General features: G+C 32.4%; 5 protein-coding genes across 5 annotated transcripts; 2 read left to right on the plus strand and 3 right to left on the minus strand.

The window, feature by feature from the left end:
- The first annotated feature begins 29,859 nt into the window (after positions 1-29,859).
- LOC134691403 (cytochrome P450 1A1-like) lies at positions 29,860-31,469 on the plus strand. Its single transcript, XM_063551932.1, has one exon. It carries the CDS (start codon positions 29,955-29,957, stop codon positions 31,461-31,463), a length of 1,509 nt encoding a protein of 502 aa, XP_063408002.1. The 5' UTR covers positions 29,860-29,954; the 3' UTR covers positions 31,464-31,469.
- Positions 31,470-46,282: 14,813 nt separating this feature from the next.
- On the plus strand, positions 46,283-47,990 carry LOC134690545 (cytochrome P450 1A1-like). Its single transcript, XM_063550504.1, has one exon. It carries the CDS (start codon positions 46,476-46,478, stop codon positions 47,982-47,984), a length of 1,509 nt encoding a protein of 502 aa, XP_063406574.1. The 5' UTR covers positions 46,283-46,475; the 3' UTR covers positions 47,985-47,990.
- A 17,553-nt stretch (positions 47,991-65,543) lies between these two features.
- LOC134690231 (anion exchange protein 4-like) lies at positions 65,544-71,399 on the minus strand. The gene is made up of 3 exons (XM_063550207.1): positions 71,052-71,399; positions 66,950-66,979; positions 65,544-65,654 (listed from the first exon to the last, which is right to left on the minus strand). Exons 1-3 carry the CDS (start codon positions 71,397-71,399, stop codon positions 65,544-65,546), a joined length of 489 nt encoding a protein of 162 aa, XP_063406277.1.
- Positions 71,400-73,198: 1,799 nt separating this feature from the next.
- LOC134690233 (electroneutral sodium bicarbonate exchanger 1-like) lies at positions 73,199-85,187 on the minus strand. Its single transcript, XM_063550208.1, has 7 exons — positions 85,055-85,187; positions 83,465-83,578; positions 82,809-82,973; positions 80,288-80,466; positions 75,704-75,776; positions 74,061-74,129; positions 73,199-73,258 (listed from the first exon to the last, which is right to left on the minus strand). The coding sequence occupies exons 2-7, from the start codon at positions 83,528-83,530 to the stop codon at positions 73,199-73,201; spliced, it is 612 nt and encodes a 203-aa protein (XP_063406278.1). The 5' UTR covers positions 83,531-83,578; positions 85,055-85,187.
- Positions 85,188-86,065: 878 nt separating this feature from the next.
- On the minus strand, positions 86,066-93,341 carry LOC134690234 (sodium bicarbonate cotransporter 3-like). The gene is made up of 6 exons (XM_063550209.1): positions 93,333-93,341; positions 92,114-92,359; positions 91,416-91,562; positions 90,436-90,506; positions 87,830-88,004; positions 86,066-86,119 (listed from the first exon to the last, which is right to left on the minus strand). Exons 1-6 carry the CDS (start codon positions 93,339-93,341, stop codon positions 86,066-86,068), a joined length of 702 nt encoding a protein of 233 aa, XP_063406279.1.
- Positions 93,342-111,248: the final 17,907 nt, after the last annotated feature.

The raw sequence follows: 111,248 nt of genomic DNA on the forward strand, positions 1-111,248 counted from the left end.
CGTGTTTTATATATTATACACATATAAACATTAAAACTGGTTCTTCCTTTAGTATATATCTTATTATGATACTCTATCATACAAACTTGACCTTAGACTACTTTTCAAGATATATCAATCTTGCGTTACAAATACATGTATTCATGATGACAAAAATTCGAATATGTTGAATTTTGATAGCCGTACAAAAAACAAAAAATGTATGCATACCAAAGTATCATTTCTATTCATTTTAATAAAATAGCAACCTCCCACCTACAAAATGAATAAACAAATAAAATAATGATAATAATAAAACAAAAAACAACAAAACAACAAAAATCCTCAAAGGTAAAAAGACGTTTATCTATTCAATCAGTTTTTAGCATTTTAGGGGAATGGTATTATTTCCTTTGCCATGCATAAAGATACACTTTTTTAATGATAGATTCTTTCTGAGAAATAAATCTGAATATTTTTGGTGACCGTCTTTTTTTCCTAATATCAATAAAAACCTAGTCCACCAGTTTTTTTGTGACATTTAAATCATGCAGCGAATACAATATTAAAAAAAACCTCAATTGACAAATGTATGTTTACCTGTATATTATATTATAAGTGTGATCCCTCCCCCAACTTGGTAAAAATGTACAGTAGTTGCTGAATTTTGTTTTTCCATCAAAGTGTTCAATTATATTGACCTAAGTAGGGATGAGTAACCTAGTTCCCGGATAGTAAATACCATTAAAAGTACCATTCCACCTTTCGTACAAAGTTCATTTTATATCAGCAAAGGTTCTTTTATCCAAAACATTGTTATTTTCATATTTACCGATGGTATGTTTCCTTCACATACGCATTACGTTCTAAAAGGATATTCTAGATAACATCTTGTTCATACAAAGGTCCATAGATTTTTTACAAAGGACCAAAACATATACGACCTATAACACAAATATACGTGAAAGTATAAAAAGGTAATGTTTGGTCGAATACTTACTTAATCAATTTAAGTGTGTTGATTTGAAACTTCACTTATGATTTTTACCTCGCAGACTTAACCGAATTATGTAAAGGTATGCAGAGTTGACTTAAAACTTGAAAACAGCCAATTTGGTTGGCTAGGATATAAAAGAGATGCAAAAATAAACAGTCGAAAACAAACGTACAATGCCATGGTAAACAAATAAAAACAACAGTATACAAAAAGTAAAATCACAAAAATACTGAACTCAGAGGAAAATCAATTTGGAAAGTCCATAATCACATGGCAAAATCAAATAACAAAACGCATCAAAAACGAATGGACAAGAACTGTCATATTCCTGGCTTGGTACAGGCATTTTCAAATGTAGAAAATGGTGGATTAAACCTGCAAAAACATAGAAAACCAAATACTGAGCAACACGGAATGACAATAAACGTGAGTGCTTTAGATTTGTTTAAATCTGGACGCTTTTAGTTATATGAATTAGATAATTAGAAATCTCTATAGTTTTTTGTTTTGTCTTGGTTATTTAGGAAAAAAATCATTTTTTTTTTAACAATTTCATTTGAAACTGCTTTTCTATAGAAATGTTCTTCTTACCAATTCATATTAATCTTTACGTAAATTTTCATAAAAGGTAAGCCCCAGTCACACTGTCACTACGTTTTTTAAAAAATGCTACGTTTCAACCACGTTTTGAATACAAATGTCCCGTTATTTTGAAAGCTAGGATTTACTAGGCTTTGCTACGTGTTGGTACGTATAGACCCACGTTTCCACCCGTGACGTATTGATATACGTTTCGATACGTAGTAAGCACGTTATGAAGCGTTCTACTATGCTTTGGTACGTATTCACTAGGTTTCTACTTCGTTTCAATTTTCGCTACGTCTGTTGTTGAATTTTCAAAAAACGAACGGGGCAGGTCCAGTTTTGATCAAACTTATTTTTGATGCGTTTCGGAACGCTTTCAAAACTACGATGTCGTATATATTTATACGTACACCAACACATATTATTGTAACACAATTTATATTAAAATCCCCTTTCATAATACCTTCAATAGTTTATCAATAATTTGCAGGTATTGTACTATTGTATAGATATAAAGCTGTACGGAAAGGACCCCCGTGAACAATTGTCATACATGTACGTGTTGCATAACACGGTTTATCTATCATTTATCAAAATAGCTAATTTAGTAGGTCAGTGTCAACATTGTAGGCATGTACTGTTTTGTATCATATCTATTTTGAATAAGTGAATCGAAAGATTACATTGCCATGTTAAAGGATAACTATTTCAAAAACAATGACTTAGCAATATACGTTTGCTGCTGTTGTTTGTCATTTCCAAATCACAATTTAACTTCAAGGGAGATTGTTTTTTTGACATTTAAAAAAAAAAAAAAAACACTAAAAGGTATCGGAAAAATCTGATTCAATTTTTTTTGTCATCTGCGTGACCACAAGATTTTTTTCTCTTCAAATTTGGGATCAGAACATACTGAGTTTTCTGTTTGCATGCTTTTGTATTTCTCATTGCATACAGAAAGCTATCAGTTATCACATGACCAGAGTTATTAAAATGAGTAAAGTCACATGGTACAATACAACAGGTTTAAAGCACATGCCTTATGTTTTTGTTGTGAATGGAAGCCGGCTGTTACACTACTCATACTTACTCCATAGAGTATTTTGTATTACAAAAATAGAAGTAATAGAGAGCCAATGAGTAACTGTTTTGATTATTGGTTCAAAATTATGATATTCATAGTCAGAGTTCGTATATATCCTACATTAACACGCATGAAGAAAACAAATATTTATTAGTAAAAATGAATTTTTAAGAACTAATTTTTGAAGATTTATAGAAATCAAACGGACTATAATATTGAAACCTCATTTCAGATCACATTTCCTTCAGTTAGAACTACAATATGTTTTTGAAACATCTTTGACTACTATCAGTTACAAAATCCTTGAAAATTATAGAAAATTCTTTGTTTGAAAAGAAGATAAACACATTTAACTGACTTTTAAAAAGTATTTAAGTTTTGTTTGGTGATTAAGATATTTCACTTTATAAAGTACACCAATATGATAGGTAAATGTTGCTTCTATGTAAAGCAGTCAATGATCGAAAGTGTTTATTTACATATATATATTTGTATAAGTTTCTACATTAAAACAGTCATACTGTGTCGCCAACTTGATTGATCGATTGTCGTTTGCTTAACATCTAGTGGTAGCAAGTATTTCATGCAGGACAATCGCCAACTTAAACTATTTGAATAAAACTTAATAAAAAAAATCAAAATCATTTGAGATTTATAGAAACTGAGTATACTCGTAGTGGAATAATCGTTTCAGTGGCGGATCCAGGGGGTGGGGGTGTAGTTACGGGGTTGGAACTCCCCGTTTTTTGGACGATCAATGCATTTGAAAGGGTACATGTGGTTGGACCCCCCTTTTTTAAACTGGCTGGATCCGCCTCTGCATTTGTTTTATAGTAAATGTAATATCACTGTAAGTGTATGATATTTCTAATCTTTAATTTCTTTTATGGGGTTGTATGTGCTTTGCATTTGTTGTTCAAGTGTTTTTCATTGAATACACGATAAGCCACAAATAGTTTTCTAATAGGGTTATGTTTCGAACTCTTGTACAGCCATACAGAAAATATACGAATCACCAGAGATGTTATGCATATATCAATGTGACAAAATAGATAACACATAATAGTATCAGGCCTTCAATAAGTGACACGAGTCTATTCTTAAAGTCTACTTAAATATTGTTTGTCATTTACGCAAGATTGTTTGATATATTTACCAAATCAGGCAATTGGTTTCCCCCTTTTTAATTTCTTTCACATTTTTGTCTGTCGAAGGCTGTAAAGTGCACTGTAAAGGTTTAGTTTCTCTTTCTTTGGTCTGTTGTTGTTGACATTTCGAGTGTCTCAGAGGCCATCATACCACTTGTACTTTGACCTATAATAGCTTACTTTTACAAATTGTGGAGAGTTGTCTCATTGGTACTCATACCACATCTGCTCATATCTACTCACAACAAACAAATGGTATACCAAAATCACATTCGATATGTGATTGTATCTTGAAGCAATCACTTGCAACAACAAGTATTTCACCAGCTGTGTGTGTTTAAAGTAAGGAGATGTGTTGTTGGTGCCAATGACACAACTGTCTACAACAAACCAAATAAGGTAGTGAAACAGCTCTAGGGAATATGGTCATAAAACTTTCGAGTACGATTATTGATTAAATCGGAAATCAACCAATCAAATAACCAGATTTGACAATATCTAAAACCATTTGTCGAATGCAATCTAAAGTTTCTTTTACTACGTTATTTGGTGGAATAAAAAGAAAACGGTTGTCTAGTCTGAATTAATACCACATCTCATATACTCAAATTAAAGACTTGTTTATCGAGACTACAGATTTCCTGAGCCCCCCCCCCCCCCCTAAATCCGCCTCTGTTGAGTGTTCACTTGTCTTTTTTGTGTCCGTTTATAAATATTTTACGTTTTAAACGAATCATGGTCAAAACCACATGAAAGTTGATGAATTATAAACAAATCCGACCAAAACAAGAAAATAGAAAAGAAGCGGACAGTAAATTGCTATACCAGGATGAAGACATATTCCTGTCTAGCAGAACAATATTCCTGTCTAGCAGAACAACTATTATAGATTCCTTTCATTTGTTTTAAAGGCTTTCATATTTTATGGAAGTATGATAATTGGCATGTACGAAACTTTGGATTCGATGTCCTAAGTATAGTCAAACGGGTATCAAAAACAAGACACCAACTGAAGAACATTTGATATTAGAATAGAGAACCAATAATGATGCTCATACGTTTGACGTATACAGTCCAAAATATCCCTCACTGTCCGATAAAAGAAGCCGATTTTTACGTTCAAGCAGCCAGATTGAAAGATAGATATGATTGGATTAGGTATTTATAAACTTGATAGTACATACATCTTATACAAATATTATCAAATTAATAGATATTTCTCTTAGAAATAAACTGCGGATATATCCAAAAATCATTCATATGATTAATGAGCTACAGCCCGTAACAGAGAAGTGATCGAATTGGTGTTTCTTTACCGTCAAAATTAGCTACGTTATCGACAAACTTAATTGAGTAGTGACCGAACTATTGGTACTATAACGTTAAAAAGATTGACAATGCTGACAAACTTTCATGTGTCGATAATCAAGTTTAATACCGATAATATTGAAAATAATGCTTATAATATGAAACAAAATATGTCCATGCACCATTTCGATTGGGCGAAAAGAAGTCATTTCTTCAAAGTAAGAACAGAAAAAAAAGTTTATGGAAGGACGTCTTGATAGTATTATTTCCTTTACAATTTTCCCAGATTTAAAAGAAACATACTGGTAAACTATTAAAATATGTTTGATAGGAATGAAGTCCCTTATTTTTTCGGACCACAATGTATACCGTATGTGTGATGGATTTGAATTTAATCAATGACTTTATAATGTTTTCTCATATGTATACACAAAAGGGAGGACTGGTATTTATACTTCTGTTAGAATATGTCTTCGTCCGTTTCACATGCAAAACTTTTTTCTAGTACAGTTTAAACGGTTTTAGCAGTGTACAAATAAAAATCGTCCGGAAAACTGTGCTTGCTGTCATTTTGATGGACCATGCAACATTTCACCTCTTACCCATAAACAACATAGTTCTCAATTACTTACACAAGTTCTAAAAGATAGTTTCAAATCAGAGTAAACATATTAATATCCTTATATACAGGCGAATTTGTCTATAGGATACACAAAGCTAGTTCTTAAAACGTTTGTATAAGGGAAAACATGTTTCTTTGACTTTTAAAACATGTAGGGGAAACGGATTTCCTAACCATTCACTTATAAGATCTTATAATATTCCGTATTTCTGATATTTTGTTCGATAACGTAAATTAAACGACTTTTTTTTATGACTACGTGAACTTGTGACATTTATTTTTGCTGGTCTTTAGGAAGACAATTTACAATTGTGCAGTGAACGGAGGCACTTATACATAACCTTATAATTCTGTTTGGAAACAAAAATAAATTCCCAATATATAAATATACATGTATGAATATACATGTATTATATGTCGTGTGCATGGTTGGATTTTGTAGATATAACTAACGCACAGAAAAAGTATCATGGATTTCGAGGCTTTCATATTCAAGGTTTTGAATTTTACCCTTGTTGAAAACCTGATGAGTTCTCTACAGTTCCTTAAAACATCAAATAACTTTTTTGTAAATTAAGTGCCGTCTCCCTGAACATGCTAACACTTAAGTCATATCTTTTGATTTTCCTATTTTCCCCCCTGTTTGTCTCTGTTGTCTTGATTGTTGGAACGATTAGTGGTATCTAACAATATTTACGAAAACTTTCTGAGAATTATGAATATTTCTTCTCTGTCAGATATGGAGCATTTACCAATGATAAAATGAAATGCCGTACATCACATCTTATAGCGGTTTAAATTTCAAATATTCGTCAATAACTTAAGATAAAGAGCAATTTTGTCTTTAACATTTCAAATGTTAAAGGGTACATTTGTATTTTTTGCTTCGATTTGAAAGAATATTTTTTTTAGTTTTTTCTGTGACAAAGTACAAGCATAACCATACGGTAACCTATAGTTACCTGTTGGGTTATTTTAGGTCTTGTTGTGGATAGTCGTCTCATTGGCAACAATACCACATCTTCTTTTTTATATGTCGGTATTGCAACAATGTATGATTGACATAATCCCGGGGACATAATAAACAGATAGGTATGGAAAAGAAAAGATATGCATGGGGTGTTCTGTATCAGACGAAAGAAAAACTATTACAGTGTTGAATCCCAAAAATATTCACAGTACAAGCAGTGTATAATAAATAATCGGTGATTTCTAAAATTAAATGAACCTGGATACAGCAGATATAATTCTTTATAACAACTTTCAAAGAAACAATGTATAAACTACAGCATGTACAGTGCAATTCGTTCTTGTTGTATGTAAACGTAAGCTATATTTGCCTTTTCATGGAAATGAAAGTATAGAGATTATAGACGATGTAAAGAATATACTGTTTTGAAAAAACTTCGACTTAAACAATGAAAACTTACACATCGGACATGAAATATTCTGTCGATGAAGAAAATTAAATTATGTCACTTCTGAAATAAGTTTGTCGATAACGTAACTTATTCTGACGATAAAGAAACGCGAATTCGATCACTACTCTGTTACGGGCTGTATGTAAAAAATGAAAAGATATCGACAACTTATAAAAAAATCATAAATGAAATAAGGACAAAAAACAAGTTCAACATGGGCAAATAAGACATAATGTCCCCATATGACACCTAAAACTGATCCACTTTCATGTTCAGGTCAACGCTCGTATTTGACATATAAATTGAACTGTCCACTTCACAAGTAACATGATACGGTACTAAGCTTCATGTTTATTCGACCAAACATTTCATTTAAAGTTAATAACCTACCCTAAAACATTTCTTTTCTTTTATCTTTTAGGTTCACGTTTGGAATTTACTCTCTACTTTTTGAATGTAGGACAAATAATTGTTTTATAGGCACTTTTAAAGGATACCTTAAAGATGTAATCAATAATTGCTGTCTCCTTCAAAATTTATAAAATATACTTTAACTTAGTAGTTAGGAAACCTGTCTCAAAGTAAATATGACAATTTAAGATAAATCCTTTAAGCAAAGATGAACATAATTCATTCTTTTATATATCTATGTGTTCTTCTTTTTTTATTCTTTAATAGGTCGCAATAACCAAGGAAAATTTCTTTAGATTATAATGACCTTATTTGTATTAAACCGATACCCTTCTTTTAATTTATACATTAAGTTAAACAAATTTCAACAGCACAAAAACATCATTAAGTCAATTTATTCATAAAATATTCACCAGACAAATATTACACAAAAATTAAGAAAAAATACCACTTGAAAACGTTTTTTTCTACATGTAAACATATATGCATAGAAGTCTTGATGAAGAGCTAAACGGGTCTTATTTCATGATAATTGCTGTAGTAATAAGTTTAGGTAAACAAATTTGTCCACAAGACCGACCAATTTCTTGGCTGACATTTTAGCAGTTAAGGAAAAAAAACTACTATGACATTGAGTCTATTTGTATTTTAGTTAAAAACCTAGATGCAAATAAAAATGATGTGACTATTTTATTCATGCAAAGAGTTCCGTTCAAGCTCGTACTAGGGGCCGTCTAAATCTTGCAGTGAGGTCAGAGCTGGTTTTGCTCCTTGTTGAAAGTCTCATTGTAACTTTGAGATGAGGAATAGCACTTACAGCACTGTTCTTTTGCTTAGTGTGTGTTTTCTCTTGTTCATGTACTGATTATGTGTCAAAGATGGAAACCCCATATACTTTGTTTTTCTAGTATATTCATCCGAGGAACATTATTTTTTTTCTAACTTGGAGCAATTCATAGTTTCTTGACTTACACTTTGTTATTAACCACCGCAAGTTGACATGGAAATGTCTTTAGGACAAAAACAATATCTTTGTCTTCAGTAACTTAAACCTAAAGTTGTGTACGTTCAGCTTTTATTTGGCATTAGCTTTATACTAATGCTAATAGATTATAAGCCCCAAAAGTATCTAAAACATCTTCCTTGTCCACGTTTTGTTTACTCATGTTAGGTCACTGTTGTGTAATAGCTCATCTGATATTGATATATCTTCGAAGTTTGGGATATATCCGTTCCCGTTGCAGTTTAAAACTCTGAAAAGAGTGCGAACGCATCAACTTCACTATGTTTTTATATTTTAATCACAGCCAAGTTTAGCTCAACCATGATAGCAAGAGCGCAAAGGTAAAAAATCTCATATATTTCACTATGAAGCAGGACTACACGTTTCGTAAAAGTTTTCAATAGCCAACCTATTTTTTATATGAATAAGATTTTTTTATAAGTTCAAGATAAAACACAACGTCCCAGTAACAGCCACAGCATTCAAATGTTTGATTATCGAATGCATCGTTTCATATGTTTTTCCCTAACATGCATACACGTGCATTTCGACGGAACACTGTTAATCTCATGCAGAGTTTTTAAAGTCTTTCACTGTAGATTAAAAGTTGAGCAAATGGAGATGTACAGTTTAGCGCTGTAGATTTTTTAAGTCTATCGCTGTATATATTTAAACAAATAAAGCGATCAAAGATATATTAAGTATAGCGCTGTAGACATTAAGTTAAGCACATACGATATAAAGCAAAAGCAATGTGGAAGTAAATTCAAGCGCTAAAGGTGTTAAAAAGTCCAACGCGGGTAATAGTTCGGCACTATAAAATCCAGGCATCTCGGTCATAAACTTTCGAGTTAGTTTTTAGTACTCGTACTCCAAATTTAACCGATCATAATGCTGAATTTCATGTTTCAAGCACGATGTTTGTGCTCCGAGCACGGAGCAAAGTTTTATGACTTCAAGCCCAGAGTTAGATATTATGCTTAGAAATTACAGTAATTTACATTTTCTATGGTGAACTTTAAATCTGCAGCACTGGACTTACAATGTTCATTGCGTATGATAGTATAAAGAAATTTTTACAATAATTATCCGATGACGTAAATCTCATATTATTTTGTCTGAATGTATATAATGTGTAAAGCACGATTCATTTGGAAAGAGATCATCTTGAAGTCATTAAGAATCTTACTTTTAAAAAAATAATAAAGTGAAACTATGCATAGTTTGAGGTTACAAATTAGTCAATGTTAATTTGTAGTTACTGTAAAATATCCTATTTAACTCATTAAAGCTGATAAAATAGTACTTTTGTGGGAATGAATTTCTTTAATTCCTATTCTAATTAAGAATTACGTATATTTTTCACTAAAATTTGTCTTTAAAATCATGCTTCTTTGGAGAAAAAATGCAGAGTATTTGCTTGTTTTACTCACCTAAATATTAGTAGTTAGTCATTTGTGGAAGTTACACTCAAATAATAATTGACAATATTTTGTGTCGTACCAGTTCAACAAAACTTCAAGCTGTATATAAACTTTTATCTACTTCTTTACACAAACAGGAGTTTGGGAAAGACGGACTGGATGGTTCTATCTCCAAGATAAACAAGACATTTATTTTATGTATACTTTATATATACTTTTAAACCCTCTAATTGGTTAAGTGACTTACATCTAAGTCAATAACTTTTGAAGGACATCGCAAATAAGCATTTCTTATTTAAATTTCCTTTTCTTTGAAGCATAACATTTAATTATCTTTATTATTCAAAAGATGACGAGATTATAGATTTGTAGTATTGTATTTTATAGTTGAGTTAGTCTTTCTTCACGTACATATCGTTTTATGTTTGCTTTGACCTTCTCTGTCTTTTGCTGACCAGACAGTAGACATCATTAAAGCTTTTTGTCTATCGCATTGATAACCTTGAAGGTCATGAAAGTCATTTTTAAAAAATCCTGATTGTATTAACTTATCTATATACATGTATTAAGTATTATATCAAATTTAATGATTCAATCGTTCTAAACTTTATACCCCTGTGTTAACATAGCGCCACCTATTATTTTTTATCCATTTGAGCAAACCAATTGAACTTGGATTTTTAATTATATAACTTCATATGCCAGTTGCAACATACGTCAGTATTGAAAATAATTCTTCTTTAACATGGATCATTCAGCATAGAAGTAAACGTTTAAGATTGCATACTCATTACAATTTTAGTACAGGGACCTAAAAATCGCACAACACCAAGAGGTTATAATTTTTTTTCGAAAAAGGCCTCAAAAACTTAAATATGAAGCATAAGTAATAATGGGAACCCAATGTAGAGATTAGCGAAAACATGGCTTGAAAGATTAAAGAATATAAAATTGAAACCCCCCCCCCCCCCCCCCATCCTGACGTTCACAAATAGGGATTGACACGTCAATATAAATTAAAATATACCTCTAGAACCCCAAATGAGTGAGAGAGAAAAACAAAGTTTGTTGACAGGGTTTTAAGATTCGATAAAATCATTTCTTCAGAAAGAATTTAAATAAAATATCCTAATTTTAGCTTACGAAATGATTTGTGTTAATATGATAGTAAATGATTGCATAATCATGTCTTGTAAAATTTATGAAATGGTTAACTTGATAAATATTTTTGCCTGTCCGAGATTCATTTGACGGCCACGAGGAAAATTCTAAACAAAAATTCAAATGGTAAAATCAAAAGACAAAACACGTCAAACGAATGGACAACAACTGTCATGTTTCTGGCTTGGAACAGGCATCTTCTTAGGTAGACAATTGTGGATTAAATCTGGTTTTACCTCTCACTTGAATGACAATCCCATCAAATTCAATCATAATGACAACTATGCTTGAACAAAACAGACATAATTATTAGGTAAAAAATGTCAAAATAAGGATACAGCAGTCATCATCGTTTTACAATCTCAATCAGAACAAAAACAAACAAATATTCAACAAAAAAGCACAAAAAAGCATATATCAAATTTAACCGCGTTTATTTCTTACTTACTTTTGTATTTTATTTGAATATGTTAAAACCAACCCATAAAGGATTGAGTCCTGTTTATAATACCGAATGGCTAGATTAATGGCCACATGTGGATCTGCTTACCCTTCTAGAGCACATGAGATCACCCCTAGTTTTTGGTGGGGTTCGTGTTGCTTATTCTTTGGTTTTCTATTTTTTGTCTATGTATACTTTTGTTTGTTTGTATTTTTTCATTTTTAGCCATGGTGATTTCAGTTTATTTTCTATTTGTGTGTTTGACTGTCTTACGTCCCTCTTTTTTAACAACAACTCTTGATAAAGATATAAAATAATTTTGGCGTTCAAAGTATGCAAAAATTATAATAGAGCCATAACAAAGTGGCGGGATGTTTATAGTATACATAGTCACGTCAGATGTATGAAAGTAACACAAAAAGTTACACGGACAAATTATACTAGCAAATATGATAGATAATACAAACAGCATATTGCCGGAATGCAGAAGCACCGAGTCACGTCGAGAGGATAGCACCTAAAACAGACCAAACTGTAAAAGTTATATTTTAAATGAAGACAAATAAAAAAAATATAAACAACGTCAGTACATGTACAATCTTTACACCAATACCATCATGTATAATTTGTGAAGTTGATACGAATTATTTACCAACAAGGTACAAAAACCTTCTGAAGAACTTTTTTTTTTTTAGAAAAGCTCTTTGGTATAGTACCCCTGGTTCATCAACTTTATGCTCAGACACTGGTGACGACTTACAAAGTCTGAGTAGAAGCTGCAAGCTCTTGAGTATCGAATAAGTTGGGAAAAGTATATCCCATACAGGTGAAGTTGTTATGTTGCTACTACGAATGGTTGGTATATTGCTATATATATACTAAGCTCTCATTCCATTTAGAGAAAATGAAAAATGCGGACATTAACTTGGGTCAGCAAGTTTTTTTTTCTTTTGATTTTCCTGTGACTAAATCATATATCATTCGATTTCTTATTCATTTTACTCCACAACTATTTCACTACTTATAAATATCACATTTCGTATAATAAAGAAACATTTGCCTCTTTTTTATTAATAAGATAGGGAATGAAAATGGAGATTATGTCAAAGAGATAACCACCCGACCAAAGAGCATTACCCAATATACATGTAAATAAGCGCTTCACAATAGGACGGATTCTTCGATACCATAGGAGTAGAAAGGAAGTATTGAACAACTTACATATTTAATTTCAGCTAAGTATTTGTTGCCGTTCAAAGGGGGATAACTATTATACTTTTTTTAAATGAAAGATAGGAAGTAAATTGGAAACTCCTGTAAGAATTTGACTCCAAGTTCAAATTAGTTATTAACTTGGCCAAACAAATATAGCGTTTATTCTGCATTATAGTTGCAAGGTACAATGTAGTATCATCAAACCAAAATGTTACAATAATACAAATTATCTTAAGAAAAAAACTGATTAAATTCTAAAGATTATTCATTCATCGTTCTGAGTATAGATGATATATTTGCCACTGGACGTTAAAAAACTCAAAACCCAAACGTCATATAACTTGTGCCAGTATGTATGCAAGTACGGAGATTTCTTTGCACATAAAGTATATGAAGGCATTCTGAATTTGTCTACTGAAGGAGACAATCTAGTTTCCAGTATGCATAGTCTTATTAAATCATGAATAAGGGAAAAGACAGAAAAAGTGTGTGTAGTTTTTATTTTATCATTATTATTTTGCTTTACTATATCTGAGTCTTATGAAACACAGAAATGTTATTCCTGTCTACCTCTTTGATGCGTCTCCTTTTATTCCCGCTGATTCAAAAACTCATCCAGTGATTTTTCCTGATCAACAAATTTTCGGATGGTAAATTAAAGAGACAAGAAATCCTTTTACTTGATTTCGATCTGTCGACATTTTTTTCATATTTTTTTTTCTATCTTTTATATAATCTATCCCAAATTAAATGATTTGTTTTAAAAAGGTTATTAAAGTTTTTACAATTTGAACTAGCGAACAAAAGGTCAGTGTTAAAGCAAAAATATGAACAGTTGTGTGTGCAAGAGTTTTGGTTGTATATAACAATTTAAGCAGTTTTCAAGGAGATTTTAAAAAACTTATCTTCGAAGTCTGTTGGCATTAAGTTTTATTTTATTTCTATCTTTACATTATTTTGCAATAACAACATTAATAACACATTTACCACTCTGTTTCTATCTAACCATCAAACCAAGAACATATTTATTGATATACTGTTCCCAGATCAAACCATCACTAAAATCAAAACAGAAAACAAAAAACAAAAACAAAAACAAAAACAAAAAGAAAAAGAAAAAGAAAAAAAAAAGAAAAAAAAGAAAAGAACAGTCAATTAGCAATTTTTTTTCTTGCAAAGCTCGGATTCCTTATTCGGATTTGGCATTTTATTTTTTGTGCTTTTTGATTTTATTTGATATTCAATTATTATCATTAGTATCATCATCTTAACCAGTGTTTCAAACTGCAAGACAAAAAAAAATCGAATCATATTTTTTAAAGAAAAGAAGCTACCTTTATTACATAAGGACATTCAAATCAAGTAAAGGGATTTTGACAGTAAATTATATACAAAGGAATTTCACAAAGGTTAAAGTCTTAATTTTAAATAAGGAATTTGCGATTTGTTTTGATAAAGGCGCTGTTCATAATCGATTTGTAAAACATTGTAGATTCAGATTCAATATTTTATTAAAGTCTCACTACTTGCAATACATAAATATACAGTACATACAGAGTATATACACAATATAAAACAGACAATACACAAATATAAATTACAAGTACCATTCTATTAAGAATTATGAGAGACTATAATCGATGTTAGCGTACTCAAATGGTCAATAGTACTTCGACCCCCCCCCCCCCCCCCCGAAATCCGTTTTGCTCATCGTGTAAAATATTTTTAGTTTCTAACCAAGATACTATTCTATTATATAAAATTTATAGCTACATGGTGACAATGTAATGCCCCGATATGAAAACAAAAGCGCAAATCTGCATATAAAGGACATGATAGTATTACATGTTTTTCGTCTTCTATGTTATCATTACACATAAAACACACTCTTTCGTCTACATTTTTATTTTCATACCGCCCTGTTTCAATTCTCAAAGGAGCTACTCCGCATCTAAATTTAGCAAAAGCACTTCTATATCTATAAGATAATGTTTTAGATAAATATAATTCACTACCATAACTGTCTTTAAACAATTTATAAGTCCGCAATTTTTTACCAACATCTTGCGTTAATATTCTATTTTGCCAATTTTCTATATACTTATCAAGTAAAAATTCTTCTATCTGCATAATTTGTTTACACAGTACATTATTTAAATCAGTATATAAATCTAAATTACATTCTTTAAACTTAGACATAATCCTAAAACACCAATTTCTTCTCTTATTAAGAGCATTTCTATAACACCATTTAAAAATTCTATAATTTAATCTATCTGTGCACATTATGTTACATCTAGCCCAGTGTCGAAAAACACAAGTCCACTGCTTAACACTTGGAGGTCTCCAGCCCATATCCCCTTGAATTGCATCGTTTGGGGTATATTTACCCACACCCATAAAAGACCTGATAGCTCTGTTCTGGACAGCATTTATACATGAAAAATCTCTGGTGCCCCAAATGGCTGCACCATAACTTATTACTGGCCAGACCAGGCTATCAAATAATTTAGTAAATGTACTGTACTGGAAACCTCCATGGGCCTTACTCTTTACAATAATCAAACTTAATGCCCTGTTCGCTGATTTGGCTACAGCTTTAGCCATTACATCATAATTTAAAAATTCAGTTAATAGTAAACCCAGATATTGATAGCTTTGAACAATACATATCTGCTTATCATTAAATAAAAACACTGTTGTTGTCTGCTGTACAGAAGGATTTCTAAAGTGTACAATTTTAGTTTTCTCGTGATTAACATTTAATAACTTATTTTTACACCATATATTTAAAACATCTAAGAGTAATTGCAAATCGCTTTCATTCTCTGCAATCAGTACAATGTCGTCTGCATATAACAAAATGCCAACTTTTTCACCATCAATATCAATACCAATATCTAATGCTTTAATATTTGTAACTAAGCTGTTTATAAAAATATTGAATAAAATTGGCGACAAAACACAGCCTTGTTTTAGGCCTGAATTTACACTAAACCATTCAGTCATATGCCCATTTAATTTAATAGCACATTCAACTTGAGAATAAATAGCTTTAATAACACACAAAAAATGTTAACTTATACCAAGATCATTAAGATCATTAAACAATAAATTTCGATTAACTGTGTCATATGCCTTTTTAAAATCTACAAACACTGTAAACGTAGATAATTTTCGTAATTTTCTGGTTTCAATAATCGATGTTAGCGTACTCAAATGGTCAATAGTCATTTTTTGCTTTAATCAATACATTTAAAACTTCGTCAATAGTAATTTCACAATCAAAAAAATCATCTGAATTATTATTTGTTATACTTTCATTTGGCAAGTTATCTTTATCTTTACAATATGAATATGAATATGTATGATCCCTTAATCAAGTCTTAATATTGAAGTAAAGCCAGATGACATACGAATGTTTAAATAAACTGATCTGGTATGATTGCTATGAGACAAACATACAACAAAGTTCAACAAATGTTTAAACGAAGAGAATGTTAGCACGTACATAATATATATATTTTTCTTTAAAAGATATTGTATCTTATACAAGTGTTTGGATGTTTGACAGTGTCTTATGACAATAAAGTTCTATGTTTTTCCTATATGGTGTTAATAACTATGTTGCACGGTGACAACCGATCTGAGCATTAGGAGTGTTATTTATTTGATATTTTTTTTATGTTCAATACAGACATGGGGAGACAGTAATTACATTAGTTACCAAATGATTATGATAGAACATGTTCTACATCTTTGGTTTTGGATACATTTTGTAGCTGGGAATTGTTAATTTCTGTGTCGATTTGGTCTCTTGTGGAGAATTGTCTCATTGGCAATCATACCTCATCTTTTTTTTATATGTATTTGCTTACTATTGGTATGGTTCTATTTACATTACTTTGTGGTGGATCGTCAGTATCATTAGTAAAAAAAAAAATTAAAATGTCGAATTTCTTCCTCAGATTAGAATACATTTATTGGTTTTAAGTAATGACAATGGCTTAAGTCTGACATGATTATTGGGGCTAAATAAGATCGGAAGTAAACCTCTGTGCTGATTTATATCAATTCTTTATATCTCCTCCAAAGCTGGTCGAAGCAAAGACAAATTTTGACCAAAATAAAAATGATTTCACCAAAAGAACCTGTGTGAGCATGCTTCAAAGACTCATAACTGCTCCAAAAGTAATCTGATCGAATTTGAAGCATGTCAAGCAGATATCATCAACATCTACTTAATAAGTCTTAAAATATGTCTAAATACCTAAAAAGCTATTTAGTACTCAAAAGGTATTGCAAAATTATTCCTTTTCATTTTTTGTTTTGTTATATGGATACAAATATAAGTGATACATGTACATTTATATCAATTCTTTATATCTCCTCCAAAGCTGGTCGAAGCAAAGACAAATTTTGACCAAAATAAAAATGATTTCACCAAAAGAACCTTTGTGAGCATGCTTCAAAGACTCATAACTGCTCCAAAAGTAATCTGATCGAATTTGAAGCATGTCAAGCAGATATCATCAACATCTACTTAATAAGTCTTAAAATATGTCTAAATACCTAAAAAGCTATTTAGTACTCAAAAGGTATTGCAAAATTATTCCTTTTCATTTTTTGTTTTGTTATATGGATACAAATATAAGTGATACATGTACCAATACAGTATTTGTTGTGGTATGCAAGTGTAGTAATTAGCATTTACTGTAACAATGTTAATTCACACAAATTAAGAAAAAACAAATGAATGGAACAGATACTCCGCAGGGTGCTGCTTTATACGACTGCAGAGGTGGAAACCTGAACGGTTGGGGCTAGTATGGACACAACATTCAAGCTAGATACAGCTCTGAATTTGGATTGTGGTTAAATAGTTGACACAACATAGGTTTCTGACACAGATTGAATGTGGTCTATAAAGAACTTCAACTTAAAAATTTTAAATTGGACTTTTACCTATTTTGGTCCAATATCCAAAATCTAAATACATGGTTAAATTCAGAATATCATAGAACCCGAAGAATTCAATTTTTGATCGGACCAACTTGAAAACTGGGCCCATAATCAAAAATCGAAGTACATGTTAAGACTCACCATATCAAAGAACCCCAAAAATTCATTTTTTGTTAAAATCAAGCTGATTTTAAATTTGGACCCTTTGGACCTTAATGTAGATCAATTTAAAAACAGGACCAAAAATTAAGAATCTTAACACGGTTAGATTTGGCATATCAAAGAAGCACAATAATTCATTTTTTTTATGAAAGCAAACAAAGTTTAATTTTGGCCCCTTATTCCTTGGGACCAAAACTCCCAAAAATAATCCAAACCTTCCTTTTGTGGTCATAAACCTTTAAAGATTTCTATTAACTTATGCTAAAGGTATTGTTAAAAAAAAACCAAGAAAAATGCTTATTTGTGACCTGTTTTTGGTTCCTAAATCCTACCCTGTTGGGACTAAAACTACCAAAATCTATTCCAACCCTCCTTGTGTGGCCATAGACCTTATGTTAAAATATCATAGATTTCTGTTTACTAATACTTGAGTTATAGAGCAAAAACCAAGAACAATGCTAAATTTGGGCCCTTTTTCCTAAACTGTTGAGACCAAAATACCCAAAATCAATCCCAGCCTTCCTTGTGTATAAATTTCATATATTTCTATTGACTTTTACTTAAGTTAGAGTGCTAAAACCAAATGTCTTTGGATGAAGACGATGACGCCAACGTGATACAAATGTACAACCAAAAGGTTTTCAATTTTTGTGGTGGTATAAAAATGATCTCAAATCAAATTTCTAATGGAGTTTGCAACAATAATTATTCAACTACTCATTTTAATAAAACATTTAAGTATTAAAATATAAATGTCATACAGTCATGGTGATGATGCCCCCGCTAGCATATAACGTTAAAAAGGTACATAAAGTGAAGCTGCCAAAAATTGAACTTAAACTGAGTTTAGAGGTAATAAGCACTATATACATATTTCACTAAATTTAGTTGAGACAAACTTGAGAAATTTTTCCATTTGTGAAAAGGCATAACCCTAGAATGATAATCAAAGTGCTTGTAATCACTGAATGGCTATTAAAGACTGCTTAAATTTATCAGTTGGTAGTAAAGTGAATTTTGCATTGTATAGTGTATATACATGTATAGCATTATTTTAAGGTGATTCAACTACTATTATGGACAAAGAAATCTTAACTCCAATTTTTAAAGAAGATTTCATAAAGCATTGGTTTTAGGTAATTCAACAACCATTCTGGACAAAGAAATAACTCAAATTTATTGTCTGGAATCTACAAAAATGTTTGTTTTTGGCCCTTAATTCCTAGACTGTTTGACCCATAACCCACAAAATAGACCTCAACCTTCTACTTATGGTATTCAATATTATGGTACAATTTCAGAACAATTGAAATACTTATACACAACTTTTTGTACGGACACTAGATTAATGCTGGATTTGGTCACCTTTGGAACCCTTATTCCTAAACCTTAGGGACTATATATATAACCCCCCAAAACAATCCCAGGCTTCCTTTTATGATTATAAATATTACTGTGGATGCGTTATTATTCTTTGGATACCAATTTTCGTGGCTTTTGTGGCTAGAGTCTTACCACGAAATTAAATGTTCAACGATTAACAAATTTTCTATAGGCTTGTATGCAGACTTCGGCAAAACCACGAAATTAAATATCCACGAAAATGCAAACTTTCTTTATTCCACGAAAATTGGTACCCACGAAAATAAATGAATCCACAGTATGTTATAATTTTAAGGCTTCTTTTTTACTTATACTGAAGTTATTATCTGGAAACCATCCGTCTTGGGAAGACGACGACAGGATACATACATGTATTTCAACTGCAAAAATTTCTGTGGTTGTTTAAAAATTTCAAACATGTACGATGAAATATTGTTTTAGAAATTGATAAGCCTTAATATGCCTTATAATTTTTCCCTGCATAGTTGAAGGACCATTTACACTCAGAACCGAGTCATCAGTAGGCAGCTAGTACAGATGTATTAAAACAACCTAGCATCATATTGCTAGTAGTGGTAGTAGCATTCTCGGGTAAATTTGTTCTTTTTTTTTATAATATATTTGGTTCAAATCAATATAGAATGCTTTTATCTCCCTAATACTTACATTGTAAATAGAGGTGATACTACTTTGACAAATCCTTGTACATGAGAGTTTTCTGTCAAATCTTTATTTCACAAAGAATGATTTGCATAACAATGAACTGAGCTCAAAGCAAAGTATTCAATAATATTATTACACTTAGACAAAGAGCTAAATTCAGTGATATACTTTGTACTACAGGTCCTTCATTAACATCCATCAACCAAAACCACATCTCAAAAACATTCCATACTACATGGTTGGATTCAGAAGTCCTGAAAAAGACATGATTTTTTTTATCATATTTAAAGTATATACACACAGGTTTAAACTTTCTTGTGGTACAATCATTCCGTATCTAGCAACTATCAATTTGCTTCATACACATATTGATATGTGTTGAGTTTACCTCTGTTGGAAATAAGAACACACAAACCTCCACCTAATTTTAGTCAACGGACAAAACATTCAAAACTATAAAATATTATCTAAGACTTGTCAGAGTCTATTTACCATTGCCACTGAATCAGTGATATATGTACACATAATTATGTACATGCAAGACTAAAATTATAAAGTACACTAGAACAGACACGTGGTATCGCAGGTCCATGACTGAGTTAACGTATATAACTATGTGCAAGCCTTATTTTAGTATTAGTATTTTTATCTGATAAAGTTATGCCGATTAAACGATACACAGTTTTCTCTGCTTTCAAATCTTTCTGATTGAAACCGTCGAACTGGAACTTATCAATTATTGGTAATATTAATTATTTGAAAAACAAAAGTTCCTGGAATGGAGTATTTGTTTAATCAACAGCATTGTCATATACATACATGTATTAGTTGTAAATAAAATTGAATTCTTTGATTCGCTGTTTTACGTCATGCCAGCTAACAAATTGAAAACTGTACCTATACGCCTTATTTTTAGTCCAGATTTTAGTATTTGTATTGTTACAAATGTATCTTAGAAAGTCTAAACTGATTAAAATTTGACAATTTAGTAGTTTCAACCCTGTGGATACGACCCGTGTATATAGCATATTAATCCTGAATACACCGTTTGGTGGTGCACCTGTCAGACGCGGAACGTACAAATAATGTAATCGGTAACAGGTGAATATACTATTAATTTTTGGTATCGGTATCGGACTCGATCCGGAACTTCTTAATTATTGGCAATATTAATTACGTGGAAAACAAAAGGGCCTGGAGTGGTGTAATTTTTAATCTACACCTTTGTACTATAATAGTTATATATAAAGTCGAATTCTTTGATTCGTCGTTTTTACGCGATGACGGCTGACAAATTGGACCTCGTAATTTTAGTATTATAGATATATAAGACTAAAACTGACATTCAGTCTTTACGATATCTTCATTCCCAAAGTCATTTTCAAATCTGACTTCATGGTAAAATAAGATTCCATATCTACAACCAATGAAAAGGAAATATCCCTCTAATAGACTAGCATTTAAATCACAGTTTTTCGAAAATGGAAGCTAGGTCACCGTGGAACCTAGAACAAAAAAAAGGGAAACAATATATCTTAAATATTTCAAATGCATGTACATGAAATAATATTAATCTCTAAAATTCACCATATTGTTCCCTTTTTTATCTTCTGTTCGATACTGTACATCCAGTGGCTAATCCAGAAATTTTCATAAGTGGGAGCCCACTGACTGACCTAAGAGGGGGCTCGCTCCAGTCACGATTCAGTGATTCCCTATATAAGCAACCAAATTTTTTCTCAAAAAGCAGGGCCCCCCCCCTAAATCCACCTCTGATATCAACCTCTAGAGGTCTTTCAATTACATTCAGTTTAGTGTGGGTTGATGTTTGATTGTTGTACATGTTACAATTACATTCAGTTTAGTGTGGGTTGATGTTTGATTGTTGTACATGTTACAATGAGCAAAGCCCATACCGCAGTCAGCTATAAAAGGCCCTGATAAGACAATGTAAAACAATTCAAACGAGAAAACTAACATGTCTGTTTAAGGTTACATCATCAAAATATGTAGGGTAGGTAGGTAGGTCGGTATTTTCTTTTTATTATTTTGTCCATTTTATTTTTTGTGCCATGATTTTGAATTGTGTGGTCCGAGTTGTCCATGGGGCGAGAGTTCCCCTAATTATAATGATTGGATTATTTCTTACGACGGCAATAAAATGGCTTAGGGTGGGTGCTCAAAATAGGATCGGTCAGGTACCCATAATCAAACATATTTTTTTGGCCTTACCGAGAGCACCATTGAAATATATACAAATCACGGATCGGATACGCATCAACTATGTAAGACCTAATTTCAACACCTAAACAGTGAATATTTTTATCGCAAACAGTAGAATTAAATGAGAGTTATTCCTCTTTGAGCCGATGGAGAGAGTGACAAACGTTCGTGTTGATAAGTAGATTTTCCGAGAAGGAAATGAAAATTGTTTTATATAATAGACATGTTCCAGAATTGGAGATAAAAATTAATTATGTGAATTAAGTGTATCTGAAACATTTAACCAATAAAACAGCAAATGATAAAATATATGAATAAAAAGAGAGTCAACTAAACAGCAAACTAACAACTGTCAAGAAACAAAACAAAAATCTGGATACTCGACAACAAGATGGAAGGAGATAGATAGGACTTTTATCGGGACTCCAGGATCGGGTGTTTTTAAGCTCGGGATTTCGGGATCCGAGAATCTTTTTTAACTTTACTTTTTTTAAATTTGGGACCTCAGGGATTTCGAAATGGGTCAATCATATTATAATATAAAACTAAAATCCATAATTTGCTTCGTGTATGGACTTATCTGTTCTATAGAGACAATCTCTTTGGTAGCCTAGGTTGTAAATTGTATTTATATTTCCACAAATCATAAAGAAAGTACGAAAATCATCAATCAAAATTCAATGTATCTATAGAATTAGAACCTTATGTACCTACAGTGGCGGATCCAGAAATTTTCATAAGTGGGGGCCCACTGACTGATCTAAGAGGGGGCCCGCTCCAGTCACGCATCAGTGATTCCCTATATGAGCAACCAAATTTTTTCCCAAAAAAGGGGGGGGGCGGGATCCCTGCCCCCCCTAAATAATAAATGAAAAATTCTGAACTTATGTCATTTCATTTTTCAATTCTTTTACAAACACTTAGCTGGTCATGAAAAGAATGGAATGCTTGTCTCGGAACGTTAAACATCAAACAATCAATTAAATCAAATGCAAACCAGACACGCCGATTGTTGTCAGCAACATTATAAACTGATAATATTCTTTTTGAATGGCTAAGGGAGATAAATCGAACGCATATATTCGACATATATGCAAACGAAACTCAACGTAAGAATACGTATCATTCAACAACCGAAAATAAATTGGAACACCGATGTTTTACCACAAAAATCAAATGCAACATTGCAAAAAGACTATGTAATTGTTAACTGTTGCCTTTCAACACACTGCAATATCGGTGGACATGTGTCATGGATTTTAATTTTATTATACAAAATTACTGCTCCTTAATGATACATTCGTCCAGTTTCGTCCGTTCGTTAGATGTTGAGAAACCTCTAATATTAAGCGAATACGGAATGAATAAGAACGGTATCAGTCGAGCATTGAAACGGGTAAGGAGCTTGTGAATAAGTAGTTGTCGTTAAAGTGTTACATATTTGTCTTTTATTTATTTATTTTTTGTTCATAAATTAAGCCATTATTTTCTCGTTTGAATTGTTTTTCATTTGTCATTTCTGGACCTTTTATAGCTTTATATGCATTATGAGATTTGCTCTTTGTTGAAGGCCGTACGATGACCTATTATAAATAGTTCCTGTGTCAATTGGTCTCTTGTGGAAATATGTATTATTTGCTATCATAAATTTATCTTTCAGAAAAATGATGCAAATAAACGTCGTATACATTTTTTTTTTATCTTCATGTTCTGTCAAATCATTTGAGTATACGGATGAAACTCTGAAATCAGTTACTTATAAGAATACATTAAACTGACCATGCGCAGATTTATTTTCATATCTACATAAAACATTTTGAATTGTAGATCGATTTATCTAAGCGTTTAAACTTAAACAAAGATCAGGGTTGCGTTCAATATCGTGGTGGCTACATCACTGGGGTAAAGCTGATGACCGTAACTGCATTCACGGTCATCCCAAGATGTCGGATGAAAAATTAGGTCAGTTTTTTTTATTGTCTGTTAAGGCGTTTCTACATCATTTTCTTTACAAAGCATACTTTAATACGATGTAAATATATAAAAGATTCACACGGAAGTCACAAATCTCTACCGAGGAACGTGTATAAAACGGGTATTAGGATTTGAAAAATACGCGAGGATGACCGTAACAGGATTAGTGATTCATAACAAGGCTGACCGTAATTGGTTAAAAGATGACCGTAAATTGTTAAGGATGACCGTAATTTATAAAGAATGACTTAATTTAAAAGGATGACCGTCAATTAAAAGAAATATCCATATTTGTATGCATTGTTTTTTGTTTGATTTTGTCGAAATAGGGAAACGGTTAGTTCTTTTTAACTAATTGGTTTGTAGTTGGATGCTACATATGACGAACCATGTATTTGAAGCACGTCTTATTTTTGTCTGCCTTCAGGATAATGTTGTCTTCAAAAATTACACCTTTGTTAAGCCAATTTAGTCTTACTCAAATGATAGATGAACCTACTCATTTTACTGAATCGTCGTCATCATTGTTAGACCTTTTTATAACAAATGATGCTCACATAATAAATTACTGTTGAGTAGGGCCACCTTTATTAGACCAAATACGTTCTCACTGTCCTATAATTAGTCTTTTGAACTTTCCAAAATGTCGTCAAAAAAATTTTAAGCGGAAAATTTGGCTATATGATCGAGGAGACTATGACAGATATCGTAACATTTTATCTGAAAAAAATTGGGATTCCGTAATTAACTTAAATAACGTTGAACAATTTACAACCGAAATAACAAAAACTATCATAGAAGCTGCTGAAAAATGTATTCCAAATAAAATGATAACTGTTCGCAAAAATGAACCTCCATGGCTAACAAATGATTTAAAAAAAAAGATAAGGAAAAAAATAATAGAATCCACAGAAAGGCTAAAAAATATGTTAACCCATCAGAGTGGTCAAAATTTAAGAAAATACGAAATGAAGTTACTAGTTTAATAAGAAAATCGAAGGATTATTATAACAACAATTGAATTAAAAAAAATCATGAACAGTAACCCACTACTAACTGGTGAAAAACGGTTAAACAAATATCCGGATTAAAAACAAACGACGCAAGTGTACCCCCATTAATGGTTAATAACAACTTAATATTTGATGAAATCGAAAAGGCAAATGAATTTAAGCGATTTTTTTTCTTCCCAGTCAAATATTGATTGTTACCTGAGGAACTTCATAATATTAGTGATGACATTAGTTATATATAGAACTTACTGTTACTGAAGTTGAAGATATATTGAAAATTGTTAATCCCACAAAAGCTTCTGGCCCAGACCTCATAAGTCCCAAATTGTTAAAAGAAGCATCTTCTGTTTTAAAGTATCCACTATGTAAACTTCGGTAAGTACGTCTACTTTTCCAGATCAATGGAAAAGAGCAAATGTTACCCCAGTTTATAAAAATAGTAAACCGAATGAAGTTAAACACTATATAGACCTATTTCCTTGTTGAGTGTAATATCAATGTGTATGGAACGATGTGTATATAAACATGTTTACAATAACTTTATGCGCAATAATATTTTAACGAAAAATCAGTCGGCTCTACACGGGGGGATTCAGCAGTTAATCAATTAATTAACATTTCGAATGATTTTGGGAAGGCTTTAGATAGCGGTAAAGAAATCAGGGTAGTATTCTGTGATATAAGTAAAGCGTAAATGCAGGCGTCCTATAAGGGTATATTCTAGGCCCTCTCCCATTTTGATACATTGTATTTATAAACGATATTGTAGAAGACATTAAAGATCAAATTAAGCTATTCGCAGATGACACTTCATTATATATTATGGTTGACATTCCAACAGAAACAGCTAAAATTTTAAATGACGATCTAGATAAGATTTATAATTGGTAAAAAAAATGGCTTGTTAATTTTAATGCCCAAAAACTGAAAGTATGATAATTTCAAAAAAAAAATAGACCCTTTCATCCTCCACTAAATATGAACACCAAAGAGCTACAAACAGTAAGTAAACACAAACATCTAGGTGTCTTTTTTTCTAACAACGGATCCTGGAACGACAATATTGAATATATAGTTTCTAAATCTTACAAAAGAATAAATATAATGAGAAAGATGAAAAATGTTCTTGATAGATTTTGACTTGAAAAAATTTACATATCATTTGTTTGCCCAATTCTTGAATATGCCGATGTCGTTTGGGACTCTCAAAATCAGAATTGGATTGCTAAACTTGAAAGTATTCAGCTTGACGCAGCGCGTATCGTCACGGGGGTACTAAACTTACCAGTATAAACAATTTATATGTTGAAACTCGATGGGAAATAATATCTTAAAGACGATGCAATCACAGAATAAGAGACTTATTGCCTGATTCAGTAGGCATGATCATAATACAAGACAGAGAAATAATATTTCACAAGTCAACACACGGACCCGTTTATATTCTGAATATTTCATCCCTGCAACAACAAAACTATGGAACACTCTTAACTTAAACATAAGAAAATGAGAATCTTTATCATTATTCAAAAATCAAATTAGTACCCAAAATAGTAAGATCTCAGCGTATTATTATATAGGACATCACCTTTTCCTTCGTAACTTAATAGACTCTCCAAATTGTCGTTGTGGTGATGTAGAAACACATTCTCACTTCCTGTTATCTTGTCCTATATATACTAATTTAAGACAAGAACTTTTGTATTCTGTTTCAGTTCTTCCTGTTCAAGTTAACACAAAAACTTAACCCTTGATGGTAATGCTTCATCACTCAATAGGAACCAAAGCATTTCACGCTGTATTCATTACAACAATTCATGTTTATTTTTTTTATTTTTTTTATCATTACATTTTTTTCTTCTTCTTCTTTCACCTTTTTCATATTCATATATTTTTATTACAGAGCATGCCAGTATTTATATTTATGTATTGTTCAATAAGTGTATTATTTTTGTAAAGGAGACAGATTTGTAAAAGCAAATTGCTTGTTTCTGAATCCTGAATACTAGTATTATTTCCTTGGTATAATATCGTATCATGATGAATGATCTGAATAAATATTGTTTAAACTAATGTTGTCTTATAGATACGTCTAACACCAACACGATTGATTATTTGATACAACAAAGGTAATACAAATACGGATATTTCTTAGACATGACGGTTATACTATGAAAGGTACGGTCATCCTTTATAAATTACGGTCATCCTTTCGAAATTACGGTCATCATTTTACCAATCACGGTCATCCATATTATATGTTACGGTCATCTTGAAAATATTTTAAAGATGATTTACGGTCATCTTAGCGAATTTTTCAAATCCAATTTCCCGTTTTATACACGTTCCTCGGTAGAGATTTGTGACTTCTGTGTGAATCTTTTATAAATTTACATCGTACCAATGTATGATTTGTAAAGAAAATGATGTAGAAACACCTTAACAGACGATAAAAATACTGACCTAATTTTTCGTCCGACATCTTGGGATGACCGTGAATGCAGTTACGGTCATCAGCTTTACCCCAGTTTACATAGGGCTTCGTAGATTTATGACTATTGAACATGTAGGATCATGTAGCTAGCCTAGTTACTCGTTCATAAGATCAAAATCTATGTAGCATTACGTAACCCGGTTCATAAAACTACATTTGGAAGTGGTATTTTTAAGTCCGATCTTTCTCATATTTGCAATATCGGCTCGTCGATCTTTATTGTTAGGAGTCTATTGATTTTAAGTTATTATCATCAAAATAAAAAGGAACACCATTCTTAACCGCGAAATTAGAATTCATGATATTGAAAGCAAAGGTCTGTCTTGTCTTTCAGATATACTTTGAATGAACTATGAAATGATATAACAAATGTATTCACTATTCTAAGAAGAATTTCTGTTCAACACATAAGCTCTATAAATAACCTGAATAGAAATGTTGTTCATAGAAGCATAATCAATTCGCGTGTACATTTGTTCAATGCATTGTTTTCCAACCACCCACCACATTTATATTACGTGTAGACCTGTGAAACTGACTGAAAACTAAGTACGTCTATCACGTGTAAATTAATATGCATTAATAGTAGTTGAAAACAAACAAACAGCATAACAGCAAATAACGAGAACTGTGTATTAATTGGTATAGGAAAAGTATAACGCCCAAAACTGGCGGAACGGCTTCCGACGTTATTTAAGAATTGGCGCAATGTATTCCCGCCATTTCAAATTGTTAACCCTTTTGTAGAAATATCTCTTTTTCCATGCCGGTGACCCCATCTTTTTATTTCATGATTTTATCTAGAAATAAACAACACATATTCTGTTGAATACTCATCGAGAAATTATTGGTCAATTTTTTTTAAACATCATTCTTTCATAGTTATTTCACAATAAATAAAGGCGGGAAAATTATTTTAGCAACTTATCGCTATTATTTTGCCCTCAGAAATTGTTAATATTATTAAAATAGTTTGTATTAACAACTTGGTTAACAGAACAAACAAGTTTTATGGGTAACCAACTTAAAAAAAAAATTTACACTGCTATTGACTAGAGGTCCTGATTTCCAAATTCCATGAAAAAGACGGCGTTCTAAATCGAAAACGAGGTCGGTGACCCCATTATTTTATTTGCTTATTTTGAAGCTTTTACCTAACCTAAAGTAAATATAAAATATAAAGAAGATATTATTGGTAGATCTGAATAGAAGGATTCGTCTTTAAGCATAATGGTGTGTGTATGGAATAGTCCATGGAATTGTCCAAACCGATACAGGTGAAATACGTAGAATAATATTGCTGTGTCTATTGTGGACACAGCAATAAAATCAGATTTCAGATCCTTATGAGCCCGTAGTCAAGTAAAAAAAAATGTAAAAAGCCTTATTAAATAAAATTTGCTCGATTAACCTTGAAGTGAAGACTAATAAAAATTTGCGTGTATAGTGAACCCCCTAAATAAAATAATACTGTGTTCTAGACCACTTCCCCTTTCGGTGATCTACAGAAATGATTTTTTACTATATAGTATGTTAATAAATTCATAATTTAGAAAAAAAATGCAAGACATGACAAATTTATACTGCCTCGAATCTTTAAAAATAAAAGGTTAATAAAAGGTTATTGAAACACATTGACCTTTAAAAGCGGACTGGTCACTGGTGAATTATTTTTTGTAAACGAATATTTTTACTTTGTTTAAAACGAATACTGATTTTTTGTGGATAATATGAAAAACCAGATATTACCTTCTCTTTATTGAGAACAACCATAGATTTGAGTAAAATAGTTAAAAACTTGGGTCCATTTCTCTTTTATCTGAAACCTTAAGTGTTGCGGTTTATTTTTTTGTTTTGTTAAAATGTTAAATTTAGAAAAGAGATAAAAAAAAAAAAATACAAAATAATGATTAAAAGTAAACACTTTTGTACCATGACCATTTAGACCTGCGCATTCTCAAATTACATAACATGTCTGCTGGGTATAAAATGATATGTAATTATATATGTAAAGGTTATTCGTTTGATGAAAATTTAAACCTGTTTTTATTCTTCAGTCACATGGCTTATATATGAAAGTACATGTATTATATACACAATTTATGTAAAGTCCATCCAGGTAAATAATCAAACCATCATGACCAGACACGTGTTCATATACGTGTTAAATTGCTTACACAACATCTATAACAAAAGATTATTTCTTGTATAGAAAGTTTCAGGCTAAAGAGTGTGCTAGTTTATTTTAAATGATTACAACGAAAATACCATCATATCAAAATGGACGAGTTGCCAGTTTCCTATTTTGAAGTAATTGGAATTAGATTTTATATTTTGATATTTGCAGCCACTCTTGTGCTTGCTAAAATTTTTCAGAAACTTTGGAATGATTTGTATCGTTCACCACCCGGTCCGTGGGGCTTTCCCATTCTTGGACATTTACCGCTACTTGGAAGTAATCCAGCGAAAACATTAATGGACATATCTAGAACTTACGGTGACGTGTTTAGAATTCGCATGGGAAGTTGGCCAACGATTGTTTTAAACAGCAACGAGACAATACGTGAAGCGTTGATGGACAATGGAGAAGTGTTCTCAGACCGTCCTGAATTCTACACAGGGATAAGTTTATATAACATGAAGAGTATAGCATTTGGATCGTACACCCCTCGTTGGAAAATGCACAGAAAAATTGCAAATCACGTTCTCAGACAATTTGTTTCGGCTAAAAATAACCCAACAGAGGACGTCATTAATAACGAGATAGACATGATCATCAAGAGCTTTCTTGAGAGAAAAGAGGCCCACTTCAGCCCCCATGATGACATATTTATAGGAATAGGATGTATAATATACCAGCTTTGTTTTGGGTCTGCAAGAAACTGTCGTGAGGATAAACAATTTTTGAAGTTCATCGACAATACAAAAATATTTGTCGAAACGGCCGGATCGGGGAACCCTCTTGATGTTATGCCATGGTTGCGATTTGTTATGCCCTGGAAAGCTATACGATTTCAGAAAGTGGTCGCATTAAACAGAAAGGTGGTTTCTTCTGAAGTAAATGAACATCAGAAATCATATGACAATAATAATCACAGGGATATCACTGACGGATTGCTTTCCGCCGCGGAACAATACGGAAATTCGCCGAAACTATACAATGGAATTACAAAAGAGGAGATTTTGTCATCTTTATCAGACTTTATGGGTGCTGGATTTGAGACCGTTTCAACTACGCTAGAATGGACAATATTATATCTGTCATACCATAATGCTGTACAAAGACGGGTTCAAGAGGAAATATACTCAGTGATTGGTGATAGAAAGCCGAATCTTACTGACAAAGGAAAACTTCCGTTTACTGAAGCTACGATATTAGAGGTGATCCGATTGGCTACTGTGGTACCAATGGCGATTCCACATTCAACGACTACCGACATTGTGTTCCGAAAACACACAATTAAAAAAGGGACTGTTGTGTTTTGCAATACGTATGCCACAGCTAGGGATCCTAAACTATGGACAAATCCCGAGAAATTTTCACCAGATAGGTTTTTAGACAATCATAACCAAATTAATCAACAGAAAGTAGACGAAGTTCTAACATTTGGTATTGGACGCAGACGGTGTCCTGGAGAATTTCTTGCAAAAATGGAACTCTTTTTGTTTGTTACCAATATTTTTCAAAGATTTGAAATAGAATTGTGTTCAGAACCTAATTTTGAACCAATTTTTGGATTAACTTGCAAGCCAGTGCCTTATGATATTAAAGTGACCGAAAGATGTTAGAATGTATTCATCTTTATCCACTTTTAATCCGTACAAATAATCTGTTTTAAGTATAAGTAAAAAATGGGAAATACACCCACACACACACACATATATATATATATATATATATATACAGTATATTAAAATATATTTAGTAAAAAGGCTTTTCATTAGATTGCACATGACATTTGACACTGCAAATGTGAGTTAAGCAAAGGAACGAGTCATTGTGGGAAAGGAACTCGAGCGGACTTTATAATTTTAAGTTCGTTCTAAATGTAACGTCGATGTTCTTGATATTAATTTGCAAAATATCTACACATAAAAAAATCTACAATCTCTGTAGGCATTGCTTTTGATGAATCTATTATTTTCCGACTTGTTTTGATAATATAAAAATTAATCAAAACGTTTCTAACTTATCATATAGATATTTGACATATACATTGACGAAAACAAGTCTAGCAATAGAGATGAAAACTTCGAAAATGACCAAATAAAATATGTAGTACCAATTTTATTTTTTAGACCATTGATGTTAATAATTTTTTTCCAATTTTGTAAGTGTCTTCACAAACAAAGTTATATTGGTTTATCTGTCAAATGCTCCACGAAACCACTTTTCAGATTACTAACTTCTTTGGTTTTATCTGGTATAAAAATTTGGCTTTTGAGACATGGTGAATCTGATTACGCTAGGACAGTGTTAATCAAATATTGATACGAATTATAATAAGTCAGCATATCTTTTGGAGTACACACACACTCCATCTTTCTTAGTATAAAACGGTTGATAGTTCTTATCTTTAAACAAATATTCCGTATTCTTAACTTAAATACCGATTGAGAGAAAAAGTCCAGGCTTGTTTTACAAAAAGAATGGACAACCGTAAATACAAATATCTAGTATAAGCAACGGAAGAAATAAGGTGACATCTCGTTAGTCCGACAATCATTATTCCGACATCCCATTATTCTGACAGCCCTTTACTCCGACATCCCATTATTCCCACAGCCCATTATTCCAACATCCCATTATTCTGACAGCTCATTATTCCGTCAATGCATCTGTCATAACTTCAAGGGTAAATTTTCTCTAAAGAGACCAACTCCGCTCTCGACAATATTTGTGATTGTCCGTTTATATTCCTATTCTTCTTCTCATGCTGGATATTTGTCTCAGTACCTTGGAGTTGATACACATGCTTATTGCAAACTGCTCAGTCCTTATCCTCGCCCCCTTTTTCTTTTAACGGGTCCGGATATTTTATTTGTCTTTAATTTTCGGCGTTTGTGTGTTCATTGTCATTCTGTGCTGTTTAAGTCCCCGGTTTTGTTTTTTGTGTCTTGATTTACCTTTGTTTTACAAGATCTTCGGTTCCCACTTTTCGTATCAAGGGAGTGAGATTTCACCACTATTAACTACATAAATAAATATACAAGAGTTGAATAACCCTACCCGCCCTCCCCTTGTGTCACTCAACTAAGTTTTATTTAATTTTGTCGCAGAAAATAGCGTCAAATAAAGCGTCAGTAAAAAACGAGGAAAATCACGGGACACAAACAAACCCACGTCCCAGATTAAAAGATGACAAATAGGACGAACTAGGTGCCCCGAAAAGATGAGCAACTTCAGCTTCTACCAAGATACCCACCATGCGGTTTGATGAATGCCATGTTCGGGAATATGAATTCATGAAATACGGAGACAGTACGCGGCACTTCCAATAACGGTCGATCAGACAAAGAGATGAGACTCAATATATACGTAGGGGTACCGGTTTTATATCCTGAGCTTATTTTAAAATCTATAAAATAACATGCCACTTTTATAATGCAGTTGGGGCGGATAACAGGGTGAATTATAGCAAAACTATTTACGAAAAACAAATATGCCAGTCAAGAACCAACGACAACCACTGAACTACAGGCTCCTGACTTGGGACAGGCACCTTAAGAATGTTGCAGAGTTAAACATGTTTGAGGCGCCAACCCTCCCAAAACCTGGGACAGTGGTGTAGCAGTACAAAGAACAAACTATAAAAATCCGTTCAAAAGGGTTTCACTCATCAGATCGATACAAAGCAAAAAAAAACATCTAACACAAATACAGTCCGGACGGGGAAGGATATATTTATACATCCCTCACAACAATAAAAACTCAAAGTACAGATCTGAGAGTACTCGCAGTTACTGAAAGCTAATTCAAAGCCAATAACAACTAATAAAAATCTAAGACACTGTGTCTTTCTTGTTCAGCGTGTGTCTTTGTCAAATGATTTCCCATCTCCTGGACTAACGCTTGGTTTGTCTTCCATTCAATTAAGTCAATAACATTGTTGGGGCAAACTGACTGTGCATAACACTACTGTATATATTTGTTTTCAATTTTGGAATAAGCTGGTGGCAATATCTAAAAAAAAGCATGTGGTGCTGAAGGTCAATTACAAAATGCGAATATTGAAGAAAACAGATAATATTACTATTAACAATATCTTGCAAAAAGTAAAATGTATGTTAATGCATCACAATACGGGGCCAGTAGAATTCCCCCTAATGTCGCGTTAAAAAATGCATCAGTTTGCCTCACTTTTAAGCAAATTTAAGATTTGTTTTAAAAAGTCGAAGGTTGTTTTTAAATGAGACGCAGATTCGCCCACCTGATTCCTTAAGAGGCGGGTCGGATTTGGTCATATTGGAGCCAGATTATATCCAAAATACAGAATAAACTCTGCATATTATAAAGCAAATCATAATCTGACCCAACCGAATTTGTTGGAAATAGTTTGATGAGAAGCTGTATAAATAATTCCCCGTATAATATAATTCGAATTCTGCACATATACACCTAAATTAAAATTCTGTATTTGCGTATGCGGTATGCAAATAATTGTTACGTCATAATTTCGTAAATACGGAATTTGAAGTCTACCCATACGGAAATAGTTCTGTATATCTAATTTTTTTTAATTCTGTAACTACAGAAACGATTTCTGCATATACCAAAAGGCGGGAAAATACATAATTGAATAATATACCTCTATACACAAATTGCAATAATGTATATACAGATTTCGAATTAAGTATATAAAAAGTAATCGAACTAACTATATAATATATACATGATATAGGGAATTATTTCTGTACAAATGTTATAACACATACGTACGTTATAATACAGACAGACATATTTTTTTTTACCCTGATATAATTAATAATATTTAATATCTGTTGTAATTGTTGTACAGTCATCAGAAAACTGATTGCAAACGCTTTTTACAATTTCAATAAACTTTTCACTTTCTACTATTGCAATTTTGTTTTGTTAAACTTTCCGAGGTCGTTTTGAAAGACGCAATTCGATTGGTCAAAGAAGGTCGTAACCTGTAATTACCATATCATTAAATATTCATATACTTTGGTCACCTGCATGTGACCTCCTACAGAGTTTCTTCAGACCTCCCACGCGACATATCAGAAAACAGTAGCGCTGAGAGGTTTGATTTTAATCAGAATCCGACGCGACATATCAGAAAACAGGAGCGCTGAGAGGTTTGATTTTAATCAGAATCCGACGCGACATATCAGAAAACAGGAGCGTTGAGAGGTTTGATTTAAATCAGACCTCCCACGCGACATATCAGAAAACAAGAGCGCTGAGATGTTTGATTTTAATCAGAATCCGACGCGACCTATCAGAAAACAGGAGCGCTGAGAGGTTGGATTTTTATCAGAATCCGACGCGACATATCAGAAAACAGGAGCGCTGAGAGGTTTGATTTTAATCAGACTGGTGCCAAACTTGCATTGATTTCTCGGTGGTACACGTCAGTTGTTTTATATGTTTTTGTATCAATACATGCTGACATATTGCGAAATTGATTGGCTGATAAATCAATAACTTGTAAATTTAATAAAAGCAAGGGTGGACCGTTCTAAAAATTCTTGTTTTATTAGAATGCTTATTTTATTTCGATACTATGCGGATAAAATTCTGTAATGTGTTCATCAAAAGAAACACTCTGTTGTATTGTGTATAACAGGAGTGATTTATACTGTACAGTGTGCAAATGATTACTAATGATTACTAATTGTTTTACCTAGAAATATATTCGTCATACGATAACAATAAAATATTAATATAATTTGCACTAGAATGGACATGTATAAACCCTATTCAGTCCTTGGCATCTGACAGAGCGGTCCCTACTTTTCTTTTACATAATTATCCTATTTGCCAGGGAAAATACAAATGGGTGAAAACAATACTCTCGACATAATATATTCAATTTTAAAACCAGCATCTGTTTTCAATTAGTTACTGTATTGGGAAAACGGTACTATTTATTCTGCCATAGGCGACAATACTAACATTTTCTAAATTTACCAGTTTTTATAATAAAAACCTGGACAAAACAGTTATGTGTGGTGTTACAACTTTATTATTGTATTCTAAAAATTAAAGCCAAATAGTATCATGACCAATTTCCAACGGAGCTAATTTATGTTATCCATGCCCACCGTCATTTTGCACCAAATTTTTGAAATTTTGTAAGCCTTTTCGAATAATTCTCTAGAAAATATTTCAATAGGTTTTAAAATTTATTTTATAAATTTACACACTGCAGTTATTCATAGATAAATAAAAAAATATGTTGTACCCTACATCCAATCACAGCGCTCCTAATTTGACTTCCTTCACCTGTCTTGGGTACACAAAAGGCCAACCTAATGCTGGGAAAATTAAATACTACCGTTTTCCCTATTCTTCACACCTTGAACTCTTGCATTTTCATATAAATTTACCCTTTTTAAATACAGTTATAAAATATGAATAGATGTTCCTATTATTTTTCTTTCTAACCATTTGCACTGTTTAAAGTTCAAATCTTATCTCATAAAACATAACTAATTATAAAATCTTTTGTTATATTAATTGTGTTCCCGGTTAAATGCCTGTTAGATATTGACATCGACAGGACACATGCTTTAAACACTTTAGAATTTTCGATAAAGGACTATTTGTGAAATAAATGTATGTGCATTTATAAAGGAACACAATCTGTTATGAGTAAAATACTATTACAAAAAATAATACAATTATGTAGTATGTAATATAAATATATATAAGATATAAACTTTGAAATTAAACTTTAATATAAAAAAATGGCGATTGTTGGTAAATGAAGGTGAAAAAACTGCACTAGTTCAAAGTGTGAATACATATGTATGTATATCTACATGCCATTTTATATCGTTGTTACCAAATATAATTATTCTCTTCAAGTATGCTATTTTTTAACGTTCGGTCATTTTACTATAAAGTTCACACTATGCAGTAACTGCATATAAAATGGAACGGGGAACCTTTGCTCTTTACTTCCTTAACCAAGAGTCATGATATCACCAAAATAAAAGATGTCAAGTTGGAACATCGAAACAGAAACCTTTTATAGTGATTAAATAATATTTGATAAACTAATAGATGAACGTAATTGGATATGCGGATACAATCTAATAAAGAAATCAATCCCCACTGTTGGATTAACGAACTAAGAAGCGCCAGTAGTAATCCAACAAATTTGAAGCACATCAAACATACAGAATAAAAAAATATATGATATGGAAGGAAAATGTATTGAGTCCTCTTAAAGTTGTTTTTTTTGTCTCGGTTTTAGTTTGTAGCCCGGGTTTGTTTTCGCTTTATCGATTTATGACTATTGACAAAATGATTGAACAGCGGTATGCTACCAATGCCTTTATTTATTCCCCCAGAAAAAAAATCAGTTAAAATCATTACTGAAAATACTTAATAAATGTACTAGTGCAAATTGTACCATTATATAGCATAAGGTTATGTATAGCACAAAAAAAATATCGTTTACCAAAACAAAAATTATGTAGGAATTTGGAAGTTATGCCATGTATTGTCTTTCGAATTCTAAATAAGTTTAAATAGCTAAAACTACTTTTCAAAGCTGCTTTTGCCTTTATTAATGTGTAAAATAGTTCAGCTTCCAGAAGAATGCAAGTGTCGTTAAAAGTAAGAAGTCCAAAGAAGTCGTAAGATATGTTTACATGGTGGATTTGAATTATAATTGACTTCATAAGTTGAAACCTGCTAAAAATAATAAATAAACTGAAAGTAAATCAAACATTTACAAATTAAAATTTCCTCTACATTTAAGTATTTCGTGTTTGTTTGAAATGAAAATTAATTTATTTGCATAAATTTATAAAGAAGTTTGTTTATGTGTTTACAATTTAAAATTATCGGTCTATGATTTTTATGGGTAAAATCATCTAAATTGCATCGTTATAATAAATGCACCTAATCAAACGCATGGATACAATTTCATGTGCACACTACTTTTCTAACTGTTACGCTTCGTCTGTTATTTGATAGAGACATACATTACTAAAGAGTGTACTTAAAAGACCAACTAAAAACTACAAATTTCCATTAAGACAAATTTCAAACTTATTTCATTTCAAGTTTAAACAAAATTGCTACGCCGTAGCGAAATGTCCCACACCTTGTATTAATGAGGTTTCAAATGTGTGTCACATTGTGTCATTTTGATACACTTGTCAAAATATGGTAAAAGTCAAATAACTCCATTAAAACTAGTCAAAGTGACCTATAGTTGTTAATTTCTGTGTCATTTGGTCTCTTGTGAAGAGTTGTCTCATTGGCAATCCTACCACATCTTGTTTTTTCTAAATCAAGTTTGACGGTATAATATGGTCATCTTCACATGATAGCAAACAATCATACGAAGTTTGAGATCTTTCTGTCAAATGGTCTCAGGGGAGTTGTGTTCACAATGTGGCACTATTACAATACAACAAAATAGTCCAACAGCTCCTATAAAAATGATTGGAGCAATGATTGGATCAAAATGAAAATATAATATAGTCAACAAAACATGATGGCGTATGTATATAATGCTTATCGACGAGAAAAAAACATTTATTATACGATGCAGCTTGAATACAATGAATTTGTTATATCAAATCATACACAAATCGGATTGGAAGATAGGATGAGTGATTGATTGATTGATATTTAACGCCATTTTCAGCAATATCGGATATTTCGTAGCAATTACTTATTATTTCATTGAAGATATAAGATTGAATTACTAAAAAATTGAGAAGAATTTAATTTTGAACACATCAGAAACACACATTAAAATTGTAGTTTAGGAAAAAACGCACAAACAAATCTATTATTATGTCTAATAATGTTCTTTTACATGCCAAGGATATAATTTAAAACAATCGGAAGTTAAATGATATTCGAATATACTGATGAAGTCCTGTAAACACATGAAAAAGAATTAATAATCATTATTAATAGTTTGAATTCGGTAAAGGATCCTTAAAGACTTTATGTATCGTCTCGCCCATGTAATTTTGCTTTACTTAATATAATTTTCACCGATGTGTGTTGTTGATTATATTAAATATTAGATAACATCTTGCATGTTTAACATGACTGTATTAACATATTTAATGTATGGTGTTATGTTATTTTGCCAAAAATAGATGGAAGGTAACCAAATGTCTGCTAAAACTGTTTGAATTTACATTCCAGTGATTACGTTATTAATTAATTCATTCAGATTCTTCTTATTTTAATATATAAGGTACAAGAAAATTTCTTCAAATGTGTTTTTTTGAAAGGGAGGTTAAAAAAAATTGGGGGGGGGGGGCAAAATTGTTTTTTGGGAGGGGCAGTATTTTTTCCTCAAGATTTAAGAAATTAAAAAGAAAATTGTTCAAATATTTTTTTTGGAAAAAGGGGGGTAATTTTTTCCCCTCAAGATTTTAAAAGAATTCGACAATTTTTCAAAGAAAAATTGGGGGTCACAATTTATTTTGCTAATTGTTTGTATATAGTCTGAAAACAGATTTACTAAGTATTGCGCAACAACACAGTGTATTGCACACAAGCAAGAAATCTATACATAAATTCAAATCATATAAACAATATCAAGTTCTTTGACTCCATTTATTCTGTGTCAGAAACTATAATGTGTCAAATATTTAATTAAAATCCAAATTCAGACCAGTATCAAGCTTGAATATTGTGTCCATTTTAACGAATGAATGAAATATAATTTTAAAAATCAATTAGGCCAGATAGGCCTCATGAATATTTTTTCCTTTTCTCTTACATAGTGAATGACCATTTACACGCAGTTCACGTACAGATGTTTAAAAAAAGTGTAACAAAACCACCTTAGTAGCATCATATTGCTAGTAGCTCCAGTAGCATTGTATGGTAAGTTTGTGCTTTTTTTTGTCACCCACGTAAAGCGTTGCGGGAGACATGGAAAACCAGGGCTTCCATACGATCGTCCGTGTGTCCATCTGTCCTGTCTTGTTATCGCTCTCCTTGCCAGATTTTTATAAAACTTAAACTATAGGTTAATGTGAGCTATATATCGGACAAGTTCTAAAATGGTCGACAGTCAACTTTAAAAAAAAAGAGTTATGCCCCTTGGAAATATTAAATTTTTGGAAAATGACCTCATTAGCGCTCTCACAGGTACAATTCTTGTCAGATTTTTATAAAAGTTATACTATAGGTTAATATGAGCAATATCTAAGACAATTTTTATAATGGTAGACAATCGACTTTTTTTTAAAAGAGTTGTATCATTATATGCCTCTTAGAAATATTAAATTTTTGGAAAATGCCCTGGTTAGCACTCTAACGGGTACAAATCTTGTCAGGTTTTATAAAACTTGTACTAAAGTCAATATCAGCAATATCTCGGACAAATTCTAAAATGGTGGACATTCGAATTTTTTAAAAGAGTTATGCCCCTTACGCGGGGGACATTGATATTCAATTTGGCTACTGGACAAAAAATGTTTGGATCAAATGTAATAAAAAGCCTTTATCTCCCCATTACTACTTACATAGAATGGATACTACTTCAACAATTACTTGTGCAGATGAGAGTTGTCTGTCAAATCTTTATTTCACCAAGAATGAATCGCATAACAATGAATTTATCAAAAACAAACAACTTTTTTCAAGAACATTTAAGAACAAGATTTTGTTTAATAAAACTCCGTGTTTGATTTAATTCGTTCCTTATTTTTCTAATGGAAACAATATATTTTTTTCATTTTTCTTCTGAAACAAATATTGTTTTTTCTCGAGAAGTTTTTAATCAAACAAGTCAATTATTAAATTTCAAGGCCACCATTGGGCCTTAAAATGGGAAAAGGGATTAGTCGATGCCTATAACTACTACAAAATTTGACAAGAGAAATTGTCAATCCATTTCTATGTAACGTACATTTAAATTACTGTTCGTTTACTTGTATGAAAAGTAATTAAATCCGATGAAGAATTTTTAAATCTAATGTAAACATAGAGTGACATGAAACCAATAGACCACTTTCGAGTTATGTCCTTCACTGGAAAAGTACGTCAATTTTGTGCGCCTTTGTGACGTCATTTACCAGATTGAGGGGATAGCCTGTATCCATGCTCTATTAAAGTTCATCGAACGTCTTTATGATCGTTATTATGAAGGATAAACTAGAAATAATATTTGTTCCGTAAGTACTTAATCACAATTCCCTAATGATAGCAGTGCAGAATATCAATTATAATAATTTAATTTGCCGAATAATTCGTGCAATATAGCATATCAATTTTTCAACCAATCACTCAACATAGAAACGGAAGTGACGACGCCCCTAAACGCACGATTTATGTACAATAAAACCAAAGTTTTTGACGGAAATGCAACAAACTCGAAAGTTGTCTATTGTATACAGGTTTACGATATGTAACGTTTTGTGCAAACACGTTTTCAAAATACAGTCGGTATTCTTGTTTGAACACCAACTGTACTCCAGTTTTTGCCGATTTTTCAACAGTTTTTTTTTAAATGTGACTGACTTTCTTCATGGACTGCTGAAATGAACGAAAAGAAGATACCATTTGACTACACGTTTCGCTTGATTGGTGATATACTCTCCTAAACTATTAAAAGTTGAACTTGTCGGTCAAATTTAACTTAAACAACATAAACAGTAAGGCCTTCTTTCATCAAGAAATTGTCGACGACGTGCCCCGAAAACTGTTCTGTAAGATTACATTTTTCCACTTCAAACTTTTAATTCTTTTGCAGCAGTATTCCAGAAGCGCCTGTATATGGAATGTGTATCCTCCCAGATAATACAACATTCAAGGGCTTGCATCTTCTATTAAGATTTCCATATTCATTTTTCACTTGTGATAACAACAATCCCATATTCTTTCCCTTGTTTATGACATTACCGAATGAGACTCTTCGCTGATTTTCTTACTCACAAGATAGACAGATGCCACTAGTAAGACAGAAACAACTTATCTTTCAGAAGCAACTGACATCATCCTAATGTTTTGGTTGTGTTCATGGTGCCTGATAAATTGTACTCTGGTTTGCCCGGTGTTGTCAGTCGTTACGTTTTAACGTAAGATCACACGTTGCCTCGTTGCGTTCTTTTCTGTTTTTATATTGTATTTATGATTTATTATAATTTACTGTCTACAGAAATCTCCTTTTATTCTTAAACACTTATTCTCAAAATGATAGACTGACGCATTCCCTCATTTTGTGATATAGGAAAGTGACAGGTAAGTATGACATTCTGTAGCCAAAGTTTGTCATTTATTACTGGTTTTACTGTGTAACTCTGTAGGTGGAAATGCAAGTCATCAGTTTTCTGGATAAGCAAATTCAGAAAAGTAGAAAGTATAAGACCATTTTTGGTTTTCAGAGATGTATATTCATGAAACAGTCTTATAATCTTATTATGTTTATTTCAAAATATTTTTTTTTATGGCAATTGTCCACCTGGAAAGGAACTCCTTATAATTACCAAGAGTATTTCTTAAAGGCAAAGGAAGCATATTAGATTTTTTTTCTCGAGTTATGAGGGTTAATTGCACAATTGGTATCTGCTTATATTTGTGCTTGCATAAGACAATGTATCATACATTGAAAGTGCAATAATTTATAAAAAAAAAGGTAAAAACAAAATAGAGCAATCAAAACCCATAATTCAATGTAAAGGGAAACTTGAACAGACAATCGAACAGACAATCAAACGAGTCACAAAACACTACAAAAAACTAAAGATTGGGTGGTGGGTAATGCAAACACCGCTTGAACCAGGGGTTAACTTTGGTGCTAAAACAATTTACTTAAAAACGTAGTATGGTATTTTAAGATAAACAAAAGACATCACGCAGACTCAAGACTCGTATAATCAACTCACAGTAAGTAAACAGCACGGAATAAGGAGATGCACACTTCAAAAGCTTTTTGAAATTTTTGAACTTTTTTTCTTCCAAGACATCTTCCTTATTGCAGTACGTAATGCTGTTCTGTAAAAGACTATCAAGATAACCAAAGAAATTGTAGGACGAATTCACAGAATAACTTTATAATCCAGAAGCTATCATCAAAATAGAATTTCTGCAAATTTTATGTTTTTTAATCTATATGTTATCATTGGTTAATGAAAAACACAAAACATTTTTTTAAATTTTTTTAACACCTCAAATCCTTTCTATCTAATTATACATTAAAACATTTCTTATGATACATTGTATTTACATGGTTATAAAATATTTTGAATTTCATGCAATTTAAAAATAATCCTGTGTTGGCAAAACAATGCAAATAACATTGAAGAAGATGACTCAATCTCCGGGTACACAATGTCACTACAACCATCAAATCTGAAAAAAAAAGAAAAGCAGAAGATAGGTAACATAATCAATGACATCCTTTATTTCAAGTTTGATCTTTGACCCTTGACATTATGACGTGTTATGCAATGGATTGATCAGATACAGGATAGGAATTTTGACCACCGTTTAAAAAGAAGGTATCATTGCCAATGAAATAACTATCCACCAAAGTTAATTATGTAGATTTAAGCAATTATAGACAACCGTATGGTCATCAACAATGAGAGGAAAAAAACATACCGTATAGTTGGCTATACAAGGCACCGACAGGAGAAATATGAAACAATTCAATCGAGAAAACTAACGGCCTAATTCATAACAAAACAATTTATGAAAAACCAAATATGACAGACACGAACCAACGTCAACCACTAAACTGACTCCTGACACTTTGAAAAAGCCCAAAGAGTGGAACGTAGTCACTGTCTGTGAATGTTAGTTTGACCTTTCTTGTGCCACTGAGATCCCATATGCATCGTTTGAGAACCGCTTCTGACGTCACTAGCCCGAAATTGTCCGTACGATTGACGTGAAGCATTGATTAACAACATAATCTGTCCTCGGTCATCGTTGACCTGACCATGTCTTTAAATGTCGAAGGACATAAAAAGATATCTCACACGTGCAGCAAACGGCTGGCAATGTGGTCAAGAAACTATAACGCGGGAAAATAATAATTGCAGAACTAAATGCCGGTTTAATGGCGATGGTAATCAGGCAGAGAGTTTAATACCTAACGTAGTTCAAATAAAAGTACAAAAACTGCACGTCAACAATAATTCCTATTGCAAGTATGCATTATTTAATTTTTGATATGATAATGCAAGGATGTTTTCTACCACTGCATGCCTAGCTATCTCCATTTGCTTTTCTTGCTATTTTGTCAGAAAATGCCTCATCGGCCCTACAATTTTACAAATTCTTAAACTCCTTGTTCTTACTTTCGAATAACAATACAACACCATAACTTACAGTTGTTTGTCTCCTACAGTTCCTTAAAAATTCTACTGGGAAATCGTTTACAATATTCTCCTTAGATAGATCAGTAAATGTTTTGTCATGTTTAAAATACCATGAAATATTACACTGCAATGATAATGTTTCTTGTTTGATATATAAATTTTCTCTGTAATGTTAATGCATTGTGGTTTAGAAGTGATCATATTACATTTAATTATTATAATATACATATGTCTGACAAGCTAAGTATTATGACTTCGATATTTAAATAACTGCAGAAAAAAATATAATATTAATGTTAACACAAATAAAAGGCAAGTTCCCCAATGTTCGACTAATCTATTTTATATAAAATTGAGATTGATTAATTGATTGGTTGCTTTACGCCGGATCAGCTTTATAGCGGCGATATAAAATGAAGAAGATATGGTTTAAGAAATAAAAACAATTCTAATGAGAGTGATTGATATTAGTTTCAAAAATAGCATGACAAAATCAGATACAAATTCTACAATAGATATATATCCACCGTTTTCTAGTGATATACTGTTCTAATACTTAATCATTTCTTATGGTTATTGTTGTTGTACTTTCAGTTGAACTGAGTTTTCTGTATGTGTTTTGCTGTAAAAATTTGATTAGACCTTCATCAACAACATACTTTATATAGTTTCATTTTTAATTTTGTCGCGTACCTGTTAATGTTGTTTTATATCCTTTGAATACCATTACAAGAAAGCAATATAACGGAAATTTGAAAAATATTGATTAAAAAATTTCTCCTATTTTGTCTCTGTTGGATGTTTGACCTTAATTGCTCGCTCTACATATGGCACAAGTATGGTTGCATAAAGAAAGTGTACATTCGGTGCTTATCCAACCGGGAGACTGGCTACTGGAATGACGAGGATAAAGAGATGCAACACGAACGGTTGCAGAAATTGGCGAAACCAACGATAGACAATGACTAAGACTAAGCCACTTGCCTGAGAAATACTCGCTTTAACTAGTAATCCACTGGTAGAATTCGACACAAGTCCTATGCAGTAGGTAACAATGATTTCAGGATGGAATATTTGTAGTTTTACAATTAAGTGGATGTTGTCAGTAGGAATGCCTAACTCTCACTGAAAGACGAAACTTCAGAAAACATTAAAGTAAGAATTTTTTCTAGCTTACAATCCCATAATATAAACGAGGTTATCGGAAGACAGTTAAATAATGCCATTACAAAATGTATCTCTTAAAGAATTTACAAAAGAATATAACAAATCTGTCGCTGGAGTTTTAGGCTGAATAGGAGCTAAATGAAATGACGAAAGGAAAAATTATTTTTACGTAAGTCACATATGCGTAAACCGGATATAAAAATCCCACAACGTCTTTGGATATAGAAGGAAAGCCAAATAATATAAAAATAAAGAGATGTGGTATGATTGCCAATGAGACAAATATCCAACAAAGTTCAAATGAAGTGGATATAATCACACGTACATAATATTTTTTTTCTGTAGAAGATATTGTATTTTATATAACATTCATCCTTTTTGTAAAATGGAAGACATGATGAAATACTGCCTCGATTCTTTCAAAATAATCGTCAACTATGACTGACGGTTATAAGATAGGTTGTTTAATCACACTGACCTTCAAACGACTGGTCACTCGTAAATTATTTTTACTTTGTTGAAAACGAATGGACTGAGTTTTTTTTAACAATATGATAACTCAGATATTACCTTCTCTTTATAAATAACGACCATAGATTTGAGTAAAATAATTATAAATTGCTTCATTTTGTTTTTATCTTTGACCTATAGTGCTGATATCCTTTTTCGATTAATGTCCTTGATATTGCTTCAGTTTCTTACAACGAGTATCCCCTTTTGATAAACAATTTTTTTTTCTTATTATGAGATTAAAGAATAAAACAAGAGATTAAATAATATAAAATAGTTAAAGTAAACACTTCTGAACATTGACCCTTTTAGAACTGCGCACTCTAGAATTATATATAACATTTCTGTATATATATGTAAATTTAGTTATGTAACGGTAATTCGTATAATAAAAATTTAACATGTATTTATCCTACAGTCTCATGGCTTACATAAGAGTAAATATATATATACGCGTGTTATAAAAAGTCCAGGCAAATAAGACGATGATAAGAAATGTTCATACACGTTTTAACTTGCTTACAAAACATGTATGATATAATAATATTTCTTGTATTGAATGTTTCTAAAGAGAATATAGTGTATTTTAAATGATTACAACGAAAACACCATTTCAAAATGGACGAGTTGCAAGTTTCCAATTATGAAGGAATTATAATTAGTTTTTTTATTTTGATATTTGCAGTAACTCTTGTGCTAGTTAAATTTTTTCAGACACTTTGGAATGATTTGTATCTTTCACCACCGGGTCCGTGGGGATTTCCTATTCTTGGACATTTGCCGCTTCTTGGAAGTAATCCAGCGAAAACATTAATGAACATATCTAGAACTTACGGTGACGTGTTTAAAATTCGCATGGGAAGTTGGCCAACAATGGTTTTAAACAGCAGAGAAGCAATACGTGAAGCATTGATGGACAAAGGAGAAGTGTTCTCAGATCGCCCTGAATTTTATACGGGGATTAACTACTATAACATGAAGAGTATAGGATTTGGATCTTACACCCTCCGTTGGAAAATGCACCGGAAAATTGCAAATCACGTTTTAAGACAATTTGTTTCGACTAAAAATAACCCAACAGAGGACGTAATTAATAAAGAGATAGAAACGGTCATAAAGAGCTTACTTGAAAGAAAAGACAACCACTTCAGTCCACACGATGACATATTTTTAGGAATAGGCTGTATAATATATCAGCTTTGTTTTGGGTCTGCAAAAAACTGCCGTGAGGATAAAAACTTTTTGCTGTTCATAGAAAATAATAAAATATTTGTCGAAACGGCCGGACCGGGAAACCCACTTAATGTTATGCCATGGTTGCGATTTGTAATGTCCTGGAAAGCTATACGATTTCAGAAATTGATCGCATTATACAAAACGGTGGTTTCCTCTGAAGTTAATGAGCATGTGAAATCATATGACAATAATAATCACAGGGATATCACGGATGGATTGATTTCCGCCGCGGAACAATACGGAAATTCGCCGGAACTATACAATGGAATTACAAAAGAGGAGATTTTGTCATCTTTGTCAGATTTTATGGCCGCTGGATTTGAAACCGTTTCGACTACGCTAGAATGGTTCATATTATATCTGTCATACCACAATGATGTACAAAGACGGGTTCAAGAGGAAATATACTCCGTGATTGGTGATAGAAAGCCGAAGCTAACAGACAAAGGAAAACTTCCGTTTACCGAAGCTACGATATTAGAGGTAATCCGAGTGGCTAATGTGTTACCAATGGCGGTTCCACATTCAACGACAACCGACACTGTGTTCCGAAATCACAAAATTAAGAAAGGTACTGTTGTGATTTGCAACACGTATGCCACAGCTATGGATCCTAAACTATGGACAAACCCCGAGAAGTTTTCACCAGAAAGGTTTTTAGACAATCATAACCAAATTAATCAGCAGAAAGCAGACGAAGTTCTAACATTTGGTATTGGACGCAGGCGATGTCCAGGACAATTTCTTGCAAAAATGGAACTCTTTTTGTTTGTTACCAATATTTTTCAAAGATTTGAAATAGAATTGTGTTCAGAACCTAATTTTGAACCAATTTTTGGATTAACTTGCAAGCCAGTGTCTTATCAGATTAAAGTGTCCGAAAGATGTTAGAATGTATTCATCTTTATTCATTTTTATTTCATTAATGATAATAGTCAAGGTTACAAGTATAACTTACAAACAGACATATATATATATATACATTATATTAAAATATATTTAGTATAGAGTTTTTTTTAGTTTGCACATAAAGTTTGACACTGCAAATAAAAGTTAAGCAAAGGAATGAGTCATTGCGGGAAAGCAACTTCAGTTTACTTATTTCATTTAATTGGCAGCTTGTTAGTCTATGTTTATGTAAAAGAGACGTTGCATAATGCCTTTCCTACACGTAAGATTTCCAGTGTTGATAATTCAAAGTTTGTGCTAAATGTGACGGCGATATTCGCGATATTACTTCGCTAAATATCTACAATCTTCTGTGGGCATTGCTTTTGATGGGTTCAATTATTTTCCAAGTTGTTTTGATAATATAAAAAATTATCAAAACTTTTCTAACTCATTAGATATATATATTTAATATATACATTGTCAATAAAAATAATAAGTAGCAGCGAAAACATGTCTAGTAATAAAGATGAAAACTTTGAAAATGACCAAATAATTTGAGTCTTACCATGTTTGTTTATGACAACATCGAGGTTAATAATTTTTCACAATTTTGTAAAAGAGAGGCGAAAGATACCAGAGGAACATTCAAACTCAAGTCGAAAATAAACGGCCACGCCATAACTAAAAAAGAAAAAGACCAACAGAAAAAAACAGTAGTACACAAAACACAACATATAAAAGTAAACCCGGAGCAACACGAGCTCGACCAAAAACTGGAGGTGATATCAGGTGCTCCGGAAAGGTAAGCAGATCCTGCTCCACATGTGGCACCCGTAGTGTTGCTCATGTTAGTATAAACCCAGTAATAAGTCTAATTCGGTAAGTGTCCTCACAAACAACGTTATATTGCTTGATCTGCCAAATGCTCCACGAAACCGCTTTTCAGATTACTTTTTTTTTTAGCTGGAATCAAAACTTGACTTTGTAGATGTTGTGATTCTGCTTACGCTAGAGAAATCAAATCTTGATACTAACTAGTCATTATATCTTTTGGAGTACACTTACACTCCATCTCCCCTAGTATAAACACGTTTGATTGTTCTTATCTTTAAACAAGGTTTTCTTATCATAAATGTAAATACCGATTGAGAGAAAACAATACAGGTTTGTTTCACAAAAAGAATCAACAACGTAGATACAAATATCTTATATAATCAAAGGTAGAAATTACACAGATCTTTGATTCAAACAAAAAAATTTAAAAAACAACATCAAAATACTTAATTTCATATTTTGTCGTGTTCACATTGAGCTAAACTCGGTGTGGTGTTGGTATCCACAACACGTAATGAACTCTTATACGTTCCATTTATAGATATTAACGTTTACATGTAGTTTTAATCAGGTTTTGATATTTTGATATGAGCATCACTGATGCGTCTTATGTCGACGAAACGCGCGTCTGGCGTACTAAATTATAATCCTGGTACCTTTGAAAACTATTTGATTACATGAAGTCGATAGTCAATGGAGGCCATGTTTTTACATAAAACTAGCTATCCAGAACGTGAATTTTATATTATGAATAATTACGATAGAAACAGTATGTGGACGCATTCACAGAATCTGTGGCATTTATAAATCTCTGACAGCAGGATTACCCGAATACATGCAGGTTTTTCCTCTCTTGGGACAATTTTTCTCTCTCTAAAATTTATCAAAACAAAACTGGTTTTTTTTCAAGAACATTCAGAAACAAGATTTTTTTGTTTTGAAACTCAATGTTTGATTTATTTTTTTACTTTTTTTTTTAATGGAAACAGTCTAGTTTTCTTCACTTACATCTGAAACAAATAGTTTTTAGAAATTTTGAATCAAGCAAATCAATTATAGAATTGCAATGACCTCTTAACTGGGGAAAAAAGGAATAGGCGGTGGCTTACTGCAACAAAAATTGAAAAGAGAAATTTTCAATTCATTTTTATGTAACGTACATTTCAATTACTTTTCGTTAATCGTATGAAAGGTAATTAAAACCGACGGAAAATGTTGAAAATCTAATGTGAAAATAGAGTTACATGAATCTAATTGTAAACATGTTTACGGTATGTCACGTTTGGTGTGAACATGGCCTTGTGTTTCAATATACAGTCGGCTTTCTTATAAGACCCCCAGCTGTGCTCCTGTTCTTGCCGACTCTTCCATAACTTCAATGTGGCAGAACTTCTACATGGTTTTCTAATGAAAGGACGATACCATTTGACTGCATGTTTCGCTTGATGGGGGATAAAATCTCCTAAACTATTCAAAGTTCGATGACTATTTTTTATATAATCGGTCAAATTTAACTTATACTATTAGACCAAATGTTGCCTAATTGCATTCTTTTCTGATTTTATATTGTATTTATAGTCCAGTCGGTTTGTGAAACAATTGTTCAGATTGTGGTAAAAGCTTCAAACTTTGCAGAATTTTAGTTAAGGTCATAGCAAACATTTATAGCTATGAACCCAATTCAGGAAATCAAAATGGCTGCTCTAGGCGGCCATTTTAAAATGGACGCCATAAAATCAATAGAAATCATTTAAAAAAAATATTAAAAAAACCGGCTAGCCCTATTTTGGTAATATTTGGTACATAAATCACTAATGACAAAGACTCTCATCTGAGGTCTTCAGATATTGAAGTGCTGGTGGCCATATTGGAAACAAGAATTTCCAATATAATATTATTTGCTTTTTTTGATGATTTTCTATCTGCATTTATACGAATGTTTTGATGCATTTACAACTCGTTTCGCAAATCGTTGTTATATGTCTGTTGCTATTTATATTAGATATTCACCAAGTGTTCGAATCATTCAGGCATGCGTATGTTGACAAAATAAATGTATCTAATACATGATTTCTTTTAATAACAGGTTTGCCTAAGTAACTTTTTACAACAGAAAATTACGTATACACAAGAAAATTTATGACCACACTATATTAAAAGGATAAAAATTGTAGATTGAAATCACTGGAGCTGACAAATATAATGAAAAAATAGACTGTGAGGATTTACAATTCCCAGCAGATACCAAAAGAACAGACAAAGACATTGGAACTGGTTATCAGTCTGTTGATGATAGCATACAAAAATGTTGAGCATAGAATTACTATCTCGCATCACTCCACTTTGAACAGTTGAATGAAGGCCACGGAATTGCAGAAACACTCAAGCATCACAAGGCAAAATGGTACTTATATTGTCAAGAGAAAAGTTCAGATCTCAAATTATTTGGTCAGGAAAAAAGAAATCATATTTCTGAAGTTGAAGATGAGTCACCGATTGAAAATACCAGTAAAATAACCAGACACAGTTGGGGTAAATTAACAAGAACAATGACTGCAGGGAGTTGTGTTTGAGGTGATGTATCCGACGATTTCACGAAGCATCAACATTTATGATCGACATTTATGATCGACAAAAATATATGTGCATGATTGTACACTTGAACTACAAACCATTGTTCTCTTAGCAAAACTCATTGCTGGAGATTTTATATCACAGGAGCTGCGGTATCATGCTAAATGTTTGTTAAAACTGCACAACACGGCAATAAGACAGAATCCAAAGACACAGAAATAAAGTCAGGAATCTGTTATCCATTGAATTGTGCGTGCCGAATTAATAGAATACAACAACGGCTCACAGTCTGGAACAGATGTTGCGCTTATCTTCTATATTCGTTACTAGCTGCAGTAGAAGATATGTTAGCACACATGAAAGGTAGCGTCGTTCTGCTGATCGAATATATTAGGGACTCTCTGAAACAGGCCAAGTCTTATAGTTGAGACGATGAAGGCCTCATCATAGCCAACACAGCTAGAATAGTTCGAAGAGATATGCTTGATACTACGAAACGAATAATTTTACAGGGACACTCAATGAAGGCTTTTAACATAAATCAGTTCTACAAACACCGAGACACACGACTCTCTATCTGAGGAGACAAATTGCTTAATTGAAATGTTATAACTGCAAAATAGTTAATGCTGTCTGCGATTCAACGATATTACTGGACTGTATCTGAATGTTAGGCCCACCTAGAATCATTCTCATTAAGGACAATTATGTCTGTGGAACTGATTCATGTTGACAGCTGTTATTGAATGTCCCTGTAAAGCTATTCTTAGTATCAAGCATATCTCTTCAAACTATTTTAACTCTTTTTGGCTATGATGATGTCTTCATTTCAACGCTTTTGAGATGTGGCCTGCTTCCCACTTTCACTAACACCGTCGTTCAAAATCAGGAGAACAAATCTACCTTGCTTGTGTGCTTGTAGATCCGCTATGGCAGCTAGTTTTCATTTTTTAAAGACGCGTTGTATCAATTCTTCCTTCCATGACTCTCCAAGTTATTCAATGCATTTACTATACAATTTAGCTCGAGCGACAAGCTTGAAGATTGGCACAATATCTGTTCCAGACCGTGTGCCGTCGATGTATTCTATTATTTCGGCAAGCACATTTCCAATGATAACAGATTCATGGATTTCCATTAATGTTTTTGGATTCTGCCTACTTGCCATGTTGTCAAGTTTTAGCAAAAATTAAGCATGATACTTGACCTCCTGTGATATTACATCCCCAGAACTTAGTTTGGATAAGAGAACATTGTCTTGTAGTGCAAGTGCACATTCACTTTCTCTTATGTAGATGCATCGTGGAGATTATCAGATACATCACCACAGGAAAAAAAATACGGCAGTCATTGTTCTTGTTAATTCAGCACAAATTGACTGTGACTGGTTATTTTATTGTTTGTTTTTTCAATCGGCGACTTATCTTCAACTTCAAAAGTATGTTTTCGATTTTCCTGATGTAATAATTTAAGATCTGAAATTGTGTTTCGACCGGATTTGTGCCATTTCGCCTTGTGATTCTGGAGTGTTTCTGCAGTTCCATAGCCTTCATTCAACTGTTCCAAATTGAGCGATGGGAGGAATCAATTCAATGCGCAACATTTGTGTATGCTAGCATCTGATTACCAGCTCAAATGTTTATGTCTGTTCTTTTTGTATCTGTTTGGCATTGTAAATCCTCAAGTGTTCTCACTTGGCTTTTCACACATTTCTTCCAGTCCATTTGATCATTAGATTATTCAGCTCCAGTGTTTTCGATATCTACAATTTTTATCCTTTTAGACAAAGTATGGTCATAAATTATATTATATATATACGTAATTTCTGTGGTAAAAGTAACTTAGGCAAACTTGTAAGTAAAACAATTTTGAATCAGATACCTCGATTTCGTAAACATGTGCCTGCCTTATTTGACCACTTGATGAATATCCAATATAAATAGCAAAAGTCATAAAACAATGATTTTGCTAAACTAGTTGTCAATGCATTAAAACAAATGTATAAATGCAAATAGTAAATTAATGAAAATAGAGAATGATGCTATATTGGAAATTCTTGTTTTCAAAATGGCCCCAATTCAAGTACTTGAATATCTGAATTCCTCAGATGATAGTCTGTTTCGAAATTGGTAGAGCCATTTTTTTTAAATATTTTTTTTATACTTTTTTTATCAATTTCCTGGCGGCCATTAAAAATGCCGCCAAAAGCAGACCGTTTTTAATTTTCTGAAATCATTTTAATATGTCCATAGCTATAAATGTTTGATTTGACCATTATATAAAACTCTGCAAAGTTTGAAGTTGTTGCCACCATCTGAGTACAAAACGACTGGACTATATGGGAACCCTTCTGGATATCGCTGAAGCAAGCGTATAAGTCCTGCGCTTAACTAATAAAATGAGAATGTAAAAGGTAAAACGATTGCAGAGGATGATGCAAATATGTAAAGGCAGTATTAAATACTACTCTGTGAATATTTGGAGGACAATGTGATAGGATAAAATAGACGGAGACAGCTATTGTGTGGATTGATAAGACATGTACAACTCATGCATTGTGTGATATTTTTAACATCAATTGAAAAAAATTGAGCAGGTGATTTCCTTATGAAATTATTTGCATGATATGATACTCATATTATGTCTGCCATGGAAGAATTTTTAAAGTTGTTTTCAGATAAACAATATCAACCACATGATTGATTTTCATCGAATTTTTAATTTGGAGATCTACCTATTTTGGCTTAATTTTGAATTTCAAGATTTTTCAAGATGGCCGCCATTCAATACTTTTTAATAAATTTTGTTCAACAAGGCAATTGATATAAGCACTGTCACTCTTTTTAACATGTTTCATGTCAATATCTTTACTAATATAATTTTCATGAATTTTTAAAGTATCTTTTAGAAATCAAACGTCCGCCATCTTAAAAATATCCGCCTTTCCCGGCATTTTCGATTTTCAGAGTGGGTCCATAGCTGAAAATGTTTTCCATGACCTATACTACTATTATGCCAAATTTCATGGTTTTACCACAATCTGCGCAATTTTTCTAAAATTCTGCACAAATCGACTGGAATAAAAAGAGAAGACGAACAGACATAACAAACAAGTAACCAAACACTACAAAAACTAAAGATTGGGTGATGCAAACCCCGTTGGAGACGGGGTTAACTCTGCTGCTAAAGCGGCATACTGAAAAACGTTGTATGGTATTCTAAGAAGAAAGAAAAACCCAGACATCACGAAGCAATGTAAACGTTTTTTACCGTGACTTGACTATTAGGGTTTCTCTCAAACGTAATGAAGTTCAAGCAATGTACCGACCAAATTGCAATTTGTTTTATCAAATCATATTGTTCAACTGATCAAAACTTGTAACTGCAAAGTCAAGTCAACAAAGTGCAAAGTTTAAATAAGTGAAATAAAGCATACTTAAAACCTTGCAATGTTTGTATTTATACATAATGAGAGCTATAAACATATGTTGTCTAATTTTGTTTAACACATTTTTTTGTAATAAGTAATTTGAAAGGTCAATTAACGATTTTTGAAAGGCTAAAAAATGTTTTGAATTACAATGAATTATTTCTCCTAAAATGTTGTTTTTCTATGCATGCTAAAAAGCTGTCTAAAAATTAGAATATGAAATAATTGGTGAAAGATACTTTTAGCCTTAAAAGAGAGGCGAAAGATAACAAAGGGAAATTCAAACAAAACTAAACTGACAACCCCATGGCTAAAACAGAAAAAGAGCAAAAGACAAATCAAAGAGCAGTATATGTAACACACCATAGAAAACTGAAGACCGAGCAACACAAAAACCCACCAAAAAAAAACCGGGGATGTTCAGGTGCTCTGGAATGACAAGGAGATCCAGCTCCACAGGTGGCATTCTATACTTAACGGAGTATAAGATCAATTTTTCAAAAAGGGGGATCGATGATTTTAGATTAACTTTGATTGAAATTATTTATTACAGATTCACATATATCTTACTGAATATTTAATGTTTTAATTCAAACTGTTGTCTGATTTTAATTAATATAAAAAACGTCTTGTAAAAGTAATAGAATGACAATTAAATTTGACATTTTTATATCAATTAAAAAATTACAGCCTCACCTTCCAATGACAAATAAATAGAATAAAAGTTAAATTTGGATATTTTGATATCAATAAAAAAATAACAACCTCACGTGCATCTTTTAATAACTCATGACAAAACATATATACAAAAAATGTTTTAGCCATACGTTGATACTACATAGCTGAAAAAGTGGAATTTAAGTCTTATACAGGATAGTAATAACAAAATTACTATTTAAAGAATAGTCTCATAGGACTGTAAGGATGCTTTATTTTATTTCTTTGTTGACATGACTTTACAGTAGATTAAAATTTGTGACCAGTTGAATTTAGATTTGAAAAAAAAATAAAAATAGTCAGAATTTTTAATAAACTGCAATAAGTGGAGATAAACACTTATAATTAAGTCACAGTAAGGAAACGGTACGGAAAAAGGAGATGCACACTTCAAAAGCATCTTGAACTTTTTTTTCTCTAGGACATCTTCCTTATTGCGGTATGTAATGCCGTTCTGTGAACGACTATTAAGATAACCAAAGAAATTGTAAGACGGATTCACAGTATAACTTAGTACTCCAGAAGGCATCAGCAAAATATTTTTTTTGTAAATTTTATGTTTTTTTTTTATCGATGTGTTATCATAGGTTAATGAAAAGCGGTAACATCTTTTACACCCCAAATCCTTTTGATCTATTTATATATTAAAACATTTCTTATGATACATTGTATTTACATGGTTATAAAATATTTTGAATTTCATGCAATTTGAAGAAAAAAAACGGTGATGGCAAAACAATGCAAATAACATTGAAGAAGATGACTCTATCTCCGGGTACACAATGTCACTACAACCATCAAATCTGAAAAAAAAAGAAAAGCAGAAGATAGGTAACATAATCAATGACATCCTTTATTTCAAGTTTGATCTTTGACCCTTGACATTATGACGTGTTATGCAATGGATTGATCAGATTAAGGACAGAAATTTTGACTGCCGTTTAAAAAGAAGGTGTATAAAACAAATGTTACCGCCCAACAGGCCACCTTGGAAGAAGAGTTCTTAACGTTCAGAGAGCGTGACACTTTTTATACACAAGGCATCATATTAATGTCCCCATTCACAAAAATGCAAGTTCTTTCATGCTGCACAGTAAAACAAAATCTCCTCACAGATTTCACCGTACAAGGTCATGTTTGTTTTCACAAAATGCATAAATTAAGAAACTGCCTGTAACATATATACAAGTTTTAGCTTTTATAGCCCCAGTCATTTATGTTTTGTCACTCGCTCGGATTATTATTAGCATATTGAATATATTTCCTTCAAATTTTGGCTTCTTAGTTGATTTTCTTCCCCCTCCCTTTTCGTCATGAAAAAAACATTATCAGTCCTAATCTGAATACCAAACGACTCTTAATGGACCTAGAAATGTGTTGGCTCTTGTTCCTTCTAAGATGGATATCAAGAACACAAACACATGCGTTAATCGTTTTTATCAAAAATCAAAAACTGTTTCTCGATTTTCGCATGGACATATTCATATCTCGTATTTGTAAAGCCCGAGCTAACTATCCTTCGAAGTAAAAGCGTGTGCAGTGGCGTAGCCAGGCCAGTGTACGCCCGAACCCAACAGGGGTTTGAGGGCCCAAATCGGGTCCAGGTTATAGCACCTACTGGAAGTGGGTTAGAGGTGGCGAAGCACCCGAAAGCTCACGAGTTATCGAGAATGAGATACCATTTCTGTCATTAAAAACTCATTAATAGCAACATACTTTAGAGTCTAATTTCATTTTCTTTTTATATTTATGTTTAATCTATTCATTGTGTTAATTTGGAATCTAATTATCATTTGTGTTAAAGAAAATGTCCATTCCAGTTACTTTAAAATATGTTTAAAAGGAGCCGTGGGGTAAAGCAATCACTCGATCAAAACCCCTTTTTGTGCAATTTCGTTAATGGACATGAAACGATTAATTTGCATAGATGTTCAGGTGTATTATGAAAATTCGTAAAGGGATCCGTGGAACCGTGGTCTTCGCCTAGGATTACTTCCCGCGAAAATTGAATCCATTTATCAGTTCATTACAAGATTTTTAAAAATCAAACATTTTCTTTAGATATTTTTTTCTTGATCTGGAATATTAACTTCTGCCCAAGTTTCAGGACAATCTCTTAAGGTTTTCAAATTTATATGTAAAAAATAATAATCCCAGACTGGCTGTTAATTGCGAAAAGATAAGTCCGTCTGTCAACTGAAAAATGCAAAAAAAATACTTTCAAAATTTTGCTTCAGACATTAATCATAAAAAAAGCTTCTGCCAAAGTTTCATAAAATTCGATGAAGGTTCGACAAAGTAATTGATATGTAACAAACTTTAATCTTAAACTGTATCTACTTAATAACAGCAAAAAGAAATTCCTTTTATCAGTAAATTACGGGAAAATTCAAAATATTATGTCTTCATTATGCCCCGGATACTCTTTTGATAATGACAGGCCTCTGTCCAACGTTCGTATAATTGCATGAAGGTTTGACAAAGTTATTGATATTTAAAAAAAAAAAATTAAGCACATACTGAACCTAAATGTTGACGCCGCCGACGATATCTAGGATCGCTTTGACTCGCTTTTGCGACATAAATGTCGCAGGCTCGACAAAAATGCAAAGCACATATCGAATCTCAGTAAATAATGATTTGCTTTAAACAAAAGGAAAGTAAGTAGAATTCACAGTAGAATCAGACTTTGACAGACAGAAAATTAACAAATATGTAACATGGTACCATTTGATTGAATAGTAAATTTCGTCACTTTTATTCGCAATAACAAGCTATTGAAGAAGAGTTACAAGGCTCATATGTTTTTAACCAGTTCTTCTTAATTTATTTAGATTAACATATTTCTTTACCAAAATTTAAGTGCACGCCCCGGCGTTTTGACGTAAACGTAGCTACGAGCCTGGTGTGTGTATTTCTGGCGAAATACAAAAGTAACATAAAGTCAGCAACTGATTTAGACAACAACAAGATTTACTTTCCAAACATCTGCCGTTCTTAAAAATTGTCGTTGAGAAGATATGCGTTCAAATAAAGACAACAGTGGTATACCGCTGTTCAAAAGTCATAAATCGATTGAGAGAAAACAAATCCAGGTAACATTAGACCGTTGGTTTTCCTGTTTGAATGGTTTTACACTAGTCATTTTGGGGCCTTTTAATGCTTGCTCTTCGGTGTAAGCAAAGGCTCCGTGTTGAAGGCCGTACTTTGACCAATAATGGTTTACTTTTACAAATTGTGATTTGGATGGAGAGTGTTCTCATTGGTACTCATACCACATCTTCTTATATCTATTTACAAAATAAAACCGAGGGAAACTCATCAACTATAAGAGGAAAACAACGGAACAACAGAAACACTGAAGTGCAACAAAAAAAAAAACAAAAAAAACGCGAACAGACATAAAAACGAACTATTCGATTACAACTGCCATATTCCTGACTTGGCTCAGGACATTTGAAGAAAAATGGTGGGTTGAACCTGGTATTATGGCTGGCCAAACCTACCGCTTTCATGGCAATGTTAAAAAATATCAAAAAGTGAGCTCAGGTTCCTGAATATTCTCATTACTAAAAATTAAGACAGAAATAACTAAACAGATAAGTATTAATACACGTGCATTATGATTGATTATTGTTGTCGAAGGTTACAGTGGCAAATATTTCATACAGGTTTAGGACGAAAACAAATTAACAATAAGTACAATTGTTTTATATGATATATCATAACTTTTTCATTATAAATGTAACACTCTCAAACGTGCCTATTCCCCCAAATGTATCCGATCCCCCAAAATGTGTCTATTTCGCTCAAAGGTGTCCTAAAAATTCCAAATCACCAAAACGTGTCCGGTAATTGTTTTTCGCCAAAACGTGTCAACGTTGAAAGGCCACAACGTACAGAAACTCTTTTAGCGATATGTCCCCAGTAACGCAAATAACGTTTACGACAGTTCAATAATAGGGGAAATAATTGAAGACATTGGGATCATGTTGCGGCATTATAGAATAGACCAAAACCGCTATCCAAGGACATCTAAAGGACAGGTGAAGTGATGTGTATCATCATGGTACATTGTACATTGTCAACAGTAAAAAATGAAATAACCGACTTCTGATTTCAAATAAACAGACACCAAATACATGTAGGAATAAGAATGGGACAATAAGATATTATTTTTAACTGCAGTGTTGTTTTTTTTTTATCAATATGATTCTTACATTTTTCTATTTTAAATGGCGGTACTTCACACTTCAATATCAAATGAATTTATGTTCGGTATGCGGAAGGTACTTGAAAGAAATTGCGCTTTAATTTTATAAAAGGATTTTGTATAAGTTGTATAACTATTGCCGTTAACCGGTTTGGCGGTCAGTATAAAAGTAAATTGCACGGGTTTTTAGTTATCGAGGACTGGGTAGTGACCACATAATCGCACGTCATATATATATAGGTAGAAGTTTATTTTCTTCATGTCCGATATTTAGCCAGACAACTTATTGAATGATATTCAACCTGAAATGCTTCACATGCTGCGGTTCCTGATGAGGAGATTTCCAATGCTGATTTGCTTTCTCTGATGCAAAACTACTTTGGTAAGAAATTGTCGGGGATTGAAAGAAATTTCGCCGACACTACTCAGGATTTAGCCCGTAAAGTCAAAAAAACGAGAATAATTTACGATACAAAGTAAATCAGGTGCAGTTTGATCTAAATTCAGACATTTTAGACAATGTTAGTGGCGCTTTAGACAACTTGCATCATAAGAGATATTCCGAGGCCGTTTCGTTGTTGGAGAAGTCGGAAAAGGTGCTAAACAAGAGAAACAAACTGATCCGTATAGCGGACAAGTCAGAGGCAGGATGGAAAACCGTTGACGAATATCTTTCTGACGAGGTAGCTAGCAATTCAGAGACGAGAAGAAGATACGAGCTGCAGAGACCAGAGCCGTGAAGAAAATGAAAGTAACGAAGGGTAGTACCGGTAACAGGAGTGTAAAGAAAAGACCCGCTGAAGCTGCAGGTGGCCCGTCTTCAGTCGCTCGTGGAGCTGATGGTGTTGCAACTGTTTCACAGCCGCCCTTTCGTGTTGGCGGGGCATCGGGCCCTAATTCAAGATTCGTCGGATCAAAAGCCAGAGACATTTGCTACAAGTATGGGTTGTATTGGCATTGGGCCAAGGAATGCAAGAACGGAGGGAACAGTAACTGCACAGCTCCCAGAGGATCTGCTGCATAAAAGAAATTCGGACATGTTACAGGTACAAAGCTTAGACAATTTTCAAATTTATTTTGAATATGAATCCGGTTCATTTTTTTTTTATTAATGTACATAATAGACTGAAGAATTCTATTTCTTTTTGGAAAACATCAATACTTCAGATTTTATTCTAGATATAATTAATTCTGGTTATGAAATTCCTTTTATCAATGCACGTGAAAGTGTATTTTTTCGAAAAACAATACATCTGCATTTGATAATTCAGATTTTGTAGGGAAGCTATACAGGATTTGTTAGATGCTAATTTGATCAGAGAGGAGTCGAACGCACCTTTTGTTGTAAATCCTTTAACGGCATCTGTAAGTCAATCGGGTAAAGGTCGTTTGATTTTAGATTTACGACATGTAAACAAACAGGTACGTTATTGCAAGGTCAAATTCGAGGATTGGAATGGTTTTGGGTTCGTTTTTTATCTTAAATCTGGTTATCATCACATAAATATCTTTCCTAATCATCAAAAATATTTGGGATTTTCATGGAGGTTTGGTAATTCTGTAAAATATTACGTTTTTACTGTTTTGCTATTTGGGCTTTCATCGGCAGGGTATATTTTTACAAAGGTAGTTCGTCCTTTGGTAAAACATTGGCGTAAGGATGGGATTAGGATAACAACTGTTTATTTGGATGATGGCTTGGCGTTAGCAGGAGAAGAACAGGTATGTGACCAACAAGCTATACGGGTGAAACAGGACTTAATTTTGTCGGGATTTGTCGCCAAAAAAAGATAAATGTATTTGGAGGCCTGTTCAGAATTAAGTCTGGCTTGGATTTATATGGGATTTGAAGCTTTGTCTTTTTCAATTGCTTCCAGAGAAAGTGGCAAATCTTGTAGATTTAGCAGGAGTCATTTGAGAACAGCCTCACAAAGTTATAAACAAGGTTGCTTGCGAAATTTTGTGGTAAAATAATTACTTTTATTTAACCCCGCCACATTATTTATGTATGTGCCTGTCCCAAGTCAGGAGCCTGTCATTCAGTGGTTGTCGTTTGTTTATGTGTTACATATTTGTTTTTCCTTCATTTTTTTTATATAAATAAGGCCGTTAGTTTTCTCGTTTAAATTGTTTTACATTGTCTTATCGGGGCCTTTTATAGCTGACTATGCGGTATGGGCTTTGCTCATTGTTGAAGGCCGTACGGTGAACTATAGTTGTTAATGTCTGTGTCATTTTGGTCTCTTGTGGACAGTTGACTCATTGGCAATCATACCACATCTTCTTTTTTATATTTTACCCCAGTTATAGGAAATGTCACGCAGATAATGACTAGGTGCACTTTTTCAGTGATTAACAGTAGAGATGAGTGGGATCAATTTGTAGATTTGAATTTTTATTCAGGTTCTATACAAGAAATTTTATTTTGGAGACAAAATATCGTAAGTTTAAAGCCTGTGGCAATCTTGCGAGAAATTTCAGATTTTAAAGTGTTCACTGACGTCGACGACAGTGATGGTGCAGCTGCAGGTTTTGTAGCTAATTCTGATTATATCATGCATAAGCAGTGGTTGCAACATGAAGCTATAAAAAGTTCCACTTTGAGAGGATTGAAAGCTATTGAACTGTCTATAGATAGCTTTAAGCATTTACTATCGAATAGTTTAGTTTCGTTTTTCACAGATAACCAATATGCTGTTGGTATTATTCAGAAAGGTAGCAAAGTATCAGAAACGTTGGCTTTGTCAATATTTAGTATTAGTGTTTCTTTTAATATTTCGTGATATCCACAATGGATCCCGAGGGAAGATAACGAAAAATCAGATGCTTTGAGTAGGATCGTCGATATTGACGATTGGGGTATTTCGTTTGAATTTTTCAATTTCATAGATAGTTATGGGGATTACATAAGGTTTAGATTGGCTAATATGAACAATGCGAAACTCGGGAGATTTAATTCTCTATTTTGGAATCCGGTTACGAGTGCAATTGATGATTTTACTTGTAATTGGAATGGGGATAATAATTGGTTAGTCCCTCCTGTTAATCTAGTTAGGAATTAATGCATCAATCATTTAATTAACTGCACGGCAGTATGAACATTAATCGTTCCGAAATGGCCATCGTCTGCGTTTTGGCCTCTTTTATTTAAGGAAAATTTAGAATATGCTTGGTTTGTCAGAGATGTTTTAGAATTTCATGAGATTGACAGAATCTTAGTTGCAGGCAATAATAAGAATTTTATGTTCGCTAATGGGACATTTAATGGGCTATTATTAGCTGTTCGTTTGGATGTTTCTCAGATGAATTAATATGCTATTATTTACAGATTGTGGATAAAGATGTTTCACCACTGGGTGTTTTTTATGTACTGATTACGCTGGACTGCCTTAAAGGTTGCTGGACCATGAACGTGTTTAGAGGTCTCTGGACCATATGTTTAAGTGTCACTGGACGTACATCTTCTAAGATGTGTTACGTATTTGCATTGTGTAGTGTTGGTCAAAGGATCATATAGAAATCATAACGGTATGTATTTATTATACTATACATTTTTTATTGGAGTGTTTATATGATTACAGAAAATATTTTCTACTGGATTCTGGTCTGAAAATGAAAAAGTGGCACATCCTGAGCTTCGTTTGCTTTAACATAATTTACAACAACTGTAACTGATGCTAGAGCTAAATCTACAGTAGACAAATATAGTGGTGGTTTTAAAAGATTTGCCAGAAAAGTATCGTGAAATAACTTGTATTTTACCATGCAAAGACATTTATGTTGGTCTTTATCTGCAAAATTTAATAGAATCTGCAAATCATTTTAGTATAATTGAGTCTGCATTTTATAGTATCAGATGGGCACACAATTTAGCTGGTGTCAAAAATTCTTGCGACTCAGATTAAATTTCTTCAATAGTTGAGTCAGCAAGAAGAACACTTTCTAGACCTATTAAGAAAAAGGAACCTGTGACACCTGATATTATGATTAAATTGTTTGCTAGATATAATACTTCCAATAGCACACTCAAAGATTTACGTTTACTTACTATCTGTTCTTTAGCTTATACTGTTTTTTTACGTTTTAATGAATTATGTACCATTAAAGCCAAACATATAAGTTTTTGTGATGGTTAATTAGATATTTTTGTCGAGAGGAGCAAAACAGATTGCTATAGAAAAGACAACCATGTTTTCATATCAAAGCTAGAAAGTCCACAATGTCCTGTTGCTTTACTTTCAAACTATTTAGATGAAGCCAATATAGATATGAAGTCCGATATGTATATTTTTAGATCGATCTCGTTTTTTAAGAGTCGCAATGTATTTTCATTAAGAAAGAAAAATGTATGTTTGTCGTACACTAGAACTAGAGAAATCGTATCTATGGCATTAGCTGATTTTGGCTGTAGTATAACTGATTTTGGTTTACATAGCTTTAGAGCTGGAGGGGCAACAGCCGCCGCTCAGAATGGTATATCTGATAGATTATTTAAAATGCATGGCCGCTGGAAATTAGATAGAGCCAAAGACGGATATGTGTAAGAAAATTTACAAAAGCGTTTATCAGTTTCTTAGAATCTAGGAATTTAGTTACATGTATATTTCTGTCTACTTTCTTTTTGCGTCGAGGTGGTCACTGCGCCATTAAGTATCCAAACTTGTGTTTGGTCTATTGTATTTAGAAAGTAAAGGCTAATGTTGAAGTGTACATAATTGGATGTGCTCATTATTTACACATATGTACAAAATAGATGGAGCATTTTAGCACATAAATAACAACGTGCATTAAAACATAAAAACGTTTTCCTAGTGCTTCAACTATTGATTAAGTAGTCATTTATTAACGTCGGTTTGTTCAACGCTGGTTGTTAATATTTAGTACCATTGCAAGTTAATTTGTAACACTTAGATTAACTCTTGACTGTTGATTGCTTAATGCCCAGTGGCAAATATTTCATATAAAAAGTATGATTGCCAATGATATAACTATCCACCAAAGTTAATTATGTGGATGTAAGCAATCGTACGGCCTTCAACAATGGGAAAAAAAACCATATCGTATAGTCGGCTATACATGGCACCGACATGAGAAATATGAAACAATTCAATTGAGAAAACTAACGGCCTAATTGATAACAAAACAATTTACGAAAAACCAAATATGACAGACACAAGCCAACGACAACCACTAAACTACAGGCTCCTGACACTTTGAAAAAGCAAAAGAGTGGAACCGAGTCAGTGTATGTGAATGTTAGTTTGACCTGTCTTTTGCCACGAAGAGCTAATCGGTTGACAACAGCTTCTGCGTTCACTTGCCCGACATTGTCCGTACGATGGACGCGGAGCATGGCTAAACCACATGTCCTCGATCATCGTTTATGACAACTTCGAAGTGCAGAAAAAATCTCTCATACTAGCAAGAACCAGCTGGCAATGTCAATAGTGGTCCAAAAACTATGTCGCAGGAAAAAAGATAATTTCAGAACCAAAATGCCGGTTTGATGGCGATGGCAACCAGACAGAGAGTTCGATACCTAATGTAGTTTACATAAAAGTACAGAAGCTGCACGTCAACATTACATATTCATATTGAAAGTATGCATTACTTAGTTCTTTGATATGAAAATGCAAAAATGTTTCCAGCACTGCATTTCCCATTTTTTTCTTATATATGCCATAAAATCAAAGCATCATTTCAACTACATTGGAAGTAACGGCATTGGAGTTATAAAAATTCTTAAACTATATATTCTTACTTTAGAATAAACAACATCATGACTCACAGTTTATTGACTCCTACAGTTCCTTAGAAATTCTACTGGGAAATCATTGACAATATCCTCCTTAGAAAGACCAGTAAATGTTTTGTCATGTGTAAGATACCATGAAATATTAGCCTGCAATGATAATGTTTGTTGTTGGTTATATCAATTTTCTCTGTAATGTAATGCATTATGTTTTATGAAGCATCGTGTTATATGCATTGATTATAATATATTGTCCATGACGTTAAAATACTAAATCCCTTGGATGTGATTTCGAAATTAGATTTTAGTCTTTGATGCATGATTCATTTGTGTTATTAATTGTTTTAAATACAGGTACTTACATTATCCTTACCTGAAATAATAGTGTTACATCAGATCACAGGGGCGGATCAAGCCACTTAAAAAAAAAAAACCCAGAGTAAAATGGGGGGAGGGGAGGTTCCAGCTATATGCTCCCATTCAAATGCATTGATCTGCCAAAACAAAGGGGGGATTCCAACCCCCGGACCCCCCTGGATCCGACAATGGAACATAGAAAGACACACTATAAAAAGATGTTTATCGTTTCTCCTTTTTTGTATAGATTTGACTCTTGATTTTCCTGTTTGAATGGTTTTAAATAAGCATTTTTTTCAGGCCCTTTATAGTTTTCTGTTGTGTGTGAGCCAACTGAAGGCTTCATGTTCGAGACAGTACTTTGATCTATAATAATCTACTTTAACAAATTGTGACTCAGTTGGAGAGCTGTCTCATTGGCATTCATGTCAACTCTTTGTATTTCTACCAACGTATGTCTAACAAACTAAATATTTAGACTAAAAATATAAGATTAATGTTAACGCAAATGAAAGGTTACCCAATGTTCGACCGAGAGATGAGCATGATCTAATTTTTATAAAATTAAGATTGATTGATTGATTGTTGGTTGCTTTAAAACTTACGTCGGATGAGCGTAAAAAGACTTTAATGCGGCTATTTAAAAATTAGAAGATGTGGTATAATAAGAAATATTAGAATTAAAAAAAATCAATAAGAAGTTGATTGATATTAGTATAAAATAAAATACTATGACAAAATTAGATACAAATTCTATAACAGATATATAGCAAGCGTTTTCTAGTGCTAAACTGTTCTAATATTTACAGCCGATTCCATTGAGTGTGTAGGGAAAGGTAATATCTTTGATTAGCTTGCTTGTTGGCTGAACCGTGAAGTCATTATTCGGTAAGGTAAATTATCCTCCTTTAAAAGTAGACTAGTCTGAAAAATAACCAATCGATCTGTAGAAAGAAGGGTAGTTTCCTTACATTATGATGACTTCACGGTTCAGCTAGCAAACAAGCTAATCAAAGATATTAACTTTACATACACATTCATAGGAATCGGCTGTTATTATTCCTTATGTTTACAAATGATGTACTTACGGTTGGATTGAGTTTCCTGTCTGTGCTCTGCTGTTAAAAAACCCAAAATACCTTTAATATATATTTTTTTATTTTTGTCACGTACCTGTTTATGTTGTTTTATTTCCTTTGGATGCAATTACAAGAAAGCAATTTAACGTAACGAATATTTTATAAATGTTCATTAAAACATTTATCCCTATTTTTTGGAAAGATTGGAACTTGTTCTAAATCTTTCCTAAGGCACTGGCTTCTCTAGCAACAAACACAGCTTAGCTACTAAATCTATGAAATGTATACACACTGAAATATAGTTCCCTATAATTCTCATATCTATGGATATATTCACATATAAAATGTGAACAATTTTGGATATTTTTGAAGCAATTCATTCCAGAATGTTTATCTTGTAGGTGAGTTAATGTGCAGGCTTTTCTTACATTTTGATTATGTGATTGGGTAATGATACAATACTAGTATGATTGACACCTGTCATGATCACCAAACAATCATAGACAATGTGGGTACTTACAATGTCCCACCTCCAGTCATATTGACCACATAACTAATCAACCCCAGTCTTACATAATTATACAGACCCTTCAATATATATCTCAATACACATATATTTGTCCTCATAATTGAAGATACAAACTAATATATTAGATGTTTGATATATAGAGATGAGAGATTTACTTATTGTCTTTTAGTTTTGATCTACGCTACATAAAGTTATTGTGTAAATTGTGTCTGAAAGATCAATGATTAGTAATTAATTAAGGATTAGAAGATCTTTTCCAACTTTCTATATATAAAAGTATGGCCGATAATTTACTTGATGAATCTACAATAATCATCTGTTATTAGTCAACAATTTAGGTTAGTTCATTTATTTTTTAATCAGAATCATATTTTTTTTTCATAGTTTGAAAAAAAATCAAAACCCTTAATTAAAAAAACCCATTTAAATGTCTGTTAACAATTCTAGTTTTATAAATAAATACCAGTATAAGAAGTGTATATTCATTTTTGCAATCAAAAAGGAATCCTCATTTCAATAAAATAAGGGTTAACTTTATTAATTTAATTATGATGAAAAGTTATTTTCACTGCCCTTTGCTGAAAAATATTTAAATTTTTAATTGATTGAAATACACCATATAACTTTTCATCTTAACTGTCATATCATCGTGATTAAAATCGGTAAGCAATTCTCAGAGAAGAAAAAAAAGTAAACCTTAGTATGTTTCATATTAAAAAATGCCTCAAAAGAACATTTTAAGAATATTTTTTTGACACTAAAGTTCTTAGCTTCATGTCTTATTTTTGGTCTTATGTCTAACAAGCGTTAAGAAAAATTGATAAACTTTGTTTAAATAGAAGAATCTATAAATTGCGAATTTTTTTTCCCCTTAGATAAAATGTATAAAGTGAAACATGTAACAAGGTCCATTAGTAGGCAAAGTTATAAACTGCATTTAAATGAATTTGTTCTGTAAATTAAGCGATCCCATATTGTTTAATTTGATTCCCGTTTAAATTAGCTAATTTTATCTGCTGGAAAAGTGCCTTTCCTCATAAAGAACTGCAGTTTATGCAATTATCCGCAATAGCGCTTTATAATTTATTTTTTTCACACCGTACTCATGACACTTTTATATGATTTGTAATTATCTAAACTACTCTTCGAATCTTTCCTTGAGAACTTTCCACCACTTTGGATTTTTGACCACAAATGATCGCGCTACATATGGCACAAGTATATTTGATTATTAAAGGAAATATACATTCAGTGCTTATTTAACCGAGAGAATGGCTACTTTAATGACGAAAACCACGAGATGTCAACGACAGATAATAACCCAGACTAAGCCACTAGCCCGAGAATACTTGCTTCAACTTCACTGGTAGAAGTAGACACAAGTCCTATGCATAGAATACAATTTAAGATTTCAGAATGGAACACATGTAGTTTTAAGATTTTGCGGTTGTTGTCGATACGAATGCGGGACTCTCAACGAGTTAAGAATTTAAGAAATTTAATTAAAGTAAGAATTTTACTAGGTTACAATATCATTATAGAAACGAGGTTATTGAATGACAATTAAGTAATGCAATAGTAGTAGTAATAAAGCAAATGTCATTTTTTACAAAAAAAGAAAATATGACGTGATTATGAATACTACATATTAATGATTTTGTGTTACTTAGATATTCCCTATCGGTCAATCAAATATAATCGTGATTTCCGTAAAACTTAAAAGGGGGGGTGTAAATTAAACTTATCTCCGGAAAAGGACTTTAGGCGAACCAAACAATTGTTTTCATTCAAAGGTAGAAACGTCTGTTCAAATTTCAGAATACTTTGAAGGCCTCAGTTCACCTTGCCATTCAAAGTTCTCATACAATAAATATAGGTTGATATTTCTGGCATTGAATTTATATTTGATATGATTGAGATTGCAAAGTCAAGAAACATGAAAATACAAGTGAAATATATCTATAAAAAGGGAAACATGTAGCAATTAGATTAAAAGACTGCCATGAAATTGAAAAAAAGAACAGTATTTGAGAAAAATACAAAGTTTTGAAGTATCAGCTGTGTTAAACCAAAATAGGGGCAAAGATATATTGCATAAAAAAATCAAACTGTTCAGACTCTATTTTATGTTTGCACAACTTTTTGGAATTTTGGATCCTCAATGCTCTTCAACTTTGTATTTATTCGGCTTTTTAACTATTTTGATCTGAGCGTCACTGATGAGTCTTATGTAGACGAAACGCGCGTCTGGCGTATAAAATTATAATCTTGGTACTTTTGATAACTAATTATGTTTATGTATCAATGATGATGGAAATCTTACGAACGAACCGGTTAAAAACGATTTCGATACACCCCTTAATTTTAATGACAAGTGCTTAAACTTACTATGTCAATACTTTTTTATTTTATCTTTTACAATGAATTGTATACAATGTAATATTCTATTTGGTGTTATCTTTCATTGAGTGTATATTAATTGTCCATGTCAATATATGACTCATTTTTATAAATTTTCTGTTTACAAAACTTTGAATTTTTCGAAAAACTAAGGATTTTCTTACCTCCATGAGTACATTACCTTAGCCGTAATTGGCACAACTTTTTTTGAATTTTGGGTCCTCAATGCTCTTCAACTTTGTATTTGTTTGGGTTTTTAACTGTTTTGATCTGAGTGTCACTTATGAGTCTTATGTAGACGAAACGCGCGTCTGGTGTATTAAATTATAATCCTGGTACCTTTGATAACTATCAATATGTCTCGAGTTGTAGTGAAAGACACAGTAGAAGATTTTATTCCATTGCCCGTGATTCTTCATTTTACATTATTACTGTTCAATTGGGTTAATAAGCGAAAAAAAAATTGAGTCAACTTTCCAGCTTTAAAGGTTCACATATCTTTTATCGATTTAAGGATTATGCACCCTTCTGTTGTATTATTGCTAAACCTATGGAAATTTTATAGAAAATCCACAGCCTTTATCCTTGTACTCTCACATTACGCAATTTGATTACTGATAGTTATAAGATTATTGCATGTAGTGCTAGCATTGATTTCATAAAAACAAGTTTATTAATGTAGTTATTGGTTAACCCAAATAAAAATATTGACCAAATAAAGTACCCCTTTTCGAGCGCGCACGACTTAAGTAACTCAGCACAAGGTATTTAGATTACTGATTTGTTGGAACATGTTGTAGAAAATTACCACTAGCACATCATAGAAAAGAAAGTGAGTAATCTATGTTTCAAATTTTATAACAGTAAATAATTATGCTTTCAATCAAGTTTCCCCTTGGTACATGTACTACATAACCTATCTCTATCATTCATTATATCTGTAGTTTTGATACAATTGAAGTTTGAAAAATTCGTACAAAAATGGTTTCAGAAGGGGTCATAAACCTTAAACACTGATTTCTATCATTGTTAGAACAATATAACACAATGTATATAATATAATTATGAAACCAAAAAAAGCGACAAATGGAAAGAAAATAAATCAATGAAAATCTAATACGCAAGCTTTGGTTTCAATTCTTAGGAATACTTTATTAAAGAAATGAATTCAAAAAATCTTACGTCATCTCCAGAGTCTTCCTGTTTGATCATTTCTTCTTCTGAGTTCTGGTTGTCAAGCCATCTTAGTTCGTCCATTCTAAAAAATATCTCCATTCCCTTCCTTGCAAAACATGAACATAGTACCATTAGAGGGAAAAGGTGAATCAACCATTTGTACGTGAAAATTCTTTGAGCCTGATCAAGGCTTTTGAATATAGTAAGACTACCGGTAGTATAGACCATTGGTATAACTAACAGAATTCCAAAACATACAATTTGCAAACATGTAAACAGGTGAACTCGAATGATCTTCACATGGCGAAGCATCATACTGTCTGGTCTGTCTTTAGCTGGCATAAACATGATCATTATGCGCTTTATGAACTGTAAAATAATTTTTGTTATTTATTGATCATGAAACCTTTAAATACTATATTTCTGCATGCAAATTTTTGTAAGAGTAAGATCAAACAAGAAAAGAGAAGTAGAACTAGAGGCTTTAAAGAGCATGTGTCGCTCACCTTGGTCTATGTGAATGTTAAACAAAGGACACAGATGAATTCATGACAACATTGTGTTTTCAAATGTTTTGGTGGTGGTGATGTTTTGGAGATTCTACTTTATTGAAAATTCTTTCTGCTGACTATTATCTCTATCTATGATGAACTTGGCCAAGAATTACAGTGGAAATATTTTGTAAAAATCTACACAATTTATGGAAATTGTTGAAAATTGACTACAAAGGGCAATAACTCCTTAATGGGTCAATCGACCATTTTGGTTATAAAAAATTTGTAAAAATTGATGATAAAGGGCAATAACTCCTTAAGGGATAAACTGACACTTTTGATCATGTTGACTTATTTGTAGATCTTACTTTGCTGAACATAATGACTGTTTACAGTTTATCTCTATATTTTAATAATATTCAAGATAATAACCGAAAACGGCAACATTTCCTTAAAAGAATCAATTCAGGGGCAGAAGCCAAACAACAGGTTGTCTGATTCATCTGAAAATTTAAGGGCAGATAGATCTTGACCCGATAAAATTTTTTATAGATATCAGATTTAATCTCAATGCTTTGGTTTCTGAGATATAAGCCAAAATCTACATTTTACCCATATATTCTATTTTTAGCCATGGTGGCCATATTGGTTGGTTGGCCAGGTCATCGGGCACATTTTTTTAAAGTAAATACCCCAATGATGATTGTGGCCAAGTTTGGTTAAATTTGGCCCAGTCGTTTCAAAGGAGAATATTATTTGTAAAAGTTTACGGACGCAGGACGACGGACGCCAAGAGATGAGAAAAGCCGAATAGTTCCGATTGTTTCGGAGTTTGTAATGATATAGGAATAATAGATGTCTTAAGTTCTCTAGATTCTAAACTGTTACAATGCTGACGTCATCCAATACGTCATAAACCTAGTGAGTGATTGAGACGAAAACTTTCGTGAGAGGGAAATACGATTCATGTGAGATAACGTGATTTGTTATAAAAGTCATCATGTTATTTAAAACACTTCGAATACTATAACAGTTTGTTATTATCACCAATACACAGAAACCAGTACTCACTGCCACTGCTGGTGGACGTTTCGTCCCCGAGGTTATCACCGGCCTAGTAGTCAACATTTCGGTGTTGACATGGATATCAAGAATGTGATAACTTTTATAAATTTCCTGTTAACAAAATTTTGAATTTTTCGAAAAAAAATGAAGGATTTTTTTATCCCAGGAACAGATTACCTTAGCCGTATTTGGCACAACTTTTTGGAACTTTGAATCTTTAATGCTCTTCAACTTTGTACTTGTTTTCTTTATATATATTTTGATATGAGCGTCACTGATGAGTCTTATGTAGACGAAACGCGCGTCTGGCGTATTAAATTATAATCCTGGTACCTTTGATAACTATCAATATGTCTCGAGTTGTAGTGAAAGACACAGTCGAAGATTTTATTTCATTGCCCGTGATTCTTCATTTTACATTATTATAATTGTTCAATCGCGGTAATAAGCGAAAATAATCGAGTAAACTTTCCAGCTTCAAAGGTTCACATATCTTTTATTGATTTAAGGATTATGTACCCTTCTATTGATTCAATGCTAAACATATGGAAATTTTATAGAAAATCCACAGCCTTTATCCCTTGTACTCTCACATTACGCAATTTGATTACTGATAGTTATAAGTTTATTGCATGTAGTGCTAGCATTGATTTCCTAAAAACAAGTTTATTAATGTAGTTATTGGTTAAAACAAATACAAATATTGACCAAATCAAGTACCCCTTTTAGAGTGCGCTCGACATTAGTGACTCAGCACAAGGTACTTTGAAATTTACAGATTTGTTAGAACATTTTGTAGAAAATGACCACTAGCACATCATAGAAAAGCATTTGAGTAATCTATGTTTCAAATCTTGTAACGAAAATATCTGTATTAAAGGCTGTGGATTTTCTATAAAAATCTTGATTTATTTGCCACAAATTACTCTTTTTCTAGTAAATGCAATGAAACAGTAAATAATTATGCTTTCAATCATGTTTCCCCTTGGTATCATATAATAATGAAACAAAAAAAAGCGACAAATGGAAAGAAAATGAATCAATGAAAATTTAATACGCAAGCTTTGGTTTCAATTCTTAGGAATACTTTATTAAAGAAATGAATTCAAAAAATCTTATGTAGACGAAACGCGCGTCTGGCGTACTAAATTATAATCCTGGTACCTTTGATAACTAATAATACTAATAATAATTAAAACCTTAAAAAGCTGGACTACTTTCAATTTGTAACATAGCAGAAGTAAAGGGCTTATAGATAAGACCGTTGGTTTTCCCGTTTGAATGGGTTTACACTAGTAATTTTGGGGCCCTTTAAACTTACTGTTCTGTGTGAGCCAATGTTCCGTGTTGAAGGCCCTACCTTGACCAGTCCTATAATGGTTTATTTTATAAATCGTTATCTGGTTGGAGAGTTATCTCATTGGCACTCATTCCACATCTCCCTATATCTTATTACCTGCGTTCCTTGCAAAGCTGATACTCCCATATATAGAAAAACACCATACATAACAGACACGGGTATGAGCTGAAACAAGAAATTAATCAACAAATAACGCTAAAATGCCGGAGCTCGCAACGTATTACAAACAAAAACACAGGGAAACACCGTTTCCCCTTTTGACGGCTTACAGGAATAGGTGATATCTTATCCCGATCAATAAAGGCACATATTTTTATTCAGAGAAGGGACATACGTGCTATCCTGTCAAAATCCCCTTATCAATAAAGACACAGCTTTTTATAGAAAAGAAACAAAATAAGTAATATGACAGCGCTCGAGAAGGTCAAAGTAAATATAATGGGAATTAAATGACAACATGGTGTTATTGGTTTTGGTAGGCGACCTATTTACTTTTGAAATAGAACATGGAAATAGGTCATGTGTCAAACAGACAACAACCCGATCAAAGAGAAGACAACAACCGATGGCCATCAATCATTGAATGGTTCTTCAATGCAGCGATAATCTCCCGCACGCGGAGGCCTCCTTCAGCTGGCCACTAAACAAATATGTGTGTAGTAGTTGCGCCTTTAACATATAACATACATATTATTAATATACGTTCAGTCCTTAATTTGTTTTTTAGTGAAACCTTTTGGCGAGTAACTATATGAAACTGTCACAACATACTACTTTGACTAAATCATTATCAGTTTAAAAAGATATATTAACGCCCAAACAAATATTGTGCAAAAAAAGGCAAATGAGTTGATTCTTATTTTTCAATCTGCCTTATGGTTTGTCAATGGTCTTTAACTAATAGGTTAAATGACAGGGTTACACGGGTACAATGTACATGGTAGGAATTGCTATTCTACTTTTGGCACATCATTTCATTCCTAAAGTTTGTTTCCGTGTTTATCAATTCCGCACTTAGGAAATAATAGTATAGCCTTTACTTTTTGATTGGCAGCTATGGGATATCCATTTCACAAATAGTTATGGATATGCTCCTCTGTTCGTACTTTTGCCATAAATTTGGATTTAGAAACAATCTGCCGAAAAATTGGGATGCGCGACATCGTATTTACCACAGATTAGGAATTTGCCTTAGATCTTGAACCCGCCATGGATGTGATTTCTACATACTAGTATATAACGGAACTACCGGTATTATATTTTTTTAGATGTATCAAATCTAATTCAATGTTGATATACAAATACATGTACAATGACACTTTATTTTACAATTTATTTTATAATATATTGATTAAAAACACGATAATACACAAAATAAGTTAATCAAGTTGAGAGGAATTAAGATTATCATGACGAAAAGAAACATATTGTTTGTTGAAAACCGTACAATGAATTCTCAATGTAATGCATACTATTAATGAGCGTGTGTGTGCTTGTCGTATTGTTATCAAAGAGCAAACAACAAAAAATACCAAACTCGGAAAGAAATTCAACACAAAAAGTCTGTATTTAAAATGGCAACATGTTCCTGACTTGGTACAGGCATTTTCTTTTGTCTCAATATGTTCTTTATCAATACATAATAAACTCGCTTTTGCCTCGGATTTGTAGCACGTTAAGCAACACACATTCAATCAATCGTATTTTTAAAACAAATTACGTATTACTCCATTACATACCGTTAAGATTGGCCACATAAAGAAAGAACACCCGTTTAGGATTCCGACAATCAGAAGAGTAAGACGTTGTTCCCTAAAACAATGTAATGTTTTTTACTAACTAATTGATACAGTGAGAGTTTGTGACTGAATAATGCTTAAAAGTGCTATCAAACATTGTAAGAATAAAGTTTAATCAATATATGCAAATACAAATGCAGTATATTATAAATACAACTAAGGATAGAAATGATGAATGTCTCAAAGAGACAACAACCCGCCCAAAGAGCAGAAAAACGCAGAAGGCAAGAATGGGTCTTCAATGCAGCGAGACAACACCGCAGCCAGGGGTGCTTCAGCTTGTCCCTAAACATAAAAATGTACTAGTTTAGTGATAATGGAAGTCATAATAAAGTCCGAATTATCTTAAAGAAACTAGAACTAATCATACAAGACTAACAAAAGCCAGAGGCATTTGACTTAGGACAGGCGGGGTTCAACATGATTTTTGAAATCTCAATCCTCCTCTTCTACCTCTAGCCAACGTAGAATAAACAGGCAAATGACAATACGCACAGTTAAACTCAGTTTAAAAGGAGTCCGTGTCCAATGTCAGAATAGGTAACAAAAGAGACTAAACAGAATGACAATTAAATATAAATCCAAAAGGATAATTATGCATGAATTAAGAGAAGGACAATTATACATACATTAAGAAGGGTCTACTAGCAGTTACGAAAATGACAACTCCAAACCTCATGTATTCTGATTACACGATTTTATCTTCATGATATGAATATCAAGCACAACCCCTCTCGTTAGGGATTAAGTAACATACCATCATAAAAAATACGAAAAGAACATAAACCCGTGGCAGTCTGTCTAAACATCTGACACTAACAGATGTAATTTGATGGGTCTTTGTTGATTTTAGTCATAAAATGTTGCTAATAACAATACAGAAACAGGTCCGCAATATGTGGTGCTCAGAAAGTTCCCATTGAAATTCCGATAACTTGACGATGAACTGTATGTGTGAATTTTTTTTAAAAAGAATATGAGACAACATGGTAAAAAAAAATCAAAACTGGGAACAGATTCAAAATCACCAATATAAACATGCTATTTATCAAGTACTTCCAACAAATATTCGACACTCTAAAAGTAATTAAGGCCTTATTTTTTTTTCGTACCAACTGTTATGAATAGATGACCGATAAGCTGTTTTTAACCAGACAAAATTTTGAAGTAACTTATATAGTTGTTTTTTGTTGATTTATGTAACATCGCCATTTTGCTTAGTTTCTTTTGTTACCTATTCTGACATTAGACGTAGACTTCTTTCAAACTAAGTTTTACGTGTGTATAATGTGTGCTAGTCTAGTCTACATTGACTTGATGTATATGTTTAGATCTCACAAAACATATTTAACCCCTTTTTTGCGCCTATCCCAAGTCAAGAGTCTATGACCTTTGTTAGTCATGTATTCCCATTTTATTTTAGGTCATTTGTATGTTTCCAACAAAGTGTCCTTACAAACAACGGTATATTGCTGGGTCTTCCAAGTGCTCCACGAAACCCCTTTCTAAATTATTAACATCCATTTTATCAGCAATCAAAGACGGGCTTCAAAGTTATTGTGAAACTGCCTATTCTAGAGGTGGCGTGAATCAGATGTGGATACTTAAAAATTCCAAAGATCTTTTAGAGTACATACAATTTAAATCTCTTCCATCTTGTAACAGTATTAAAACATTTGACTTTTCTACTCTTTACACAAGTATTCCACATTCCAAACTAAAAGACAAATTAAGAGAGTTGGTATTACTTTGCTTCATAAAAAAGAATGGCCAACGTAGATACAAGTATATTGTCTTAGGGAGGGATAAATCCTACTTTGTAAAGAACCATTCTGATTCAAACAAAAAATTCTCTGAAACCGATATTATCAAGATGCTAGATTTCTTGATTAACAACATATTTGTTACGTTCGGAGGACGTGTTTTTTAATGGGAACAAACTGTATCCCTCGTCTTGATGACTTGTTCCTTTATTATTATGAGGCTGACTTCATGCAGGAACTTCTAAGAAGAAAGATAAGAAGTTAGCAATATCCTTTAACTCTACTTTCCGCTATATAGATGACGTTCTTTCACTAAACAATTCAAAATTTGGTGACTATGTGGATCGCATCTATCCCATCGAATTGGAGATAAAGGATACTACAGACACAGTTAAGTGGGCTTCATATCTTGACTTACATCTAGAAATTGACAATGAGGGTCGGTTGAAGACAAAACTTTACGACAAAAGGGATGATTTCAGCTTTCCAATTGTGAACTTTCCATTTCTAAGTAGCAACATTCCAGCAGCACCTGCATACGGGGTATATATCTCCCAATTGATACGATATTCCCGTGCTTGCATTTCCTATCATGATTTTCCTGATAGAGGGTTACTGCTCACAAGGAAGCTATTAAACCAAGAGTTCCAAGTGGTGAAGTTGAAATCATCCCTTCGTAAATTGTACGGACGCCATCACGAGTTGGTTGACCGTTATGGAATAACCGTTTCACAAATGATATCGGATATGTTCCTTACGTCGTAACTACAATCCCCTTCCCTTTCATGAATTTGACCTACCGAATTAGACTATTTACCGGATTTGTAATCACATAAGCAACACGACGGGTGCCGCATGTGGAGCAGGATCTGCTTACCCTTCCGGAGCACCTGAGATCACCCCTAGTTTTTGGTGGGGTTCGTGTTGTTTATTCTTTAGTTTTCTATGTTGTGTCATGTGTACTATTGTTTTTCTGTTTGTCTTTTTCATTTTTAGCCATGGCGTTGTCAGTTTGTTTTATATTTACGAGTTTGACTGTCCCTTTGGTATCTTTCGTCCCTCTTTTCGGAGTTAAGTTTAGCGTCCATTTTCACTGAACTGGTACACATATATATTAAGGGGTCCAATGAGGCCAAATTCCGTGTGCAGATTTTTTTCGCTACATTGAAGACCATATTTTGGCATTTTTTCTGCTCTTTGATCGGGTTAGATCTGATCATATTTCCAATTTCCATTCTCCATTCCATTTAAAGATATCATCTTTTTTTTGGCAAAATTTGGCTGATGGTTATCTTTTGAAAGAAACAAACTTATGTCCAAAGGATTAAAAAAAAAGTACGAGCATTGCATAAAGTTGGACCCATTATCTTTCAAAATAGCACATTAGGTAAGGTACACTATTTATTGCATATGTGATATGTCTAGATACAAAAAAGCTAGTATTCAAGTTTTGTAATTCAAAGTGGGATCAAAACTATCATATTCTTTTAATACTCGTAGAGTATCCTTATTTGACATATAACTGTATTATGGATTAAAAAAAATATTGTTATTTTTCAACAATAATATTTTTCATATGTTATGAAGCAACTTTGTGTTCTTTGTTGACTTGAATTTTCATTTGATATGTTTTTATTGACAAATTAACTGTTAACAAGACTTTGATTTTTTGAAATACTAAGGCTTTTCTACCTCGTGGATAGATAACCTTAGCTGTATTTGGCAAAACGTTTAGGAATTTTGGGTCCCCAATGCCTTTCAACTTCGTAATTTATTTGGTCTTTTAATTATTTTTTTTCTTCAAGCTTCACTGATGAGTCTTTTGTAGACGAAACGCGCTTCTGACGTAAGTGTAAAATTGTAGTCCTGGAATCTATGATTAGTTTATTTATGAGATACTTATAATCAGGTACGCAACATTTCAACTGTCAAATTCAAAAATGAACTACAAACAAAGTTAATGAATTAAATATAATAATAAGCTACCTCCGTTTCAATCGGAGCTCATATACACTGTAAATAAGCTAATAAAAGATAAATGTATTAAGGATGTACTAAGGTGGGGTTTTGAAATAAGTGTCAAATGTTCGGAGTCCTTGGTTTTATTCCATACAATGCAGGGTAAGATATGTTGCCCAATAACACATATTTATCCTTTAACATAAGACTTAATAGCTCATTAAAGGTCATTTGACAAAATTTTATCAGATTCTTGATTTTCTTTCATGTGATTTGAGACCCAAATAAAACCAACGCAAATATAACGTAAAAGTCCGAGTCAGCCTTAATCAAATATCTCGAAAAGGAGCTCCATGACCTATCAATATTTTTAGATTATTTTGATCCTTAACTAATACTCTTCCAGCTTAAAGTATCAATTTTGCAATCTTGATTTATTTAATTTTTACCTTAGATCACACAAGTACACCCTTAAGATGTTGTACACGAGACCAGCATGACTCGGATGCTCATCAGTGATACTCAAATAATAAAATGAAAAAGTCAAAGAAAGTATTAAAGTGAAGACCGTTACCTTATTTATTTTTTCAAATAAAGCAAAATTAAATGAACGCAAATGTATAGGTAATGCATATATCATGAGAATAAGTAAATGTACTAGAGTGAATCTTCTATCAAAAATATTACGCGAAGAAATTATGATTTTTGTTTTGTTTGTGTTTAAGTATGTTTCATTGAACAGTAATACATAGTTCATGTTTTTTTGCTTGTATAATATATGTATAGATGTATATGTACACACCTACAACCAACTACAACTTGTTTCTCACCCACTGCCGTACACTTGGATTTGATTTTGAGACTTTTCACATGTGCGATTGATGGAACTGTGGCAGCAACTTGCCAAGGGAGACCGAATAAAGAACACACCACAATGCATATCGTTGCTACTGTCAAATCTAAATGGTTGCCAAAACCTTTCTGTAAAAGATAAAAAAAATAAATGTCTATTTTGTTTTAATTTGCACGCTTAAAACAAACAAGAATGAATACAATAATATATATGTAAGACTGTAACTAATGATTTTCTTAGACACCCCTGATTTAATTTAAATTAAAAGGTAGAAGATTTGTACAAAATCAATATAAAGGCCATGAGATACATGCGCATAAACAACTGAAGAGAAATTAATGTAAATCAATATGTTTTGATTATTATTCACCTTCAGAAGTTTTACCCAATACTCTCCATAATCAAAAGTTGGCTTGTACTTGATGGTACAAAAACACACACTATACAGTGAAGTTAACATACCACACAGCTAACTGTCGAAAGCTACACTTCACACGTAAATTTGCCTAGTTGTTTGTTTTGCTTTAAACATTTTGTATTGCCCTTATTTACAATTGTGTTTGTTTGACTCGAGCACATTTGATGATGTTATTTCAGAATAACTAGAGAAAAACTAGATAAGTGCAAAACAATATATGTGTATTACCAATGTTATTTCAACTGATCGGGCGGAGCTTACGTTTTAATTTGCATAAGAACAGTTTATTAGAAGATATACATGTGTGTTATAAGGATGATTACCGTAGTTGGCATTATAATAACTTTTGATTTGTAAACACCCATTATTGTCACCAAACAAACTCAAAAAAAAAATGAGTGTATGATATTGGAGGAATAGAATAATTTTTCGAACTGAACAAAAAATTACAAGACGAGTGCCGTATACTGTACAGGAAATGCTTACCCTTCCGGAGCACCTGATTTACTGTTTACTCCTTGATTTTGATTGTTATTGTCAAATAATATTATGATATTGGAAAGCAGATATTTACATCATATTTTTCTTCTTAAATATAGCTGACTATGTATGCGGTATTGGATTTGCTCATTGTTGAAGACCATACGGTGTCCTATAGTTGTCGATTTCTGTGTTATTTGGTCTCTTATAGGGAGTTGTCTATTTGGCAGTCATGCAACATTGTTTTAAAAAAAAAAGATAATTGACCAACATAGATCAAAATGGGTTAAAAATATGGAACAATCAAAAACAAATAGAGACAGTGTAAGCATCCCATTCGCGCATACACTTAAAAAACAAGATAAAGAGAGAGAAAGAAAATAAGAAGAACGGTCAATAATACACAAATCTTTTAGATATTCTGATAATTCTGGTTGTGATTTATTAAAATTTGATACTGAGACCTCTATCTTTAAGAAGAATCTTTAAAGAAAGTTCTTCTTGCTGTACATGTGTACAAATAAAAGAAATCTCATCCAACAACAAAAATCGGAATAAAAAAAGTATATTAAAACGTTATAGAATTACGGAATATGCATATTTAGGAGATAACTGTATTGTATTTTAAGCGCCGATGGCATCAATTGGGGATTTGATGGTCGCAAATAAAGTTTACTGGCGACGCGTTTGCGACCATCAAATCCCCAATTGATGCCGTCGGAGCTTAAAATACAATATTTGTATCTTCATTCTAATGAAACTGACAGAAATCAACGTTAAAACATGTATTTAAAATTTGTCATATGCCGTCTGGGCTTGCGCCAACGTCCGTTAGCATCAATTGTCAATTGATGCAATGTAAATAAATGACGTTATCTAATCAAAATGAACGTTACAAACGTTGTTGCATTAGAATTTGCAACTGCCGTCGTCAAAAAAATTCTTTTATATCTACAATTTTCTTTATGTGACAATTATAACATGTTTTAAAACTCCGTTTAATAATTAGATAAACGGCTGTGTCTCACTATTTTCTTTGCGAATACACGTATAGTGTTAACATGTTTTACCGGATCAATGATCATAACTGGACACTTCATTGATGATATTATTCCGAAACACCTATCTTTAGATGCCCAAGATGGAATAGTCTATGATGAGAGAACGGTTTAAACTCCGCACAGTCAAATGAAACAAATTGAGTAATATAGAAGAATAAAAAAATCTTGTTTTCGATAATGCGACTTTAAATTACTTTTTGGCTATTATTTAGTAAACTTTTTTTATGATATTACAAAAAATAATAAGAAATGTGTGTATTCATTGTTTTGTACACAAATTGGTTCGTTACTTTTCCCGTTTGCATAGTTTATATTTGTCATTGCATGGCAATTTATGCCTAATGAGTTTTGCTCATTGATGAAGGCTTACAGTGAAATTTAGTAGAAACTCTTATGTCATTTTGTCTCTGTCGCAGAGTTTTCTCATTGATAACCACATTTCGTATTTTTAGAATACATTAAAACAAATAGTCCCCAGAGATAACAAGACAGTTATGACATGCAATCTAACCTTTAGTTTATTTTCCTTTCTGTTTATGATAACAGCTGTAATATGTTGATCCACAAAAATCCCCTTTAAAGTTACAATCGCTGGTAAAGCTGCTAGTAGCATTGTCCACCAAGGATTAGAAGGGCTGTACGGTCTTACAAACCATTCCCTTCCAGGATATGAAAGCTTTAATATTGGATAAATAATCTTAACACAACAATCTGTAGAATGCTTGGAAAGTGGTGTAAATAAAATGTTAAATTTTGACAAAACTTTGAGTAATTTCGGTCTTCAATGCTCTTCAACTTCGTACTTATTTGGCCTTTTTTACTTTTTTGGATTCGACCGTCCCTGAAAAGTCTTTTGAAGACAAAATGCTCATGTGACGTATATACAAAATTTAATCCTGGTTTATATCATGAGTTTATTTTCATAAGATGTGTGATGAATTACTGAATATGCACATGTCAATATTAAAAACATTTACTGTTTATTCACAAATGTCTAAAAAAAATAAAGAAGGCACTGCCAATGGAGAATTAAAAAAAGCAAATCAAGATAATCAAAATGAAGGGATTCTCATGATCTCCAAAAGGAGCTAAAACGGGTTCGTCGACAGGGTATAAGTTATACATATATCATATCTAAATATTTGAAAGAGAATGTATTAAACAAACCTGAATCTTATGTGGCAGATTTAGCTTAGGAGTTGGTTCTCCCAGTAGTGCATCAACTAGAACCATTGAAAAAGTGGCGATGAAGACTGAAAGGTCTCCTATGGTATGACGTACCTACGAACACATTGTTATGGCTATTTAATGCATAAACTGTAATTATTATTTTTTATTTTTTGTTTCGTGCATCACAGATAAGTCTTTCGTCTGGCGTACTAGCTTTTTTGTCTCGTATCAATGAAGAATACATTTTTAAACAGGATAAAGAAAGTTAAAGAAATTATCTAAACGACGCTAGCAGTTTTGAAAACAAATCCAGTTCATACAATCATAATGGTAAAGATATTGTCGAGCTTGTCATGTGTTTAAACAAAAAAGAAGTAAAAATTAAAAACCAATTGTTCTCAGACAATTGATGCTCTTTCCACCAATAAAGATCTATTTTGATTTAAAATTATGAAAATCAGTTTAAAATATCTGTTCCTATGGCTATTTTGGTGTATAAATATGACTTTAAAGCAAAGGTCAAAATCTAGAGTGTCCTATTAAACTATGACCTTGAGCTCAATTTCACGGTTATATACCAAGGACCTCAAATGAAAAGACTCCAGGCATCTACTTTATATTGTTAATGAGTTATATTACCATACGACTTATATTAGATATAAAAGTGGGAAACTTGCATCAAATGTCTAAGTACCCTTACGACTCAAATTTACGTGTTACGACATGTCACAACTAACAATTATGTGAAAATATTTTGTCGATATCTTATATGACTTCTGAAAATAAGAGATAACAACCCAAAATCTGAATTATGAAAATGACCTTGTCCTTTGACCTTGACCTCATTTGCATTTTTTTGGACCTCGGACCTCAAATAAAAGACCCTAGGCCGCTATCACTTATACGTTTCCAGATAAAAATACATTTCACTTATATCAAATACCAAAAGGGGAAATAACTCTCATATGTAATCTCTTTACGGTTTCGATCAAAATAAAACAGAACATCCTGATGATACAACGAACAATTTGGAAAAAATAAGTTTTTCAGTTTTTTATACAGTTGTTCGGTGAAAGTATTCTGTTACGTAGAAGTAGATACAAAAGCGTACAAACTGTATATCATATTCCAACTCTCCAAGCGACATCTTGCGAAACGTCAATTCAGCAAGGAAAAAAATTGGCGGAAGAAAAAAGAAATCAGAAAAAAACGGAAAAGTGGAAAGACCTAATAAATTCATGACGAATTTTGAAGTGATTTAAATTACTTGAAGCGGTACAATTTAAATAAAACAAAGTATTCTAGTTTTGAAATGCAATAGAAGATGCTTAAACATCTTTGTGATTAATGTAAGCAAATTTGATATAACGTAAAAATATTTTTCTAGAATTTTTCGATCTCAAAATTATTAATTGGAGTTACATTACTATAAATAGTTATCTTTACTTATATATATTGATAACATTTAGTTTCTAATAATAAAAATAAAAAATATTCTTATTTCTAATTTTCTAAAGTTCTAAATTTTTTTGTATAAAATAGCAAAGAAGAGATTTTCAGTCACAATAGGTATAAATATAAACTTACTACTGTTGGGAATAATCTACTTTTCTTAATTTCAACCAACTTCCAAGCAATGATAAAAGTTCCAATACAGAGTACTACAGGTAACCAACGCACATCACTATTGTAAATTTGTGTACCCCGACCGGAACCTTCCAAATTATTTCCTAATTTAGCGCAAACTTCTTCCTGTATACTATTATCTTGCATAAATTCATACATAGATGAATTGAAATCCATATACGGAGTATACATATATGAATTGAAATCCATATACGGAGTATTATACATAGTTTTTGTCTGGTTATCAGGGACACAGGTGCATGTACAAAACGGTACGTTATGGTGTGTATAAGAGGGATATCTGCTAAACCGTGTCAATGATTCATATATTATGAAAATACTAGCCATTACGCAAACAAAAATCTCCTGTGTAAATCTTGTTATATATCTGACTATTACACTCAAATCAAACACAACAATGATCAGTAAATACAGAGCTAACCATAGACCTATCATACATCTGAATGATTGGAATCACTGAAAAATAAAATCATTACCTTTGAATTTGTTATCCAACGAATAAAAAACAAGAATGAAAATTAAATCTTCTTTCTTCGCCACATATACCATTATGACTTACCGAATGAAACTTATTACCGGTTCTGAACTTATTATAAGCAACACGATATGTTTTCTTTCTGTAGCACGTGATAGCAACCCCAGTTTTCGTTGCGGTTCGTGTTGCTCAGTCGTTAGTGTTCTCTCTTGTGTTAATATGTTAATATTCGAGTTATGATATTTCAATTTTCGTTTGGTTTCTTTTGCTTCTCTTATATAAAAGTTGTACAATTTCCTTAAAAAGATGCTTTAACTTTTTTTAAATCTTTTCATTACTTGAACATCTATTTACCAAATTTTCTGCTAATCATAACTGCTATTGTCAAGTACTTACAGACAAAGGCGAAACATAGATATTTCAATTGTGAATAACTGAAAGGAAACACCCATTATGACAAGAGGCTGTCCACCAAACTATGCAAACGCAATATTTACAAAAGCTGCAGCCAAAAGACATTCCGTCGTTCCCTGTGAACATAACAAAAAAAAATTATGCTGCAGAGTATTTCAAACTATAGACATAGCTTTTGATGACTTACGATATTATTTATACGGGAATATGGGAATATAAAGATAACTATATTGTAATTACTTTTCAGTACACTGTTATTTCTTCAAATAGAGAATAATATGTTATTTTAACGTATAATAGGTTGCCAGGAATTTGAAAAAAAATATGTTTGTATGGCAAATACCTGACTGACTCTTGCATATAATACTATATCCTGTATAAAACTAGGTATTTTCAATTATAAACTTTCTTTTCTTATGGACAATTCTAGAAACAAAACAAACGCTTTTTAAAATACTGTTGAAATGATATGAAAAGCACAAAAAATTGAAAGTGTTTGACCTTGTTTTATTTTAAATAATCAATTTAAAATATAGAAGGAAATAATTCTTTCGAGAATTTTGATGCATTTAACCTTTGCACATTTTGTTTTCAAAAAAACTTTGATAAATGACAAGAATTTCATAAAGGTTTCATACGTTGCATTTTAAGCTATATACATAAAAAAAAATATAGGGGTAAGCTTGATAAAAAATGTATGATAACTACTTAAATTAATTTGAGAATTCGGAGCATCTGATAAAAAGTCAAAACAAGAACAAACATCCTTCATGAAAGTTAATAATGTGTTCTCTATTAAGGTGGTACCTAACACCTGAACTAAAATTAATTTGGCTCGTTTAATTTTTTTTAAATTTTGACAAAGTATTTACTTTGACCCTTTGACAAAAATATAAAAAAAATCAAAAAAAAATGAACCAACCGTTTAATCAGAAATATTACACTGGTTATATAGCAGTTTGACAAACACTTATTTTGATCGTTGAGAAGCTTAATATTCCCTTAAGAACACAACGTCATTAAAACGTTCTGTTGATTTTACAGAGTTATCTCCCTGTAGTCTAAGGTACCACCTTAAGTGTCGTCTCTTCTTCATAAGTGGATATACTGTATACACAGCTACTTTTGCATACAAGGTACTATTTCTGTACTAAAATATGTAGTACTGGATATTTACTTTTGATATTCAGTACTATTTCTTTACTTTAAAATTATTGTAATATTTAGGTACTTATATTTTATAGTACTTGATTTGTACTAAATATGTTGGTACAGAAATAATACAATATTCCATGTTTGAAAATCATTATTTTAAGAGAGTTGAAATAGAAAAACTTTCAAAATGCTGAAAATGTAACGGTAGTAACCAAAAATCTGTAGTACCTAAATTTCTAGTACAAATTCAGTATTGTAAAACATAGGTACCTAAATATAACAATAATTTGAAAGTAACAAAATGGTACTGAATATTAAAAGTACATTTCCAGTACTACAGAATTTTAGTACAGAAATAGTACCTATGCAAAAGTAGCTGTGTAGAGAAATCTAAAATCATAAAACTACCTAATTCCGAGGAAAATTCAAAAGGGAAAGTCCCTAATCAAATGGCAAAATAAAAGCTCAAACATATCATTCGAATGGATAACCATTGTCATATTCCAGAAATGGTACAGGTATTTTCTCATGTAGAAAATGGGGGATGAACCGATAGCTTTCCTTTTTCCTTTTCAGAAATTTTTGTGATTTTTTTTTTTTAATCTTTGTATGCCTTCTGGATGTTTTTTGTTTATTTGTATAAATAATGAAAATAACAAAAAATTAAATACCATGTGGAAATCTGTCATAAAACTCATTACAGATCCATATGAAATGTTTAGCGTCAATGTAGCTAGATACATGTAGAATATAGTACCAATACTCTGTATGTGAACACCATCCTTAAAGTCACTGGTGTAAAAAGGAATTTTTCGTTTTACATCGTTGATTAAACCTCCAAAAAATCTACAAAAATACCAACAATAACAAGAATATGTCCAAAGTACACGGATGCCCACTCGCATTATCATTTTCCATGTTCAATGGACCGTGAAATTGGGTACATGTGTACTAAGTTTCAAGTGGATTGGATTTTAACTTCATCAAAAACTACCTGACCAAAAACTTTATCCTGAAACTCAAACTTTTAATTTCCATGTTCAGTGAACCATGAAAATGGGTTCAAAAGTCTAATTTTGTTTTAACTTAAAAAGATCAAATCATAAGGACCATGTGTACTAAGTTTCAAAATGATTGGACTTCAGCTTCATCAAAAACTACATTGACCAAACACTTTACCATGAAGTGGGACGAATGGACGGACGAACAGACGAACAGACGGAAGGACGCACAGACCAGAAAACATAATGCCCCAATACTATCGTAGGTGGGGCATAAAAGTGTATTTCTTTACTCGTCAAAAGGATAACACAACTATCATAATATTTGGAAAACATTTATCGGTAATACCTTTTTTTTACATCTTTATCCTATGGGATGTAAAAGAGGGACGAAAGACATTAAAGGGACAGTCTAACAGATTAGTATCATTGGAAATACTATGGCTATATATGTTTGATTTGTGTCGTTATCAATTATTTATAACGGTGACTTGAACTTTTTTAAGTTGATAAAGGATCCTTCCAATTTTGTTGGTGAAAGTTTGCGATTAAAGGTAACTGCCAAGTTTGACGATAGAAAGAAAGGAAGAAGCATAATCCAAAATTTGGTAGGAAAATTTACCAAGGAATGAATTTGGATGATTATCATTATTTTTGTCTCATTTTGCCTCCTTTATTCAATTATTACTACACAAAAAATCTGTATAGGTCGACAGATTCGTCAAATAAATTTCTTCCTTGGAGTTGAATGGAGATAGATAAGGGAAAGCTTAGTCTGAATCGGTCCTTTGGTAACTGCAAAGAAATCCATAATATCAAATGTAACATCTAAATGGTGAATCTTTTGCGATTTATTTTCTTAAAATTACATGTATTGAAAAGAAATTTCGGAAGTTGCATCTGCAGTTAGAGCCAGTGCAAAAACCTCTCTACAGATGTGTTGAAATATTCTGTAATAGACATATTCGTCCTTACATTGTCAATGTCTATTATTTTCAACATTATTTCCTGTCGGGTGCCATATTTGGAGCATAATCTGATTACTCTTTTCGGAGCACACGAAAGCCCCCAGTTTTCGGTGTAGTTTGTGTTGCTTAGTCTGTAGTTATCCATGTTGTGCTTTGTGTACTTTTGTTTGTCTGTGTTTTTATTTCTGTCTTGTTTTCCATGGCGTTATCAGCTAGGTTTCGACTAATGAGTTTTATTGTCCCTCTTGTATCTGTCGACACCTTTTAAAGACAATAAATCATAAGTAAGTAAGTAAATTTCTCTGATCGTGATTGAGAGAAGGGCAACGAAGGGATATTTTGCTGCAAGTCATATTTTAAATAATTTTAAATATGATTCTATAATATATTTAAGCGACAGTTGTATACCGCTGTTCTAAAGTCATAAATTTATTATGAGAAAAGAAATCCGGGTAACAAAATAAAACCGATAGAAACACATCAACTGTTAGAGAAAAATTAAAGGAACATCAAAAACTGAAAAACAACAAAATAAACAAACGCTAATATACATTGAACCCTACTATTGAATAACAACTGTCATTGTCCTGACTAGGTATTGAAAAATTTAAGAATAAAAAATTGGGTTGATATCTAGTCAACATTACGCTTATATGACAATGTTGAAAACTGCGTGACTGGAATACAGTGCAAACAAACTAAAAAACTAGACATGGATTATGTTGAAATTTTGTTATTTCTCAATGAAATAAATAATTTTTAATCGAATAGATTTTTATTTTGTATATTGAAAGCTGAAATAGAAAATATCTTTAAAATAAAAAAAAACTAAGTACAATGTCCCTGTTTACCGAGAAGGATAAAATTCTCATACAATGTACTTTAATTCCGAATACAACACTAAGAACATATATTCGTAAGTACCTGTCCTAAGTAAGGAACCTGTTGATTAGTACTTGTCGTTTGTTGGTGTGGTTCATAAGTGTTTCTAGTTTCTAATTTTATTTTTATAAATTCGTCTGTTCGTTTTCATTTTTGAAATGTTTTACAAAAGTCATTTTTGGGCCCTTTGCTGTGAACCAAAGCTGCGTGTTAACGGTCATTATTTGACCTACAATTGTTTACTTTTTATATATTGTGAGTGGGATAGAGACTAGTCTCATTTGCACGAATTCCACATCTTCTTATATATATATATATGCATAATTCATTTGGTCATTATCTATGATTGCTTTATCATAAAATCATCACTGACACCAAAGTCAATGTTTCAACTAAGAAATCATTAAAGGTAAAATCTCGACATACCTCCCGGTTCTGACTAGTGTATCGTCAATTTGTGTATTGTATTCGTCCTTAGATGGCAATTTTCTTCTTTCCTGTAGTAGTAAACTTTATATGTAGATATTTTTATTTTTTATACTTATAAGTACGTCGGTGACAACTCTACAACAGATGTTTCTATCGAATCACCAGCAATGATGGTGATACATGGCTGTGTACATAATATATATACAACTTGTCTAAACATCAACCCAACAATGTAAGATCTGTAAATTTGCTTTCGCAAATTATTTGTTCTTCCCTCGCCGGGATTCAAACCCCTGCTACTGAGATATCGTGACACCAAATCACCTGCACTGTAGCCGTCCCGTATAATGGCGTTCATTATCAATGTACTAGTATATATATTTGTTGAGGGCCAGCTGAAGGACGCCGCCGGGTGCGAGAATTTCTCGCTGCATTGACAAACCATTGGTGATCTTCTGCTGTTGTCTGTTCTATGGTCGGGTTGTTGTCTCTTTGACACATTTCCCATTTCCGTTTTCAATTTATTTAATTTTTGTCCTTTTTTCTGTCTCATTAATTTTTAAACCACTTTTGGTTATTGTTTTGTTTATGCAATTATTTTAAAGCTATATTACTTTAAAGAATTTGGTATTCATGAAAGATCATTTGAAAACTTATCTCATACACACCTTATCGATAGCTTTGGTGAATAAGTGCTTATTGTCGAAGAGTGAATGCCGACTATTAAATGTTTTATTTATCTTGTTATTTTTGGTTATTGATTCGTTACGCAATATGTCTTAATGCTAACACATATATAAATTGTGCATTAACTTATGTCATAAATAGCATCGAAAATATGTTTTGAAAAATTCTAACTCAACAACTGCATGTTGATATAACAGATAAAAATTATTTAAAACAAAATAATTAAAAAGTGGAAATTTTCGAGATGAGGTGATTTAATAAAAACTACAGTATGAATGAGCTTCACAAACCTGAAGAGGTAATGTTGTTGGTGGTTCTATACAAATGTCGTCATCCGATTGACCTGGCGAAATTACTGTTAGCTGGTCTAAAAATTCTTCGAATCCATGTATAATGTCTTTCCGTGATTTTGCTTTGTATGCAACTTCGCTGAAAATCTGCCAATGTTTTAATTGTCAATTGCCATATTTTGTCTTCAAAATTATTTAAGCAAATCAATAAATACTAATCTTTTTACTAGCTGCTTTTAAAAGTGTCTGAAACATTCAAAGTGGAGAAAAACTGACAACACCACAAAAAAAGAACCAAAAAAACCACGACGAATATACAGATAAAAGTCCTAACAGTGATACTCTAAAGAGTAAAGACTTAGCAACACGAAATATTTTTTTGAGAATTATTTTAATATAATCATAAAGTATTTAAAAAATTGTGTGTAGTAAGTACCAATTAATAATAGACAATTCATTGAAAAATATGAAAAATTAATGTTTTTGTTGATGAAACGCGATTCTTGATTTTTATGCTGTCATCTGAACATTCTTCCAGATATTGTACTAGTTTCACGTAAAACTTGACGGAGAATATCAAATATCACAGATTAATACAATTCATATGGTGAGGTAATATAATTCTTAAGCTAATATTATTTTGGGGTTCTTGTTTAATCTAAGGGAGGTAATTTAACATGTTATCCTGTATATCTCACCTTATCAACCATCATATTTGTAATAGCTCCTCCTATTTCAGATGCATAGCTCGGTTCAGATTTCGGAGTAAGATGAAGGATAATGAACCTGGTCGGTAATGCTACTTGTGATAAATCTCCAATAAATATGGGTTCAGTCAATCGAATGAATGCTGTGACTGGTTTTTCCAAATCTTCAAATTCACCAGCCCATACATTAGCAACCTCTGCACCATTGGGGAACTTATTCAAACACGTTGAATTGGACTGTAAAAAAATATATCTTGATCAGCTAGCACGTATAAAATATCTAGTACAATAGTCTGTGTATGTAACTTCAGGCTATTTGCAATATTCCCGTAATTGACCCTGTAATTAGAGATTCCTTCTTTTAATTGTCTTCCTAATGAGAGACATGCATTTTATTTACAATGGAGAGCTAGCAGAAAGAGCAAATTTACCTGTGCGTAGTGTGAGTTATCTTTAAGGTTTTCAAATATTGCAATTACACCAATTTGTTGTTCAGCTAAATATTTTTGACATCAGAAATTATTTTTCATGAACAAATTAGTTCAACCGCCGATACATCACTTTGAATTCATCATGTTTCGCATTGGTAAAGACCATTTTTGTCCGGTATGGAACCAGTCTAAGATTGACAAAGGGAAGTAACTTGTTTTAAAAGTGTGTAATAACAGAATCAAATCGGTAATTGGGCAAATAGACTATTGATTACTTTTTGTCAATAATATGACATGGCTGTCTCAAAATAAAGTCGTTGGCAATATGGTGAAAAAATCCTAGTCGATCTTTACTGAATATAAAAAAGAAGATGTGGTATGATTGCCAATGAGATAACTGTCCACAAGAGACCAAAATGACAATGGTCACCGTACGGCCTACAACAATGAGCAAAGCCTATACCGCATAGTCAGCTATAAAAGGCCCCGATAAGACAATGTAAAATAATTTAAACAAGAAAACTAACGGTCTAATTTATATACAAAAAATGAACGAAAAAAAATTATGTAACACATAAATAAACGACAACCACTGAATTACAGGCTCCTGACTTGGGACAGGCAAATACATGAATAATGTGGCGGGGTTAAACATAGTGCATGTAGAGATGGAAATGAAAAAATGAACCTCTCCATGTTTCTTTTCCAGAAAGAGTGATATAAAATCATGAAATTGTTACTTCTATTACATTATCTTTTATCTTATTTTCAACACTTACTTTCTCCATGGCAGACGTCTCTTGATTTTCACTGTCGCCATTCTGAACACTTATTCCAGCGAGTTCTATATCGCTGTTACATGTAGCTACTAAGATAAAGTTGCTTTTAAATTAATGCTGTATCTTCAGTATGCAGAATGCTTTGTATAGTTATAACTATACTAATCCATGGCATACATAAACATAAATAAATTTTTGATGTGATTGAAAAATAGAGGACGAAATACGCCTTTGATACAACAATATAGCGTTAAATATATAAATGGATGACAAACAGTTTTTGCATTAATTACACAGGTAATTTTACAATATTTTCATAAACGTTTGAAGTTTATATATATTAGGAACACATATATACACATTTTGGTAGTTTTGTTTTTTTAAACACATTAACGTTTATTCATAAAATCTTGATTATTAGAAATCTCACTGTAAGTACATCTCTTAATCTTTTTTTGAACACTCTACTGATTATTCAAGAAAATAATCAGCTGATTCAACTTTTGGATTATACAAGTATACAAGTGTCCTATATAAAACACGCTTCTGTTGATGTTTTTGATAAATTGACAATGATAAATTGTCTCCCTTTTTATAACAAATCTACATCCCCAATTCGACATAAAGTGTAATAAATAAAGTTACCTCATCATGAAGAATCAATTGTTTATCAAAAGCAAATAATTAATGAATGATTACATTTATTTTGCAATTGAAATTCTTGGCTGAAACCTTGCAGGACAGAATAAGGCTTGAGTAAATATAACTCGCAATCTCAATCGAAATACGAGATTTGAATATCCCTCTACTGTATACTACTGTTGCCTTTATTTAATGATAGAAAGCGTTTACATCATCTAGGTTCATTGAGTGCAACATAATAATTTTATGATGCGATGTCACTGCTGATGGACGTTTCGTTCCCGAGGTTTCACCATCCCAGTAGTCAATACTTAAGTGTTTAAGTGTTGACATGCCTATACAAAATGTGGTCATTTTTATAGAGTCGGCCCGGTTAGGGCCGATTTTGGCCTCAAATTTCAGGTTCATCTTACAAAAGATTTTCGACACTTTTTAAACACTAAATAAACTCATCATAGATACCTGGACCAAGTTTAGTATATTCGCCAGACGCGCGTTACGTCTACAAATGACTCATCAGTGACACTCGAATCCAAAAAAGTTAAAAAGGCCAAATAAAATACGAAGTTTAAGAGCATTGAGGACCAAAATTCCCAAAAGTTTTGCCAAATACAGCTAAGGTAATATATGCCTGAGGTAGAAAAGCTTTAATATTTCAAAAAATTCAAAAAATTTGTAAACAGTAAATTTATAAATATAACCTTATCAATGACAATTCATGTCAGCACAAAAAGTGTCTATTTCAATTGATTCAATTAGTTTCTGTGAAAGATTTTAACTGATTTAGTCATAAAATACGCTCCGATTCAAGCTTAAATATGAAAAATCTATCAAATATGCCAAAAAAACGTCCCTTTTCAGATGATTTTTTGTCAAAAATGAAAGTGGCAGCATCCGTGTTAATCCTCAACCTTTAAATATGTTATGTATTATCATCAAATACAACTTACATTTCAATATTATGAATGAACACGAATGCAGCCACTTTCATTTGAGACGGAAACCGTCTAAAATTTAACTAAAATGCTAAAATTGTGAAGATAGCATGACTTAATGATGCAAGTACCCGACATATGTGCATATTATTGTCAATACAGTCCATATTTTTGTAGCAGAAGCATTCGTCTTTGCAGTTAATAGCTAAAAGATTACATTTTCACGATTTTGTAAAAGTGATATATGTTGAGACCAAAAAGGGAGTCTTACTGAGCCTACTCCTTTCCTGTTAACAAAGCTGTAAAATTTTCGAAAACTAAGGATTTCTTATCCCTGGCATAGATTACCTTAGCCGTACTTTGCATAATTTTAAGGAATTTGAATCCTCAATGCTCTCAACTTTGTTCTTGTTTGGGTTTATAAATAATTTGACATGGGCGTAACTGATGAGTCGTATGTAGACGGAACGCGCGTCTTGCTTACTAAATTAAAATACTGGAACCTTTGATTACCAATTAAAGAATTATACATTGAGGTATACATAGATTCATTGTGTTAAGATTTTGTTATTGTATTTACCAGGACCCTTTTTTGAAGTCGAAAGAGGATAAGGGATTTTTACTTACTTTTTGGCGTCTCGAATTGTGATATAGTATTTGGTTTTATCGTCGTATCACAGTGTTTACGTTCTTGCTGAGGCTCGTGACGTGTTAGCAATATTGATCTTATTGATTGTTCAGTACTGTGAGACAAGGTGTTTGCTTTTGCAAGTTCTCCAGATATCAGATCTGTAAACATTTAGAGTAATATTTACAACCTAATATGATTATAATGTTATGTAGGAACGGTATTTGATTTATGAATAATAAATCGGACTTTTCAATGCATTTAGTAAGACATCTGGTCTCTTGTTTAAAATGCAGATGTTAAATTAAACCAACTAAGTAACACCGTAACCACCTCTTATTATGAAGCGGTAGTTCATTTTCCAAAGTATATATACAATGTGTAAACATTATCTTGTGTATATTCTCCAAAATAATTTTGAACTTAAGGAATGAATTTCTGTTTATCAAAACTAAGTCCCTTTCTACTTTTTCCCCTTTTTGGTCTTTTTAGCTCTTCAACGTTAGTAGCTTGGTTTGGATCATTAAACATGTTGGCCTCAAGCGTCGGCAGAGAATCTGCTTCAAGCTTAATGTAAATTTACACCGTACAGGTTACTGAACATGGGCAAAATAAAGACTGTCATGATAATTTCAATATTCGGTCTTAAAACCTATATCTACTTGCCAGCTAATTCAACCAAACTTCTGACATCAGCATCAAGTATTATTGCTCCAGTTGACATATGTGTCTTTAACTCAAGAAGACAGTGTGATGTGACAGAGGCGTTGTGTGGTTTCGACCAACGTTTCTCATTCTCTTCTACGTCTTCATCATGCTTTACCCATCTTGAATTGATATTTGTTTTAATATTCTAACTAAATGAAAAACATGTTTTAAAGACACTAATGACTTGGTGTCGTTCTTTTTATTCCCTTGATTCGTTAGTTTGTAAAGTTGGAAATGCGCATAAGCAATAGCAAAACATGTATGTTTAAATTTTATGCATATAATCTTTATTTCTTAGAACTTGTATGATTTCATACACTAATGTTCACTAACGTTTCGTTTCGTTCTTATAACGGTATTTTGGCATTGTTGTTTTTCCATTTTCTGTTTCTAACTTTCTAAAGTATAGCTGATCTTTAATCGGTTTTGCTATTCGTTTTGCTAGTATGTCTAGTCATATAGATTGCAAAAAAACTTAAATAAACCGTGACCTGAAAATTAATGTCCTCTCAGCTGTCTGATGGATGTAAATGTGAAGAACGCTTCGGACAACTCAATTTATGATTACCCATTAGCATAGGGTTTATAACAATGCTAGTGGACTGTAAGTGTAGCAAAGTATCATAAGCCAAATGATTTATGTTTCGGTACCGGCTTGATTAATATATATTTTTATTTTTTTTCTTATTAATGCGTTAGAAATTATTTCTAAATTAAGGGTTTTTTTATTTTCACGCTGCATTGTTGGCTTTGACGTTTTTTGTTGGTTTTTAATTTTTGGGTTTAACAGAGAGAAGAAATTTCAGACAGAGTCCTTTTTGACGCACCACATTTCTGAATTGGTAATATTCTCAAATTGGTGATTATTCACCCCTTTTGAATTGCTCCTAAGATTACAAAAAGATCCAAAGAATATATCACAAGATACATGTAATCTAAGTCCTAAAATGTAATGTCTTTATATCCCAGTAAATAAAGTCAATGTGTATAAGATTTACTATTATACTATTCGTATAATTTGTTATTGCTATGCATTTTACCTTGCATATTCCATCCATATTACTTCCTGGTCCATCTTTGTCAATGCATCAAACTGACAAAATACAACTGGTGTCGTTTCATCATTTTGAGTGATCAGATCTAGAACAAATCTAGATATAGTTCGAATTCCTGCAACAAAGCCAGAAATTGATTTTTACCAATAGATATTAGAAACTCATAACATATATAAAGAAATTCCTTATCCTCATTATGACCAATGGGTGGAACAATTATTCTTATTATGTTTGTATTTCTCTGTTCCAAGGAAAGATTTTTAAATTTTATATATATATGATTTTTATGTTTGTAGTCCTCTTTTCCAAGGAAAGATCTCTAAATTTTATTCTTAAACCAATTTGAAGTAGTAAAGTAGAAAATCGTTTTATATTGTTCTAATTAGTTTTTTCTCGCCGCTATTTATCATGAAGATTGTATTTTTGGCACGTAATGGTAAAAGTTGATACTTTTAAAGCCTTTTTATTGCATTGGAAAACATATACACAGGCAAAGTTAAATTATATTATACGAGGATATCACCAGACAAGTCCTCGGAACTTCTGTGCTCACATGAATTATCATTGATATGGTCATATTTATAAATTAACAGTTTACAAAACTTTTGAATTTTTGAAATACTAAGGCTTTTCTACCTCAGGAATAGATTTCCTTAGCTGTATTTGGCAAAAGTTTTAGTAATTTTGGTGCTGAATGCTCTAAAACTTCGTACTTTATTTTTTTTGTTTTGGATTCGAGAGTCACTGATGAGTCTTTTGTAGACGAAACGCGCGTCTGGCGAAAGTACAAAATTTAATCCTGGTATCTATGATGAGTTTTTGTATCTCCTTCTAATCAAATATTGGTAAGTAGAATGACCATCTACTGTTCTGTGAACCATATGTTTCTATCTTTATTTTCAATTTGTCTTTGCCAGCTTGAAAAGATATCAAAAACAATTTGGCACATGAAATTGAAAAAATACGCTTTTCACATTTGACTCTGTGTTCTCGTTATTTTATTTCTGTGAGAGTGATCTTCGTTAATCCTTTTTTTGTTGTTACTAGTACTATTTTCTAAGAACCTCAGGATATCAAAAATAATTTTACCAGAGTGATCTGAGAGTTAATTCCCTATATCTTTCAATATAAGTGGAATTTATTTGTTACTTTAAAAACTTTAGATAATATAGTCCAGACATCTTTTGATATTCAATCCTAATTGTTCTATCAAACGATGTCTTTTCAAGTTATTTCAAAGATATTCTTGATGTTCAGTAGTTGTCATTTGTTGATATGGTTCATAACTGTTTTTTTCAATTCTCGTTTTTATATAGATTAGACCTTTGGTTTTCCTGTTTGAATGGTTTTAAGCTAGTCATGTAGGGCCCGTTTATAGCTAGCTGTTCAGTATAAGCCAATGCTTTCCCGAAAATCCCGTTCTCAATCCGCTTCTTATCCGATTTGTATCTTTCGCATGGTAAAATTCGACCGAGTCTGTCACGGCTACGTCCCGATTCTACCGAATGTTATCCGACAGAGATCAGATAGTGACCAGACAGTGAACCGACGCTGACGGAAGTTATCGTTTGAAAACTGTCAGCATACTCGGATGATCATGTACTGTAGGAACATAATCCTATCACGGTCCGCTCTATCGTATTGCAAACGGCTTTATCGGGTCTCAGTCGTATGGTATTCTGTAATTGTCGGCACTCTTACGTGTGTATCATTGGCGAATTTCGTATTAAGAACGGGACTGTTCCGGAACGGTTTCGGCAAAGACGGTTCGCAATTGACATAATTTTGATGCAATCTGGGCTTAAACGGTGAAAAACAGCTATGACAAATTTCGCCAGGTCATTCCCGTTCCACCGGACACCGTCTAGAAAACCCTGAATATTGTTAGAATTTTGATCCGATACATTAGACGACTCTGTCACGACATAGTCAAGCTTGTAATCCGACCAGACAACATCGGCTGAGTTTTCTCGAATGTGACGCACCTTACTGTCAGGGTGCCCGAACTATCTGGCCCATTTCCGACCCGTAAGAATCATTTACGAACTTAAACGACTGCGTTCAGACAATGATAGGACATTCCAGATAATTGAGAATAGTAATTCGACTTTTTCAGTTCTCTTCTTGTGTTTAAAGCGTTTCCCTCGGTTTTTATTTGTTGCCCCGATTTTGTTTTTTGTCCATGGATTTATGAGTTTTGAACAGTGGTATACTACTGTTGCCTTTTTTTTTGTGTCTTATTGCTCTCTGATCTCAAACGGGAGCAATAATCGGTTATGTGTGAACCACGCACCAACAAAGCCATATTTCACCATTTGAAGAACAAAATTTAACGAACACATAGGAATTAAAATTAATGAATATACCAGTTTAAAACGATAGAAAATTGATAAACTACTGTAGACTTTATTTACTTCTTAAACAAAAGCCTTTTTTTTTCAAATTTCCAACCCTGGAAAGAAAAAGAAGTAATCATATGATTTCGTCCAACAAAGCTGATAATTCCACGAAAAGATTTATTGAATTGACCAATCTTAACTCATTGAATGAAACTTTAAAAGAAATTATCAATATTTTCTTTACCTACCTAATTCATGACTATGATTATATGGATGTTGTTTAAAACACAACACAAAATTTCATAAATGATCAAACATTACAAGTTACAAGACATGACAAATGTAATAAGTATGTTCATGTGACAGCTAGTTCATATGTAGGACTGTGTTTTGTAGAAACAACATATTATACATGTTAAAATGTCAAGGACATTGTTTCAACAATTAATTTCTTGTGAGGTTAACAAAGATGTAGTAATATAACGTGACCCAACCAAATTATGGGTTGTCAGTTAACATATTTTGTATTTTCAAATTAAATAAGTAGGTCATCATGTTTTGTTATTCTTTTTATTTCTTGTAATTCTTTACTTTTTCTTCAGGAAAGAAAGGCGTCCAAATGGCCGATTAGATACCGTTCTTTGAGCAATACTCGTTAAAGTTTAGAATGAGAACTTTTAAAATTTAAAAGCAAGCATATATACTGACCTCGGCCATTTTGATTTAAAAAAGAATTTCAAATGATTTAACTGATTACGTTAAATTGCTATGAGCATGACATAAATGTACATGTACTCAATAAATTGTAAAATTTACTTTTTCTTGAGAAACTTCACATATTATGTAAATCAAGTAGAACCTGTCATTATGCGTTCAAAAGATCCGTTAATGTGCGAATTATGATGCTGCTGCGATTGAATTTAATGTTAAAAAAAAACTTACGTTCCTCATGACTTACAGTGTCACCGACACTCGTCCCTGCAGACATCGATGAATTTCTTCTTTTGACACTTGTCTATTGTCTTTAAGATTCTAGAATAAAAAAAAAATTGCACTTTATTTAAACATTAATAAGACGAGATAGCATTTATGTTGATTATTCATAATTTATTTTAACTTGAATTTGAATATTTCTTTTTTAATCACGAATGCTCAACGTTTTTTTTTTCAATCTCTTTGCTTGTCCTCCTTTTGTTCTTAATAAATAATCACTGAACACAACTTTTCATCACGTTCCCTTTTTATAATGAATAATGGCAACACTAGTGTATCGATGTGTTTAAGAATGAGCAAGCTTTTATCGTTTTGCGGCACATAAGAAGCATTTTCCATAACATATCAGATTTCTTTTGTGTCTTCATATTTCAAAAGTATGCAGTTCAATTTGTCGTTAAATTCAACATATTATTAACATTTTTTTTACATTTTAATATTTTATGATGTATTAAAGTTAATCACATGCTTAGTAAATACAATTATGTCAGTAAACATTCAAATTAGTTCGTTGTAGAAAAAGGGGGGTTAGTATTTAACACCTCTGACAACTTAAGCTGTCATAATAAGCTAAATGATTCATGCGAAAATATTTAAAGCAAATGATTTAATATATAATTTTTCCATACAATTAGACTTTCATTCTCTGATTGAAATCCTTTCATTAAATTTGTGGAAAGCAGTAGACTAATTACTGTAAGCTTCTTCTGAGGGACACGTAAAAAATCAAGAATTAGCATTCATGACAATTCAAAGCCATGCTCAATGTTAATAATTGTTTGCTTTTGCTCTAGAAATTACATAATCAATGCTTCTAGTGCTTAGGCATATATAACTTGTTTAAAAGAACTTTCTTGAATCTGACAAGAGTATTCAAAATTTTCAAGAATATTGATTTGAAAAAGTAAAATGATACATGATATACATAATGTAAAAACATTTTGTGAAAAAAATAACTTTGAAAAGGTCCTTTTAACGTTTTCAATCCCAGCATCTTCCAAATATGAGCTTATTTAAAGAAAGAAGTACCGAGGAACAAAAAGGAAAAAGAAAAGAAAGTTTTTACCTTTGATTTGAGTAACTAGTCGACACTTATCTCAACGGTAAAACAGTTACATATCATATAATAGTGTGCATGTTAATTAATGAAAATTTCCTTCTATATATAGCGTATCATAGGTAAACGATATCGTACTTACTGCGTTCTACACAGGTATAGACCTTTGAACCTAAAGGATGAAAACTAAAGAAATAAATTAAATGCTTGTTTACAGGCTTTCGGCTTAACAAGGGAATGTCAAATAGAAAACGTAAAACAAAGTTTTGAAAACATCAAATAACACTTTAATGAAAAGCGATATCACGTGTTTTGGAATGGTGAGAACAAAAGAACCGTTCACCACCGTAAAAAACTGAAAAAGTTACGCATTAGCAGATGCTAGTAACAGAGGAAAAGAATAAATTAAAAAATCTGTAAGAAATACGAAACATACGGATGCAAGACGGAATACCTAAATGCCGATTGAATCCCGACAAAATCGCGATAGATCACCGAGTTATTCCGGTAAGAATATATGGGATGATGAAGAGTGGATACAAATTCGTGGACAAAGAAACAGGAAAACGAGAGGACGCGGAAGAAAATCAGGTAGTTGTGAAACTGTAAGAGATGGAGGCAACATAGGACGTGGTCAACAACGAGAAAACCTCAACATTTCGAGTCCTGGGCACATTTTTTTTTAAAACAAGACTGGAACAAACATCCATCAAACATAGATGTTACAGCGAATAATAAATAAAACTACAGACCGAATTGATCCGAAATTTATTAATTTAACATTTACAAAATTTAACATTTCGCAAATAGACTAATTAATTGAAGGTTTTAAATTTACACCTATTAAACACAACCATTTAAATAGGATATTAAAGCATTTTCAAGTCGACTACGTCTACGGGAATATTTCGCATCTAGAAACAACGACAATAAAATATTGGATTGAAATAAACCGAGAAATTGTCGACGACAGATTCAAAACAATTCATTGTGAAAACTTCTAAAATCCTTGAGGAAAATATTTTTTAATTTCGATGGTGAATACTACTAACAAATTATAGAAACTGCAATGGGAACAAAAGTTGCTCCTACCTATGACAATTTAATTATGGCTTACTTCGAAAATATATTATACTAAAAAAGTTGGTCAGATATTTGGAGAGGAATTAAGATTTTTTGTTAATGAACAGCGGAAAAGTTTTTTAGACGATTGTTTTATATTGGAATAAATCAACAATCCACATAGAAAAATTCCGTAAAATTCTAAACTTATTGCATCCTTCAATAAAATTTACCATTGAAAGTGGTAACTTGAAATCCGATTTCTAGACAATTTAATCAAACTCTCCAACAACAAAATCATTATAGGTTTTTATTTAAGTACAAAAAGACAGATGTACACCATGCAACATTTAAATTTTGAATCATGCAACCTATCACATACAAAAAGAAACATTCCACATTAAAATTTATGGTTGGATGATTTATCACTTGAAACTTTTGGTTTAATAGCTTCCTTCTGAGCAGCAAGATGATTCATTATAGAAAATGCAATAGAATAATACTCTGAAATATCAGGTGAACTTGGCATTAGGCTCCGTATGCAGGCGTTGGTTGTGCTGTATAAAAAATAATGGTTTGCAATTGGGAAGCTGAAATCATCTTCTTTGTAATTTTTCACAAAGTTCGATTTATTCTTTCCCAAGACAAGATACGTGTTTCTACTAGGACTATTGTTTTTATGAAACAAAGCAGGACAATTCAATTTGTACTTATTTAGGATGGTGATTACTTGTAAAAAAAAGTCTAATGTTATTATACTATTGAAATCAGAGTCTCTCAGATTCTATGAACTCTAAAATATATTTAATGAATGGCTAGTATTTACTTTGAATTTATTGAAACAAAAAACTAATTTTTGACTCTTCACATTGAATAATCCGCGAAGCGAATATCAAAATACAGAACAAATGCAGTTATGTACATAACATCTAAGTGCATGAGTAATGGTAAAAAATGGTTTGCAATATTGGCATTTCAATGAATTATTGCTAAATTCAAGGTTTAATTTAATCAAATATGTCCTGCCGATTAAATTGTGAGGTTATGAAATGAGAATGGAAATGAGAAATGTTAAAAGACACAACAACCCGACCATGGATTAATAAACACTAGCAGAAGGCCACCAATGCAAAACAGCAAGAAAATCCCGAGGTACGCATTTGGCATGTCCGATTTCTTCCTCTTAAATAATTGTGCTCGAAAAAAAGAAAACGAAATAACTGTTAACATCTTATTTCGTGACCAGGTCTTTGAGTTCACTTAATTAGAAGACTTTGTGTATAAGAACCTACGGTTTCCCATCAATTTGAAAAAAAATTGTTTTACGCCTTTCAAATTCAGTTGTAGCCTAACACACTTAATTTTCAAAAGAGTACACTATGAGGGTACCAAGCACTGAAATATAAAATCACAAAAATACTCAAATCCGATGAAAATTCAAAACGAAAAGTCCCTAATCAAAATTACAAAATCAAAAGCTCAAACACCTCAAACGAATGTACAACATTTATCATATTCCTAAATTGGTGTTACTGTTTGATTCTTTGTACGTTTTTTTTCATACAGTTTTTAATTAACTAAGAGTCTTTACTAATTTGTTTTCTGAAGAGGAATTTAATCCCCCCTTCAAAAAAGGAAAAGAAAGGTAAAATTAATAACGGAGCCATCGATGAAATACAGAAAAAAACATGACCAAAATAGCCACCAAACTAAAACAAATACACAAACTACCTCACAAAAATCCAAAAACTTACCAACCCGAAACTCAGCTTTATCTTGAATTGTTGTGGTGAAAGACTAAATGTCTCATGCTCAATTGCTTGCTCCTGTTGCTCATAACATTCACCTTCTGTGTTGAGAAGCAAACAGTCTTTTACTAAAAAGGGGGTTTGATATTGTTTTTCCGACAACTGATTAGTATATATGGTCATCTTATAAGATTATATTATTATGTTAGACGGTCTACCTTTTGAAACATCCTTGGTATAATTGGTTTTTATGGTGTAGTTAGGTAGTAATATGATGTTAGATCGTCTAACTATATATTCAATTCAATTTAATTTAATTCAGAGTTTTATTGCCATATAAACTTTACAGTTTGTGACATATGACAACAACACAAACAAATAAAGACAATATCTTAATAACTCAACATATATATGTTCCGGACCATATGAGTATTTTGACCATACGCGTATGGTCATGCCCATATGGGTATATACTCATATGGTCCGACCATACGCGTATGATAGGTGAAATTAACACGTTTACTTTAAATACTTTTAAAATCTTCATAAGGTATGACTCTTCTAGTTGTCAAGTCATTAAAATGATCATTTTATTATAGTACAATAATAAAACAGATTAACTAATAGTAAGTAAAATTTAGCAGTTTCACACAGCTAATTTTACTCACTATCACTGGTGTAAGTACAATAAGAAGATGTTAAAATCCACATATTGTAAAAATAACTTTTGTTACTTTTTGAAAACCAGTGGTTAACAGGGCGTCTGGTGATATGTCACTTGTTTGTGTAAAATTGTTGACATCACCGGACAGGACCATATTTTATTAAATTTGTTCTGGGAATATGGTGAACAGCAGTTATGTTACGATATTTGAGATCTAGAGCTACTTAGACACACCGTATACACATCGGAACGGCTCGAGACCTCGATATCACTGCACGCAACTGCAAAGAATGGCACTCGCAAGCTAAGGGTGTAACTGAAAATATTCGTGAACAACCATGACGTGCAAATGCAGAAAAGCTTAGATACCGTTTGGAAGTAAATGTCATCCTAAGCATACATGCATGAATACAACTAGCGATAGAAACTTATATCAACTGATTGTGGCATCCATAGTTAATGTTTATGTAGTCTTTGCATCATACAATTAATAAAAAAAAATATAAGAATCATTGCTATTTCAAGATAAAGTTTATTGTATTATTGTGTCTAATGTATATTTGAAACAAGAATGTGTCCCCAGTACACTAATGCCCCACTCGCAATATTCTTTTCTATGTTCAGTGGACCGTGACATTAGGGTAAAAACTCTAATTTGGCATTAAAATTAGAAAGATCATATCATAGGGAACATGTGTACTTAGTTTGAAGTCGATTGGACTTCAACTTTATCAAATACCGTATAGCGGGTTATTTTCGCGGGGTGTAAATTTTCGCTTATTTTCGCGGATAGAACAAAATCGCCAAAATAAATTCCGCCAATTTAAAAGTGTACATGCAAAGGTAATGTATGAATGTTGAATCCGCCAAAATAATAACCGCCAAAATATTTCGTATACCTTATTCAATGAAAATCGCGAAATTTTACACCCGCGAAAATAACCCGCTATACGGTACTACCTTGACCAAAAACTTTAACCTGAAGCGGGACAGACGGACGGACGGACGCACAGACCAGAAATCATAATGCCCCTCTACTATCGTAGGTGGGGCATAAAAATACCTATATGGTCCAGATACTCAGATGGTCCGGCCCGTTAATAACCAAACAAGCATATACGCGTATGGTCGGCCCGTTAATAACCAAACAAGCATATACGCGTATGGTCGGCCCATACGTGTATGGTTGGACCATATGAGTATACGCATATGGTCATGATCATACGCGTACGGTCCAAATACTTATATGGTCCGGAACATTTATACAGATTCAGGTAAATATTTTAGCTAGTGTCCCCTGTCCTCAGTTCCATTTACTTTTTTTTCTAAAAAGGATCCTAGTTTATTCACTTGTGTTGGTGTTGGAGGATTAGATATAAATACTATTGTTAATTTTCCATTTTTAGATGGTGATATTCCTTTGGCAGCATCTTACGGTGTTATATTTCACAACTTGTTCGCTATGCCCGTGTCTGTTGTGACGTTTTTGATTTTAACGAACGCAACCTATGTATTACTGGTAAATTATTAAACCAGGGATATCGTTACCATAAATTACTCAAAACCTTTACTAAATTTTTCCATAGATATAAAGATTTGATTTTGAAGTTTGGTTGTACCTGTAGAAAACTTATTTCAAACGGGATAGCACATCCTCATTTTTACGGAAATGTTGTTAACCGTGCCCGGAAATTTAGAAATGATCCTATAAACTTGTTGCTCCTTTAAATAAACTTATTCTTAAAGGTTACCTATTCAACACTGTAATAAGATCATTGAATATTGTTTTTATTGGTATAAATATTGACTTTGTTATCAGTAGATTAAAAGCTAACTAAATATTACTAGTATGTTATATACATATACATTTTCATGGATCTACAATCTGTCGATACCTGTAAATTGGCATTGCACAAGGTCATGTTTTTCTCTGGCTGTTTATGACGTCTTTACACTACATCCATTGTATGTTGGATGTGTACGGATTGATTGCGTAGTCTTAGAGGCATGATTTTTTTTATTAGTTGTTAATGGCTTTGATCTAGCTGTCAGATAACTGCGAGTACTCTTAGATCTGTTCTTTGTGTCTTTTTGTGGTGGGATGTATAAGTACCCGGCCACGTCCACTTGTATTTTTTGTATATCTGATGAGTTTTTCAACTGATTTTTATAGTTCGTTCTCATGTTGTACTGTTATACCACGCTTAGTAGTCCCACGGCCCCAGCTTGTCTGGCAAAACAGCCGTCGGACGTCAGAGTAATCTCGGACTACAGTTTAGAGGAGGGTTAGAATCCCGCTAACATGTTTAACCCCGCCACATCATTTATGTATGTGCCTGTCCCATGTCAGGAGCCTGTAATTCAGTGGTTGTCAATTGTTTATGTGTTACATATTTTAAAATGCCTTCCTTTTTCAATTAATAATAAATGGTCACTGGGCACACTACCCAGATTCACAAGGATAAGCAAGTACAATACCAAAATATATTACAAAGGCCAAATCTACATAAATGCACATAGTACTTGTCAAAAATGCCTGAAAAAGGGACACACACAAGACAAATGCCAAAACGATTGGGTTTGCAATGAATGTGGAAAAGAAGGGCATAAAGCAAAAGAATGCCAAACTCCTAGTAAAGCAGCACCAGACAATGAAACTCCTAGCAAAGAAGCACCAGACAATGAAGCTAATAAAATGGATGACCAATCTGATTCTAGTGAGAGTGAAAGTGGGGAAGAGACTGACATCCACCTTCACAGTCCATATTGCTACCGACGGAAGCAATAACAGCAACAACAACAGCTATCAGTAAAGTCATCACAGAAATTGATCCTGATTTACAGGAGAAAAAAACAAGAAAAAAGAAAAACAAAGACAAAGACAAAACAAAAAACATGCCAAAAGTTGAATCAAAAGGACCAATTGACAAATTCATTGTAAACCCTGAATCAACAACACCAGCACAAAAACAGGGGAAAAGACCAGCAACAACCCCTACAGACGAATATCACAACAGACAAACTGATTCAAGTAAATCTTCAAAAACATAGATACAAGAACAGTTACCATATACCATATCCTTTCAAAATAATATTATCCATACAACATTGCCTAAGTCAATGGACACACTAATTTGTACTTGTACAAACATCTGTATATACTCCTATTTTATATATATTTATAAAAAAAAAACAATTAAAAAAATATGTGGCAGTGTGATACAATAACATTAGATTGTATATATATATATATACTCTGCACAAAACTAAATAGAACAATAAACTCTATATAGATTGTTGTCAATATAATATGTATAGATCAATGAAACTACTCCTTTTTTCCAAATATATATATATGTAATAATTTGTGTTTCAATGTACTACAATATCAATAGGTGTGCTATGTCATATGATCCTGTAAACAGAAAAGCAATAGCACTCTACTATATTTATGTATGTGAAGTTAGCAGCCAGTTCGTTATTCGTTATTCGATATTCAATATCCAACCGGCTGCTAGCAGTCGGTTCGATATTCAAAATTTAGTTGAACATTATAAGAAAATAAAATACTTGACAACTTTAAAAGCATGATTTTCATAGTTAAAATGATTGATAAGATAAGTAGGAAATCGTTAAATGACTTCTTCAAGCTGTCGCAATTTCGAATATAAACCCTAACCCTTTTCTTCTGGAAAGCCAACGGGGTCAAAATTCTTACTTCGTAACTTGTCAATTTGTAACTTGTAACTGCGTGATTTGCCAATTTTGATGTTTTGTAACTTGTCAATTCGTTAAATGTCGATTTGCAAATTGTCAATTTGTATATTGATGTTTGCCGATTTGTCGATTCGTAAATTGTCAATTTGTATATTGATGTTTTGTAACTTGTCAATTCGTTAAATGTCGATTTGTAAATTGTCAATTTGTACGTTGATGTTTGCCTATTTGTAAATTCTATATTGATGTTTAGTAACTTGTCAATTTGTGTATTGCTGTTTTGTAACTTGTCGATTCGTAAATTGTAAATTTGTATATTGATGTTTTGTAACTTGCCGATTTGTAAATTGTCAATGTGTATATTGATGATTTGTAACTTGCCGATTTGTTAAATGTCAATGTGTGAAATGTCATCTTTGTATTATGCTAACGATCATTGTGACGACAAATGGCGCTCGGTTTCTTCTTCGGTGTATAAGCCTCCTGTAAGTAGGAGCACCTCCAAATGAAATATAAACCTAAGAAAGTTTAATCAATTAATTACAGCAAATGCGTCTAAAAGAAAACAAAACAAAAATTGCATGTGTACAGGATCCCAGTTCTATTTTGTTTACTGACGTGGACTTTCGTTGGAGAACGGATTAAACTATATAAAAATGCATCCCGACTAGTTTAGCCCCCCTCAACGTTATCGATCTATCCTAATTGCGAGTTTAATGACCTAGTCGTTTATGGAAAGCCAACGGGGTCAAAATTCTTAATTCGTGACTTGTCAATTTGTAACTTGTAACTGTGTGATTTGTCAATTTGTATATTGATGTTTTGTTACTTGTCGATTCATTAAATGTCGATTTGTAAATTGTCTATTTGTATATTGATGTTTTGTAACATGTCGATTCGTAAATTGTCAATTTGTATATTGATGTTTTGTACTTGTCGATTCGTAAATTGTTAATTTGTATATTGATGATTCGTAACTTGTCGATTCGTTAAATGTCAATGTGTGAAATGTCATTGTTGTATTATGCTAACGATCATTATGACGACAGATGGCGCTCGGTCTCTTCTTATGTGTATAAGCCTCCTGTAAGTATGTGCACCGCCACATGGAATATATATACCAAAGTAATTTAAATCAGTTCTGTGCACCACCACATACATATAAAAGAAACACATAGATAAATGAATTTGTTTGTTTTATATGGCATGTATACCAGGGACTCGGTTTTATATAGAGGTGACCTCAAATAAGCATGTATGTTTACTAATGTACTGGTCACCAAACCTGGGATGGGGTTTGTCACTTCCTGTATTAAGGTATACATAGATGTGTCGCTGGAACGGGCTTCCTTATCAACTTCGCAAATATATTACTGTCATTTGGTAGGGAATTTCTACTAATATTTAACCGGGTCAAAATAAGACTAAATACATGAAATATAAGACGGGGCTTGAAAATTTATACTAATATTATCCTTGGCCGCAAATTTTGGACTTAATGTATAGTTGGAGAAATGGTTTGACACCCATTATCCCTTACTATTATAATCTCAATATGAAAATTTCAGAAAAGAATGTAATTATCAAATGATCTTTTAATACAAGAAGTAAATGGAAGAACAATCTTTATATATTTGGCTCCTGCATGAGTAATGAAGATAAAAAATGTTTTATCCGCATATCATATTTGTACTTTACAAAACAAACTGAAGTGAACAATTATTTTAAATGAATCACTTAGTTAATGTATACTATATATCAAAACTGTATTGAATATGCACTATTTTGAAATAAAAGCTGAAGGCACCAGAAAACTAAACGAGGACCTTAAATGGACTACCAATATTTTCAACGTAGCCAAGAAGTCAAATTAACATTAGGATTCCTGGTAAGAAATTTGAGATATTGTTTATCGGAATGCAAGAAAACCGCATATAGTTTCAATGGTCAGGTCAATAATGGGATATCATATGGTCAATAGTATGGGACCACAAACATCAATAAGCTTGAAAGAATACAGCAACAACCTGCGAGATTTATAACAGGAGACAAATCCAGAGAAGTTGGTTGCGTCTCAAACACGCTCACCAAACTGAAACTACAAGACAAACAGACAAGACGCTCAAGCCAGAAACTAATATTTCTATACGAGGTAGTCCAGGGACTGGTTTCTCAGTGTTATAGAACCAGACAATTAAAAAAAAGCTCGTTCAAAAAGAACACTAATTGCTGGCAAGGGCCCGATTTAACAATTATCAACAAATTGAGAATGTGTCAAAGAGACAACAACCCGACCATAGAGCAGACAACAACCGAAGGCCACCAATATAGGTCTTCAATGCAGCGAGAAACTCCCGCACCCGGAGGA

Source organism: Mytilus trossulus, chromosome 11 (assembly GCF_036588685.1).
Source record: "Mytilus trossulus isolate FHL-02 chromosome 11, PNRI_Mtr1.1.1.hap1, whole genome shotgun sequence".
Lineage (NCBI taxonomy): Eukaryota > Metazoa > Mollusca > Bivalvia > Mytilida > Mytilidae > Mytilus > Mytilus trossulus.

What these genes read in the sequence shown, in the direction of transcription:
- LOC134691403 (XM_063551932.1), top strand. Translation starts at nt 29,955, where the DNA reads ATGGACGAGTTGCCAGTTTCCTATTTTGAAGTAATTGGAATTAGATTT.
- LOC134690231 (XM_063550207.1), bottom strand. Translation starts at nt 71,399, where the DNA reads ATGATCATGTTTATGCCAGCTAAAGACAGACCAGACAGTATGATGCTT. An exon ending in AGGAAGACTCTGGAGATGAC is followed by an intron (nt 66,980 to 71,051) that starts GTAAGATTTTTT and finishes GTTTTTTAACAG; the next exon opens with CAGAGCACAGACAGGAAACT. An exon ending in ACAGGAAACTCAATCCAACC is followed by an intron (nt 65,655 to 66,949) that starts GTAAGTACATCA and finishes TTATCATTGCAG; the next exon opens with GCTAATATTTCATGGTATCT.
- LOC134690545 (XM_063550504.1), top strand. Translation starts at nt 46,476, where the DNA reads ATGGACGAGTTGCAAGTTTCCAATTATGAAGGAATTATAATTAGTTTT.
- LOC134690234 (XM_063550209.1), bottom strand. An exon ending in CAAATATGATGGTTGATAAG is followed by an intron (nt 91,563 to 92,113) that starts GTGAGATATACA and finishes AAACATTGGCAG; the next exon opens with ATTTTCAGCGAAGTTGCATA. An exon ending in TTATGACAGATTTCCACATG is followed by an intron (nt 86,120 to 87,829) that starts GTATTTAATTTT and finishes TTATGTTCACAG; the next exon opens with GGAACGACGGAATGTCTTTT.
- LOC134690233 (XM_063550208.1), bottom strand. Translation starts at nt 83,530, where the DNA reads ATGGTTCTAGTTGATGCACTACTGGGAGAACCAACTCCTAAGCTAAAT. An exon ending in ATCTGCCACATAAGATTCAG is followed by an intron (nt 82,974 to 83,464) that starts GTTTGTTTAATA and finishes CCAATATTAAAG; the next exon opens with CTTTCATATCCTGGAAGGGA. An exon ending in CAGCTTTGCAAGGAACGCAG is followed by an intron (nt 73,259 to 74,060) that starts GTAATAAGATAT and finishes ACTTGTTTTTAG; the next exon opens with GAAATCAATGCTAGCACTAC.